General features: G+C 42.1%; 5 protein-coding genes across 7 annotated transcripts; 4 read left to right on the top strand and 1 right to left on the bottom strand.

Moving 5' to 3' along the window:
* Positions 1 to 2,843: 2,843 nt before the first annotated feature.
* On the top strand, positions 2,844 to 3,802 carry LOC105057238 (probable calcium-binding protein CML27). The gene has a single exon (XM_010939773.4). It carries the CDS (start codon positions 2,949 to 2,951, stop codon positions 3,525 to 3,527), a length of 579 nt encoding a protein of 192 aa, XP_010938075.1. The 5' UTR covers positions 2,844 to 2,948; the 3' UTR covers positions 3,528 to 3,802.
* Positions 3,803 to 40,126: 36,324 nt separating this feature from the next.
* Positions 40,127 to 45,260, top strand: LOC105057239 (reticulon-like protein B4). Its single transcript, XM_010939774.4, has 6 exons — positions 40,127 to 40,211; positions 40,441 to 40,637; positions 42,273 to 42,453; positions 43,035 to 43,176; positions 43,253 to 43,322; positions 44,786 to 45,260. The coding sequence occupies exons 2-6, from the start codon at positions 40,454 to 40,456 to the stop codon at positions 44,953 to 44,955; spliced, it is 747 nt and encodes a 248-aa protein (XP_010938076.1). The 5' UTR covers positions 40,127 to 40,211; positions 40,441 to 40,453; the 3' UTR covers positions 44,956 to 45,260.
* Positions 45,261 to 47,008: 1,748 nt separating this feature from the next.
* LOC105057240 (mediator of RNA polymerase II transcription subunit 33A) lies at positions 47,009 to 74,351 on the top strand. Of its 2 annotated transcripts, none has more exons than XM_073248932.1 (12): positions 47,009 to 47,400; positions 47,501 to 47,611; positions 60,487 to 60,834; positions 64,551 to 64,867; positions 64,978 to 65,069; positions 65,165 to 65,531; positions 66,371 to 66,578; positions 66,715 to 66,829; positions 67,182 to 67,349; positions 67,870 to 68,542; positions 70,975 to 71,181; positions 72,838 to 74,351. In XM_073248932.1, exons 1-12 carry the CDS (start codon positions 47,108 to 47,110, stop codon positions 73,929 to 73,931), a joined length of 3,993 nt encoding a protein of 1,330 aa, XP_073105033.1. In that variant the 5' UTR covers positions 47,009 to 47,107; the 3' UTR covers positions 73,932 to 74,351. The 2 variants fall into 2 exon arrangements, with proteins under 2 accessions (XP_073105033.1, XP_073105034.1); XM_073248933.1 differs by having other exon boundaries at positions 47,377 to 47,400; positions 60,518 to 60,834.
* A 5,604-nt stretch (positions 74,352 to 79,955) lies between these two features.
* Positions 79,956 to 88,522, top strand: LOC105057241 (uncharacterized). Of its 2 annotated transcripts, none has more exons than XM_010939779.4 (11): positions 79,956 to 80,095; positions 81,575 to 81,832; positions 82,151 to 82,336; positions 82,461 to 82,572; positions 82,656 to 82,689; positions 83,814 to 83,848; positions 83,970 to 84,004; positions 84,089 to 84,241; positions 84,544 to 87,071; positions 87,936 to 88,022; positions 88,134 to 88,522. In XM_010939779.4, the coding sequence occupies exons 2-11, from the start codon at positions 81,762 to 81,764 to the stop codon at positions 88,199 to 88,201; spliced, it is 3,309 nt and encodes a 1,102-aa protein (XP_010938081.1). In that variant the 5' UTR covers positions 79,956 to 80,095; positions 81,575 to 81,761; the 3' UTR covers positions 88,202 to 88,522. The 2 variants fall into 2 exon arrangements, with proteins under 2 accessions (XP_010938081.1, XP_010938080.1); XM_010939778.4 differs by having other exon boundaries at positions 83,796 to 83,848.
* Positions 88,523 to 97,897: 9,375 nt separating this feature from the next.
* On the bottom strand, positions 97,898 to 116,545 carry LOC105057242 (2,3-bisphosphoglycerate-independent phosphoglycerate mutase-like). Its single transcript, XM_010939780.4, is given in 10 exon segments — positions 97,898 to 98,359; positions 100,253 to 100,408; positions 101,426 to 101,521; positions 101,592 to 101,784; positions 102,987 to 103,411; positions 113,281 to 113,484; positions 113,562 to 113,712; positions 114,955 to 115,082; positions 116,069 to 116,243; positions 116,364 to 116,545. Coding segments are annotated over 9 exon segments (1,680 nt in total). The 5' UTR covers positions 116,231 to 116,243; positions 116,364 to 116,545; the 3' UTR covers positions 97,898 to 98,194.
* Positions 116,546 to 125,756: the final 9,211 nt, after the last annotated feature.

The following is a 125,756-nucleotide window of genomic DNA, read 5'->3' as shown; positions in this document are numbered from 1 at the left end:
GTTCCTACAATAATATTTTGAAGCCATCTATCATTATTTCTTTTAATATATTTTTGTTTTTTAATGCATGCTTCTTTTTCATCTCACACGCCACTTCTTGTTTGTGTTGTTGCATTATCGCCCTCTTACTTTCAGCAACATCTCGGAGTCATATTTATCTTATGATTGAAAATGTTTGTCCAAAAAATAAAATCTGACCAATCTAGAAGCAAAGTCACAGCTTAAATATAAAATAGTTGACAAAGCTCAGCCAAATTTTCATTATAATTTCCTCTCGCTTGCAAATCCCAGTACGTGCACACGCGTGCAGGATTATTGATATGAGAATAATTTTGCATAGGCTCCATCATATTGAATATATCAAGTGCTAATCGAGCAATATATAGAAAGAGAATTCAAATTTCAAAATAGCATTACTTGGTTGCAGATTATCCAACTCCATAGTTCATCATGGTCTAAAACAATATTAATTAACGCAACTCAAAATCTTCTTCAATTCATAAGTGAATCAAAAAATTTCCATCTAATATAATAAATAGAATGCTCTTGTTTGTTTTGAAGACTAAGATGAGCATATTTGGATGCTAAATATATAGTTGAGCAATAACCCTCAATCTCCAGAACGAATATCTTAATAGCAATCCAAGCATGCAGAGCTCTCTATAGTGCGAAAGATACAAACAGAGCATCCTCTCCGGTCCTCACCGTATCTATGAGACCATCACATAGCATCATGTGGCAATTATAGCTTGTTCCATCTGCAAACCACAGTAGGACTCTGATGTTTATATTCAAAGTAATGGCGTCCTAATGTCTGCTTTTATAACAATTATCTAACTTTCTATCCAAAAAAAAAAAACAACAAAATTATCCACCGACGGTGGATCAGATAGGGGGCCCATCCAAGACCAGCGGGTCAGCGACCGCTCCAGCTAGCAAATGACGTTTCTCACATTGTAGTCATCACATGAAAAAAAAAACCGTACTGATGAATTGATCCGAATAGATCATTTTTTAATTTATCAAAAAAAAAATAATACGAATAAAGATGATATTTATTTTCACTGTCTTTCGATATTTTATTTTTTAATTTTATTAAATATATTCATACTCATCTTGTATGATTATTCAACCTTCATAAAATAATTTTTTTTTTAACATCAAAATTTTATTAAAAATTATTTTTATGAAGAGAATAAAAAATTAAAATTATATAATTTTCATTAACCTATTGGATGACCTCTCCAATCAAATGACGTGCCATCAACTAACATCCCATTCCTTAATTTATATTTTTTAGTAACTCGATTGACCGCTCTATATGTATCCATGATATAAATAATACAAAAAATTGTTACAAATAAAATATCCAAAAATCTGATGTGCATTTGATTGAAGTCTATTACAAATTCATTCTGTCACAGAGAAATCATGCTTGGAGTAATACTTTATAGGAAAAATTTATTACACGCTACATGGTGTAGAAAATCATGCATTGTGATGATTCATTTTTATATAAAATTGATAAAAAAAATTATTAATATTTTTAAATTCATATGTGAATATATTATTGTATATGATGTATAATTTTTTGTACCGCATGTGATGCACAAAGAATTGCTCACGCTTACGGTTGTTGACCGTACTGTTTCACCTGGCTGTTACGCTTAAAAAATATTTATTTCTTGGAAAGTGATGGCAGTGCTCTGATAACCTGTGTCACATCAGCACAATGCTATCACTTCATTTTAAAAATGTGACATATTTTGCATTAAAAAAAATGACATTTTATGGTAGATGGCAAGCTTTAGTGGAGTCAAGAAAGAAAGAAAGAAAAAAAAAAAAAAAAAAGAATGAGGTTGGGTGGTCACTAAGTCAGACTATGCAAGTGTGCGTTTACTAAGATACCGGTCTCATATCTACATATGTATTTCACGCACACTGTAAGAATTTGTATGGTATCCATCCATGAGCCTGTCCAGTCTCTACATGCTCTGCCCGATAGAAATCAAAAATCAAACTTTAATTTGAACTCGCACTAGGTTAATATATTCTCTTTCTCTACTTTATGCTACGTAGAAGGATGTTTTGAATAGCTCCTCACCCACAAATTTCAATAAATGGTTTAGATCACAAGCATAATATCACTGTCAGTGGTTTAGGTTGCAAGCATAGCATCATTATAGCCTAATGGCCAATAGATTAGGAAATGTTTGGCAAAAGAAAAAACTATCATTTTTTTTCCATGTGGCTAATTTCATAATAGTTGATCATCATTAAGAAAATAATCTAATCTCAATCACAAATTACAATACAAATGATCGAAATTAGAAGTATAACATCTTGCGAATGGTTTAGGCTACAGCAAAACATGATTACAGCCAATGGCCAATAGATTGGTATATGTCAAGCAAAGGTAAAAACTATCACTTTTTTCCATGCAGCTAATTTCATTGAAAGTAACAGAAATTTTATTAAAAGTCTATGTTTTTGACTGTTCATCAATGTCCTCAATTGACTCACTCAACACATTTGCACATCAGCCATTCAAAGAGCTCACAAGAGTTAACCATAAGGTCATGACCACTACTGGGCATGTCTCCTCTCCAGAAGAGACTTCAAATTAAACTATTTTATTTTATTTCCTTTTCCAAACCTGCGCAACAAGATATCTCCAATAACTACATTGACAAGGATCCATAAGTAAATAATGAAAAGGTAATTAATGAGTATTCCAAGGACTCAAAACGTACGTTTTGCTTGGCGTAAAGTAAAAACCGGCCAACCAAATTCCGCATTTCGGTTCTGTCCGTTTCTTTCGCACGCGCTTCTCCCCCACCGTACACAGGCGGCTCCTCTCTAGCTTTTATATTGATCTCCCCATCCCCCTCTCTCCCTGCCCCAATTCCCCTTCGCCTCCTCTCTCTCTCGCTACCGCCCCGATCGGAATGGAGGGAGGGGGCGGGAGCCCTCGCCGGAGCCTGGCCCTACACCGGCCGTCGCCATCCTTTCGTCTCCGGAGCCCCAGCCTCAACACCGTCCGCCTCCGTCGCGTCTTCGACCTCTTCGACCGCAACGGCGACGGCGAGATCACTGTCGACGAGCTCGCCCTCGCTCTCGACTCCCTTGGCCTGGGCGCTGACCACGACGAGATCGGCTGCACCGTCGCCGCCTATATCCGTCCCGGCCGCGCCGGCCTCGCTTTCGAGGACTTCGAGGTTCTCCACCGCTCCCTCGGCGACGCTCTCTTCGGCGCCGCCGCACCCGGCGACGAAGGCCAGGCGGCGGCGGAGGAGGAGGAGGAGCAGGACATGAGGGAGGCGTTCCGGGTGTTCGACGAGGACGGCGATGGTTTCATCTCGGCGGCGGAGCTCCAGGTTGTGCTGGCCAAGCTCGGCCTTCCGGAGGCCCGGAACTTCGCAAGGGTGCACGAGATGATCTGCTCCGTCGATCAGGACCGCGATGGACGGGTGGATTTCGGCGAGTTCAAGCACATGATGCAGGGGATCACCGTCCGAAGCGCCTGATGGATGGTGCAGAATGTGTCTTCTTAAAAAAAAAAAAAAAAAAAAAAAGAAAAAAACTCTGTCATCGGTTTCTCAACCTTTTAATTTTGATAATCCACTTCTAATTTATCAACTTAGCTTTGCTATTTCCATTATGTTGTAAGCCATCTATGCCAACGACGATGAGGGTGGGGTTTTGGAGAACAATCGGACGACATTAGCAATGCTCCAATCTTTTTCCCTCTCTAGTTGGTGGTGGTCCTTCACTGAGTGGTTATAAAAAATAATTGGGCGAACCAAGTCGACCATATCTTTTTTGGGCCAACTCAACTAATGATTGATGTTAGGAATATTACATCCCATGAGAATCGATTAGAATCTAACTAATAAACAATGCAAAATAATATTAATATTAAATTAATCTAATATAAGTAGAGAATTAACATTAAAACCATCCTAGCTTACAGATCGGAGGTGTGCAGTACACCATCCTAAGATGATTTCCGACTCCCGTGCGAAATCTAACTCGAGTAATCCGTCCCAAGATACAATCAGAAGATCTGTCCTACAGGCACGATTGTGGAGAGGAAGACAAAGCTTCAACCCAGCAGATGAAAGATCAAAAACAAAGAAAGAAAACTGAGATTGAAAGAGAGGTGGAGGCAGTATTCTTTCTACCATATAACCCTTCTGTCACAGGGCTATTTTATAGGTCCACGAACTAGCTCGTCCGATGATAATCTCATAACCAATCGAGATAGACGGAAACAGCTTAACAAATCTTGGTTACACAAAATGAATGAAAATGGCTTAACAAATCTCAGTTAGGCAAAATCGATGGAAACAAATCTCGTGCTTATCCAAAACAGAACGTTTGAAATTTAATGAAGAATAATTTAAAAAATAAATCAAGGAGAGATAAAATGTAGGCCCTGTCTCGCCACAGATGCGGGTGCAGTGCGATCATACACGAGCTAGCCGAGCCGCACGTACGTGTTCATAGGCCCAAGAAAAGGGTCTTCTACATAAATCTTTTTTTTATTTGTTCTTTTTCCAACGTGGGACTAAATATCATGAAGGTTAAAGGAAAAGATTAGAGAAGGTTGGAGAAAATTTTTAGTTTTCATCTTCCCTCCAAAACCAACAATCTTCTTCAAAACTTAAAATTTTCATAATAATTAAAATTAATAATATAAATAATTTTTTGCTGGGTATATATATATACCGTGCAATAGGTGAAGTGTCTATCAAAACTTAACTTCACTTAGTGTTAATAGTATCAATCTGAAGGAAACGGAATGAATCAGATTTTGAACATATTCCTTTGACTCAGATTTCTACTATTACACACACAATACAGAAGCTCATGTCGCAGATTTGCACATTAATAGCTGTGTGTAGGTATCTTGATTATTTCATGAGAGTTTATAGAGATTGTCTATGTCTCTAGCCACGGTCAAATACGAATACTCTCATATAGGTGAGCCCTTTCAAAGATGTATGTAGTGTCATATCTCGAAGAATGCCTCTTGGATCTAATTCAGAGATAAATTCTTTCTAACTACTACATAGAAGCACTAATTACTATAGGAATGGACTGGAGTCTATGACTCCTAAATCAAATAAATCACATATGCTCTCTGACCAACCAATTAGCTTGTTATTACCACTTTGTGTTAGGATTTGACATCTTGAGATTTAATCTACACTAAGTCCACAGTGAGGTCCATGACGACGAATGAAGTCCAACGAGTCCAAGAACAATCCAAACGAAGTCTAGATGGTGAAGTTACACGTGAGAGAAGTCGGAACGGCCCATGGGCCGATGGAGGCCGGTGGTGGCGCAGCTAGGCCCTGTAGCGTGGCCCAGCACGGGGACGCTCGGGCCCGAGCGGGCGTCCGAGCAGGCCGGCCCATGGGCACGTGCGACAGTGCATGCAGAGAAGCCCAAGTCACGCAGCTCGCGTGGACCAGCGGTCCATGGTGATGGGAGTGCGGTCCATGCGGCGGGAAAAGCCATTTCCTATGTGCTTCTCGCAGTCCATGGTGGATTGAACGCATTTCACATGCATTTCCCTGGGTGTTTGCATGATCTAACGGATGAGACTTGATTGGAGCAGTGATCTAATGGCCAGGAAGCTTCAAGGGTGATCTAGTGGTGTTCTGGCGTGATCTGGAAGCAGGAACGCACGATCAGATGGCTAGGAGGGCTTGCAGCATGGATCAGGCGGCATGCTTCTTTAGGGTTTGGATTTGAGGGCTTTAAAGGCTCCTATGGGTGAAACATCAGAGAAAGCAGCGTGGCATGGTGAGTTCGATGGAACTTGAGAAGCAACCGTGAGCAGAGGCAGCAGCAGACCCTGAAGAGGCATCGATAGAGAGCAGATGCAGGGGCTTCAGGCAGACTATCAGGTAGCGGACAGTAGTCGCTTCAGGAGTTCGAAGAGTCTTTCAAGAGAAAATTTTTGTGAGGGAGAGCTTCTTGTGAGAGGGAGATTGGATGTGCAAGGGTTGAGGGTGTGATCTCCTCTTATAATTTTTTTTTTCTCATAGTGAAGCTTACATGCCCTGTAGAGGCGAGCAATTTATCTGATCCATGTATTTGATTATTTTCTTTTTTGCTTCTTTTTTCTTTCTGTTGCGACATGCGGTATCGAAAAGGTCTTGAGGTGATGGTGTTTTGGCCAGACATCTTCAATAAATGGTATCAGAGCGAGGTGGTACCAAGACACAGATTGCAACAGTAGTGATCAAGATTGAAAATGAAGAAGACAGGCTCAATCAAGATAGAGATTAATAAATTTGATGGAAAGAGCAATTTCTCCTTATGGTAAGTGAGGATGAAAGATGTGCTCATCCAGCAAAAATTGATCGATGCTCTCTTGTGTGAGGAGAAGCCGATTACCATGGAGGTATAGGATTGGAGGCAGCTCCAGATACAGACGGTGAATATGATCCACTTGTACCTAGCGAATGAGGTGGTGATACATATACTTGGCGAGACTTCTTTGATGGTGCTGTGGTCAAAGCTTGAGTTGTACATGATGAAGTCTCTCACCAACACTCTCTTCCTCTGGAGGCAGTTCTATCAGCTATGGATGACTGAGGGACAGAGCATGCAGGAGTATCTCAGCTACTTTCAGAAGATCCTCACCAACCTCCTCAGCATTGACGAGAAAGTGAGGAGAAGAGTACCATCAAGATGGACGAAGTCACCATGGTGATTCTCTAGAATGAGATTCTCAAGAGAAAAAATCCAGCTTCGAACTCAGATGATAGCTCAGCTTTGATGATTTCTAGAGGAGCAGGAGGTGGTAAACGGAGTGACAGAAGATCGTGAGGAGGACGGTCCAAATCCAGAATGAGAAACTTAAGCAAGACCAGATATTACTGGTATGACGAATTGGGACATCTAGCCAGAGATTATTCTCAACTCAGGGATCAGACGAGGGTTACTATAGCGATGACTAATAGCGAGTCAGAAGATGATGTTCTGGATATATCTGATGAGGTATCTACTTCTTTCCAGTAGTGAATTTTAGATTCTGCATGCATCTATCATGTATATTACAGAGAGGAGTAATTTGACTCTTTGGAGAGCTGTGGGGGCACTGTTCATCTGTTGGATGAATCGAGCTATGCGATCAGAGGTATTGGGATGGTCAGCTGGAGGACATATGATGGTGTAGTGAGGAGATTGGAAGAGGTCCAATACATATCCAATTTCAGACAGAATTTTATCTCACTGAGTAGATTGGATACAAGAGGCTACAGAACTGTAGCTGGTGGAAGAATCCTGAAGGTGTTGCACGACGATAGGATTATTTTAGAGAAAAAAAATAAGATGAAAGGATATTATTACCTGATGAAAAGTCCAGTATGAGGTAAAGCTTTAGGAATCAGAAGGAGTCCAGAGCAAGGTGGAGCTCCAGATGGAGATGGATCGGACACGAGATGTGAAACTTGGGAGAATGAGAGGCGATATTGTAGGATGAGATTCCTATTATTGCCACAGAAGGATACCCCGAGCATGTCTCTGGTCAGGAGAAGCACAGCATACAATAGAGATGGGATCGAACAACCTGGCTCGACTCTCATGTTTGCCCATCTATGATCAGTAGATAATCGCCCCAGGGCATGTAGGTGAGGAGATCCAGAAGCTCTTAGAGTTAGAAAGAGACCGAATATTGAGTCGAGATGAAGATTGTTAGGATTTGACGTCTTGAAATTTGATCCACACTGAGCCTACAACGAGGTTCAAGATGACGAACGAAGTCTAACGAGCCTAAGAACAGTCCAAAAGGAGTCCAAATGAAAAAATTATGCGTGAGAGAAGTTGAAGTTGCCCACGGGTCGATGGAGGCCGACGGTGGTGTAGCCAAGCCCGGTGATGCGGCCTAGTGCGCAGATGAGTTGGCGCGGCCCAAGCCCAAGTGGGTGTGTGAGAGGGCCGACCCACGGGTGCACAAGACAGTGCATGCGGAGAAGCCCAGCATCATGCGGCTCACGTGGACTAGCGGTCCACGATGATGGGAGCACGGTCCATGCGGCGAGAAAGCCGTTTCTTATGCGCTTCTCACGGTCCATGGTGGACTAGATGCATTTCACACATGTTTCTCTAGGTGTTCGCACAATCTGACAAATAAGACTTGATTGGAGCAGTGATCCAATGGCCAAGTAGCTTTAGGGGTGATCTAGCGGTGTTCTGGCGTGATCTGGAAGTAGGAAAATGCGATCGGATGACTAGTAGGGCTTGCGGCATGGATCAGATGGCGTGCTTCTTTAGGGTTTGGGTTTGAGGGCTTTAAAGGCTCCTGTGGCCAAAACATCAGAGAAAAGCAGCATGGCGTGGTGAGTTCTGTGGAACCTGAACAACAGCCATGAGCAGAGGTAGCAGCAGACCCTGAAGAGGCATCGATAGAGAGCAGAAATAGGAGCTTCAAATAAACTGTTGGTGCAAAAATCTGCTTGCGCCGGAGAAGCTGGAGTCGGGGAAGCCGCGGTCGCCGTCGGGACCTGCAAGGAAAGTCTAAACCGGAGGTGGGGTTGCTCCGATAAGACCCTCCGACGCTCAAGTCAGTTCTCTGCCTCAACAAGAATGGAGTGCTCGAACGGAGAATTTAGCAGAGTTTTGAGATAAGAAATGAGCTTAGAGAATAACGTATCTGAGTCCCCCTTTTTATAGGCGGAGGGGGCAACGGATTGATGGCGACACCTGTAACCGTCTGGTAGTGGGCCGCCCGTAGTCAGAAAAATTTATTGCGAGAGGTAGTGGAGTGGGATCGTGGCCATCACCGCAGCTCGCCACGGGGAATCAGTTGCAGGGAGTGGAGCAGCGCCCGTTGTCGTGACTTGCCAGCGGATGGGAGAATCGCCCGGTATCCGTCGCAGGAGGTGGAGCAGGTTCGTGGCCGTTATCGTGGCCTGCCAGGGGGTGGTGGAGCTGTGCAAAATCCGCCGCAGGAAGTGGAGCAGGGCGGCGACGGTTACTGCGGCTTGTCAGGGAATGATGGAGCTGTGCGGAATCCGTCACAGGAAGTGGAGCAGGGTCGTGGCCGTTTTGGTGGCTTGCCAGGGGGCGCGGATCTGTTGATTGAAGCTCGACGACGGTCGGAGCCCGGCCTCTGTAGAGGTCCGGGAGAGGTCCTCCTGGCGGCTGGGGCCGTGGGTGGAGTCTGACTTCCGTGGGAGTCTGGTCGGAGCCGTGCTGCAGGGGATGTCGGAAGCGGAACCCGGCTCTCGTAGGAGTCCGGGCGGAGCTGCTCTGTAGCTGATGTCGGAGGCGGAGCCCGGCTCCCGTAGGAGTCCGGGCGGAGCTGCTCTGTAGCTGATGTCGGAGGCGGAGCCCGGCTCCCGTAGGAGTCCGGGCGGAGCCCTCTCGGAGCTGAAGTTGCGGGCGGAACTCGGCTCCCGTGGGAGTCCGGGCGGAGTCCTCTGCAATCAAAGTTAGAGGTGAAGTCCGGCTCCCGTAGGAGTCCGGACGGAGCTTACCAGCAGTCAAAGTTAGAGGTGAAGTCCGGCTCCCGTAGGAGTCCGGACGGAGCTTACCAGCAGTTGATACTGAGAGCGGGGCCTGGCTCCCGTAGGAGTCCGGGCGGAGCTGTGCTGCAGTCGATGTCGGAGGCGGAGCCCGGCTTCCGTAGGAGTCCGGGCGGAGCTGCTCTGTAGCTGATGTCGGAGGCGGAGCCCGGCTCCCGTAGGAGTCCGGGCGGAGCTGCTCTGTAGCTGATGTCGGAGGCAGAGTCTGGCTCCCGTAGGAGTTCGGGCGGAGCCCTCTCGGAGCTGAAGTTGTGGGCGGAACCCGGCTCCCGTAGGAACCCGGGCGGAGTCCTCTGCAATCAAAGTTAGAGGTGAAGTCCGGCTCCCGTAGGAGTCCGGACGGAGCTTACCAGCAATCAAAGTTAGAGGTGAAGTCCGGCTCCCGTAGGAGTCCGGACGGAGCTTACCAGTAGTTGATACTGAGAGCGGGGCCTGGCTCCCGTAGGAGTCCAGGCGGAGCTGTGCTACAGTCGATGTCGGAGCCCGGCTCCCGTAGGAGTCTGGACGGAGCTGCTCTGTAGCTGATGTCGGAGGCGGAGCCCGGCTCCCGTAGGAGTCCGGGCGGAGCTGCTCTGATGTCGCAGCGGAGCCCGACTCCCGTAGGAGTCCGGACGGAGCTGTTCTGATGTCGGCGGTGGAGCCCGGCTCCCGTAGGAGTCCGGACGGAGCTGTTCTGATGTCGGCGGTGGAGTCCGACTCCCGTAGGAGCCCGGGCGGAGCCGTTCTGATGTTGCGGCGGAGCCCGGCTCCCGTAGGAGTCCGGGCGGAGCTGTTCTGATGTCGGCGGCAGAGCCCGGCTCCCGTAGGAGTTCGAGCGGAGCTGTTCTGTTGCCGATTCCGCTGAGGGTTTCGACTGTGAGTATTTTATATCCAACACCAGTCCCCCTACTTCCGAGTTTGAATTTCAAGCGAAGGAAGTACACAGAGAGAGAGATGGGTACAGCCGGAACCGTCCCTTCGAATCCTGCGCCCTGCCGCCTCCAGATATTTTGGCATTAAATGAGCGCGTGCCGGAGTCTTTTCGAATTGGAGCGGTACGAGGGGATGCTTCGAAAATCCCGCAGGTACACTGGCCTAGGTACGGCGCAATTATGATCCGGCCAACCGTCAGCCGCTTTTAGCCGTCTGCCAGGGGGAGTGGGACACGTGCCGGATGCGGACTGGCCAGGGGGATTCGCGATCATTATGGCGCCGGATCCCAGGGTCTATTTAAACCCATCCTCCCTCCTTCAGGCGTCCTACTCCATTCTTGAGTTTTCGCTTGGTGTCTGTCTTCTCTTCGAGAGCCTGCTCTTGTGAACGTCTTCTCGAGTCGTAGGCGCCTCCCGCTTCTCGTTCCCCAAGTCCCCAGAGCAATATAGGTTAGTGCCAACCTTCTTCTCACCGCCTAGGGGCTTCTCCTCTCTTCATTACTTTTGTGCCTCCTTCCGAGTTAGCCTTCGACGTCTCGTTCCCCTTTCGGTCTGCCTTTTTAGGGTCCTTTAGGTTCTCCCTCCGAAACTGCTCAAAATGTCCTCTGACTCTTCTGCTCCCGGCAGTTCCGAGAGTTCTTCTGCTTCAAACCCCCAGGTCCCTGTCTCTGCGGACGAACCCGCGTCCGGGGCTGGGCCTCGCCCGGTTTTCGCACCGGGCGCAATTCCATGCTCGTCGACTTCGGATGAACTCCTTCTGATAAGGGTTCGGTATGGGGTTCCTCTGGAGTACGACCTGGAGCTACCTGGCCCCTCTGACCGGGCCAGCGCTCCTCCTCTCGGTCGCTTCTGTTTGTATCAGGAAGCATTCCGTGCCGGACTCCGGCTTCCGCTTCCTGTCTTTGTTGCTGCCTTCTTCCGCTTCTTGGACATTTCTCTCGCCTCCGTGGTCCCGAATTCCTTTAGATTTTTGATAGGGTTTCTCTCTCTCTGCCACATAGCCGAGGTCCAGCCGTCCCTCTCCTTGTTCAGGCATTTTTATACTTTCAAACGCCATCCTTCGGCGAAGGACTGGTGGTACTTCTCCCTCCAGTTTGGTAAGAAGGGGTTGCTGAAGGGCGCCCCTTCTTCGATTCACAATTGGAAGGGGAAATTTCTCTTTGTCTACTGCCCGACCCTGGAACTGGGCCTACCCCCTTGGGGGTCTCTGAGGGATTCCATCCGTCGGGCTCCCAGCCTGGGGGAGGACGACCTCCAGGCCGCCCAGAAGCTCCTAACTTATCCCGCTCCTTCCCTTCCTAATCTTCTGAGGGAGCAGCTTCTTTTCAATATCGGCCTGAGCCCTCAGGATCCAGCAAGTACTTATCTTTTCTTTTATTGCCTTCCTCTTCTTCTTTACTTTTTCCTTCCCGCTCTTTTCTTTATGTTTCTTTCTCTCTTCTTTTTTCTTTTTTTTTTTTTTGACTCTGGACTGATCGGTGTCGCTTCTTCTTTCTTTTTCTTTTTTTTTTTTTTTTTTTAGCAATGGACGTCGAAGCAACGCGGATGTTCGCCAAGGGAATGAGAGCTCAGAAGAGGAAGGGCGCGACGACCTCCGGATCGGCGAAGAGGGCCAGGGCGGAGGAGACGAGCTTGGCTGCGCCCATCCAGGCGGCCCCGGCCATCGACATTCCTTCAGATGCCGAGCCAGCGGCCCCCCGGGCTTCCTCGAGGAGCCCGCCGACTGGGGCTCCCGCTCCGGGGGTTCGCCCCACGGAGGCGCCCGCCGTGGGGAGGAGGAGGAAATCGGTGGCTCGCAGGGCGAGCAGCCACCGAGCTGCTGCAGACGAGTCCGTCTGCTCCGAGGGGGGATCGGAGAACCCCTTCAATGACAAGGACCTGATCAGGCGGCTGCTCGATGGCTGCATCCTGTCCGATGTCGTGGAGAGGATCGACTGCACCGATCCCGAGCAGTGGGCTTGGGACTCTTTGGGGTCCTTCCTCGAGGTAAGCGGATGTTTATCTGCACGGTCACTCGGCCTTTGTTGTAATTCTCTATCCGTCCTTGCAGATTGGGCACCAGCTCTTCGCCTATGTCGAGGCGACGAGCCGCATGAGAAGGGACCTCCTTCAGGCGGAGGAACGCCGCCAGGCCGAGGTTGCTCGCCTCCAAGCAAAGACGGCCGAAGTAGCCGCCCTCCGGAGGCCCTGGAGAGAGAGAGGCAAGCCCGAGAAGAGGAGAGACAAGCCCGGGAAGAGGAGAGACGAATCTTAGAGGAGTCGGTGAGGAAGGCGGAGGCCGAGGTCGCCCATTTGGTCGAGCAAACTCCGGTTCTGATCTCGGAGGCCAGGGCCCTTGCGGTGGAGGAGTTCAAGGCTTCCACAGAGATGAGGAAACTGAACGTCCAGTTCGGCCAGGAGGCGTTCACTAAGGGGTTCGAGCTCTGCCAAGAGAAGGTGGCCAGCAGATACCCCGACCTTGATCTCGGCTTTCTTGAGGAGTCTGAAGATGAGGCCGACCCCTCGTCCGCCGCCACCGCAGTCGCACCCCCCGCACCGAGTTCTCCACCTCCTGCCCCTGAGGTCTGAGACCTCTGATCCTGTGCCCTTATTTTGTCGCCATATTTTCTTTCTGTTTGTCTTCAAAATTATTCAATCAATAAAGTCGAATTTCTTATTGTGGATGGCCTCTCCTTCCCTCTCCTCCTCCTTTCTGCTTTTCTTCTTGTAATGAGTCGATCTTTGACGCTTGCACCTTCCAATGGCAGTGCCCTATTGAAGCACTCCCCTTGCCCCTGGGGGTTCCGTTGAAATCAACAATCCAGCGGCTGAAAAAGGAGGTCCTCCACCTGACGAAGAAGTTGAAGAAGTCGAAAGGCGAGCTCCGCAAGTCGAGAGAATGCTATTCCGAGGCCGCCGCTGAGGCCGCTCACTTTAGGAGTCTCCAAGTGAAGGCAATCATGGATTACAGCCGGAGGAAGGCGAACATCACAAAGGAGCTCGAGGAATGCAAAAAGAGCGCCAGCGACCGAACTTGGGCTCAAGAGGCCAGGGTCAGCGCCCTTAAGGTGGAGCTATCAGCTGCGAAGAGGAAGATCGGCCAGCTGGAGGGAAACTCGTCCCGGCTCCTGGCCCGGGTTGATGATGAACAGAAGTGGTTGCAGAGGGTCTCAGACCTCCAGAAGCAGCTCCAAGACGTCGAGATGAGCCACGACGTGCAGCGGGCCAGCTGGCGCCGGCAAGTGGAAGAATACAAAGGGAGATTCCGGAAGGCGGCTGACGAGATCGTTCGTCTCCAGAGACAGCTGGTTAATAGGGCGCAGCTTACCTCCGCCCAAGATACCGAAGAGCTCCAAGCCTTGAGAGGCACTGTCGAAGGGATTTCTGTCTCCCTTGGGGAGAAGACAGCCGAGCTGCAACAAGTGAAAATCCAACTAGCGCTTGAGCGGAAGGCCGTCGCGGATGCAGAGGCGGAGTCCGAAGTTTTGCGGAAGCGGCATCGAGAAGCGGAGGCTGAGAGCCGGCAACTTCGTCAGGCGCTCCAGGATACGCCGCGGAAGAGGGAAGAACTAGAAGAAGCAATGGAGAACCTGAGGCAGTCCTGGTTGAGGGATGGAGGTGACAACCCTAGGTCGGAGGGAGCAGGGCCTCCTTAGAGCTCTTTTGTCTTTATGTCTTATCATGTAGTTACTTTCCTTTTGTCGTTTTGTCCTTCTTTCCCTGGCCGTCCTGGCCTTGTAGTTCGTATATCGGAAATGGAAAAAAGAACGTTTTGTGTTACCTTGTCCACGCGTAGCACTGATATTGTCGTCTGTTGAACCTTTCTTGTCGTTTGGCTTGTTTGACGTAGATGTCGTCGTGGGGGGGGCTCTTTCCTTTCATCCGATCTTGTTACGCGGCCGAGTTTCGCCACCATTATCAACCCTCGCTGCAGAAGTGGCGGATGGAGCCCGGCTTCCGTAGGAGTCCGGGCGAAGTCTTCCTTGGCGTAGGAACCCAGCTCCCGTAGGAGTCCGGGTGAAGTCTTCCTTGGCGGCAGAACCCGGCTCCCGTAGGAGTCCGGGCGAAGTCTTCCTTGGCGGCGGAACCTGGCTCCCGTAGGAGTCCGGGCGAAGTCTTCCTTGGCTTCCGGGCAAAGTCTTCCTTGGCAGCGGAACCCGACTCCCGTAGGAGTCCGGGCGAAGTCTTCCTTGGCGGCGGAACCCGGCTCCCGTAGGAGTCCAGGCGAAATCTTCCTTGGCGGTGGAACCCGGCTCCCATAGGGGTCCGGACCTTCCATTTTGCTCGAGCTGGCATGAGGTTCTCCTCTCGTTACCAGCTTGGCTTGTGGGAGCGCGTTAGGGCGCTGTAAGGCCTCTCCCCCCTCCGGTCTAAAAGAATCGGGCCTTCAACTTTGCTCATGTCAGGATGAGGTTCTCCTCCTGTTCCTGACATGGCTGTGGGGGCACATTAGGGCGTTGCAAGGCCTCTCCCCCCATCCGGTCTAAAAGAGCCGGGCCTTCGACTTTGCTCAAGTTAGGGCGAGGTTTTCCTCCTGTCCCTAACAGGGCTGTGGGGGCACATTAGGGCGTTGTAAGGCCTCTCCCCCCATCCGGTCTAAAAGAATCGGGCCTTTGACTTTGCTCAAGTTAGGGCGAGGTTTTCCTCCTGTCCCTAACAAGGCTGTGGGGGCACATTAGGGCGTTGTAAGGCCTCTCCCCCCATCCGGTCTAAAAGAACTGGGCCTTTGACTTTGCTCATGGCAGGACGAGGTTCTCCTCCTGTTCCTGGCATGGCTGCATTTTTGGAGGGATCATATCCAGTCATAATACATCCACGCTACGTGGGAGGGGCACGTTAGGCAGAAAGAAAAATAGATTCAAGATGAAATAGTAAGTGATATATTTACAGTTTTTCCACTCCTCCTTGAGGCCCTCCGGTGATGGAGTCGATGGTCCCGATGGGAGGTCGGTCCCCGGGTTGGTCCTCCCTTTTCTGCAGTTCAGGCGGTGCGAGAGCTCTTGGCCGGTCTCCTCTACCCTCAGGCCTGCGGCGGATGAATCTGTCGAGTCGACCTTGCCGAATGAGCTCCTCGATCTCGTCCTGGAGCTGGATGCATTCCTCCGTGTCGTGGCCGTGATCGCGGTGGTAGAGGCAGAACTTGTTGGGGTTGCGCTTCCCGGGGTGTGTGCGCATCCTCTCCGACCTAGGGAGCTGCTCCCTGACCTCCATCAGTACCTGGGCCTTCGAGGCGTTGAGGGGGGCATAATTGCAGAATTTTCTTGGTGGGGAACCCCGCCGAAACCTGCGGTCCGGGCTTCTCTGCCTGCGTGCCCGGGGTGGAGTAAGGGCGCGCTTATGTCCAGGAGGGGATCGGGAACATGGCCGGGCTTCCTTTGGCCTTTTCTCAATTGCGGGCTTACTCGAATCTCTCGCTTGGCGCTTCCTTGCTGTCTCTTCGTCCTTCATTTTGAAGGCTTCTTCCGCTCGGGCGTATCCTTCAGTCCGAGCCAGTAAATCGGCAAAATCTCTGGGGTACTTCTTCTCCAGGGAGTACAAAAGATCATTCTTCTGAAGGCCACCTTTCAGGGCGGCCATGGCAACTGACTGGTCCAAGTTCCGGACCTTCAACGCCGCGATGTTGAAGCGGTTGACGTAGGCCCGTATGGACTCCCCTTCCCTCTGCTTGATGTTGATGAGGGACTCCGAACCCTTCCGGGGACGCCGGCTGCTGACAAAATGGGCCACAAATTGGTGGCTCATTTGATCGAAGGAAAAGATGGTACCCGGCTTCAGAGCCGAGTACCAGTTCCTCGCTGCTCCCTTCAAAGTAGACGGAAAAGCCCGGCATAAGATGGCATCGGGAGTGCCGTGAAGCAGCATCATCGTTCGGAAGGCCTCCAGGTGATCAACCGGGTCCGACGTCCCGTCGTAGCTTTCGAACTGGGGAAGCTTGAAGTTCGGCGGGATCGGTTCCTGCATAATCATTTGGGAGAAGAGAGGGTCAGTGCAAATATCCTCACCGTAAGCGGGAGGCGCGTGGCAGAGTTCTTCGATCCGCCGGTTCATCTCCTGGAGCCTCCGGTCCAGAAAATCCTCCCAACTTCGAGTCTCGAGGGTCCTTTGGCAGAACGGGGGCAGGGATCTTCCAGGGGTGGAGTCGTGATCCGATTGAGGGCTCTCTACCCTCGGATTCGCCTTCCCGGGAAGGACGGGGTGGCTGGCCCAGGTGGCCCGCCCCGCCGTCGGGTTCTGGCATTCCGGAGATGCCCCCTCCGGATGCGCCGACGTCTGTGGTTGCTGCTGCTGCATTGCTTGTATGGCTTCGACGAGGCCTTTGACCTGCTGCGCCAGCAGGTCAAACTACTCCGCGCCGACCGCCGCCGTCGGAGGGGGAGGAGGAGGAGGCTGAGAAACGGGAGGGGAGGCCGGAGCCTGAGATCTGGCCGCAGAGGCCGTGGACCGTCGGGTGGACGCCTTGCGCTGAGGCATCGAGTGTCGATCTCGCGGGGGAAGATTAGGAGTGGGTGACGGAGAAACGATCGGAGGCGGCTCCGTTGAACACTCTTTTAAGAACAAGGGTGCTGCGAAGACACAGGCCCTTCCTCTAGCACCAATCCTGTTGGTGCAAAAATCTGCTTGCGTCGGAGAAGCTGGAGTCGGAGAAGCCGTGGTCGCCGCCGGGACCTGCAAGGAAAGTCTAAACCGAAGGTGGGGTTACTCCGGCAAGATCCTCCGACGCTCAAGTCAGTTCTCTACCTCAACAAGAATGGAGTGCTCGAACGAAGAATTTAGCAGAGTTTTGAGATAAGAAATGAGCTTAGAGAATAACGTATCTGAGTCCTCCCTTTTATAGGCGGAGGGGGCAACGGATTGATGGCGACACCTGTAACTGTCTGGTAGTGGGCCGCCTGTGGTCAGGGAAATTTATTGCGAGAGGTAGTGGAGTGGGATCGTGGCCATCACCGCAGCTCGCCACGTGGAATCAGTTGCAGGGAGTGGAGCAGCATCCGTTGTCGTGACTTGCCAGCGGATGGGAGAATCGCCCGGTATCCGTCGCAGGAGGTGGAGCAGGTTCGTGACCGTTATCGTGGCCTGCCAGGGGGTGGTGGAGCTGTGCGGAATCCACCGCAGGAAGTGGAGCAGGGCGGCGACGGTTACTGCGGCTTGTCAGGGAATGATGGAGCTGTGCGGAATCCGTCACAGGAAGTGGAGCAGGGTCGTGGCCGTTTTGGTGGCTTGCCAGGGGACGTGGATCTGTTGATTGAAGCTCGACGACGGTCGGAGCCCGGCCTCTGTAGAGGTCCGGGAGAGGTCCTCCTGGCGGCTGGGGCCGTGGGTGGAGTCTGACTTCCGTGGGAGTCCGGTCGGAGCCGTGCTGCAGGGGATGTCGGAAGCAGAGCCCGGCTCCCGTAGGAGTCCGGGCGGAGCTGCTCTGTAGCTGATGTCGGAGGCGGAGCCTGGCTCCCGTAGGAGTCCGGGCGGAGCTGCTCTGTAGCTGATGTCGGAGGCGGAGCCCGGCTCCCGTAGGAGTCCGGGCGGAGCCCTCTCGGAGCTGAAGTTGCGGGCGGAACCCGGCTCCCGTGGGAGTCCGGGCGGAGTCCTCTGCAATCAAAGTTAGAGGTGAAGTTCGGCTCCCGTAGGAGTCCGGATGGAGCTTACCAGCAGTTGATACTGAGAGCGGGGCCTGGCTCCCGTAGGAGTCCGGACGGAGCTGTGCTGCAGTCGATGTCGGAGGTGGAGCCTGGCTCCCGTAGGAGTCCAGGCGGAGCTGCTCTGTAGCTGATGTCGGAGGCGGAGCCCGGCTCCCATAGGAGTCCGGGCGGAGCTGCTCTGTAGCTGATGTCGGAGGCGGAGCCCGGCTCCCGTAGGAGTCCGGGCGGAGCCCTCTCGGAGCTGAAGTTGCGGGCGGAACCCGGCTCCCGTAGGAGTCCGGGTGGAGTCCTCTGCAATCAAAGTTAGAGGTGAAGTCCGGCTCCCGTAGGAGTCCGGATGGAGCTTACCAGCAATCAAAGTTAGAGGTGAAGTCCGGCTCCCGTAGGAGTCTGGACGGAGCTTACCAGCAGTTGATACTGAGAGCGGGGCCTGGCTCCCGTAGGAGTCCGGGCGGAGCTGTGCTGCAGTCGATGTCGGAGCCCGGCTCCCGTAGGAGTCCGGGTGGAGCTGTGCTGCAGCTGATGTCGGAGGCGGAGCCCGGCTCCCGTAGGAGTCCGGGCGGAGCTGCTCTGTAGCTGATGTCGGAGGCGGAGCCCGGCTCCCGTAGGAGTCCGGGCGGAGCTGCTCTGATGTCGGCGGCGAAGCCCGGCTCCCGTAGGAGTCCGGGCGGAGCTGTTCTGATGTCGGCGGCGGAGCCCGGCTCCCGTAGGAGCCCGGGCGGAGCTGTTCTGATGTTGCGGCGGAGCCCGGCTCCCGTAGGAGTTTGGGCGGAGCTGTTCTGATGTCGGCGGCGGAGCCCGACTCCCGTAGGAGTCCGGGCGGAGCTGTTCTGATGTCGGCGGCGGAGCCCGGCTCCCGTAGGAGTCCGGACGGAGCTGTTCTGTTGCTGATTCCACCGAGGGTTTCGACTGTGGGTATTTTATACCCAACACAAACTATCAGACAGCGGATAGCGGTTGCTTCAAAGGTTCAGGAGGTCTTCCTAGAAAGAGAGCTTTTGTGAGAAAAATTTTTTTGTGTGAGAGAGATTGAGTGTACGAAGGTTGAGGATGTGATCTCCTCTTATGATTTTTTTTTTCTCATAGTGAAGCTTGCATGCCCTATGGAGGTGAGCCTTTTGGCTGATCCGCGTATTTGATTATTTTCTATTTTGTTTTTTCTTTCTTTCTACTGCGACGTATGGTATCGAAAAAATCTTGAGGTGGTGGTATCCGGCCAGACATCCCCAACACATCGAACCTTCTTCAAGGGATCTTTTATTATAGAGATTGCGTTCATATTGTTGGAAGATCCTTTATACGCTAAGCCCCATCACTCTCGATGACTCTAGGACCTTAATCCTATTTAAACCTTTTATAAGGCAATCTGCCACGTTAAAGTTAGTTGCAACATGATTTAAAAAAATTATTTTAAGTTTTTTTTTTTATAAACTTTTATCTTAATTTAATATGTCTGTTTATTTTAGTATTCATAATTTTTTTTTTTTACAAAAATCTATTGCAGCTCTTGAATCACAGTAAACTGATATTATTGGAATAGGAGAAGATACTAAAAATATTTCAGATAGAAATTCTTTTAGCCATTCAACTTCAGAACAAGTAGAATCAAGGGCAACAAGTTCAGCTTCCATAGTACTTCTAGCTAAAATGGTTTATTTGAAAGATTGTCAAGAAACAGTACTTCCTCCTAGAAGAAATACATAGTCAGAAATTGATTTAACATCTAATGTATCAAAAATCCAATTTGAATCACTATAATTCTCAAGTACATCTGGATAACCTATAAAATACAAAGCATAATCTGAAATACCTTTAAGATGTCAGAATACTCTTTCTAAAGCAGTCCAATGAACTAGACTAAGATTACTAATATATCTACTGAGTCTAAAAATAGTATAAACAATATCAGATCTAGTCCTATTAGATAGATATATTAATAAGGCAATGATTTGAGCATTTTTTTTGGTTTACTGATTTTTTTATATTCTTTAAGAGATGGATGGATGGATCATTAGGAGTAGATCTATAATTATAATTAGAATATCTAAATTTATTAATAATCATCTGAGTATAGTGAGATCGGGATAGACAAATCGAATCAGAAGACGAATGATTTTTATACCAAAAATTGTATCAGCTTCATCTAAATCTTTCATATTAAAATAATGTGATAGAAAGTTCTTGATGTTATTGATTAAGTTAATATCTGGAGTAAGAATCAAGATATCATCAACATAAAGGCAAAGAAAAATGAATCAATCATCAACTTGTTTATAATAAAGATAATTATCTGATTCATTGTTTTGAAATCCATAAGAAAAAATTACTTGATCAAATTTTTCATGCCATTACTTAGGAGCTTGCTTCAACCCATAAAGGGATCGGATAAGTCTACAAACTTTATGCTCATGGTCTGATACAAAAAACCCTCAGGCTATTGCATGTAAATCTCTTCTTCAAGATTTTCATACAGGAAGACAATCTTAACATTCATTTGATGGATAACAAGTTTATGGATAGAAGCTAAGGCAAGTAGGACTCGGATGGTAGTAATGTAAGCTACAGACGAATAGATATCGAAGAAGTCAATATCGACTTTTTGTCCAAAACTTTAAGCAATAAGTCTTGCCTTGTATTTTTTAATTATACTATCAATACTCATTTTCTTTTTGAATATCCACTTACATCCTAAAGGTTTGTTTCTAGGGGATAAATCTGTAAGAATTTAAGTATTGTTTTCAATAATAGATTCAATTTCACTGTTAATAGCTTCCTTCCAGAATGGATCATTAGGAGAGTTCATGGCTTCTTGAAAAGAGATAGGAGTATTTTCTATCAAAAAGATAAAGAAGTCATCACCAAGATATTTTTCAACCCTAGTTCTCTTACTTCTTCTAAGCTCAGGTTCGAAAGTTGATTCTACTGGAGTAGAAATAGAAGATGATGATGGTGGTAAATCCAAAGAGAATGGTTGATCAGTGATTGATCTATAAATTTAAATTTTAAAAGAAAAAATATTTTCAAAAAAGGTTGCATCTCTGATTCAATAATGATATTATTTGATATTGAAAATATTTTAGAGTTGACAACAAAAAATCTATATGTATTACTATCTAAAGAGTAGCCAACAAAATAGCATTAACAATTTTAGATCCTACCTTTATTCTTTTTGGTTCAGAAATTACAATTTTAGTCAAGCACCTTCAAACTCGGAAGTAACTAAGTCTAGGAGGATGTCCTTTCCAAAGTTCATCGGATGTCTTTTTTCTATCCTTAGATGGAACTCTATTTAGGATATAGCAGGGTGATAGAAGAGCCTCTCCCCACAAATTCTGAGATACATTAGAACTTATGATCATGGCATTGACCATGTCAAGTTGGGTTTAATTCTTTCGCTCAGTTACACCATTAGATTGAGGAGAATATGGTGCAGTGACTTCATGAATTATCCTATTTTCTTCATAGAATCGGGTCAATTCATTTAAAGTATATTCACCTCCTCAATCAGACCTTAAGATATATATATTTTTTTTCAAGTTGGTTTTCAACTTCTACTTTATAAATCTTAAACTTATTTAAGACTTCATCTTTGATTTTTAAAAGATAAGTATAGCAAAACTTGAAAAAGTCGTCAATAAAAGTTATAAAATAATGACTACCTCTACGAGTTGGTCCTCTATTAGAATCACATACATCACTATGAATCAGTTCTAGGATTTGAGTATCTCTAAAATTTACAGGCTTGAAAGGTTTTCTAGGTTGTTTGGCCTAAATACAAACTTCACATTTTTAGTTTTGATCAATTTTGAATTTTGAAATTGGATTAAGACAAGACATTCTTTTGATTGATCTAAGATTGACATATCCTAATCTTCCATACCATGTTCCATAAGATTCAGAATTTAGCATAAGGGATGAAGAAGAATAAATTAAACTTTTATTAATATATGAAGGACAGAATATATTTAATTTGAATAATCCTTCAGACACAAAACTCTTTCCAATATAAATATCTCCCTTCGAAATTACAACTTTATTAGACTCCAAAACAATCTTAAAACCTAATTGAATAAGTAAAGAACTACTTAATAAATTTCTTTTTATGGTGGGTACATGCTGTATATTTTGAAGAGTTAAAGTTTTTTCTGAAGTAAACTTTAGGTTAATAGTTCCACTCCCAAGAACTTTGATAGCTATCCCATCACCCAGGGTTACATTTCCTTCTCTTGATCCTTAAAGGAACATGATTCTCCTTCTATCATATTAACCTGAGGTTTAGATTGATTTTGATTCTTCATATTCTTCTTTTTATAGAAAATATTCTTCTTTTTCTGATAGAAGCATTGGGATGCAAGATAATTGCCCCAACCACAGATAAAGTAGAACCTCTCAATACCTTGTTCTTTGGATTTTTGGGATTGATTGTTAAACTTAGACTTTTGATTTTGAAACCTAGCATTACCTTTTCCTTTAAACTTCTTTTCTTTGACTTTGAAATTTAGGTTTTGAACTCTATAAGTTTGACCTGTAGGATCTGGATTTGGATTTTGAGATTCAATTAAATTAACCTTAGTTTGAAGTTGATTTTCTTGATTTTTCTGAATCTCTCTAATTCTAAGATAATCTTTTATCTTAATAGATTGAAGAACAGTCCTAAGATTAAAAGAAGACTATGATCTTCTAAGCTCACGGACAAATTGAGACTAAGAGGGTGGAAGCTTGTCTATCAAGTATGATACTTGATAGTTTTCATCCAGAGTAGAACCCCCTCTATGAATCTCTTAAATTAGGTTCTGAAATTGATAAATTTGGTCATTAACAGGTATATTATCCACCATTTTAAAATTATAAAAGTTAGAAATGGTGAATCTTACAGCCCCCTTATTATTTTGGATGTAGATTTCTTCTAACGCTTACCAAAGATCTTTAGAGATTTTATATTTTCTATAAGTTTTATATAGTTCATCAGATAGGCAACTTAGAATTCTAAACTTATAGTAATAATCTATCTCCTGAAGGAATTTAGAATCTTTACTGGAGAAGGATGATTCAAATGGTAGTGATTTCTTTAAAGCAGATAGCAAACTTAAGGATATCAACCACGCTTCTAATTATTCTTGTTATCTAAAAAAATCTTTTTTATTGAATCTATTAGGTTTGAGACTAGATGAATCTTTATAATCTATAGGAATAAATCTAAGGAACAAAGCTATAAGAGAATAGAGCTGCACAAAATATTGATAAAAATATTTTAGTAATTTCATATCATGGATTTATTTATAAGAATTTATAACTATTTTTTTTCTCTTTCCATCAACAGGAAATAAATTTAATCCGAAATAGATCTAATAAGTAGAAACTTAATAAACAGAACTAATATTAAATTTCAATAGGCTATCAGTGGAGAAATAAATATTACACTAATATTAATAGAACTAATTATACACTATTAATAGAAAGAATAAACACTAGTTATTCTAGATGGAATAAATGCTACACTATTACAAACAGAGCTGCAATTAACAGAAAAATAAATACTAATTATACTAGATGAAATAGACAGAATTGATTATACAAGATCAAATATATATATATACATATATATATATATATATATATTTTTTTTTTTTTCTAATAAAAAATAAATTGAATACAGAACAGAACTAATATTTTGTTTATAAACAGTAATTTAAGTTTTTTTTTAGGAAAAATCAATTAAAACAGACTAGTTGCAGAATATGTAAATCAGAACTATAGGCAATAGAAGTAACTATGCAAAATTTTATTGATGAAATAATTATTATTCTAAGAAAGTTGATGGATTGTTAGCAATTAAATTACAATCGGAATGGGTATGTTGCCTTAGAATGTTAGGAATATTACATCCCATGAGAATTGACTATAATCTAATAAAACTAATTACAAATAGATGCAAAATAAAATTAATTATGAATTAATCTAATACAAGTAGAGAATTAAAACTATCCTAGCTTAAAATGTTAGAAAATTTAATAGAAAATAATTTAAAAAATAAATCAAGGAGAGATAAAATATAGGCCCCGCCACAAATGTGGGTGCGGTGTGATTGCACGCATGCGAGCCAAGCCAGGCTGGGTTGGGCCGTGCGTTCGTGTTCATAGCCCAAGAAAAAGGTCTTCTACATAAATCTTTTTTCTGTTTGTTCTTTTTCCAATGTAGGACTAAATATCATAAAGGTTAGAGGAAAAGATTGGAGAAGGTTGGAGGGAATTTTAAGTTTTTATCTTTCCTCCAAAACCAACAATTGACAAGTCTTTCGACCTTATTTTTTTGGTAAAGGAAAAAAAAATCATAGATGAAAGAAATTTATGAACTCATTCATTGATACTTAAATCAACGAGCGACTCAATCTTGAACTTATTAGATTCTAAAAACATATAAATTTCTGAACTCATCCTCCAGCCTGGCTATCATGATTTGGATCACATTCGCTGACATAGACCCAAAAGAAGAGGACGACGGTGGGTTAGGGATGACAAAATCGATCCAATCCAATGGGTATGCACCCTACCCAAATCCAATCAAATCTGAAAAATAGGGTTTGACCGAGTTTGAATTCGGATTTGGATAAAATTCAAAAACTATAGCACGAATATGGATAGGGTATGGGTAGTACTATTTTCTATCTAAATCTGAATCTAAACCCGAGTTGAACCTACGGATATGGATAATATCCGAATCCATCCCCGAATATATATGTTTATAATTCTGTTTTGGTAATTCTATTTTGATTGATAATATACATAAAATTATTTTGATGATTTATATGTTTTATGTTGAATTGTAATTCTATTTTTTTGTTTGATTTTTATAAATCTGAACTTATAAATTATGTTCTATGTTGAATTAGTAATTTTGTTTTGATTGATAATATGCATAAAATTATTTTGGTTGTTTATTTTTTTTGGGTGTGGGATATGTATGGGGTGGGTATGGGTTAGATATGGAGAAATAGGTTATTCGTGGGTATCTCCGAACCCGTTGGGTATGGAAATTGGTATCTTTTTTCTTATTTGATCGGTATCGGATAGGATTTAGGTATAGGGTATTAAGTTCGAATTTGAGGATGGATAGTATAATATTCGATCTAAATCCTATCCATTATCATTCCTATGATAGGCATGATGGAGCCCTTGATAGAACGACGAATCTTATCGGTGGCACGAACAAAATGCTTGGAGTAGTCTTGGTTGTGGAACAATATCTAATCTTTGGCAACCGGGGAGGCCGAGTCCCATTGCATGATCTCCTGCTCCACCGCCTTCAGCTCCCGCTTCACCGTTGGTGATGTGATTGAGCCTACGAAGTCGTCCATCATTAAAGTGAGGGGATTTCCTCGGTAGCAAAGATAAAGGAAAGTTGGAAGCCAAAATAGTATCAAGAGGCCGCGGAAGACTCTCTTGTCTCAATCTCTCTCTCTCTGGCCAAAGAGGGGATTGCAAACGGTTGCTATAGTCGTCGTTGATTTCTTCTATCAGCAGTCTCTTTTTCCCTCCATCAATACTTGTAAACATGTCGATCATTGGTTGAATTGACTCAAAAATAGCATGGTGGACGTGATTCAATAAATGATATTTTGGTTGCACATTAGGGTTCTATTTAGGCTAATGTTATAGAACTTTGGGGCCTCATTTACAGTTGTTCATTAATACGTAATTAAAAAATAGAATAAATGATATTTTGTATTGTTTCTCATCATATAATATGAAACTTGATGCAAAGTTCAGCTAATACATTAGATCATACATTATTTATAATTTGTTAAATATTTTTGTTAGTTTAAATATAATTTTCAAATTTGTATAGATGTCAAGTCCATGCGTAACATTTATTTCACCATCAAATTTGAACGCTATGGTGCATTTACGAGGCTTTACCTTGACGAATCACCTATCTTGGTATTAACAAAACTACCCCGTCTTTTAGCAAATGTTATAGGGGAACAAGAAAAAAATGTCACTCGATATTGAGAATATATGCATCATCATCAACTCAAAAAAACTCGGGTCAACCAACTATAGATAAGTAGCATTGTATTGATCCATGTTCAAATAATTATTTATGCACGGTTGTGATTGGCTACTTATCACGCATAGAAGAGGCCATTTTAGAGTAGTTTATTGTTGAAATTAAATTACCAAAGAAAGTTTATGAACAGTGATATGTAAGGAGCTATTGGCAACCACCAATGAATTACCAAGAGGAATCAACCAAAAGAAGCTATTGCCAGAATTAGCTTCCTCAAATAAAAGGCAGCAAAGAAACTTCATTTGGTCTCTCTCGCATCCTTTTACAAGATTATTACACTTGTTGCGGCCAATCGCCTCGTCGTTCGATCGTCGGGGAACGTGCACCTGCAAAATGAGAAGTCCACACTGACCGGAGGCGGCTCCGGCGGGGACCCTCCGACGGTCAAGTCAGAAAGGTGACCGGACAACAGTGAAATGAAGACAGAGAGCTCAATCGAGGGAGAGAGGAAGAGAGGTGCGAGCCTGTAGTCTCGAAATCGAGAAGTGGAGAGAGAGATCTCTCTTGCACTGTTGCCTTCCCCGATTTATATAATGGAGCACGGTATGGCGTCGTCATTAATGGGGCGGACAAATGAGAAATTGTCAACTCACTGTAGACTGTAAGAGTCGCCGTGAAAGTGTCATGTCGCCGTGGGACTGTCAAATCACTAGGGTTGACAATGTCCTCGGCGGGACAATGCCCCTAGGTGGCCGTGCCGCATGCGACTGTCAGAACTGACAAGCCCTGGCGGCTGTACGGCGATCGGAGGAGCCGACCGACCCTAGGTCGGTGGCCAGCTGAGTGGCGTCGGGCCCCTCCGTTGGTCGGCGAGCCTTGCGTGAGTCGGCCATTAGACTTCTAGGTTCAGTCGGTCGGGAAAAGCATGCCCGGCCGACACATCCTCAGTCGGTTGTAGGCCGTTAATTGGCCGGTGATGGCGCCCGTTGATCGGTCGCTCCGGCTGTCGGTCGGTCGGTCGGTCCCTCCGGCCATCAGTCGGTCGGTCGGTCCCTCCGTCCGCCAGTCGGTCGGTCGGTCCCTCCATCCGTCGGTCGGTCAGTCGGTGGGTATTCCCCAACAGTTGCCCCCCTCCGCTCCTGAGTCGGACGGTGAGCTGGCCGATGCTTTTATTTGGGCAGCAACCCAGGGCGAACAGGAGTGGATTCGTCGTATGCCAAATTCCGACCGTACCGCGGGTTGATCCGATGTCAGACGTCTCATGAATGCCAAGCGATTTGCTGGCGTCAGACGTCTAGTCGGTGTCAGATGTCACGTCGGCGTCAGGTGTCACGTCGGCGTCAGGTGTCAGATGTCACGTTTTGTCGTCGTCAGACGTCACGTCGGCGTCAGGAGGTCGGGTGCCGGACAATTCGGTGTCAGACGACCGGATATCCGGCGCCTTCTGGGGAATGCAGACCGTCGCGGTGCGCTGTCAGGCATCCCATCGGGAACGCGAATCAGCGCAGGCGCCTTAATGCGAAACCGCGGCCCCGCTTGCCACGTGTCAGAGGTGGTTGGGTCGGCGCCTCCTGCATTTAATGAGGGCGGTGCGGCCGTCCTGGGATGGGCGTGCCAAATTATTAGGCCACCCGGAAGCCGCCACGTGTCGCACATCCATGAGGCTTTGGTTAGCGCGGAGACATCTCGGCCGTCGGACGGCCCTATATATATAGGACCATCCGGACCCAGGACTCCATTGTTGACATTTTGCTGCAGAAACTCTATCCGGGCGATTTCTCAGTCATCGCGGGCAGAGCCTTTCCTCCTGCTTCCGGAAGGGTTCAGTGCCGGTTCGTGGTCTTCCCCTCCTCTTCTTCTTCTTCCTCTTCGCTTTTTCCTCTTCTTGTTCGGTTCTGGTGTAATGGCCGGAAATCCGACTCGAGGAGCTCGGTCGGGAAATCCGACCGACGACTCCCGGTCGACTCCGGAAGTTGAGGTTTCCTCGCTTTCGGGGCCGAACGTTGATCGGCTTCGGGAGCAGTATTGCATCCCGGAGCAGTTTCAACTCTCCGCCCCAGGGGCCGGCAGTCGGGTTAACAACCCTCCGCCTGGCCAACTGGCGATGTATGTCGAAGACCTTCGCGCGGGTCTTCGGGCCCCAATTCCGGAGTTCGTCCGAAATTTGCTGAATTATTACGGACTCTGTTCGGCGCAACTGGCGTCGAACTCCGTCCGTCTGATAATCAGCTTTGCGCTGTTGTGTCAGCTTTTGCCGACCAACCCTCGCATTTTGCTCTTCCGGGCCTTCTTTGTGCTCCGATCCCACCCTAAGGCCCGAGGGTGGTGGCTCTTCAACCCCCGGAAGGGCCTTTCCTTCATCACTGGTCTTCCATCCTCCATCCATGGGTGGAAGAACCAGTTTTTCTTTGTATCATCTCCATCTCCTTGGGGCTTCCCTTCCCACTGGGGCGTGCCCCGAACCGAAGCCAATGACAACAGTCGGGTGGAGGCGGACGACCGGGAGGACTTCCACCGACTCAAAGATATGTCGGTCCCGAAGCAGAGGGAGCTTGTTACCGAACAAGCTCTCTATGATGCCGGCTTGAGCTTGGTCCCCCGACTAGGTATCGTCCGATCCTCCGGTCCTCTTTTCATTCGGCTTTTCGGTAGCTCTTTGATTAACACTTCTGTCGGTATCGCAGGGACACCTCCAAGGATGCGGCCGACTGACGCCGAGATTCGACAATTTGCAACAAGGAAGAGGCCAACATCGGGGGCAGGACCTTCGCGCCCTCCGAAGAAGCCTACTCCAGCGGTGCCGACTGTCGAAGCATCGGCGACCGATCAATCGGAGCCAGTCATAGCGCTCGCGGCTCCGGCAGCGCATGCGGAGGAGAGGCCGGCGGAAGAAGCGGCCAAAGGGACATCGGCGGCTTCGCCGACAGCGGTGGAGCCGGATGACGTTCGAGAAACCGAACATCATCTGGCGGCGTCTATGGCCGCAACAGGGGGTGCCGGTTCAACCTCGAGCATCCCCTCGCTGCCGGTTCCATCGGTCGGGGCGGCCGATTGAGGGAAGGCCCCGATGGACCCCGCGGACGAAACAAGGTCGGGGAGCCGTACTGTGCCGCCTAGCGCACAGTTCCCCGAAGGGGCGTCGGCGTTGGCCGACCACAACTTGGCGAGGAGGCTGTGCCAGGGAATCCTCCTCCCGGCCGACGTGGAGTCGTTGAGGTCTCGGCAAGTGACCGAGATGCTGTCTAAGTTCTACCCGACCATGGTCGAGGTAAGCCTTGCTTCGCTTTCTTTTTCCTTAGAATTTTTCTCACTATGTGTTCCTGACGAAACACTTGCGTCGGCAGCTGGTCTACACCATGTCGGAGCTTGAAGCCGGTTATCGGAGGTTCGGGACTGCCCGGGCGGCTTGGAAGGAAAGGTCGGCGGCGGCCGAAGCCGACCGGACGATGTTGGTCGACCACCTAAAGCAGTCGGCCGATCGGGAGGCTAAGTTGGTAGACGAAGCCTCCTGGCTCGGGTCCGAGCTAAGGTCGGCCAAGAAGGAAGCCAAATGCAAGGGTCGGACCGCGCATCGTCTGCGGCGGGAGCGTGATGGCGTCGCCGCCGAACTTGAAGGCGAGCGCGAGCAGCTTCGGGTCAGCTTAGAGAAGCTTGCCAAAGCTGAGGAGGACCTGTCGATCGCCCAGGCCGATGCCGACATAGCGAAGGCAGAGGCAGAGTCGGCGAAGGACTCGCTCGGTCGGGCGGAAGAAGAGGCAAGGTCGACGAAGGAGTCGGCCAGTCGGGCGGTGGAGGACTTCCGTGCCTCCGACCAGTATCGGGAGGAGATGCTCGAGTCGAGCTTCGCCTCGTACCGGGTGGGGTACGAGGACGGTCGGGATGCGGTCCAGGCCTTGTACCCGGAGCTGGATCTCAGCAGCATCGTCCCACCGGGGGCCGAGGAGCAAGCCACCGAGGAGATGGCCGACCAGCCATCGGGAGGCGTCGTCGTGGCGGAGGAAGCCGTCCCGGAGCAAGTGGCGCCGACTGCCAGCCCCCCGCCGACCGAAGGTCCTGCTTCGGCCGTCGACCCAGCGTCGATCGTGGTCGACACACCAGTCATCCCCGATCTTCCGTTGGTCGAGGAGATCGACTCAGAAGGATGATCGGGCCTTGTCGACTTTAGTTGCTTTCGTCTTTTTCTTTTTTGGAATACTTGTAATCGGGCTTCGACCCGACTTTGTAAACTTCCTTTTAACTTTGAATGAAAACTTCTTTCACTTTTTCCTCCGCTTGGTCTTCTTCTTATGTATTGTTGAATGTCTTCGTAAGTCGCTAACTCATGTAAGTCTCTAACCCATATAGGTCGGTCAGGTCGTTCGGCAACTCGTGCCGCCACGAAGGTAGAGTAGGTCCCGACTTTGGATCGGCCTCTGATAGTCGAGGTCGTCAGTCGGGTGCGTCTGTTGAGTCGGGAGCCGACCGACCGTGATAAAGGTTCGGTAGTCGGATCCCCTCTGACGCGTTTAGTCGAATGTCGTCCGGCGCACTCGGTTGAGAAAGCACCGATAAGTCGGACCCCGATACCCTTGCGTCGGGTAAACTTACTGCGCCTCGCGATATACGGTGGTAAGCCGAATATCTCCCGATCGGCCATAGCCCGGTCGGTGAATCATGAATGCGACTGAGGTCGCATTGTGCGATAGACGGTGGTAAGCCGAATACCCTTCGATCGGCCGTAGCTCGGTCGGGAGTCGCGACGTCGGTCGCGTAGGCATTTCGCCTTTCTTTGGTCGGGGCCCGATCGGTATGTCGGCCGATGGTCTGGCCCGAAAGTTCGACCGTAGAAGGAGTGTCAACTCCCATTAGTACAGATGCATCGGTCCTTGTAAGGGTCCGATGTGTCGTCGAAGGTTGAAGGAGTGTCGACTCCCGTCCATATGGGTGCACCGGTCCTTGTAAGGGTCCGACGCATTACCGACGATAAGGTCGTCGGTTTCAGGCGGATACCAAGTCCAAGTCGGTATGTCGGGGCTTGGGCTTGGTGAGCGCCGATCGTTAGTCGAAGAGTTAAAACTCCGAGATTTCAAATCGGATTTGTATTCCAACTGGTCAAGTACAAAGTTCATTGGTAATACAACTTCAGGTTGTCGGTGTTCCACGTTCGGGAGATGGGTTTCCCTTCAAGGGTTTTCAGTCGGTAGGCTCTCGGACCATAGGTGTCTGCTACCCTGTAGGGCCCTTCCCAATTTGGAGCCAACTTCCCTTGGTCCAGGGGCTTCGAGACCTCTGCTTTTCTCAGGACTAAGTCACCAGGCCTGAAAAGCTTTGGTCTGACCTTGGCGTTGTAATACCGAGCGACCTTCTGTCGGTACGAAGCCATGCGAATTTGAGCCTCATCTCGTAGTTCGGGGAGGAGGTCTAGGTCGGCCCTCCGACACTCGGAGTTGTCCGGTTCTTGATACCGCTCGACCCTTGAAGACGGCAGTCCAATCTCGAGCGGGATCATTGCCTCTGTTCCATAGGCCAAGCTGAAAGGCGACTCCCCGGTCGGGACGCGGGGGATCGTTCGGTAAGCCCACAGAACGGAGCCTAGCTCGTCGACCCAGAGGCCTTTGGCCTCATTTAGTCAGGTCTTGAGTCCGTGGAGTAAGGTCCGATTGGTCACCTCGACTTCACCGTTGGACTGTGGGTGCCCGACTGAAGTCAGTCGGTGTGTGATGTGGAACCTGGCGCAGAAGTCTCTGAAGTCTTGGTTGTCGAATTGTCGCCCGTTGTCGATGATGATAGTATGCGGCAATCCGAACCTGAAGATGATGGACTTTTGGACAAAATCCTCCATCTTCCGCTCGGTGATCTGCGCCAGGGGCTCGACCTCCACCCATTTGGTGAAGTAGTCGATGGCGACAACTATGAACTTTCTCTGACCCGACGCTGGAGGAAAAGGATCGAGAATGTCGACCCCCCACTGGGCGAAGGGCCATGGAACGACAATAGGAGCAATTTGGCTGGCTGGTTGGTGTTGAATGTTGGCATACTTTTGACAAGATTCGCACCTTCGAACCAACTCGGCTGCGTCCTTTTTCATGGTGGGCCAGTAGTAACCCTGTCGCAGGACTTTGTAGGCCAGGGACTTGCCCCCCAAGTGATTTCCGCAAATTCCTTCGTGCACCTCTCGGAGAGCGTAGTCGGCGTCGGTCGGTCCCAAACACCTGAGCAAGGGGAGGGAGAACGACCTCTTGTAGAGTCGGCCGTCCATGATTACATATTGGGAGGCCGACCATCGGAGCCGCTTGGCCTGCACGGGATCCTCGGGACCGATCCCGTCGGTCAGATACCGAACGATCGGGTCCATCCAACTTGATTCAGCCGTCAGCTGCTGTACTTCTTCGACCCGATCGATGCTTGACTGCTCGAGGGTCTCCACGAACGTCCGACCTAGAGAGTCGAAAGTCGAAGTCGCCAGTCTGGAGAGTGCGTCGGCACGGGCGTCCTCCGACCTAGGGATGTGGGAAATTTTAAAATATCTGAGGCGTGCTACGAGGTCCTTCACTTTCTGAAGGTATTTGACCATGGTCGGATCTCGCGCCTCGAATTCATCCTTGACCTGCCCCACGATCAGCTGAGAGTCGGAGAATGCCCGGAGGCTATCGACGCCCAGTTCCCTCGCCATCCTCAAGCCAGCGAGGAGTGCTTCGTATTCGGCTTGGTTGTTGGAGGCCTTGAAGTCGAATCGGAGGGCGTACTCGGTGACCACCCCATCCGAATTCGTGAGCAGGAGCCCGGCCCCGCTCCCCTGAGCGTTTGAAGCCCCGTCGATGTGCAGTACCCAGGTGGAGACCGGATCTGGCTCGGAGACCGCGTCTCATCCCGGGTCTTCAGCTCCCGACCCTTGGTCGGTTGTCGGGCACTCGGCGATGAAGTCGGCCAAGACCTGAGCCTTCAAGGCAGGCCGCGGTCGGTACTGAATGTCGAACTCGCTGAGCTTCATCGCCCACTTTGCTAGTCGTCCAGATGTATCCGGTCGGCGCAATATCGCCCTCAGGGGCTGGTTGGTGGGCACCACTATGGCATGAGCCTGGAAGTATGGACGGAGTCGTTGCGCGGAGACGATCAGGGTGAAAATCATCTTTTCCATCTCCGAATATCTGGCTTCGACGTCGTGGAGCACCTTGCTGATGTAGTAGATAGGCTGATGGGTTCGGTTCTCATTTTCTCGGACGAGCACCGAACTGATCATCTCAGAAGATGTGGCCAAGTAGAGATATAAGGTCTCCCCGACCTGCGGCTTTACGAGCAGCGACGGGGAAGCCAAGTACTTCTTCAGGTCTTCGAAGGCCCGTTGGCACTCATCCGACCAAGAAAAACTATTTGCCTGGTGCAAAGTTTTGAAAAACGGGAGGCACCTTTCAGCTGATCGAGAAATGAATCGGCTAAGAGCGACGATTTTTTCGTTCAGCTGTTGGACCTCCTTCTTGGTGTTCGGATGACGCATGTCGAGGATTGCCTTTATTTTCTCAGGGTTGGCCTCAATCCCTCTCTGAGAAACGAGGAATCCGAGGAACTTCCCTGAGGTCACCCCAAAAGCGCACTTGGTCGGGTTGAGCTTCATTCGGTGTCGTCGCAGGGTGTGGAAGGTCTCCTCGAGATCCTGAACATGATCCGGGATCTGCGCACTTTTTACCAGCATGTCGTCCACGTACACCTCCATGTTGCGCCCGATCTGATCTTTAAAGACCTTATTGACGAGTCGCTGGTAGGTGGCGCCGGCGTTCTTCAGTCCGTAGGGCATCACCCGATAAGAGTAGAGGTCCTTGGGAGTCACGAAGGCGGTGTGCTCCTCATCTTCAGGTGCCATCCAGATCTGGTTGTATCCGGCGAAGGCGTCCATGAAGCTGAGCAGTCGAAATTCGGACGTCGTATCCACCAGCTGCTCGATCTTTGGAAGTGGAAAGCTATCTTTTGGGCAGGCTCGGTTCAGGTCGGTATAGTCGATGCAAATCCTCCACTTTCCGTTGGCTTTTTTGACCATGACAACATTGGCGAGCCAATCGGGATACGTGGATTCTCGGATGAAGCCCGCTTCGAGTAGCTTGTCCACTTCTTCATCGATGGCCCTCTGCCTCTCTGGAGCGAAGGACCTTTTCTTCTGCCTCATCGGCCTCATCGTCGGGTCGATGTTGAGTCGGTGGGTTATTGTCTCCGGGGGGATGCCCGACATATCTGCTGCCGACCAAACAAATATGTCGGCATTAGCCGTCAGCAGCTCCATCAATCGTCGTCGTTCGGGGTCGGGCAGTTGAGACCCGACCCAAACCTTCCGATCCGGGTTTTCCGCTATCGGGATCGTCACGAGCTACTCGACCGGCGAACCTCGTTCTTCCTCCTCCCGTTGGTCCAGCTTGTCGATCGTCAAGGAGCCCTTCGACTCGTCGTTTTGAGCGGAGATCTGGAAGCATCGTCGGGCGAGCTGTTGATCCCCGCGCATCTCCCCGACCCCATTTTTGGTCGGAAATCGAACGAAGAGATGGTACGTCGAGACGATTGCCTTGAGGGTATTCAATCCGGGTCGTCCAAGTATGGCGTTGTAGGCCGAAGGAACTTGGACGACCGCAAAAGTTAAGTGGACCGTGCTTTGTCGTGGTTCGGTGCCGGCCGTCACGGGTAGGGTAATTTCTCCCTCTGTCGTGACAGCATCTCCGGCAAAGCCGATCAAGGGCATGGAGACCCTCTTAAGTCGGTCGGTTGACAGTTGCATCCGGGAGAAGGTCGAGTAAAACAAAATATTTGTCGAACTTCCATTATCAATAAAAAATTTTTTTACATCATAATTCGCTATTGTTGCCGAAACAACAACAGCATCGTCGTGGGGAGTTTGGATGCCCCGAACGTCTTCCTCCGTAAAAGTGATTACGTCGTTCGGGTGCGGCTTTTTCGTCGGCTCCCCCCCGCGGATGTCCCCGGGCCCAGCCGCTTGGAGATCATGTTGATGACTCCGACCGTCGGCTGATTGGTCGCCGCTTCTTCAGTCGGCTTGGGTCATCGATCGGCAACTGGTTGAGTCGGCGGGTCCTTCCGAAATTTATCGAGATACCTCCGGCGAATGAGGGCTTCAATCTCATCCTTGAGTTGGATGCACTGCTCGGTGTTGTGGCCGTGGCCTCGGTGAAATCGGCAGTACTTCCGACGGTCGAGGCCTTTTGCCTTCAGAGGCGGAGGCCGTCGCAGGTATTCCTCCCCCTCGATCTCCATTAGAATCTGCGCACGAGGAGCGGAGAGAGGAGTGTAGGAGTCATACCTGGGGCGTGCCGGCCTTGGAGTCTGTTGCCAGGGTGACTTTTGGATTTGTCGGGGTGGTGATACCCGACTATCGATCGGGGGCCTGCTGGGTTCGACGGGTTCCCGACCCTTCCTCCGCTTCTCCTTCGGGCCTCTGGGCTCGGCCAAGCGTCGGTCGGAAGCTCCTTCGTCCGTGCGCATGTACTTGTATGCGCGCTCCAGTAGCTCGGTATACGTCCGGGGGAGGGTCTTGTCCAGAGAGTAGGTGAATCGGGATGCCCTCAGCCCCCATTTCATGGCTGAGATAGCCATGTCTTCGTTGAGGTCTCGGACCTCAAGCGTGGCCGTGTTGAATCGCACCACGAAGTGTCGGAGCGTCTCATTTTCTCCCTGTTTGAGGGAGAAAAGGCTGTCCGACGTTCGCGGCGGCTTCCGACTGATGCTGAAGTGGGTCACGAACGAGTGCTCGAGCTGCCCGAAGGAGTGGATAGTTCTCGATCGAAGACCGGAGTACCAGGCCCTGGCAGCCTTGCGGAGTGTGGCGGGGAAGCCGATGCAAAAAAGAGAGTCGGTTTCCCCTTGGATCGTCATGAGAGCTTTGTAGCTCTCGAGGTGGTCGATCGGGTCGGTGGAGCCGTCGTATGGCTCCACGTGTGGCATCTTGAACCGACTGAGAATCGGTTCGTCGAGAACTAGTTGGGACAGAGGTTGGGCGGTCTGGAAGTCGACGTCGTTCGAAGACTTCTGACCGTCCACCTGCAACTGCGTGAGCCGACGGTCGATCTCCTCGAACCGGCGCTCGTAGTCGTCCGCCCGTCGGTGCTGGGAAACCCCAGGAGTGGAGTCTCCGAAAGATTCCGACAGGGAGGCGGACGGCGTTCGTGGTCGCTTCTCCTTCCTCGTCCGTTCCAGCAGGGAAGGAGAGGGCTGCTGGGACCGTCGGTCATCACGCCACGGCCGTCCCTCCTCCTCTCCGTGGGAGCGTTGTTGGGGGCGCTCGCGCAGAGGCGACGGGGATCGGCGCGGTCGTCGGCGGCTGCTCCTGAAGGGCATCGGACGGGCCGTCGGTTGTTGCTGGAGGCTCTTGACTGCGTCCGTTAGTACGGTCATCTACCGTACGATGGCCGCGATCTGCACCTCCGTGGTCACCGCGGGGCGTGGAGAGCTGGGCTCCGTCGCCGACGGTGGCGGAGAGGCCTCTTCCCGGCGGGAAGAGCGCCTCGCCGACCCGGTGATCCTCGATCGTTGGGCTCTTGTCTTCGTCATCGTGTCCCCTTCCTGGCGCGTCAATCTGTTGCGGCCAATCGCCTCGTCGTTCGATCATCGGGGAACGTGCACCTGCAAAATGAGAAGTCCACACTGATCGGAGGCGGCTCCGATGGGGACCCTCCGACGGTCAAGTCAGAAAGGTGATCGGGCAACAGTGAAATGAAGACAGAGAGCTCAATCGAGGGAGAGAGGGAGAGAGGTGCGAGCCTATGATCTCGAAGTCGAGAAGTGGAGAGAGAGATCTCTCTTGCACTGTTGCCTTCCCCGATTTATATAGTGGAGCACGGTATGGCGCCGTCATTAATGGCGCGGACAAGTGAAGAATTGTCAACTCACTGTAGACTGTAAGAGTCGCCGTGAAAGTGTCATGTCACCGTGGGGCTGTCAAATCACTAGGGTTGACAATGCCCTCGGCGGGACAATGCCCTTAGGTGGCCGTGCCGCATGCGGCTGTCGGAACTGACATGCCCTGGCGGCTATACGGCGATCGGAGGAGCCGACCGACCCTAGATCGGTGGCCAGCTGAGTGGCGTCGGGCCCCTCCGTTGGTCGGCGAGCCTTGCGTGAGTAGGCCATCAGACTTCTAGGTTCAGTCGATCGGAAAAAGCATGCCCGGCCGACACATCCTCAGTCGGTTGTAGGCCGTTAATTGGCCGGTGATGGCGCCCGTTGGTCGGTCGCTCCGGCTGTCGGTCGGTCGGTCGGTCCCTCCGGCCATCAGTCGGTCGGTCGGTCCCTCCGTCCGCCGGTCGGTCGGTCAGTCCCTCCGTCCGTCGGTCGGTCGGTCGATGGGTATTCTCCAACAACACTTCTATGCTGAATGGGCTATTTCACCTTTTATCTTAAAATTAGACTTGTTTCTCATGGATGGTATCATGGGTGTATGGTTTTGGAGAGAATGAGAAATAGTTCAATCTCTTTCTTGTACTCTTATTTATCTCTTTGACATTTCATATCTTCTAGTATTCAATCCTTTGGTATATTAAGTAGTTATGAACTTAGATTCGATGAATCATTTAGCAGCAATCATTTGGTTCAACCGTAATGATCATTTAGATCTCTAATGATCAAATTCCAATGGACACACATATATAATAACAAGTTTAAAATGGACAAAAACAATGGGAGTGGAGATATTTTGCAACATCCAAGCAAAAAACAACCAGCACTAGGGGCCTTCTCTTTGTTGTCATTGCCTCCTAATTAGCAATGTCGACAAAAAATCAAGCACCACAAACTTGTGAGAAGCTTAGCTTTACGCATTTGTTTGGTTGGATTATAGGAGGAAGGATAGATAGGATTGAAAAGATGGATAGCTCTCATCCAATACTAGCTTCAAAAAATTATAGGAAAGATGGATAAAAATAAAGGATTATTCATTGATTGTGATCTATCAATTTATATTCTCTTAACTTGAGAGGATACAAGGAAGGATAGATAGAGTATATAAGGAACAGATTTTTATGTTGATAAAATAACCTCTCATCAAATTTTTCACAAAGCCGTAACATTCCTTTACTCTTTTACCATAATAAATTATCCCTAATTAAACTATAAATTAATTAGTTATTTATAGAGTTAATATAAATAAATAAATAATTAATTAATTTATAAAATTATATATTTAAATTTTATTAAATTAAAATTACATATTCATAGAATTTTTTATATATTTAAAAATTATAAAGATTATGAATTTATATATTATCATATTTATTTAGTATAAATATGTGTTTTGAATTGATAATAATAACATTTTTTTATCAAAGGGCAATTTAATAAAAATATAACATAGATATTATCCATTATTTCTTTTATTTATCTTATACCAAATAATAGAGAGAATTATCCACATCCATCTTTTTATGTTTTACTAAATAGATAGAAGACTTATCCATTTTTTTTTATCAATTCTTTCTTCTTTGTCCATCCTTCTTCCAATCACAAGGTACGTGTTAAGCAATGCATTTATCCTATATTTGGTTGAGGTAATGAGAGGATGGATAGATGTGATTGAAAGGATGGATGGCCTTCATCGATCGTTTGGTTTAAAAAATAATAAAGAGGATGGATGAAAAAAGAGGAATTATCCATTCATCCTGGTCCATCATTTTGAATCCTCTCAAATTGAAATGATGAAGAAAAGATAGATGGAGCATTAAAAGATGAACTTTAGCATTAACAAAATTATCTTTCATTAATTTTTTTGATAAAAATATGATACTTATTTACTTTTTTATTCATATTATATATATATATATTTTTATATATACTATTAATTTTTTTTAGTCATCATTTTAATTTTAGCATACAATTTCCATAATTATAATTAAATAATTAAATTATTTTCTATTTCTTTATTTATATATATTATTTTTAATTAACTATTTATGTAATATCAATTAACTATTTAAACTAAATTATTAATTATTTAATTATTTATATAATTAATTTATTAATAATTAATTTATATGTATTGAATTAAATATTTATATAATTTTTTATATAATTATAGATTATAAAGATTATAAATTTATACATTATTTACTTTTTAATATAAATAAATATTATAAATTAATAATAATAATATTTTTATTAAAAAAATAATTTAATAAAATATTATACAAATATCATCTATCTTTTTTTTCGTTCCTTCTATACTAAATAAAGAAAAAAATATTTTTATCTATCATTTCATATTTAATTAAATATATAAAAAAATAGATGAAATTCATCTATTATTTTCTCTCTCTATCCTCTCTCTCCAATTTAAATTTCGTATCAAACAGGGCTAAGGGCCGACGGAACCGTTTGATAAAATCTAAAATGGACCTCGTCCAATCGTGTTGTCCTTGAAGAAAGCCTTTTGATTGCTGTGTACCATGATGCCAATCTCACTTGTGCCACATGAAACACTGGGATCCTTCTGCCACGTCAGTTCGAAACGTTTGGTAAATGGTTCCATTCACATACACCGAACAAAGGGTTGGGGTTGCATCTTTCCCGCGGTTTTCTTTCACGACTTTCACCGTTGGATCGCTCCGGCACGGCTGTCGAAGCTCCTATTGCACGATCCAACGGTGGATTCGCGCGAAGTAACGCGAAAGATACAACCCGTCCCCGAACAAATGTCGATAGGAGCGCTAAAGATCGGACGGTCAGTCCCTTTGCGAAATTTAATAATCCTCGATGGTTCGGTTTACCGCCTCGCATTCACGGAGCCCTTTAATTGGCGGGAACGAAATTACAATTATAACTTTAACAAATCACCGAAATTCCCGCCAATCTACTCCAGTCTCCTCTTTCGCTTTATGGTCTTTCTCGTAATTTAACCAATCTTCCTTTTAATTCGAAATCGTTTCCTTGCCGTTCCTGGGGTCCCGCTGTTCATTCCACGTGGAGAGGCATATAAATCCGACGACGTTATTCGTCCGTCGGGAAGCTATAACAGGGAACCCTTAGTAGCCATTGGATCGAGATGCGGGGGATTCCTAATCGTCCGATTTTCGAAGCCCAGGCTATATAAGACCCTCGCCTCCTCCTGTACGCTTTTTGCCGGTTTCTGTTTCGGTTTGAGAGGAAAGCGAGCAAGACTATATAGAAATCCAGTAAGATCGAAACCTCGCTCCCTTCTTGTTGATCGAGTTTTTTTCTCGATCTCTTTCGTTTTTTTGATGCGTTAGAAGTCCACAAGATCCTATTGTTCTTTCGTTAAACTTCTTTGATCGGACTTTCTTGTTGTTTTTTTTTTTTTTGCGTATTTTTGATTTCTTTTTGGGAGTTTTGATCTGATCTTAGGGTTGGATTTCTATTTGTTTATTTTTTTTTCCTGGAAAGGATTTGAGGGAAGATGTCAGAAGAAGCCGGAGAGCACCCCTCCATCACGGAGAGGATCACCGAGAAGATCCATGAATACAGAGGGTCTTCTTCTTCGTCGGATTCCGATAATGAGAAACCCTTTTCTCACAGTACCAGGAAGAAGCGGTTGTTCGGAAGGAGGGATCCGGTGCACACTGTTTTTGGTGGAGGAAAATGTAATTTTTTGTTACAAAAATCTTTTCTTTTTCAAAATTATCATTTTTGTTGTTTGTTTAGGATGGCATTGTTTTAAGTCCATTAGATCTCTGTTTTTACTTTCATATTCATGTGAAATTTATCCGTAGCTAAAGCAATAGTGTATTTCACAACTATATATAATCCTAGTTGGTTTTCTATATATTGAATTTTTTGCGAAACTATATATATATTTCATCGACGAAGATAACAATGTTGGATTGTTTAGTAGCATGTAGTCGTCAACCGATATAAATAGGATACTTGTCACTATTGCTGTGTTCTAGATAATGTAAAGGGTTCGTGGCAATGAATCTAAGTAGGAAAATTTGTAGATTGAGGAACGGTTACGGAGGGAGAGGTGGAAGAGATGTGTAGTTTTTTCAGATAAGTAGGTTCTCAGTAGTGCCAAGTATTTCAAGTGTCGAGTGGAGTTATGGAAAGTACGGGTGGATTTTATTGTGAAGTTAATTCTCTCTCTCTATATATATGTATATAAAAATTATATTATATTATATTGATGACCTTCTAAACTGCCCGAAATGTAATTTGGGGGTCTGGTAGATGATGGGCCATAGGCAGGAGCCTAGACCATCTATTTAGTGGACCAAGCTAATCAGCTATTATTTGCACCCATGAATGAACGTTAAGCTTGTCATAGAGCAGTCAAATGTTATTAGGTGATGGCAGCCTGGCCCTGAACAGTCTGCTTCTATGCTCTGGCCTTGATGTAAGACACATCTGTCATGCTCGAACATACTTTTGCTGAAATATGATGTGTAAAGATTAGCTTTTCATAATTTGTTTTATGTTTATATATTGAATTTTCTGGTTTAAATATGTACTCTTGTTTATGATGATTATGTATAGAATCATATCATAGGTTATGTTTTCATCAAAAATATCGGAGGTTGCAGATGTTTGCTTGTGGTACCGGTTTTTTCCCTATGTTTCTTTGACTAATAATTTTGAATGTTTTTCTACATTTATTTTTTTGAAGGGTTCATCTGACTTTATTTTTTTTCTTCTGCTGCCGAACTTATTTCCTACTTCAATAATATTTCTACTTGAGTTATACTAGGTCTTTATTTGTCTGCTTTCTATTTTTAATATCTACACTTTGTGGACTCTAAGTTATTGTAAATATTAATATAATTTTATTTTATTTGGATTTCTAATTTATTCTCCTTGGTTTTATTGAGTCATATCAGAATGTTCCTTCATTATTAGGGCAGGTGATATATGGTGTCTAGACATAATCTTTAAAGAGATTTAATTTATTTGCCAAATGTTTCTCGTTTTTCTATTTTTTGTTGAATTATAAGATTCTCAAGCTTGTTGTTTTCTCCTCAAATTCAATAACCTATGTTAAACAATCATTTTGAAAGATGCACATGTGCTTCAGTTTCTTGGGTAAATATATGTAGGAAAAGATGGTATTTTGGAAACTCAGGGATCAAGTCCATCTGCGTACTAGTTAAGGTCATAGGAAGGATCACGTCATCTTGCCATCTTCTAGAGCTAGCATATTTTCTTGAATATATTCATTGCTCGTGTTGTTTGTTTGGTTTAACATATATTTATGCCCTTAGTCGGTTGTTTTGTTATGCTTTCAGCTGCTGATATCATATTATGGAGAAACAAGCAGATGTCAGGCGGCATACTTGCTGGTGTGACTGTTATTTGGCTTCTCTTTGAGTGGATGGGCTATCACCTACTGACATTTATTTGTCACTCGCTTATATTTTTACTGGCAGTATCATTTATTTGGTCTAATGCGGCTTCTTTTGTCAACAGGTAAGGGCTTTTCACTCTCTTTGCACTTTAATTTGCTGACTAACTATTATTTTTTAGCTAAAATTTCCCATATAACTTGAAGTAACATAATTTTTTTGAGTTGGACCCTTGCTTGAAAATACATGTTCTTTCATACAAAGGTCAAGTGATGGTCTTGTTCCAACCATATACTGGAAAGAAGTTTAACCATATAATATCCATTTGTTTCATGATTCCAATCTTCTGAGATCCCTCAGGACTCAAAAAGAATGAAAGACTAATCTGATTAAACAGCTGAGGTGGTTGGCATATCATTATCATAAAGGCCCTTTCTAGAAGTAACACTGTGAGCCTCTTTGCCATCTAGAATGCCCTAGGTTATCTAATAATTGCTTATTAATAAGATAGCACATCTTAGAACTGATCTCATGTGTTATTTTTTCTCCTTTTCTTGGAGCATTTGCAGCTTATTCCCTGCGAGCACCTTGTCAATAGTTATTTATAAGTGTTTCTTTTTTATTTTTAATGATTGTATATTTTACATGGTTTATGTTTAGTAAGCATGTTTTTTGAGTTCACTTTCCTGTAATTTTGAAATTCAGGTCCCCTCCAAAATTTCCAGAGGTTATCTTGCCTGAGGACATGTTTCTGAGCATAGCTCATGCAGTAAGATATCAGATTAATGAAGCCTTTTCAACTTTTATATATGTTGCTTCTGGAAAAGATTTGAAGCAATTCATGATGGTAAAGTTCTGGTACTTCATAGTTTTCCTTCATGCTGTTTGGGCTCAGAATCTTAGCATCTAAATTTGCTATGTAGGTGATTGCAGGCTTGTGGGTTCTTTCTGTAATTGGCAGCTGGTTCAGTTTCTTGACACTCTTCTATATTGGTCCGTTCCCTTTCATCTCTTGTTGCACCGCGATGGCTGACTATATTCTTAGTTCTTTTGATGTGCATAGATATATGCTTCCAATATCAGAGATTGCTCGCTTTAAAATGGAAGCAAGAGTATTTCCTCTCCAATTTTTTGTTGTGGAAAGGCTCAGTTCTTAGATGACGACTACTCTTTTTTTCTTTTTTTGTTTTTATTCCTTTGGGTACTAAGATGGGTAAGTCTAGCCAAAATCAGATTAGGACAGGATTTGGACCCAGGCGACTGATGTTACCAATCAAGCTAGTTGGCACCCTTGTAGATCATGATATCACTTTTTATTTGTTATCCTCAAGTTTTTTTTATGATATAGCCATTCATTTATTTGCCTTCAATTCTTCTAAGGGTGTACAAAGCTAATGTGTCGTAATAATAGACATATGTATGCTTATTGAAAAGGCAACAGCTGAAGGGCTTTCTACTAAAGAAAAAGAAAGAAACATGCTTAATATGATCAATAAAATATTATAGTAGATAATGCATGATATTATGATATGTTTGCGAAAAAAGTTTGATGCATCCAGGATGCTCTCTCTCTCTCTCTCTCTCTCTCACTCACTCACTCACTCACACATGTTTTTAGAGTAATGGTGCAGTCACCACATTAACTTTAATGAATAATTGGGAAACAACCCAACCAAGATTCGAACCCATAACTTCATCCCATGTAGAGGGTGCAAAATATATACTTATCAAAATGATGTAGAAGTCCAGAAGAGAGGTGAACTATTGCATGCCTATTGAAACCAGCAAAAAATAAACATAAATATTTAATTATAACTTTTTTATAAAAGCATATACTGAGAATTGCAGTGGGAATGTCATCTTCCTGATTTGAATTAAAAACCCTTCCCAGCGCATATGCTGTGAAGTGGGGTGCCATTTTGCAGATTGAGGTTCTGTTGGTGTTTGCTGGGTACAAACATATTTTATAGGTTTTCATCCACTTGATGTGGAGTTGGTAAAGAAGAGCTCTCAGATGTTCATTAAACATATCAAATATGAATGGTTGAACATTTGCTGCTTTAAAAACATTATTATATTGACTGAATTTTCATAACTGTGGCAAATGTATTATCAGTTGCACTCCATTCGAAGTGCAGATTGTTCAGTTTGTCTTATTTGTTTGGTGATTTTAGAATGACATGCTAATCATTAAGGACAAGGTCTTGAAGTCTGAAAATTTGGCAGCTATTTTGAATTCGTTTATCAACTAGGACTGCTAGATCATTCAGAAATTGTTTGTGAACTTCATATTACCTCAACTCAGCCTGTTTTTTCTGTTAACTTGCCAATATGTTGATCTATGATCAGGGCGAAAGTTTTTACAAACTCTTTTATATTTGGAAATATAAATTATTAACATATTGTATTTTATCCTGGTACTTTTGGAAACTAAGGCATTATATATGTCTTTGCAGTTTTTCTTATTACATACACCGCGCCTGCACTCTATGAGAAATATGAGGATCAAGTTGACACCGTAGCAGGGAAGGCAATGGTTGAAATTAACAGGCATTATGCTGTACTCGATGAGAAAGTACTCCAGAAGATTCCTAGGGGGCCATTTACTGATAAGAAGCAGCTTTGAGAAGAATTAGTTCTCCTCATGGTTTACTCTCCTATAATATGCTGTAGCTTTTTCTTCATCTTTGATGTCATATGCTGCTGGTTGTTGACGGAATTTTAGGTTAGGACATGGGCAAAGAGATCGATGTGCATTTGAAAACTTTTCTTAAGAGCAATTTGACTTTTATACCTCGTAGTAAAGGCCATCCATAAAATGACTTCCGGTAGATGTTTACTGTGAAGCAGATTAGGGATGCTTTTCGATTACTTTTCGCATTGTTGACATTTTATGATGTGACCTATAGATTTCAATATCTTCATATCTGATTTCATACTGGCCCAATGTCGGCATTTATTTTTTTGGATTTTTCTTAAGATGTCATTGGTATTGTGAAAAGTTTGAGTAGAAAACTTTAAGATAATATTGAAAATTCGCGTCAATGTATGAATTGGTATCACCCTACGTATATTCCGGATAAGAGAGCTTGCGGTGCCCAATGCATGCATGGAATTGGTCTGAAGAATTGGATTCTTTTTTTACCCAGCCAACCTGGACTCAGGACAGTTGAGTTGTTGGATATCTTAGCAATTTAAGCTCCACATCCTTGCTGACTTAAACCTGTAACTGTAAGTTCCTACCAATTTAAAAAATCATGAAGCAAAAGTGGAAGAGAATATATCATAAAAAAAACTAAATTAAGTTTAAACGGATTTTGTAGCAATAAGTTGCCACGTAAAGAATCCTAATATAAAGAGAAAAACAGAACACTGTAGCAACTTAAGTAACCTCCGGAAAGCTGGTGATCAAAATATTGCCTTGCAGAATTTTCATTAACATAACTAAGTTTGTCAAAAAGAAACTAGTAAATAGAATCACAGGCAAGTCATTGACGGTTACGTAGTCCAAGGGCCATTTAGTGGATGTCAGGGCGAGAGAAGCCTCTTGGCGACGTTGGGGAATTTGTCGGAGGACTTGGACTTTTTCAAAGTCAAGGAAGGAGGAAAGGAAAAAAAAAAAAAAAAAAAGAATTTATCTGAGGACTTGGACTTTTCCAAAGTCAAGGAAGGCGAGGAGGAAAAAAAAAAAAAAAAAAAAAAAAAAAAAACCCAGTATATCTGGATGCAACATGGAGGCGGTTAATAGGATGGGACGGGACATCCATAGATATACTGGTTTTTTTTTTTTTTTTTTGTTAGAAATACTGGGACCTTCATCCTGTAGAATTTAAAGCCTTGTCTCAAAGACATAGTGTTCCTTCTCGGTCCTCACCCAACATGAAATAACTTAGTGCTGGAAAATTAGGTGGCCGTTGGAAGCTTTCAGGTAAATCTTCTGACTGCCTCTTCAAACATCCAATCAGATGCTGAGCCGTTTAAGAAGTGGGATAAGGACGACCATGTTTTTAATGAATGCTCCAAAAAAAATGTGGGAAAGCGAAACCAAGGCAGGCTTCATTTGATGCTTGCACTGAAGGATAAACTTGGACACCTTCTATCATTATATCATTTCAAGTTAAATAAAAAAGCAATGATGATCTTGTGCATTCTAATAACATTATTTTTACATGCAGCGTCAACTAAGTTACTTTTTAACATCATTATTGATATTAGACAATTATATTGCTGAGGGCATCATGCAATTACTATGACAGAGTCTCAGATCCATATAATTTGATCAGAAGTTAATCAGACCATGTAAAAATGCAGAGAAAACAAAACGTCCAAGACTTTTTCAAGATCACACCAAGATGAAAAGACCATTACAGGTCCTGATTGTCTTAAAGCACATAACAGGCATCATTCTCAAGTTTTTAATCGCTAAATTAGCAAAATCCTCCCGCATGGCCATGCATCGTCTAATGCATAATTTCCGGTGTTGTTATCGGCTTATTTTTTAATTTTTTCGGGCATCTAAACGTCCTCCTTGCATAGAAAACCAGGAAACAACGGCCCAGATTCTTGGCACGAATATCGAGGATCTAATCTAACAGTCGAGATCGTCCGAAGGCGGTAGGCCCCGCAACCCGGCAAATTTTTCAACAACAAATGGGGTATATTTCGTTTCCCTCTCGGGCGCGTTCTTCTCTGCTGTCCTTTGTCTTCTAGCTTTTTTTTCGCGGAGCCGCGCTTCTGCGACGGGCGGAGCGAACCAGCGAGCGCCGGCGGCGGTGGAGATGGCGGCAGCAGATGAGGCGGCAGAGGGCGCCGGAGGGGAGCTGGAGAGGCGGGTGATGGAGGCGGTGAAGGCGTCGGAGGAGCGGGGAGACCCGCCGCTGGCACGGGCGGTGGAGGTGGGTCGGTGCGTCCAGGAGAAGGGGTTAGGATTCCCCAGCCCGGAACTAGGGCATGTCCTCGTCTCCAATCTTTGCTTCTCCCACAACACCCCTTCTTTCTGGAAGCTCCTTGACCAGGCGATGTCTTCTCGCCTTATCGCCCCCCTCCACACCCTGGCCCTCCTAACCCCCAGGTACGCCGGTTATCCCTTTTACTTCTTCTCAAATCCCCTTTTTTATAATTATTTGTTCTCGATTTCCGTGGCTCTACTTGACTCCCGGTGTTGGATTCAGGGTTATTCCTCACCGCCGGGCACAGCCAGAGGCATACAGGCTGTATCTGGAGCTCTTGAGTCGATACGCGCTTTCGCCTCCTTCGATGGAGGCTGGCCCTTGCAGAGACAAGTAAGTTCTTTGCTTCTTCTGGATGGATTTTTGTTCAGAGAGTGATATGCCTCCTTGATTAGTTTCGCCATAGATGATAACGAAATTTTTTGTCTGGAAAGAAGTGATCTTTTGTCGTGGATAAGCTATTTTCGGGAATCAAAGTAGGTTTGGGGTGAGTTATACCCAACTTGGCTTTCGGTAAGGTCTGTCAAAAGACGTCCTTTTTGGGAGAAGTAAAATAGGGCCAGCAACATATCAAGAAGTATGACAAAGTTGGGCCTAGAGAAGTATTTTATTTTCTGAGGTGCAAATTGAGGAAAGAAGCATAAATCCAAGTATGGATGTTTTTAGATTGCTATGAATCTTGAAGAAAATTGTGAACCGAAATGGAAGAAATGGACAAGACATGTCTTTAGATGGCTTAGAAACTGGAAAAAAAATGAATAAAGCAAAGAAACTTAGTGCAGGGAAGGAAGGTTCTTTTTCTTGTTTTTTTAAGTACTAGGAGGGTCCTGAATGAGCAGTGTGCTTTAGGTACATGATTGTTCACAGTGCAAAAATAGAGGCAAATGATATTTTCAATATATATATATATTTTTCATGATCACTGCTTTATTTATGGGTCATTATACCTTCAGGACCCTTCTTGACGTTACCTTGTATTCTGCCATTGACTGCTGTGGTTGCAAAGTTCACGTTTTCATGCTCCTTTCCGAGTTACCCTGAAAAAGGTGGACCTTTTAGAGTTGATGTGGATGGAGCACTGCCATTTTTGCACCAGTTGGTCGGCAATCACAGTAGTCTAACATAAATCAGAGTTTGGTTACCTTTCAACCGCTTTATCTGAGGCTGGTTTGGTCATTGTGGGGATTTGGTGCACCACTCTATCCTTTGACGATTTTGTGCTTTTAGTGTATGTTCTTGATGCTGTAGTATTTATTGACCGCGAGTCCTTGCTTCTCACAAATGTTGCAAGTTACTAGTTTCTTAGAACTCAGGGATCTAAGGCTTTGGTTCATGATAATTGATTGCTTTGAAAATCTATTTGTTGCTACAATTTTACCTCAGCCACTCATTTATTTTGAAGCACTGTCCTGAAAATCTTGCTTATATCTAAGAAATTAGGCATACCCTCACTGATTGAAGATTTTAACTAATTAACAGTGTTTGTAACTTGACCACTTGTTTCGTACCATGTCGAGTAAGTTCTAATAAGATGATTTGACTGAGTGGATACACGTAGCAGCCACCACCTGTGTATTGATGTTTCCCTATGATGCTTTTGTTAGAAAATGGATAGAGTTGCATGCATAGATTTCAAAACAATTTTTGAATAACAGTGAAAACAGATCTAGATTAAATCTTTTAACTTCACATGCATTAGATCAAATCTAATACTACCTGTTCTCAGATCTAAAACATGCATATAATCTGAAAATTAAAAATTAAAAATATTAAGATCGGATCTCAATATCTTGCACGGGTTGAACTACATTGCAACCGATGATCGTAGATCTGAACAGTTCTTCTAGCCACGCATGTGTCTGACCTCCACAGATATCCATACGAGGATTCGTTCCAATCAGAGGTGAGATAATCTTTCCGAGATGCTAGCTCCCTTGCAAAGATCTCCTCTTTGATGGCTGATCTGGTTCTCTCTCAGATCTCACAGACTCTCTTAAGAACTAAGAAGAACGGGATGAAGAGAAGGAAGGAGGCTCGGATTTTGAGCAGAACTTTTCTCTCAATTCTTTTCTCTATTTCTCATACTCTAGGCATCCAATTATTGGATCTTTTTTATAGGAAGCAAGAGATATTAGGGCTAGAAGGAGGCGCTACCTTTTCCACACGCCAAGAAAGGAGGGGCGTCCAATTTTGTGCGCCAAAGAAGGGAGTGGCGTGAGAAGAAATCAGATCTAATTTCTTCTCACGCACAACTCTTTCTTAACGTGGAAAAAGATAGGTTGGCGCCACAAAAGTTTTTCATTATCTCTTGATCTCTTTCCATCTAATCCTTGTCACAAGATTTGAATCAAATTCAAATATGAAATGGATAAAGATGATGAGTCATAACCATGTGCCGCCCCCACCCTTTGTGCGCCCTCCTCTCTTTCACACAAATACCTCAATGCAAAAACCTTTTTTGCGTGAGGTTTCTTGACGTGAAACCTAGGGCATGCAAGGGGAGAGAGAGTCCTAGGGAGATGGGACTTTAGGATTTTCTATTTTGGTTTAAATCAAATCAGATTTGGTTTGATCCAAATATATAATAGAATCTAATCAAATCAGGAACCCAATCTACTCAATCAAATCCTAATCTAATTAGGAATTAATTGAACTCAAGTTTTGATCAAATCAAGAATTAATTTTTCTCACAATTAGACTTGATCCAATTAAACCCAATCCAAATTAAAATGAATCCTATTCAATTAGACTTGATCTGAACTTCATTGCTCAATCAAATTGAGCTAATTGGCAATTCAATTGCTAATTAATCTTTCTATAATTTACTAACACTTAGTGAATTATATAATTGCAATATTTGCATAAGATTAATCATCAATCATATTGATAATTATATCTTTTAACGATTCATAATTATTAATTAACCATCTGATCGGACAAGAACCTCTTTTGTGTGTGACCCCATAAATTTCATTCTATCTGGTAATGAGATATATTGTGATCTCCATCATAATATCATCGAAATTTCTTTCGATGGGTTGGAATAATTCTAACTCTATCATTCGAAGATTATCGATCATCCAGATAACGCCCGATGAGTCCCACAATCCATTAGTGACATCTAACAGTATGTAGTGGCTATCCAGTAGAATGAAAGAATGAATTTCTAGGTACAGTCCTTCTATTGTGAGTCCCGACTTGACGGAGGTTATGGAGAAATCGTCAAACCTCATCGTCAGTCATATGTGAAATTGGCTTGACTCGAGTTCACTTGTGAATCCTTTGGAAACTCTTTTCTAGTATTCACTCTTGCTTTGGTCAAAGACTTTTTGAACTCAGTCTCGCAAATCGCATAGGACTTCTCCTTTTCTACTAACATCGATAGATTTTATCCAGGTGCATCCTATTTCTAACAGCAAATTTGAACCTATTGAAGTCAACATACATAGCAAGGATTCGAGTGGCTAAAGATCAAGAAAACGTGCAGTCAAACTCAATAGCCTCGCTGCGAATAGCCGATAACACCTCAGGTCAAAGGATCACTCATACTACTGCAGCATCGAGACAACCACTGACGAGTGAGTAGACATCCAAGTGGTTTCTCTTGTTGGTCACGTTCGATGCAAGTTGTTCTCTAACAACTATCTGCATTCTCATCCCAGTGTCCCTACACTGTAGATCCGAGACTCGTCTATCTAGAAGGGAGGTGATCTGTACACCGATCTTAAATAGATTGATCACTATCCTCCGTAACGATTTCATGATCGGGAGTATTTAGAAATTAATCACTAATAATGTATGTCTCAAATTCTCAACACCTTGAAAATATACAAAAATTATTTTTGTTAATTTTTGGGACAAATCATGCACACATAAATATGATTGGAATGAAAATGCCGTTGATTGATGATAAAAATATTACAAGTACAAAGTTAAGTCTTGGAATTACAAAATATGTCACCCAACAATTAGTTTCTAGGGCACCTATCTAACAAATTTTCACTTGACTTAAAACTAATTGGCCATATACCTAAGATCCATCTTCTCAAGGTGAGCTTCAGTCTTCTGCTGGTTGAGAGGTTTGATCAGTGGGTCCGTCACGTTCTGCACGGAGTTGATTCTCTGCACCTCGACGAACTTCTTCTCGAGATATTCGCGTATGATATAACTTCTTGAATCAGAAAATTTTTTTAGCAGCTTCAGAGACGGCGATGTACTCAGCTTTCATTGGTCGAATCTGCAATGATCGGCTGTTTGGAACTTTTCCAACTAATCGATCCTCTATTACATAAGAAAATGCACCTCGATGTAGAATTTCTATCATCGACATCAATCATGAAGTCTGAATTGATGAATCCCTCCACTTTCAGCTCCGATCCTTCACCAAAGATCAAGAATAAATCCTTAGTCCTTTTCTAGTATTTAAGGATGTTCTTCACAGCAATCCAGTGTTCTTCATCTGGATTTATCTGATATTTGCTCGTGACACTCACGACAAGGGCTATATCAGGTCGTGTATATAACATGACATACATGAGACTCTTTATTGTCGAAGCATAAGAGATTTTGCTTATGTGCTGGATCTCCTCAGGTGTGTCAGGGCACATTTTTTTGGAGAGATGAATATCATGTCTAAGGGGCAAAAGATCCTTTTTGAAATTTTTTATGCTGAATCTCTTCAGCACCTGTACATTTGTTGTGAGAGTTCTATCATTCTCTTAGATCTATCCCTATACATCTTTATATTAAGAATGTAGGAAGCTTTTTTTATGTCTTTCATGGCGAATTTTTTTGACAACCATATTTTGATCGATATCAGCATGAAAATATCATTCTCAATCAGGAGGATGTCATCCACGTACAATACGAGGAATGTAACAGCGCTTTCATTGATCTTGTTGTACACACAAGGCTCCTCGTTTTTTATGAAATCAAACATTTTGATCACATCATTAAAGCGAGTGTTCCAACTTCGAGATGCTTGCTTGAGTTCATATATGGATCTTTTCAGCTTGCAGATCTTATGATCACTATCACTGGATGTGAAACTCAAAGGCTGCTTCATATAGATATCTTTTTCAAGATATCCATTTAGAAAAGTAGTTTTCACATCTATCTGTCAAATTTCATAATTATGAAAAGCTGTAATCGCAAGCAGAGTTCGGATAGATTTTAGCATGGCCACGGGCAAAAATTTTTTTTGATAGTCAATGTCTTCTCGTTGACTATAATCTTTCGCAACCAGTCTTACCTTATAGGTCTCTATCTGACCATCCGATTTAATTTTTTTTTTATAGATCTATTTACATCCAATAGGTACGATACCTTTAGATGGATTTATTAAGGTCCAAATTTGTTTGGAATGCATGGAGTCAATTTCTGATTTCATCGCTTCCATCCATTTCTTGGGATCAATATCTAACATCGTTTCATTATAGGTCTTGGGATCATTCCTAATGTCCCTATCTCCCATAAGGATTGCTTTCTCTAGATCCTTTGTAAGAATACCTAAGTATTTTTCAGTAGGACGGGAGATTCTACTTGATTTACGAGGTGGAGGAGGTACCACATCTACTGGCTCACTACTGAGTTCAAGTTTTAGGACTCGATGCTTTTCAGAGATCTTCTCTTCGAGCTCAATCTTCCTCCTATTGCCTCCATTTTGGATAAACTCCTTTTTCAAGAAGACGATATGACGGCTCACAATCACATTGTGATCTTCAGGAAGATAGAAGTAGTATTCCATGATTTTTTAGGATACCCTATAAAATGAGCCCTAAAAGATCTAGCCTCTAACTTGTCCGTCTGTTGTCGCTTGATATGGGTCGGACATCTTCAAATCTTGAGATATCCAAGAGTTGATTTTTTATCATGCCATAACTCGTCTGGTGTGGTAAGAATGGATTTAGAAAAAATTCGATTCAAAAGATGAATTGCAGAAAGTAATGCATGTTTCTAAAGAAAGACAGGAAGATCTGTGAAGCTTATCATGGAACGGATCATATCTAATAGAATTTGATTCTTTCTTTCGGATATCTCGTTGAGTTGAGGCATCCCTAGAGGTGTTCACTGTGAGACTATGCTGTTATCCTTGAGATAGATCCGAAATTTTCTACTAAGGTATTCTCCTCCTTGATCTGATCGAAGAATCTTGATGGGTTTTTTGATCTATTTTTCTATTTCATGTCTGAATTCAATGAATTTTTCAAAGACTTCAGATTTTCGATGCATCAAATACACAAAACCATACCATGAATAATTATCGGTAAAAGTTATGAAGTAGACATAGCCATTCTCGGCTTGTACATCGAATGGACTATGCATGTCAGTGTGTACCAGGGCTAATATCTCAGTGGTTCTTTCTTCTTGTCCCACAAAGAGCAGTTAGCCATTTTTTTTTGAAGATAGGACTCACAAACTGGATAAGACTTGAAAGTCAATGGCCCGAGAAGGTTATCTTTCTCCGGTTTGTTGAGTTTGTCTTCTCCTATATGGCCTAGCTTAAGGTGCCACAGATATTTTTGGCTAATCTTACCTCTAAGTCTCTTAGATCCTACGACATTCACAGTTTGCTCGTTAATATTAACACTTGCATCCATATATAAATGATAAAGACCATCAATTAAGAAAGCACGTGCAACAACTTTATTTTCAAAATAAATTGCACACATTATCTTTATTGAAATAAAAATTGTAGTTATCTTGTGCCAGCACAGATACAAAAATCAGATTTTTACTATCTACGGGTACAAAATAGCGGTCTTTCAAAATTAAACTAATTTCTAATGGTAGTCACAAAGGATAGGTTCCGATGGCCACAGCAGTAACTCTTGTTCTATTGCTGATCCAGAGAGTGATCTTGTCTGCCCTTGGCCTTCTAACTTCTTCCAGATCCCGCATCGAAGTGCACAAGTGAGCACTTGAACCAGAATCTAGAACCCAACTAGAAAAAGAGGAAACTGTTAGATTAGTTTCAATTACGAGCAAATCAGATGTATCTTCAGACGGCCCATTTTTCTTTCTATTTTTCACAGTCGTTAGGTAGGCTGGACAGTTCCTTCTCCAATGGCCTTTGACATTGCATGAAAATATTTTTCTTTGTCGTCGGTCTTATTTGGAATCTGCTTCTTGGGCTTGACCTCGTTCTTTTGCTTATTCGCAGGTTTTTTTTTTTCTTGAAAGAAGACTTTCTTTTAGAGGAAGTCCGCTTAACAATCAGAACTGTATCCCTTGAACCTTTTAAGGTGCCCTCAGTTGTCACCAACATGTTCAGCAATTCGGACAAAGTGCTATCAATTTTATTCATATGATAGTTCATAATGAACTGCCCATATGGATCAGGAAGAGACTGGATGATCAAATCCACCTGTAATTTCTTATCCATGTTCATCCCGAGCTTTTGAAGCTCTTTAATGTCCTTGATCATTGTCAAATAATGATCATTGATGGATTGTTCATAATGTATTTTCGCTCTGAATAGTCTCTGAGAGATTTCAAAACGAGTTGTGCGACTCTGCTCATCATACAACTCTTGCAGGTGAGTCAGCATCTCTTTGGCAGTCCTCATGTCTTCATGCTGTCGCTGAAGATCATTGGATATGGATGCTAGAATGTAGCACTTTGCCTTATTGTCCTCATCCATCTACTTCTCAAGTGCGGCTTATTGATCAGGGGATGGACGAACTGGTAACACAGGCGCATCCTGGTCTAAGATATGAGTTAGCTTTTCAGAACTGAGAACAATTTTCAAGTTCTTGAGCCAGTCTTTGTAGTTTGTCCCAATCAACCTATTAGTGTCAAGGATATGGGCTAAAGGGTTGGCACTCGATATTGTTATCTGCAGAGAGAACAGTTTTTAGTTAAATATTTGTATTTATAAAATATTTATTTTATGGACTTGAAAAACAAACAAGGCTCTAACTATTTTTTCGAATCTCCCACACTCTTCGGATGGAGAAACGAAAACCTATACGCGATCGGTTTCTAGTGGGTACTGCGGTCTCATTGATCCATACACACCTCACCTAACAGTTATTAGTGAGCACAGACTAATGAATGGACAACATTTTGTCCATTGCTTCACTAAGCAAGAGTTCGGTCTCTAAGTCTTGTGGCCTCACCTAATAGTTATTGACACAGTTTTTAGTTAAATCAGATCCACTGTTCACCAACGGACACAAAGCCGTCATTGAGACTCTCACCTAACGGTTATTGAGCCTAACCCCATCTTTATCTTGGGATATCTAATGTCAATATAATGATTGTACCTTTTCGATGCAATCGAATCACTGTAACCAATCGAGAACGATCAACGTTAGGAAGACACCCGTATCTCTACAACGGTGGAAGATCGTTAGACTTAATATTTAGTGAGGAGGTTTAGGTTTAGGTTTCTTCTAAGTCATCAGATTTGATATCTAATTGATCAAGTTCAGATCAATACATTTACATGTCTGACCTACCTAGTCGGTATGGGTGAACTCGAATCAATAAGTAACCTAATTCAAAACTTAATCTCTCAAAATGGCCAGATAAGTTAAGATGAGTGGGGGTCCTCTCGTTGCTTTTTTTAAATACCAATGAATTGGTCAGGTCGGACAATAGAATCAATTAAATAACCACCATCTAGATACTTAGACATCAAATTGGTTGATTAGAATCGATCAGGTTAATCTATTAACTCGGATCCGAAGCATTGAACCAAATTAGGTCTTGAGTTAATTAATTCATATCAAATGTGAATCGATGCGACCAACTATAACTAAAATCGACTTTGATCTCCTTTGATCTAATCCTAATCAACAATTGATTAGGTTCAATCAATTGCTCAAAATCGATAATGGGTTTTAGTCTGATCTAATCAATTGATCCTAATCGTAGTTTGATCACTAGATCTAATTTGTTCAATCCATACCCATATGCAATAACATAATTTTCAGATTCTAAAAAAAATTTAGATTATGTTTCATTGCATGCATTAGTGGCTTATGAACTTGAAACAGTTTCAGATCTAAATCTAATGTCATATATCTTATATATGAAGTTTTAGTTCTAAATTACAAACACATATCATATATATATTAAATTTCAAATCTAAAACTAAAAATACACATATCAAATACATGTATTATCAGATTAAAATAATGATTAAAATATTTTGAAAATAATTTTTAAAAATCGATTTGCATCAAATTAGGACAATCTTTTCAATATAGGAGGTAAATCCTATATTAGGACAACCTTATACCAGTCTGATGCGAACTTTTAATTATTCTAATTTTAGATCTAACATGAATAAAAACATATCACATACATTTATTTTCAGATCTAAAAGGTTGATTAAAAAATTTTGAAAACAGATTTCAAATCCGATCAATCTTGTGCTAGGACAATCTTTTCAATATAGGAGATAAATCCTATATCAGGACAACTTTATATCAGCACAAGATCAATTTTAAATCATTCAAACTTTCGGATCTAAACCAAAAATCAGATTATACATGTCATAAAAACCAGTGGCTCTGATACCACTGTTAGAAAATGGGTAGGGTTGCATGTATAGATTTCAAAATAATTTTTGAATAGTAGTGGAAATGGATCTAGATTAAACTTTTTAACTCCACATGCATTATATCAAATCTAATACTATCCGTGTCCAGATCTAAAATATGCATATAATCTGAAAATTAAAAATTAAAAATATTGAGATCAAATCTCAATACCTTGCGTTGGTCGAACTACACCATAGCGGATGATCGTAAATCTGAATAGTTCCTCTAGCCACGCACGTGCCTAGTCTCCACAGGTATCCACATGAGAACTCGTTCCAATCAGAGGTGAGATAATCTTCCCGGGGTGCTAGCTCTTTTGCAAAGATCTCCTCTTTGATGGCTGATCTGGTTTTCTCTCAGATCTTACAGACTCTCTTGAGAACTAAGAAGAACGGGAGGAAGAGAAGGAAGGAGGCTCGGATTTTGAGCAAAACTTTTCTCTCAATTTTTTTCTCTATTTCTCATACTCTAGGCATCCAATTATTGGATCCTTTTTATAGGGAGCAAGGGATATTAGGGCTAGAAGGAGGTGCCACCTTTTCCACAGGCCAAGAAAGGAGGGGCATCCAATTTTGTGCTTCAAAGAAGGGAGTGGCGTGCTCACGCACAACTCTTTCTTAATGTGGAAAAAGATAAGGTGGCGCCACAAAAGTTTCCCATTATCTCTTGATCTCTTTCCATCTAATCCTTATCATAAGATTTGAATCAAATTCAAATATGGAATGGATAAGGATGATGAGTCATAACCATGTATCACCCCCACCCTTTCTGCACCCTCCTCTCTTTCATGCAAATACCTCAATGCAAAAATCTTTTTTGCGTGAGGTTTCCTGACGTGAAACCTAGGACGTGCAAGGGGAGAGGGAGTCTTAGAGAGATGGGATTCTAGGATATCTTATTTTGGTTTAAATCAAATCAAATTTGGTTTGACCCAAATAGATAATGGAACCTAACCAAATCAGGAACCCAATCTACTCAATCAAATCCTAATTTAATTAGGAACTAACTGAATCCAAGTCTTGATCAAATCAAGAATTAATTTTTCTCACAATTAGGCTTGATCCAATCAAATCCAATCCAAGTCAAAATGAATCCAATTCGATTAGACTTGATTCGAACCTCATTGCTCAATTAAATTGAGTCAATTAGCAATTTAATTGTTAATTAATCTTTCTATAATTCATTAACACTTAGTGAATTATATAATTGCAATATTTGCATAAGGTTAATCATTAATCATATTGACAATTATACCCTTTAACGATTCATAATCGTTAATCAACCATCTGATCGGACAAGAATTTCTTTTGTATGTGACTCTATTGGTTTCATTCTATCTGGTAGTGAGATATATTGTGATCTCCATCACAATATCATCGAAACTTCTTTCGGTGGGTTGGAATAATTCCAACTCTGTCTTCCGAGGGTCATCGATTATCAAGATGACGTCCGATGAGTATTACAATCCACTAGTGACATCTAGCAGTATGTAGTGGCAACTCAATAGAATGAAAGAATGAATCTTTAGGTGCAGTTATCGTATGATTCAGTCCTTCTATCGTGAGTTCCGACTTGACGGAGGTTATGGAGAACTCGTCAAACTTCATCGTTAGTCATTTGAAAGATTGGCTTGACTCGAGTTCACTTGTGAATCTCTTGAAAATTCTTTTTCGGTATTCACTCTTGCTTTGGCCAAAGACTTTTTGAACTCAGTCTCGCAAATCGCATAGGACTTTTCTTTTTCTACTAAGATCGATAGATTCCATCTAGGTGCATCCTATTTTTAACAGCGAATCTGAACCTACTGAAGTCAACATACATAGCAAGAATCCGAATGGTCAGGGATCAAAAAAATATGTAGTCAAACTCAGTAGCCTTACTGCGAATAACCGATGACACTTTAGGTCAAAGGATCATTCACACCACTGTAGCATCGAGACAACCACTGATGAGTGAGTAGATATCCAAGTGGTTTCTTGTGTTAGTCACGCTCAGTACAAGTTCTCTAATAATCACCTACATTTTTACCCCAGTGTCCCTACACTGCAGATCCGAGACTCATCTGCTCAGAAGAGAGGTGATTTGTGCACCGATCTTAAATGGATTGATCACTGTCCTTCGTGATGATCTTATGATCGGGAGCATTTAGAAATTAATCACTAATAATGTATGTCTCAAATTCTTAACACTTTGAGAATATATAAAAATCATCTTCGTTAATTTCTAGGATAAATTATGGACGCATAAACATGATTGGAATGAAAATGTCGTTTATTGATAATAAAAATATTACAAGTACAAAGTTAAGCTCTGGAATTACAAAACGTGTCAGCCAACAATTGGCTTCTAGGGCACTTATCTAACAGCTTTTTATTAATGATTTTTTTTTTGGGCTCAGATTTTTCATTTTTTTGTCAATTGCTACACCTAGCTGTGTAATGGTTGATGTCGTGGTGTTTGAAAGTGCAGTTAGGATATGAATGCATTGAAGTCAATCATGTCTCTGAACTTGGCAGGACATTCTGCTTTGTTAAATTTACTTGGTCTGCTTATCGGGATATGCTTCAACAAAGAAGAATTGTTAGGAGGAAAAAAAAAAATCTTAGCCAATAGTTCATACTTTTCCACTGTTTATAAACTTTTACAAGAAATGCTCATCTGGCATTGTTGGGGTTTTACTGTTACTTATGGTGATAGAAGGCTTGAAACAAGGGCCCACAATTGTCAAGAATGTAACACGCGAGGCAAGCTTGCTATCTCTAGATGTAGCTCCGGACTAGTTGTGGTGGAAGATGCTATCTCTAGATTAGCATTCATCTATATGAGTTGTATTTGGCAATAGGATAGATTTTCAAAAGATTATATCCACTCCCTTGTTTCCACATGGTTAAGAACTAGCATGTAATTGATTTACATGGAACTGCCTTTTCACTTCAAGAAGGGTTTACTTTATTTATGATCAAATACCCCATTGTCCCTTGCAGTAATAAATTTTGAACCGTTTGATTTGCTAGTCATAGGTGGAGATGTCAAAGTTTGCTTAAATGCTGTCCTTCAGAAATATGAAGTCCCCTGAACATCATGGGTGTCCTTGTGAAAACTTGCAATCAGTCACAAAATAAGGGACTTTCTAAACCTGCTTCCAACCCAATTGGGATGAAGCACCCCTAGTACTTGATTTGTCCTAGGAGAAGGCCTGTGACGGAACTAATACCATGTATACTTTGCAAGAGAAAGTTGAGTAGAGTTTGCTTGGGCTTCAAGTTATGCCCTTGAAATGTGTCAAGTTCTGGCTACATCAGCAGTAAGGCACCCGCTCTCTAGGTGAGTGAACTGGGTTTGAAAATTCACAAGTGCAACCCACGGCAAAAGAAAGCGTTCCATTTTAAAAACACCTGTTACCATTTTAGCTGGCTGCAGCTTTCCCATGCCTGCTTTTTTGCTTATATCCTCTTGACGATGTATGGGGGCTGCATTTTTATTGGAAGCGTAATATTTCATGTTCATCAATTGTTCAGCTTCTGGCTACTGTGTATCTTACTCTTCTTCATATTTGTTTGATCCAGAAATGTGTAGCATTCTAGTTAAGTGGTTTTCATAGCTGGTGTAGCTGCATCCTGTGACAGATTCCCTATGCAATAATTATCTCTTTTGCAGGATAATTAAATCTGTTGATGATGCTTTACAGCTTTCACGTACATATGGGGTTCACCAAATGGGTTTTGGACATATGGTAGTTTTGTCCATCTTGAGTGTCATGACAAGTTTGATCGACTGCACACTAGAAGATTGTGGTTTGCAATTGACATTCAGACATGGCGACTTTTATGCTAATGAAGGACATCAAGTTATGGACATAGACATTAAAGGAAGTTCAGATGAGAACCGGAACAAGCATCGTGAACAGCTACGTAGAACTAATGTTCTTTTGGCTATGGAGGTGGTTGAAAAAATTACTTCAAATAAAAGGGCCAAATTTTTTCTTCGTCTCATCTATCTTAATATGTATGCTCTCTCTCTCTCTCTCTCTCTCTCTCTCTCTCGTGCATGCATGCACCTTTCCCCTTCCATATTGTCTCTGATCATTATGACGATTTGAAACTTATATATTTCTTTAGCTATTAGTTTTATTACATTTTATTTCATAATAGTAATTGGAAAAGTAGCTTCACCCATGTCTTATGCTATTGATAAACTGGGAAAAGGGATTGAAACATTTTTTTGGATGTCTGAGATGGAATCATTACCTCCATGACATTAAGCATATGGAATAAACAATTTGTACGTCACTGAAACCGCAATTAAAAATCCCAGCCCAAATTATAGCTGGGCATAGTGATCGAATTTGTATTTGTATATAGTAACTTGACTGAATTTTTTGCATACCGTACCTTTTCCATTTAATTTATTGCAATGTGGGCCATATGTAACTCTATTGCTTGCATACTTATCAAAATTCAGAGCTATATCTGTGCTATATACCAATGTTCTAAGCCTTGGTATCGGACTCTGTACCAATATTTTACTTAGGGGTGGTAATTTATGCCTAAACTACGATCAACCTGCTTTAAGCAAGTTCGGTTTTGGCATAAACATTTTCAGGTTTAAATGGGTCGACCTGATCAAACCCGTCTGTTAAACAAGTTGGGTTCAGGTTCAGAGTCCTGACTCGTTTGATGCATTTTGACCCATTTAATAGTCGGATCAGGTCATGACCTTTTAACGTTAAGAATAGTTTAACCTGTGTAAGAACTGTTGTTCAAAACCGGTTTAACCATTCTAACCTGATTCGACTTGCTTATTAAATGGGTCATCAGATCTGGTTGGATTACTTGTTTAATAAGAAAGGCAGGTTTGGGTTTAGATTTCTGACCTATTTACTAAAATAGTCAAGTTTGGGTTGATAGATATTTGACTCGAACTGCATAGAATCTGATCCAACCCACGGCCTCCCCCACAATAACCTTACTGTTTACTAGTATGGCTGGGTATAGTATGTTTGCCCCTATAACAACAGATGGTATGTTTTTGGAGTTAGCACAACACCTATACCTTGTGTCAGTATGGGGGTGCATCGAGACGTTGTAACTACTGGGTTGGTATGATTCACCTTGTACTGGCCTATATAGGTTGACCTTGCTATCTACCATATACTATATTATAATGGGAAAGCCTCGGAGTTTAGCTTGCTGCTGTATTCCAAAGCCTTCACAAAATTGAACAAGGCTAATGTAAGAGTTCAATCTTTTTAGAAAACCATGGTCCCTTTCGAAGAAGTGCATGCCAAATAGTTTTATATAAGGTAAACAGCCTAGGGTGTAATGGTGTATAGACCGTGTGTCTGAGGCCATGAGCTCACCTTCTGAAATTCCCTTGGTTCTTTACTAAATTTACCCTCTTTAAAACCATATTCTCTTTTTTATTTTACGTGCACTTTGTGTTCTTTCTAAAAGAAATGAGAGAAGCAAATTGATCGGATATTGGAGTATTTTTGTTAATTTACATGAATAAAAGATCTTAAGGCGAGATGTTTATACTACACATTCTAAAGGTCGATGAATTTACAGCCATTTATCAGCAGATGGACATTTCAATATACAGATGTGCATGCAAATGGGTTGGCAGAGATGTGTGCTGCATGCAAGCTGTTGGAAGAGGTAGATAGTGGACTGGTTCAAATAAACCCAAAGATCAACATGTAGGCTCCTACCTTCCAAAGTACATTTGCTGGGTTACATCTCCCAGATCTGCAAGGTTGTGCTTATCGTCACTTCTTTCATGGATGAGGCCTTGCTCTTTGTCCTATAGAAAGTTAAGAGTAACTCATCTCCTAACATGCCTTTTGGGCATAGACTACTCAAAATATGAATATGATAGCTATGGGAGATCTTTTTCCTCTTGCCACTTCAAGCCTACATAAGTCAAAACGTATTGTAAAATTATAACAAGAATAATATAAAAATCACATGTAAATTTTCTCAACATAAACACTACTTAAGGAGTTAACCAAAAAAAGTAAAACTCTCCATCAAGTAAGCAATCCTAATTGAAATAGAAACACTAGATGCTGATAGGAAAACATACAATGTCTTTCTTGAAAGTCTAGTGCCCAGTCTTTGTTAAATGAGCAATGCCCTTAGATATTGTCTTTAGAGAAGGTCATGTGTGACAAGGTTCAATGAGGAAAACTGTAATTTTTTTCCAATTTATCTCCATTTGTCCTCTTACGAGGACTTGATGATGATCGTAAGAATTGATCATGCCACATCATTATATGGAAATAGTGTTGAAGATAAAGACAAATGGCTATTGGTTTATTTCAATTACAAGAAGAAGGCTTTTTTTGTTACCTTTAATTCTCCTGTTGTCCATATCTCTCAATATAAATACTGGGAAGGTAAATGATAATCACAAGGATGGATCTTATTTGAACTTGGATACAACATGTAATGTATCTTTATAATGAGCTTTTAATTATTTTAATTTTGAATATCCCTTTTTTGGTTTCAATTTTCCTTATTATCTTGTTTATGGTGTGGATAGAACCTATCTAGATCCTTTTTCAGTTTTCCTTATTATCTTGTTTATGGTGTGGATAGAACCTATCCAGATCCTCTCTCTCTTTCATTTTGAAATTATCATCAAATGTGCTTGCGGTAAAAAAAGACATTTGATTGAAAGAATCATATTTGAACTTTTTCCTATGTTATGTGAGGTCCAGGTGTGAAATATGGCCCATAATTTTCTTTGTAAGAGAAATTCTTTGTGCACCGTGGGCGGTGTTGAAAATCTGACATGGAGTGCACCGCCTCGTCCGATTGGTCCACGAAGTCATCACTTTTCAACGCGCATTTAATGCCTATAGGTTGGCTTTTTCATTTAAAAAATTTGTATGACGAAAATATCCCTGTATTTCGAAAACAATTATGACATCCTGTGGCCTGATATAGCCCATGATGTCATAATGTGGCTTAAGATATCATAATATGAGGTGTATTTTTGTCCAACCATTTTCCAACATGCATTTAATGCCTGTAGGTCGGTTTTTTTGTTTGAAAATTTTGAATGACGAAAATGTCTATGTTTTTTAGAAAAAATTATGACATCCTGTGCATATTATGGATGTAGGATGTCATAATATTGACAGAGAATATCATAATTTTTTCAAAGGGCAGGGGCATTTTCGTCATACAAAATTTTCAAATGAAAAAGTCGACCTGCAGGCATTAAATATGCATTGAAAAGTGGTGACTACGTGGACCAATCGGACGAGGCGGTGCACTCCATGTCGGATTTTCTACACCCGTGGTGCACAAAGAATTTCGCTTCTTTGTAATGTTTACTTTACTCATGGGCCAGTTGTTGTGAACTTCTCCATTCTTTGTTATCATGAATGGATCTATATTTCTCTGCAGTCAACTTATCAATAACCTTCTAGCATACTGGGGAATTCATACATTTTGTAATCTGCACCAGAGCTCCTAGCTTAGCATAGTTATCCCTTTAGGCCAACCACTCTTAAAAGTTCTAGTGGAAGCAGATTCTGCTAACCATGCTACCTTTGATGTCTCTAAAGTCTAAATGAAGTTGTTGAAGGAGAATAAAAATTTAGTCTTTTGTTTTCCCTCCTCTTTTATTTAAGTATCTGTGCATAGAATATTGCATCATATATGATGGATTTTTAAGAGAAGTTACTGATAAATATTTTCCTGCAAGCTTAGGCCTGAAAAGTTCAATGGTCTACTGGAGAGACTGCAGTTCATTGAATCGCATAAATCGGCCTCACAGGCTTTACTATCTGCAAATCATATTTTAGATAGCTTGTCCACAAATGTACAGAAGGCTATGGATTGGGAATGCCAGATAAATAAGCATCAGCTTCTTGGAGTTATGGTTGATGCTGGGCCCAGTAGCTACCTTTCATGCCACAGTTCTGGAACAGGTAGAGCTGCTTGTTGGATTTCTTTTGATCTGTTTATGGAGAATGCAATGGATGGGAGGCAACTCCATACTGTATCTGCCACTGAAATACTTACAGGTGCTTGCTTTTTAACAGTTTTCTGTGCTATTTTTTTTTTATAGTCTTCCTACCTGTAGGATTTTAAGTTATTCTATAGCTAAAGTGACCTGTACTCTTCTTTTTATCAGAGCTGATCAAGTCACTCAAAGTAATTAATCGAGCAGGCTGGCAAGAGACATTTCAAGCTCTCTGGATTTCAGCTCTTCGACTTATACAACGAGTTGAGATGAAAATTTCCTTCATGGCAAAGTGATTTGTTTAAATAATCTATTAATCCATTTGTCAATATTTGTTATCTTTCTTGTTCACAAGCAGGATCGTGAGCCTCTGGAAGGACCTATACCTCAACTTGATGCACGACTATGCATGCTACTGTCTATTGTCCCTTTGTCAATTGTTCCTCTTGTGAAGGAGGAATATGAAATGCCTTCTCTTATAAGCAAAGGCATAACCAGAAGCTATGGAAATGGAGCTGAGGAAAATAATTTTGCTTTTAGAAAACATGGATTAGTATCCGCTCTTCAGGTATTAGGGCAGTTTTCTGGGCTTCTATTGCCGCCTCCATCAGTGGTCAATGCAGCTAACAGTGCAGCTTCAAAAGCAGCAACTTTCCTTTCTAATTTAAAGACAGTAGGTGGAAATCTTGGTGTTCCCAATCGCAGTGATTCTTCTGTAAAAGCAGGTTAGCTTGTTTTGTAAGGTTGACTTATTTGCATCCATCTTTGTTGAAATTATAGTTGAAAGAAGGACAAATGTTTGATTAGAAGTGACAATTCTTTTGGTCATGGAGTTGAATTACTTTGTATCAGTGAGTAAGCTTTTACTTGACCAGAAAATGAAAAACAAAGGAAAGAAAAATAAACATGATACATATATCTAGCAAAAAATCATGAATGAGTTGTCTGCCTTCATGAAACTTGAAGACTCTCTTTATGCCTATTCTTTTCCTTGCTAGATAAATCTAGTACGAACCTCTCTTGGTTCTGGTTAATATAACATTTTTGTATCATCGGATTTTTTCCATATAGGAACTTACACATTTGGATATAAATGACAAGGTTGCAAAAATAATGGTCTGGTCATGCCAGTGAAATTCATCACTTGATCAACCGACATTTTAGTGAGAAGCAAAACTCTTTAATCTCTGTTTCTAATGGTCAATTTGGCAAACCATGTGAGCTTGGGAGATAAGTGGGACTTTTTTGGGAGAATAGAGAATTGTATCTCTGTTTCTTCATTACCTGTTTTTACACCCGGTATAGGGATCGGTTTGGTGTAGCAACACTTGGTACACCCTTGGTACCGAGTACTGGTTTGGCACTAGTATGGTGCAGTATGCCTGATGCGTGGTGATACACACCAGTAGTATGGACCTTGCATAGAACTATATATCAGAATGATAGCTCTGCTTTTCCTTAGAGGACTTCAGTAAAAATCTTTTATGCTACCTATTATCTCCTAAATACTCATTGGACAAGTTCTAAGTACTTGCTTGTCACCAACAATTTATTGCTTTTGCAGTTGGAAACATGCTGCATCTTATAGTTGAAGCCTGCATTGCAAGAAACTTGATTGATACGTCTGCTTATTTTTGGCCTGGCTGTGTGGTTCCTTCTGCACCATCAAAGGATTCGCTGTTAGCTCAAGAGTCCCCTTGGTCAACCTTTATGGAGGGAGCTCCACTAAATGGTTCACTTAAAAATGCTCTTATGGTAACTCCTGCTACAAGGTATTTCAGAGATGGATTTGGAACAGAATAGAAGTGCATACTTCTGTTATTGGATTTTAACTACGCACGTGGGTTGTTTTATTGATTTTGTGGTTGTGATCTTTACGTGGATGCATGATTTTGTTTTCTGCTTTAGTGTGGCGGAACTGGAGAAACTGTACCATATAGCACTAAATGGATTAGAAGAAGAAAAATCAGCTGCTGCAAAGATCCTATGTGGTGCATCCCTTGTTCGTGGCTGGAATATTCAGGTAGAACACTGATGTACTGTTTTGATGAAATATGGCCGTCCAAATTGAACTCTAGAAATTGCTAGTTTCTAGTTTTTTCCTTAGTATTGAACTCCAAATCATCCAACCAGGACTTTTTTGTCACGACGACACCTTAAGATGCCTTTTAGTTGGGAATGTCTTCTCGTGATTTCATCTTCCAACATCTCCATCTATCCTTGAAATCTGATGCATTATTACTGTTTGTAGCCTCTTATAACATTGATGCAGTGTAACCTTCACTAGTTTATGTTGTCCATTTTTCTTTGGTAGCTTTAATCGTTAGGTATTAACTTGTGATTTTCTATTAACCCAAATCTCTTTTATGTTTCAGGAGCATGTAGTGCACATCGTGGTCAAGTTACTGTCTCCGCCTGTGCCTCCTAATCCTTCATTATCTGGAAGTGGGAGTCATTTAATTGGTCACATGTCCCTGCTCAGTGCTATTTTATTTGGAGTTTCTTGTGGAGATATTGTTCATATCCTCTCTTTATATGGCTTGGTAAGTAGTGCACTATCATGCAATATATGCTACTTTCATAATTCTTCATCATTTCCAATTAGTTTTGTTTTATTATGCATATGCTTCTCTTAGAATTTAAATTTTTATGTAAAAATGCGTGCAACTTTGCTGCCTTTAGGTTGATGAGTTGCTTGTTTGTATTCTTGTATATGGTTTAGTTGCAAATATTTCATGCAATCTTTTTTAACATGTGGGAAGTTCATGTATTGGTTCTAAATGCTGTCTTTCCATAAATGTAATTGAATTATTTTCATTAGCTCTAGGTTAGGACAATATAAATTGGTTACCTCCAAGTTTATTGTAAGACAAACTGAATAGCACATTCCTTTGTAAGTATATTTTACTCCTGATTATGTCATCCATCTTTTTTATTTCATACTCTCGTGTCAAGTGATTCTATGCAAAAGAATAATGGTAACTTCTCGTTCAACTGTGAACTTGCAAATTTTTCTTCTTCTTCTTCTTCTTCTTCAGTGACATAGATCAATGCTATCTGCAGATTCCAGAAGTTTCAGCCGCTTTGATGCCACTTTGTGAGGCTTTTGGGTCGCTGCCACCCCCACCCAATCATAGATCAAGCATATCTGATGAGACCTCCGTTTATGCGGTCTTCTCATGTGCATTTCTCTTTCTCCTTCGCTCATGGAAATTTTATAAACCTCCTCAGGAACACTGTATGGCTGGTCGCGGAGGCACTGTTAGGTCAGAATTGACTCTGGACTATCTCTTGTTGATGCGCAACACTCGCATTGCTTTGCAAAATTCTAGTGCTATGGGTAGGATGGACAGTATTGCAGATCCATTTCATTCAACACCAAGTCAGCCAGTGTATATCGACTCATTTCCAAAGCTACGAGCTTGGTACTTTCAAAATCAAGCTTGCATAGCCTCAACTCTTTCTGGCCTGTGTAATAAAAATCCAGTTCATCAAGTTGCCAATAAGATTTTGAAGATGATTTATCGAAAAATGACTAAAGCTGGAACTGTTTCTGGTAATCCTTCGTCAACTTCCAGTAGCAGTATTAGTGGATCACCTGTACATACAACAGAGGATGCTCATCAAAGGCCAACACTTCCTGCATGGGAGTTTCTGGAAGCTGTTCCCTTTGTTCTGGAAGCTTTATTGACTGCATGTGCCCATGGAAGGCTTTCATCCCGGGACTTGACTACAGGTTCGATGCAATTTTAAGCCACAGCTTTGCTTGGATATTATATATTTACTGATCATTAAATAGGATAAAAGAAAAACGTAAAAAGTGAATTATTGCTGTCTCAAAGTATGCTATGAAATGATTATAAAAGGATGTTAAGGAATGCCCATTCTGAGTAAGACTTTCTGATTAGGCTTAAGGAATATATGGATCACATGGTGCAATTAATGTTGGAATCTCTTTGTTGTGGGAGCTATAATGATGCCATAGGACTGGCTGATGGTTTTCAACTAGAAATGTTGAGAAAGTGCATATATAAGAAAGTGGTTTGGACAGTTTATGATCCCCGTTAAATTCATATCCGACAGCAATGAGTTTGTGCACATTCTTCCTAGTATGAATCTCCAAGTATCTGGAATCAAAAGCTCTTTTTCTGGGAAGATCTCAAGGTTGTCTGAAATAAAAGAAAGTATGAAACAACTTCTAGTGTCATTGGAGTGTCGTGATGTCTCTAGATTCTTGTCTAAAAGAATAGGTGAATTTGAAGGGACTAAGTTTATGAGAGGTTACTCTTATGTGACCTTTTGATCTGGTTAATTTGACCTTCAATGTGGGAAGATTTGTTTTGTAATATCGACTACAAACCAGCTTTCAAGGACTAGATGCTTTCTCATTTATGCTAATTGGAAGATGACTGCTGTAACTTTTATGACCTATGCTGGATCATGAACCAATATTTTGGAGCCTGTCGATTAAGAAAAAGGAACTTGTTTCATTTCATGTTTACTTATAACTGACCAAGTGACATGCCTAAATGGTGCGGACAGGAGGAGGGCATGGGATGATGCTGAAGGGCATCTTTAAGAAATGGGGATATCAGGTGCAAGAGAAATTCAGCTGTTTCTTTTTTGGTTCTTTCTACACAGCTTTGAGTTTTTTTTTGGAGTGAGTAGGTAATGTAAAGTTTGGTATGGTCATTGACAAGCTGTGTGATTCAGAAGTGGGTGAGTGAGAGATTTGGTTGTAACCTGTGTGGGCTATGTGAGTAAAATTCAAGTTTGGAAGATCTTTTTTTGGTGATATCAGTGATAGATCCCACTTCCTTTGACTGGTACCATAGAAGCAAATTAAGGTGTTCTTGTGATAGGCTTTTCTGTACATATGAGAACCTTTAATGGTGCAACCCTTGGGTTCAGAAGAATTTTAAAAGAGCAGATCACATATTTTACATACCTGGGGGGACATTGATGATATGATCAGATCCTAGTTCATGATAACATGCTTATTTTATTGAATTTCCTTTGTACAGCCTCTGCACCTAAGTTTGATGATCTGACATCTCTAATTTGATAATCTAATGGCTGATAATCTAATGGCTGTCTTTTTAATGGTGGTGGGTAAGAAAATGAATAAGATAAGGGATGCCCAAGAATATCAGAAGGTAGGAGATAATGAGGCATCTCGTTTGTCATTGCTTTATTTAAACAAGTTGTAGAACTACCTGATTATTTGGCTTTTATTAGGTTTGATTTTAAATATTAGGTACTCAACTACTCGTTTTGTTGGTAGCTGTTGGAGAGGGATTAGTGCTATAAGTTTTGCCACTAGACTGCTAGCTAAAGCAATCTACATAGTATGTGAAGCAGTACGAATCCCTTATCTAACTTATCATCTTTTATATGCCATATAGGGAAGGTGTTGTTCTTTTCACATTTTATATGCCATAGTATGTGGCTGCCTTATGTGGAAGGATAAACCAAGTCCAAAATTTTAATAACGAGCTCAAGAGTGGTATGCAGAGAAAGGTTGGTTTTGAAGTCGGGCAAGCAGGAGGATCAAGTGCAAGAGCAGGAATTTTTGAGCGCCCATACCAAGATTTAATAGGGACCTCCTGGTAAGCCAGCTCCTTCGTTTTGGATGTAGGTAAAATATGTATTATGAGGACATAAATGCTAATGGTGACCCTTTTAGAATTACTAACCTGAGCAAGGTGGAGATGAGCAAATGTGGTTTTTCCTTGTCACGGTCATTGCGAGTTCTTTGTTACTTACAGCTTTATTGTACCAGCCCAGTTGTATGGTTCTTTATTTTTTTTGCCTTCAATAACCATTACCTATCAAATACATGAGAGACCAGTATCAACTACATGGATAAGTGGATCGTTGTATTGAACATATACCTATAGACATGATCAGTGATGGTTCTAAGTCATAACTTTGACCTTTGCCTCAATGAAAGCTATGTGATGTTTCCAAATCTTACCCTACACACACACACACACACATAAACGTGACAAATTATGGTCAAATTATGAAATTATATTGGTACTAGGAATTAGTCTTTGCAATAATATCTAGGATAATAGTTCTAAATATAAGCAGTCATTTGTACTTTTCACTTTTGGCGTGGATTATATGCCTTTCTTTAATTTGACAACCTCAAACCTGCTGTAGGTCTGAGGGATCTCGTGGATTTTTTGCCAGCTTCCCTTGCCACTATTATCAGCTATTTTTCAGCAGAAATTACTCGTGGAATCTGGAAACCAGTTCCAATGAATGGGACTGACTGGCCAAGTCCTGCTGCAAATCTTCTCTCGGTTGAATCAGAAATCAAGGAAATTCTTGCATCTGCAGGGGTTCATATTGCCAGCTGTTATCCACGTATGATAACGTATCCCTTATTTGCTACTTCTGCTGTACCTTCTTTTTGCGAGTCTAGTTTCATTCATATTTGCAGCTGTCATTCATATCAGTTGTTTAAGCTCTTGGTTGTTACAGTTTTGCTTTAGCTCTAGTCTGCCAGTGTGTGGTGGAAATCTTGCTTCACTAAAATTGATTGGCTACTTTGAGTTTGCACTTGAAAATTAAACTTCAAAAACTAAGTTGGAACATTGCAAGAGATAATACCGATCATCTACTTGAAAAAGAAAAGAAAAGGGTATTACTGGCAAATGACTAGTTTTAGTTCTGAGTCGACACTTTTTTTGGCCTAAAACCAACTGATGGGAAAGAACTTTGTCCAACAAGCTAAGATATGCTTTGCCATACAATCTTTGTTTTTCAAAAATAAAGTGGTTAGTTAGTGCAGGCATCTGTGCCCACACCTGGGTGTGCTCAACTTGGTGGGTCTCTATGACTACTGTCTGGGATACAAATCAAGCTTAAGGCTCCTACATACCTGGCATATGATAATAAACCTACAGAAGATTATGGACATAATCACGCAAACATATTTCACATTGAGCATGCTTTTACTCTGCTTGATGGTTATAATCAGTCTGCCTAATTCCGAGGTGCAGAAGATTGTCGACACCAAAGACACCAAGCTGACTTCTATATATATGACCAGGACTGCTATAAGTCATCTGAGTTGTTCAGGCTCAGCTTCAGCCTGAAGCAAAATCAGCTATGTTTGTTGTCTTTTTCAGTCTCTAGAGTCATTTAAGTTGGCCAGTTTTCAAGTTGGGTGGCCGGAGCCTATCTATACTCATATCTGCAGTCTGCCCAGCAGTTAAACCTGGCCTATCTGTTAGGGTTAGCTGAGCTTCAAAGTGCTGGTTGTGCTTGTGTACGAGCCACTTGGTGAGCCAAGCCATAGCTGCTTATGAATTCATTTGCATCTCTATTATCTGATATCTCGATACAGTCAATGAATTAGTTGAATTGCATTATTTTTTCTTTTAATTTTGAGTCAAATTCTATGGTGATATTTATTATTCAAAATATATCGGCTTGGATTTGTTTCCACAATTATAAAAAGCAATAGAATGGGCTGGGAATTTGGAGATGCTTTCATATGATGGGACAGTTCTGGTCATATACATGTATTCACTACCTTATCCAACATATCCATTTAATCATCCTTAACATGTTCTTGTCCTATATTGGTCGCTGCTGTCTAAGGAACATGCTATCACAAGTCAACAAAAAAATCATTATGTGGATTGCAACAGTTTCACAGTGATTCTCAAGTTGAGGAAAAAGCTCCTCTATTTGAACCTGGCACCTTTCGCATGTTCCATTCCATCTCTTTAATTAGAAAGTTACTGGTTAACTAGGGCAAAACTCATTAAGAATTCCTAATTCTGAATGTCAGCCAGCCAGGATCATTAAATGTTGTTAAATATTTCTTGATATTATAAACATTTAATGCAAACAATTCTTAAAGATACAGCCATTTGGTTGTGCTGCATCAAATTTCTTGAACTACATTTTTTAAACACAGATTTTAACCACTTAATGATTATTGCTGACATTACTATGTATGACACATTTCTGCAGCATTCATGATTCGTATAATTTTGATGTTTTTTGCAGGTGGGATGCCACCAATGCTTCCATTACCAATGGCAGCCCTTGTGAGCTTGTCAATCACATTTAAACTTGACAAGAGCCTAGAGTACACCCATGGTATTGTGGGTCAGGCATTGGAAAATTGTGCGACAGGCTCCTCATGGCCAAGTATGCCCATCATAGGGGCCCTGTGGACCCAGAAGGTTCGGCGGTGGCATGATTTCATTGTCCTGTCATGTTCCCGCTCTCCCTTCACACGAGACAAGGACGCTGTTGCCCAGCTGATCAGAAGCTGCTTCTCGTCCTTCCTTGGTCCTTCTATAACTGAAGGATCTCACTTTTCTGCCAATAGAGGAGTGCATGGGCTGCTGGGACAGGCTATGGCCGATCAGGGGCTACGACTGCCTATTGCCCCAGGTTTTCTCTACCTCCGCACATGTCGGACATTCCATGACACTCATTTTGTCACGGAAGTGATCCTCAAGGTGGTCATTGAATGGGCAAACAAGCTAGGGAATGAATGGGCATGCACTGGACCTGCTCGCCTGAGATCTAGCAGGTTGTCGCTTGCTGCTGCTGTTTCTAGAGTTCAAGAGGTGGCCATGCTGGGGGCAAATCTTCTGTGTGTTGCAGGTGGAGTCCTGCTAGTCCAGGTGCTGTATGAAGAGTCGTGGCCGACATTGTTGCTGTCCTCAGGGGAAGAGAAGCTGGTTGGTGCTGGGCCAGTGTCCAATATCCTGGAAGGCTATGTGATGGCATATACACTGATCTTGTCTGGGGCCTTTGTATGGGGAATTGGAAATACTTCTCCAGCCTACACATCTGTGTATTCATCAAGGCGAGCCCGAGTGATTGGGATCCACATGGATTTTGTGGCTGCTGTTATGGAGGGGAACATATCAGTGGGGTGTGACCCAGCAATGTGGAAAGCATATGTATCCTGCTTCGTGGCTTTGCTGGTAAGTTTTGTGCCAACATGGGTGCCAGAGGTGAAGCAGGGAACGCTGCATAAATTGGCCGGTGGGTTGAGGGGTTGGCGTGAGTATGATTTGGCGCTTTCACTCCTTGAGCGAGGGGGTGCTGCGGCTATGGATGCATTGGTGGAGTCTGTCTTGTGATCTCTCTTTTGACGACACTAGGATGCTTTGGAGTCATACCTAGTGCATCTGATTGTGGATTTTTCTAAAGGCTGGTTAGTCCATTCATGGCCTTGCTTCAGACCAAACTGCTGTGCATAAGTTGCAACCAGGTCTTATCAGTTGCCTGGATGAAACTCCAACAGTGTATGACCATGGCAGAAACATATGAATCCAATTTTGCCATACCAAAGAGCTTATAGGTTCCTGTTCTGTACAAGGGATTTTACAGACAAGTCCAGATTGGCGCTTTAGTCTTGCGGACAATATAGGAGCCTAGGTTGGTATTTATTTGATGTAGTAGTGGCATGGTGGGTTCTCTTCATTTTATATGTACAAAGTAGTAGCAAGGCAATCTGTAGGACTCTTTTGATAAGGAAATCAAAGTTTATTCTCGAGTCAGATTGTCTAATGTTGATTCCAGTTTTTAAATCAGTTGCATGATGGACTTATTATTATGTATGTGCATGGTGTGAGGCTTGTTGATGGTGCATTGCAGCTTGAAGCAGCCGAAGGGACAAAGGGATCAGGGGGTTGATTCTTTGGCATTAAGCAGTACTGGCATAACAAGTTGGTTCCAAGAGCAGTGGTCTTCATTGACTTGTTTACCTTGGAACATGATCTTCTGCACGTTACTTCAGAAATGGGACCGAGCAAACTACAATTTATTTGGGACTGCAGCATCCACGGCCTTTTTGATCCGCGCCGCCACCCCCACCCACGCCGCCCACCCCACTCCCCCCAACATTTCTTGGTTGCCTTACTTATCCCTGCTTAACTAAGGTAAGAGGTTTCAGGTCATCATTCTCAGCGCATGTCGTGCAAGGATGGGCATCCACATACCTGCATGATCATTTAGGTCCTTCCATCTACTGCCCTCCCTTCGTGGATGTAGCTGTTCTTAGTTCTTACCTCTAATTTTGTAGGGTCAGTGACTTATGATCAAGGATGGTTTAAATGAGATACTCTTCTGCCGATTTGGAGTTGTTTGGCTTGTAAAGGGAAAGAAAAGATGAGTGGAAGTTACCGACGGAATATTACTCCACAGGCCATCCAATTTGTTCATTCTTCTTCTTTTGGATCACAATGGATACTTTGCACTGAAGCTGATAAGCATTTGGCCATCCAATATACCTTCGAAGATCATCGATGGAGGATGAGGTCGCCCTACCATTGTCCAGCAACGCGGACCATCATCCCCAATGAATGGCCACCTAATTTGGCATGTTCGCTTGAGAGGCAGTCCGGGACCAACCAAAGGAATAAAGCCCAGAGACCTAAGATTGGAGCCATGCCAGCTCGAACCTGGCCCTTTGGCATCAGTTGTTGGTGGTGTGACCTTACCCCTTTAGTGGTCCACCAGTTCCTACTTCCACGGCACCCTGGACGGCCAACCCATCATTGCACACTGTATCAGCAAGTCATGGCAAGCCCTCAAAAGAGATCATATAAAGCTAAACTTTTTTTTGGGTTACCTTCCCCAATCTTTGAATGCTGATAAGCTGTAAAGTTTTTTTTCTACCTTTGGGACATATTCAATGAAGCAGTAGCCATCAAGGACAAAAACCACATGTCTAAGCAAAGGATATAGTTTTGTTAGGTACAATGATCCTATCTTTGCTGCTGAGGCGGCGGCATGAATCCATGGGTACAGTATTGAGGTGTCTTTTGGCAGCAGGACACTATATCTATCGTCAATACCTACATTAGTCCAGGGCGGCCTCCACCATAAACTCCTCTGCCAAACTTATCCAGGTCCTGCAGTCATTGCTCGAGGGAATCCTGGTGCATGTGGTTTCCCTTTCAAGACGGTGGTAGGTAGGTTCCACCGGAGCAAATAGGTGGGCCCGATCCCACTCCCGTCCTTTCGAAGGTCTCCCCCCCTGTCGCCTTCCGCCTACGTCTCCGAATAGCCGTTGTAGTCTGGACCAACATTAAAGTAGTGAGAAGGAATCATAATAATGGTTTTGTACATATCTGTTCTCCTTTATCACTCCCTCTCTCCTGGAAGTATGTTGGAAGCCAAGCCTTCCTTTCTATCTATCTTCCTCCTCCTAACCAACGCGCGTCGGTCGCCTCCCCGCTACGCCAAAATTAGTGTATCAGTTTCACTTTTCCAGGAATGGCCCCCACCCCGCGGGTGCCACTCTCATATCATCGCTAGTTCTCTCGCTTTGCGGGTGGGTGGTTGGTGCCTTTTTCCTATTAATAGATTAATTAAATGGATAATTAAGATCCATGCCAACGATCCCCAAATTTATATTATAAATATTTAGAAATCATTTTGAAGTAGAATATCCAAATCTCAGAAGAAGAAAATTTTTTATAAAATTTTTAACACAATCATCCGAATAGATTAAAATACTGATATGGTATGCAAAACGGAAATATAAGGTTCTGTACGTACCTGAGAGCATAATAAAAACATTTTTAATTCATCGGAAGGCTAAATATAAAATAACATGTAAATAGGAGGCGAAAAAAAAAAAAAAAAACTGGGAATCTTTAAAGATGCCATCTTATCATATCTTTTTCCAGAACGTTCCCTCTCGCCTAAAACCGAAGAAATCTAAACGTCTACCTCACATCTCAAGCGTCAGATGACCGTGCGTATGTTTGTGCGGCTATCATCGCGCAACCACCGATACCCAGCCTGATCTAGACCGCTAGTTTCCACTCATGGACTCCCCCACGTCATGGTCATCATGGGGGAGTATCCGGAATTGATGGCCGCGTATTGCGGCAGTTGATGAAACGCCGATCCCGGGAGCACACCACATTTCGGTCGGTTATCCCAAAAATGCCCCTCCGGAAGGCATCTTATCTTGTCCAGTTGTTATGACCAAAATGCCCCTGATAATAGCGGCGCTAATTTTTTAGACAGCACACGTGGCAATGACGCGGCCAATTTCATCTTTTTGGCTTTGGAGAGAAAAGAGATCACATCGTCGAGTTGTCGTAGATCGGGCATTCAACGAACACATCGATCTCTTGGGTCGCCCGCGACCGTCGATCCTGTTGTGGTCCGCGGATTCGATGGCTTTGATCGCTTCATACCGTACTGACACGTGTCCTTGGCCCTGTCATTGAATTAAATGGGCACCGTCCTCCGCCGATGGAGAAATTATTGATTGGACCACGCCCAGATGGATCAACGTAAACCTCGAAGCACGTATACGGTGGATAACATGTAATCGGGAATTCGTGAAATGCAAAGGCTAATATGGCGTGTTATCCGGGATTTGGCTTAGTTGTCCATCCAACCGTCCAGGCATCGGCGACGTGGCTCCATTAATCTTTCGTCTAATAGCCTACCATCTTTTGTCATCCAGTAAATTTGTATTGTCTCCTCGCCCGTGGTTGGATGGGGTGTTGGGTGATCAAGACCTCCGTATTGCATGCGCCGGATGTTATTGGACGGCATCAAATCCCAGGATAACATGCCATGCTACTCTATATATTTCATTAATTTTCAATTACACGCTATCCATCATATATATATATATATTGAAATTTATTTTAATTTATTTACATTTAATATATAAAATAATTTTTTATGATCAAATAACTAGAATTTCACATAGCTAGTTTGTCCACGTCTCTCGTGTTAGCTCAATTTTAAAAACTTTCTATTTCAATTACTTATGCGAAAAAAAATATTTTTAATTATTTTTTTTGAAACACTTGTTAAGTCATTTCAAGGTTTTATAAACATTTTTCTTGTTATCTTTAGGATGTACCATGTCAATATTTTTTTTAATGATAAAAAAATAGAAAACTATATTACATGTTTAACAAAGTTATACAAAAAATAGATATACATAGACGATGAAGTTGACCATCTTCTCACCACAACACCCCACTCAACGTTAACTGAAACCTGAAAACAGATCTTAATACATATGAATTGAATAAGTAGGAAGAAGACAAAAAATTTCCTACAACCAAAAGATGAGAGGAATCTTATATAACACTAAATGGGACCTAAGAGTGCCTATATTTATTAGAAAGACAATATAATATTGAACCAAGGAAATATGTTTTGGTTTTTGCTATAATACTATATAAATTCATTTTGGAATAGATTTATTTTTAATCTCTTTCTTCATACACAATAATATTATAATGATTAAAAAAATTGTAACCAACTATTACATACCTATAGAAATGTTGAATTTCAATCTTTTTTTCCTCTCAGAGTAACCCCCTCATTTGCTATATTCGTATTTGTGCTTATGGTTGTGGTTGAGAATGGCATAATTGTTAGATAGAAGTTAGATTTATTATGCAACAAAGATTGAGTTTTGCTATAGTTCCTAATCATAAGCTCTAAAATTGTGCATTATCAAATTATAATTTATTCCTTGTGAATGTATCAATATCAAATAAAGATACTCTTTTAGGAAATAGAGGGTTATGGTTTGGCTCACTTTTGTAAGCATTTTTTACGTCTTTATTGAAACTTATATCTTTACGGTAAAATAAGGTCGTACAAGAAATGAGCTAGTGCAAAGGATGAGAAAATTTCTTAAATCAATATTTTGAGGGCAGAAGAAAAAAGATCGAACATATTAAACTTCTAAGTGGTTGATCTCTAGACTTGTTGGATGCACTTTATATAAAATTGTCGGTGAATAAAATAATATATATATATCAAGAATAGATCATAGTTCCTTTTATTTCAGATTATTTTACTTTGAGATGATTCATCTTATCTATATATATAGGTTTATTGTGCGAATAAAGCATATTGCATATCAAGTTTAGCAACATAAATATCAAGAAAAAATATGATGCTTCACTGAAAGAGGATGCTGTGGATAGATCAAAAATAAAAATATGAGTTTTCATTGAATATCACAAATCAAATTCATTTTTCCTCCTTGACCATAGTTTGTGTTTTACAATGAGGGCAACTACTTTTTATAGAAAAAATAGGAAATAGTTGAAAATAACCCAAGGGTAGGTGAATAAAGCAGTGTAACATAAGCTATGAATTGGGGTTTGAAAATGATAGTGTTGCTAAATGATGTCCCTATGATAGAAGCAATTATGAAAATGAAGAATAAAATATATCCCAAATAATCGAGATGATTCTTTGCTTTATTGACTAGCTCAACTAACTGTGCCCAATAAAATATTGATACAAGGATTCATGTGCATCTGCTTGGCTATGCACATACCATATACTAAATATATATGTACTAAATTTAATTAGCATGACTGTATTGAGAATTTTTATAATAAATAAGCAAAATGCTGAAATTATATTTATAACTAATATTTTTCATGCAATATTAGTTACCAAGCATCTTTATAATGATCCATGAACTTAGTTTATTTATTTACCTTTTTTTAAAGAATAATTCGTTGTGCTGATTCAAAGATTGATACTAACACATTTAAATTTGTTTCTTAATTAACTACATGCATTTCCAAGGCAAAAGCAGATTAAAATTCAAAACTCGATCTACATATTCCAAAACGATACATGGTCAACCCTTAAAAAAAATGATTCAATGCATTTTCAAAATCTAGGCATGGATAATTATAGTGTAAATGGTCTCTCTCTCTCTCTCTCTCTCTCTCTCTCTCTATATATATATATATATATAAACCTTGGGCTTCATGACACCCATATTCAGCAGCCAAACCTATGATGTTATGCTTCAATCAATAACTGATCATATCCCTGATATTTCCCTTGTTTCTTTTGGTGTCCTTTGCGCAGGCTCCGGTCGTTTTCTAAAGCAGCTGCGGGCCACCACGCGGTCTGCTCTCTCCACGGCATCCTTCGCAACAGTTGTCCTCACGTAACGGGGACGTTTCGGTAAAGAAACAAAAGAATCTCCTCCAGGGGCATTTTCGTCAACCAAAAGAACAGGCCCACCGACATAGCGCTGGAGATTTTAAAAAACGTTAGCGCTACGCTCAGTGGCATCCCCGTAAATTTTACAAGATACAGTAGCAAAAGCGTCATCCGGCCCTCTCTCCCGACGTACTCTCGCTCGTACTCCTCTCTTTACTCGCCTCTTTTATATCCAACGTTCTCTCGCTTTGTTTTTTCGCCCGACAGCGGCTTATTTTATTCCTTCGGAGATGCAGATGCGGAGCTGTTGCTAGGGCTTCTTCTCGGATTAGATCTGGTAATCTTCACGTTGCTCGTTTTCCGGGGTTTTGTGATGTCGTTTGCTTGTTTTTTCTTTTCTTCGAGATCGTGGGAATTAGAGTGGAGAACAAGGGGGCACGCTTTCCGAGTATAGATTTGATCATGGTTCTGAGTTCAGGTCCCAATCGGGCAATGCATGTCGGATCTGGGGGTTTTCTTTGCTTTTGTTGGGTTCTTTTGGATAATATGCTTGTTTTGAGTGTGATCTTGGGGGAGATTCGCGTGCAGATGGTTCAAGAAGTTGGAGATTGGTGGGTTGTTTGCTGTGGATAAGAGCTGTGAGCTTGATGTCTGGGGATTTTGGAAGGATAGGTTTCTTGGAGCTTGTTCCGAACTTCGACTTGTACGTTGTTTTTTGGGATAAAAGTTTGAATTTTTACTTATTCTACGGCTGTGTTTTGGTGGTAGATTTGGGTTTGAATAATGGTGCTTTGAAGGATTTTCGTGTTGCGGGAGCTTGAGATGTGTGGTTCGTTGATTTTAGCTGTTTACTTTTCAAATTGTGTGCCGTAGTGAAGACGTAATATGGCTCGAAATGTGGGAGGTCTGAAGCTTCGCTCCAGCGTTTGGTTTGTTTGTTAGGGACTAATTCTTCAACTTTTATTGAACCGTGTTGTTTTGAAATGATGTTTCATTTGCTAGACCTAAGATCGGATATGGCTTTTCTTTATAATTTAGAGAAATCTTCGTAAAGTAGTTTGATTTGGGGTTCTTGATTTATTGGAGCTAATGAAGATGTTCCAGAGCACCTTCTTTTGTGATTGGTTTGACCTGAAAGGAGAGATTTTGTTTGCGGTGCTAATGAAGAATCTTCTTCTTCTTCTTCTTTCTCCAAATGAGCCTGATTTGTGATTTTTGTGGAACTGAATTTCCTTCTTTCTCTTATATCCTTGGATGATAAACTTGAACTAGAAATGATGGTACCAAGCTTCATTTTTGCAAGGTTGCTAAAAATGATAGTATATATGTATGTATGTGTATAATCTTTCCTTCCAAATTGCAGTTCTTGAAGAAGATTATTCTAACTTAACGCATATTTGACGGCATTAATGCTTGTCTTAAATTACAGCATTTAAGGCAATGTGTTTTAATCTCTCTCTCACAACGGGATATAACACTATTTAACCGTTTACGGTGAAAGTCTTTTTTTATACACATACAGTTTTTTGAAAGTATTCACTTGGACGATGTAACATTGATGGTAAGAGTAGGAGGGATTTCCTTTTTATTTGGCTGTGCTAGTTCTGCTCAGACATTGAATAAACTGGGGATAGCATATTAGACTTTTGAATGATTTAAATATGTCAGCATAAAATACGTTTTTTTTTTTTTGATAAGGAAAATTACTTGTTTTTTAGAAGCATTTTTATTTCCAAACCTCCTTGCATCTATCTGAAGTTTTCTTTCGCCGTATGAGATCTGACAAATGCTCATTACTACTGGCGGGTCACTGCAGATTTATTGCAGCTTATGCTGTTGATGCTCACAGTTTTGCCCGTCCTTACTGGAAGCTTGCTGGAGATAGGCACATATCTGCTGTTCATGAAGTCATTCTCTGAAATGGAAACCCTTGAGGACACCAAGGGAAGAGTGCCAAATATTGATGACCTCAGAATTAATTGTTCTTAGAGTGACACAACAAGATGGAGGGAGAGATAACTGCAAACAGAGTGCTGGATTACGCTGCCTTCCAGATATCATCAAACCAAAACAGGTGATACATGGCCAACCATATTTCCCATATACTTCCTGTTTATCATATTTACCTTTCTTTCATTTCTTAATTGAATTTAACTAATTAGCAGAAAAAGGCATGTACATACAGATCGCATGAACAAGAGTTTGAGTTTTGTTGCAAGCAAGTTTTTGATGACTATCACCAAGAAAATGTGGCTAAGTCTGAGATTATATTAAGAAATTACCGTCATTTTAACGATTTACCTTTGGTCTTTCTATCACCTTATATTTACATGGATTAGGAGTTTCCTTATGTAGTATTTCATTCTTTTTTCTTTTTAACTCCAAACTGCAGATATGAGGCATTTGTTTGCAGCGAGGGCAAAACAGAAAGGCTAGCTTCTGGTGCTTTGGATCAGCTAGCATTGCACTTACCAGAAGCAAAAAGATGTCAATATAAGTTATCCAGTCAAAGCTTCCAGCTACAACTAGTCGAAAGCCTCGAGGACTCATCCTGGTTCACCAAGTCCACTCTAGGAAGGTATTTATATTAATGATTGAGATTTTATACGTATATATTTATAATACACACGCACACACACACACACACATATGGATGCATGTCTATTGTAGTCATGCTGATTATCAACAATTTTGTTGTTCAGATTCTTGCATATTGTCAATTCGCCTGATGTGTTAAAATCTGTCAATGCAATTGAAAATGAGATGTCACAGTTGGAGGATACCAGAAGATTTCATCTTTCTCTATATGTTAAGGTAATGTTATTCCCTCCACCACCCCCCTCCCTCCCTTTTCCAAATATCGATCGGCGAAGCTCTAATATACACCCCTTTATCAGGATCATCCAGATCATCCTGGAAGTCAAACAGCAGGTATCTTCTGAAGGGCCTCTTTGAACTAATTTTGGTTACACTGTCAACATATATAAAACTGTGATACTGTATGATTGCATGGCTTGATAAATTTAACCAACCATACGCACTGGTTTCCAAAAGCTATTTTATATTTGGAACTCTGCTACTTTCATCTACCTGTATCATTTGCAAAGCTTGGTTGTTTTCCATAAACATGCATGAACTATTTTTTTTTTCTGGTTTTCTTTTGCATCATTGCATGTCTTGTTTGTTTCAGAGCCAAAAAAATAAAAAAGAGAAGAAGAAGGATCCTTTGAGACAACAAAAACTGCCTTAGCTTTACATCCCCCTGGCAAGAGAATTATTTAGATAGAAGGTCTTGGGTAGTTCCAAGCACCTCATTAGTGTAAGTAGGATGAAAATTATTGAGACAACCAATAGGATACATTCGACTGAGAATTAAAAATAAAAAAAAACATATCAATGTGTCCTATTGGATGATCAGAGCAAGCTTTTCATGACCCTGCTTGTTTGGTTCCTGGCTCACTTGATTAGCAAATCAGCTGAACTAGAGCAAGGCTTGTCTTCGTTGAGCTCAGCTTGATTAAGCTTGAGCCATCTCATTTAATTTTGATCCTATTTAATCTTCATTGCCCTTTCCACCGAAAACTTTATCAAAATTGTTGACAGATTAAATCCAAGTTCGGTATTTTTACCTTCTCTTTGAAACATTTGGTGCATTTTAAACTGCCATTCATCTGTTAAAAAAAAAAAGCAGAAAATATTCCTCTAGTTGTCATCAACATTGAGTGGGTAACTGCATGCTTCCATTTTTCCCCTAATGATTATCCAAAGTTTTACATATTTGCCTTCCCCACCTTTATTTTATATTCATGCTTTGACTTCAGTTGATGGTTGAACTGCAGAAATTTATGTATGATACTGCTTACATGAGAGCTATCTGCATATTGCTACATATTATAAAAACATTCAATGAATTAATTGGGCGTATAATTTTAGCATGATGAGATACTTTGTTTGTTATGTTTCTTCTGTCTGCATTCCCTTTTCTTGTGCTTTGGATCATGTTTACTATGTTTTCATTTTATTTCTCAAAATGCCAGTTTCTTCTGTCCTGACAGATGGCTGCTTGAATGAGGTGGGGCTAACACAGAAAGTAATCGCCTTTCCCCGTGTTGCCTTTTATGGGTGTCGTTAATGTTTGTGCTATTTCAGCATTTTACACAGAAAGTTAGCATTAGGTTACTACTAAAAGCTTATTTTGAATCCATCCACAGATAAATGTTGAAACAATGTCATCAGATGCTACAAAGTAAGATCTCTGGTTTTTCCTACTTCCTGTTGGATGCTGTTCTTGGCCTAATCATAACTCAACTACTAAGATGCATACTGCCAGGAATGACCTGCTGCGAGCAATTGACTTAAGGTTCACAGTACTAAAAGAAGAGCTGGCAGCCTCTTTTGACCGAGCTGCAGGCACCACTTTGTCCAGTAAACAGATTTCTGATCTAGAGGCATTTGCTCGCCATTTTCAAGCAGTAGATTTGAGGTATGTTGTCATGAATTTGGTGCATAAGTTTATCAGAGTCTGTTAATAAAAGTTTAACCAGTTTGGCATATAGCTGATGACCAGGCTGTCTATTCCTCAATTTTTTTCACTCTCTTGCTTGCAGTTTCAAAGTTTGACAAAAATATTTTTAATATTTTTGGCCTCTTCTCTAATTTTAAAACGCTGCCCCCACTTTTGGGTCCATAATATCATATTTTGTCCCTCGTAACTTTTTGTTGCTGTTCTTAAACTTATTTTTTGGGGGTTTGCCAAGTTCATCCCTTTATTTCTATGGTAATCAGGAATTCATTGGTGAAGTATTTGGCTATTGTTCCAAAGGACCAACTGGCAGAACCGACAGTTGAACAGACAACGCATTCAGAAGATAGAAGGAACAACTGTGAAGATACTGCTGAAGCGATTTGTCAGCCAAACCAACAAATTGATATGGCAAAACCTTTCAGCGATGGTTCCTCACCAGCAAAACTTGCACAAGTTGAGCGTCAAAGCTCAACAGAAAGTGAGGAATCCTCTGACTCGAGTGATGAAGATCGGACTTGTGTTGAAAGAAGCAGGCCTCTTACAAGATCTGCATCACCTAGGAGGTCTGCTTCCCCCATGCGACGAATCCAAATAGGAAGATCTGGATCTCGAAGGTCTACTGCACTTACTATCAAGAGTCTTAATTACTTTCCTGTCAGGGAAAGAATTCCATTTAACCGGGATGCTGATAGGAACAACAGTGGAGATGAATCTGACCAACCACAGAAGAAATCTGACAACACAGTAAGAAGGATGAGTGTACAAGATGCTATCAATCTCTTTGAGAGCAAACAAAAAGGGCAGAATTTGGATATTCAAAGGAGAGCTTCAGGAGTATCTATTAGTACCAATAAATCTGTATTAAGAAGATGGAGTGCAGGTACGGGCGATTCTTTTGACCATAGCTCACAGCAAAGTGCCACAAACAATGGATCCCTTAACACTTCCATTGATTTAGCCCCTGAGGCAGAGGAAAAGAACTTGACTGAAGTGAAGGTGGAGTCCAATTTCCCAGGAAGCTTGAATCCAGATGAAAACACTCAGAATAGGGAACCATCAGAAGTGGTGAAGATGGCTTCCCCTCCAAAGAATAATCCTTCTGATTTAGTAAAAGCCCAAGCTGAGGAAATTAGTGACCAAGCAGCGGCCTCTGCTGAACAGAATCAACATGAAGAAGCAGAGCTTAATCAGATGTTGATGAAAATGATGGAGAGCAAGCCTGGAAGATACCACGAGACTACTACCTCTACAGTTGCATACCAGGATGTCGCCTCCGAGCAGAAAGGGGGCTTGTATAGTCAGTACAAGGAGAAAAGAGATGAAAAACTTCGAGCTGAGAATGCTGGAAAGGGTGCAGCAAAGGAAGGCCAACTTGAAGTGATGCAGGAAAACCTTGAACAGAGCAAAGCAGTGACAGCCTCAAAAGCTGGGGGCATCATAGGGAAACATAATTCAATAAGTAATTCTCAAAGGCCACGAAGAAATTTGTCTCCACCTGTGTTAGTCAAAAAGGATGTTTCAAAAACAGCATGTCCAAGAAAAGCTTCACCAAAATCATCGCCCTTGCCAACTTCACGTAACTCATGGTCGTCCGGATCTTCACTGAAGGCTAATGGATCACAACCAACTAAAACCTCTCCTAGGATGGCTCCAAGCAATACCACACCAAACCACAGAAAGCCCCAGTCAACACCTTTACGGGCTCAACCTAGCCCCAGAACAGAAAGACCGGTACAGAAAGGCAGGAAGGGATCCCCAGCTGATGCCAAACCAATTTTGAGAAGTCGAGAAGAGCAGAAGAAAGTAATGACAAAAACTAGCAAAGTTGCGAAAACCAAGAGTCCAGGAGCAACTGGAGATGTCTCCCGTGCTATATCAGCCAAACCAAATTTCTACAACAAGGTCACAAAGAAGAGTAGTGTAGTACCGCTGGAGTCAAAAGCCTTCTCGAGAAAAGGAACTGGAATAGGCCCTGGTACTGGCTCTGCGATGGTCAAAACTAAAGTTTCTTTATCAGATGATTCCGTAAAAAACAGTGGAAATCTTGCTCAAACTGAAGAAAAGGAGTCTGTTCCTGTGACAGATGAGTCAACCACTAAGGTACTAGAGGTTGATCTCGTCCAACCAACAAATCATGTTGATGCAAGTCTAGAAAATTCACTAGATAATGATTTGATTCTTGAAAAAACAGAAAACTCGAACCATATATTAGCTGTATTAGACAATGGCTTCCAGAACCGGGTGGAACCTCCTGCTCCTGAGATTCAACCTGATGAGGATTTGGGCATCTCATCAGCTGCATGGGTGGAAGTAGAGCATCAGGAAGTTTCTGCTAAATGTGACAATGGCATGTCAGAAATCAGCATCTCGCCTGGGATTGCACCAGCAACATCATCAAGCCCCCGGATCCATCATTCGCTGTCACAAATGCTGCAAGCTGACTGCAGTGAACCAGACATCATTGAATGGGGAAATGCTGAGAACCCTCCAGCCTTCATCTATCAGAAGGATGCTCCCAAGGGGTTGAAAAGGCTCTTAAAATTTGCTCGAAAGAGTAAAGAAGCAAATGCGACTGGTTGGGCGAGCCCATCAGTCTTCTCTGAAGGAGAGGATGATCCAGAAGAATGTAAAGCTGCAAACAAGAAGAATTTGGATTCCCTATCGAGGAAAGCTGGCATTGGTAAGGGATATGGCCAGCAGAAGACCATTATGTTAGGTGAAAGCCTTGATGGTGGGAATTCTTGCAGAAGGGCTACAGACTTCCTTGGGATGCATGACATCTTATCAGGTATACTTTGATTTCCATAAAAAATATCAGCACTTTATTTTAATATTATAAAGTACCAATTATAGACTTGTCTCTAAGAAGAGTAAGATACTGAGACCCCAATAGTGTTATCCTATTCTCCAACAAAAACCAGATAATATAATATTCTTTTCTTTAAAACAATTAACTGCTTACTGGTCAGAATGCACTGAGGTCATATTTTCCATGCATAAAATAGTGTTGAGCATTTGTGATCCACCTAACAAGAAAAACGGATGGCCATGATCGCATCTAATCTGAGCTTTTCTGTTTCAGGGAACTAATATTGAAAAGTGTGCTCCTATTTTTGTATCACCCACTCCTCTCTCCTTTTTTTCTTTCTTCAAGTTGTTCCCTGTTTTGCTTACAACCTCAATCTTCTCTTGAAGATGGGAACTGACGCAAGGGGTGCTTTTGTTGAAGGATGAATTGTACCACGTATAACTCATGGTTATGGATAGGTGGCTCAGGGGCTCGTGGATGGGCGGTTAAAGTTATTTATCTTATGATCGTAGAGATTTTCCTTGAAGTGTTAGCTACATTCCCCATATCCAATGCCCATATCAGATGAATAATATAAACGTATACATGTTTTTGGTATTCCAAATTGATTATCCCGATCTATTAAAGTCAGCTAGTTAGCTCAACTTGCAAGAGAGGCAATTTGTTGCCAACCAACAATGTGCATCCTTCTTAAGGTGGCGCCTTGAGCTAAAATAGGTTTGAGTGGAATAATTTCATTCATGTGAACCATGAATCAAGAAACATATTGAACTAATTATATGCTAACCATTTGTTAGTCTATTTCATTTATTGCTTTTAATGCTTGGATAATGGTTCCATCAGCTCAATCAAGTAGAAGTAGTTTCACGTCTCTGAGATCTGACGAGTCACGCGAAGGGCATGTTCCAGTGGCAGCGACCTCAACCAAGGGTAAGTTGTGTTGCAATGGACCTGTGCAAGTATTCTTATTCATATTAATGTTGGGCGCAGCTTTTCAGCTTTTCATTCTTGTATGTAATTCCCCACCATCTTTACTTGCAGCTTCTAGGTCATTCTTCTCTCTGTCAACGTTTAGGAGCAGCAAATCAAGTGAGACAAAGCCTCGGTAATACCCAGCATCGTTCCAAGTCATGGTGGAGATCGGTTGCCGTCAACAATTCCCCTCAACCAGGTGTAGACGCCAGGTCTGCTTTGAGGAAATGTTTCCTTTCCACATCCAGTTTTTCTTGTGTTTGGGCTGTTGTTATTATTTTGTTTATAATCCCTGCTTATATTGTTATGTTTTACCTGTAAATGTAATAACTATCTCAGTGATTTTCTTCAGAACATTAACATGTTTCATGTAAGGGCAATTTAACACGTCCAGAGAATACATGTCTGGAGTGTCAGTACGCACCATAAATGAGTAGCTGTTAGCTTATTTTATTTTATTTTATTTTTGATAGAACGGATTCTCATGCAGCTCAGGTACGAATACATCAAAGAAAGTTAGACGAAAGAGTCTCCTAAAATCCTCACAAGATGTCCTCCACATCAGTTCATATTGTCTATCCAGTATGTCTAGCCAAATAAGAGGCCATTCGGTCGGTAGCATAGCAATTTTGGCCTCGTGATAGATGAGGTGAAGGTCGGAGGAAATGCAATTTCTCATCAAGCATCGTATCGTGAAGAATAGGATACGCATTCGTCTGGGGGCAAATATTATCAAAGTCAAGCAATCATGATAGTAGAATCTCCTTCCACTACTTGTCTCTTAGCTTTGAGTCACAATCTCTTAGCTTTGAGTCACAATCTGATAAAAAAAGTACAGCCCCAAACTACTTGTAGCTTCATTGATGGAATCGTGCTCCCAATAAGATGGTGTCCGTTAGCAGCTATGAATCTCGAATTGGGTTTGCGGATCATAAAGCTTGCATCTCTTTTGTTGTCTCGGATCTTGCTATCAAAATTGATCTTGAGAAATTCAGGAGGTGGGAGCTCTCAAGTAATGAACACCATTTGAGTTGCTGCTGAAGCAATCTGAGAGCCCCAGATAGTTAAGGTCGAATCATGCGATGAATAGCTCATGACCTTCGTAGCTTGAATCGTCGCTCTCTCCAAGATCTCGTTGTCTGTCACATTGCCTTGAAGACTTTTCTATTCTTGGTCAGTCAAATATGATAAGTTATATAAATGGCTAGGATCCCCGTGGCTCTAGGCGAGTCAGCCTCCTTAATCCTCTTAAGAACCTCCAAGAAAGCTGGGTCGGCTCCATTGGGACTAGGGCCATCAGAAAGACTTGCAATCTCCCATACCTGATGCGTTTTGAGTTTTGGAACAATTGAAAAGGATATGGTCCATAGTCTCCTCTTTCCTGCCACAATAAGGGTATATCAGCATAATATCCATGCCTCCTCTGGCACTCAAAATGGTAGTGGTGGGAAAGCGATGCTATGCCACCTTCTAAAGGAACATTATGACCTTCGGATGTATCTGCAACCTCCAAAGCTAGGCCCTCTCAAGCCTCTTGATCAAAAGCTCTCTGAACTCATACAGATCTCTGGTCACAACTCTCAGCATGCAGGCCAACCTCTACATTATCACATCCAGGCTAGCATTCATGGGCACCACAATAGATAAAAATCCTCTCCGCTAGGTCAGCGTCGAATAAGTGTAACACTAGATCGGTGTTCCACCCCTCCCCCTCGGGTTAAAACAAGTCACATACATGTATAGATTCCCCCATCTCCATGCTCACAAAAGTAGACCACCTGCTCCATGGGAGTTCAATGATTCACAAGTCCTGCAAGAGATCAATGGACTATCCATCACCCATCACTCATTTGATTTGGCCTAAGAGGATGTGAGAACGAGAGTAAATCTCCTTCCAAAGAAAGGAGCTCTGTCGGGTAGACTGGATGTTAGTGCCAATGTTTTACAAGCCATACTTGGCCCTCACTATCACACACCAGAGACAATCTGAATAGAGTATTAATCTAGTAGCATGTCTGGCTATTAGAGCCTCACACCTCATCATCATAGATTGAATGCCAAGACCTCCATCTCTGATCGATGGACAGACCACCTCGCAGGCTAAGATGAACATTTGCCCCTCAACGATGAGAACCCTAGACGAAGCTTCTGAAAAGCTGCTCCATCTTCAACATAAGGGTTTTCGGCAAGATGGTGTGAAACATCATATAGATCGACATTAAGCTAAGCATAGATCTCACCAAGATGATCATGCCCATTATGGATAGACAACTAGCCTGCCAATCCTCTAGTTGTCTCCAAACTGCCTCCTCCAACCCGTTCAACCTCTGGGGTCTACGTCCAGTGATAGGAACCTCGAGGTAGTGGCATATTCCTATCTGCTCCACTATCCCAAGCCATTCTTTGATCATCTATCTCACTTGACCTTTGGTCTTCGAGCTAAAGTACAAAGCAGATTTCAGTAAGTTCACCTTCTGCCTAGAGACTGCAATAATTACCCAATATCCTCCTGAAGCTGACGGTATTCTGAAAAGTTGCTCGACCCATCAAAAGGAAATCATTTACAAATAAAAGATGCAAAATCGGCCTGGCCCCCAATGCAGGCTCATAGGGATTTAGAACCCGCTCCATGGTGTCAACATAGAGGATAAACAGATAAGGGACAACCTTGATGGAGGCCTACCATAGATTGAAAATAGTTAGTGGGGTGCCGTTGATGAGAATCGCAAAGGAGGGCAAATTGACACACATCATGATCCATCTAATCCAATGTCCATGAAAGCCAATTATCTCTCCAGGGTGTTCCCCAGGAGCTTCCAGGTAATCCGATCATATACCCTCTCCATATTTAACTTGATTGCTATAAGAGAGTGACTAATCGAGACTCTCGGTAGGTCATGCATGAACTCTTGTGCAATCATCATTTGTCAAAAATACTACGGCCTCTAACAAAGATGCCCTACTTCAGACTGATCAATTAGGAAAGTACTTGCTTCATCTGTCCAACCATGATCAGGGTTGCAAATGGATCGAGTCGGATCAGAACATGAGTGACATCGATCTGATCCAGTTCTTTGATCGAGTCTTGATATTTGATCCAGACCCAACCCACTAGAAGATCAGGTTGAGTTGGATCTATGATCAAATTTTTTAACTTAATGAATCATTTGATTAGATCGGGACTATATATAATCCAATCCTAATCCATCAAATATGGATTTGGTTCGGATCTGGATTGGATCTGGGTTGGATCATAGATCAAATTAACCAATAGGCATTAGCTATAGCTATTTAATCGATTCTCATGATTGGAGTTGGAGTTGAAGTTGATCTTACCAGTTTACCATTCAATGACACTCGTAACATAATGATTGTTGAAGTGGTCATCAACATGTGACAATTACATTTCAAGAAACTGTCAAGATGTACCTCATGTACATATGGAAGTCGGTCGTAGGATACAACTGGAAGTGAAATATCTATTTCCTACTAATCCTTTAAATTTCTTGAGTTGGAAAGGTTGTGTAGGTTTGATACGAAGGATTTCTTATAGAGGTAGAAAGGGAAGAAGATAATGTTTGTTGGAGACTCTATCAGTTTGAACCAATAGGTGCTGCTCAATTGTGGGGGTGGAAAGAGAAGAAGATAATATTGTATAGGTGGGTAGCCTACTGTAATTTGTGTCTAGCTCATGCTAGCATATAATAGGTTTGGATCATATAATGTGTTTGGATCAAATCTAGTCATTGGGCATAAGATCCATATAAATCCAAAAATTCAAGTGGATCGGATTGGATCAAAATTCAATAAATGCAAATCTGATTTAAAAAATAGAATGGATCCAATTTTAGAAACCTGGTCAGTGCGAGGCAGAATGGCAGAAGACTCACTCCCCCAAGCTTCTCGATCCATCTCACTTGGAAGAAACTGAGGATTTCTTGCCTGATGTCCTCCTTCATCTAATGGCCTCCCTTTTCATGCAGCATCCGAATTTGGTTCCTCTGTCTTCTGATAATGGTCAACTGATGGAAGAACTTGATGTTCCTATCTTCCTCTTTAATTCATTGGATTCTGGACTTCTGTCTCCAAAACACCTCTTGCTGGCTCAAAAAAGAATGATGCATGGTAAGTCTCGCCCATAACTCTGTCAGGTTCGCCTCAGATAACTCACCATCCGATCCTTCTTTCTCTAAATCTCCATAATTGCCTCCTCAGTCTCATCCAGTCTCTTGAATATGTCATCGATCTCCTCACAGTTCCATTGTCTAAGTCATCGCTTTGTCAGCTCCAGCCTCTGGGTAACCCAGTATATCGCATCCCTCTCCACCAGAAGTCTCCACATGTCCCACACAAGATCCCATGATTGAGAATAAGAGAGTGAAAATTTCTCAAATTGAAATGGGCTCTGGTACGACAAATCTGCATCAGTGGATATGAGTAATGGGTAGTGGTGAGACCCAATCTTAGGAAGATGACAAATCTGATAACTTGGGTGCCTTTGAACCTAGTTAGATGTGTCGAATGCCCGATCAATATGCTCTTAGATTCTCACCCCACCCTGCCGATGTTACACGAAGTGAATCTAGGATCTGAGATGCCCAAGTCCATTAGCCCATGAGTAAAGGGCCTTCCCCCCTCCTCCTCAGCGCTGTCAATATAATTAAAATCCCCAGCCACCACAGTAGAGATGCCCTACTCAAGTAGTCTTGTAACCTCACTCCAAACTGTCCGTCATTCTTGATAAATCGTGCTTGCATAGATAGCCAACAAGATCCATGGAAAACTATTATTTTTCTAAACCACAACAACTACATGCTAATTACAATTATAAAAGATATCTACATCGGCCCCTCTATTCCTCCAAGTCACAATAATACCTTCGGATAGCCCACGAGATTCGATTGCATAGAATCCCTAGGCTCTTGGGAGCCTGTACCTAGCATGGATAAGGCCTTTTTTTAACAAACGAATTTCAAACAACAAATAGAATTGAGGATTATGGAGATACATCAGATGATAATAAGAAGACATAAAGGAGGGCTTACTAGCCCCCTGGGTATTCCATAGGAGCATCTTCACATAGAGCATCACTGGTGAGATGCCGGCTCTCTTCCCCCGCACAGCAGCAGTCCAAATCTGCGTCCCCCCTTTCCAGCGAGGCCCATGAATCCAGCCTCATCAGCACCCAAGGTTGCCTTCAGCCTAGCCACCATCACCCCCTACTCTAGTTGCATCACATCGCTCGGCCCACCATCCTCCATGGCCTTCTGTTCTACCTCCTTCCCCTTCTCCAGGACAACCGGCTCTGCAAACTCCCCTTTTGGATCCCCAATAGCCGAGCCTTTCCTTGGAGCGGGCAACCCGATCACTCCACCCTCCTTGACCGCTAGGTGGGATGGCCCGTCATCGTCACCGGTGGTGGCCCCAGCGATCACCCCGGCCTTCTTCACCCTCGTGTCTGCGGACACCACACTCATCGGTCGGTCTGCATGGGATGCCTCTACCACCATAGTAACCCTCCTTGCCTAGTCACCATCGACCGCCTACTTCATCGGTCCGGTCGAGATCGGGCCTTCCTCCAGCACCGCCGTAAGGTTCCTATCCCCTCTGCTTGACATAGGTGCCTCGTCTCATTGAGCTTCCTGATCCAAGCCCGAGCTTCCACCCTTCCCACCCACTTGGGAAGCCTTCACTAGGCTATGGGCCCGCTTCATTTTGGAGGAGCCTATCTCAATCATTTGCCTATCACGTGGGCTTGGGCTACCATCATAGCCCAACACGGTCTCTTCTCCACTTGGATCAATGTCCATGAGAGCCAAAAATCCTAGCCCAATTCCCCTCTCAAACTTGGACGAGCTCACTTGCTTGAGTTCACCTCTGCCTCGTCCAAGCTCGGGCGATCCGTGCCGAGCCACCTTAGTAGGTTTCTACCACCCGCCTGAGTCAGATGGAGACTAAGTCGAACTCGATGCCTCCTGTGGTGAACTCGGCCTCGATAAAGATGAGTTAGGGTCGGACAGCTTCGTCCCCTTCCTCGGCTTCGATCCGGCCCTAGGAGCTCGTGGCTGCCGGATCCTGGTGATGACAATCCAAGGTCCCAACCATGGCCAGCCGTCGGTTCTCGATGTAGTGACTCCACTATTTTTCGCAACCTCTATGGCCTCCTTCCCTTCTGCCATTGGCTTGACCACCTGCTTTCATTCCGAACTTTTAGACACTACAAAATTATTTGGTTGAAGCAGATAATCACTTCCGTCGGAGCTCAGCTCAGACTGAGGAAATCGACAACCATCATTGGTGTGCCCTAGCTGGCCACACAAGTAACACGCGGTTGGGATGTTTGACATTTTTTATCAAAAAACGGTTTCAACTCTGCCCATATTTGTGATATTTGTTTGATCCCACTGGATACCAACAATCCTAAGGTGGCGTTTGATACATTGCTAGGTAATCTGGATTGTTAGTAATGTAGATTACCAGTAATGTGGATTACCAGTAATGTTGATTACTGTGTTTGGGATATACAGATAATGTTGCAGTAAAATTATTGAGAATCTTGATTGACATATTTAATATGACAATCAGATTACTGGTAATGTATCATCAAATTCTCAAAATATTCTTAAATCAAATTATTAGTTCAGTATTTTAACATATATTTAGTAGAACCAGTGATCTAAATCCTTAGTCAAATCAATCTACGTAACATATATTAAAAAATTTAATTTTTTTCAATATATTAAAATTTAAAAATAATTAAACTATTGATTTAATTTATTATTATTATTATTATTATTTTTTAATACTTATTATTATTATTATTATTACTATTATTATTATTTAAAAAAATTATTATTATTTAATACTTATTATTATTATTTATTTTTTATTTTTTTCTTCTTCTCTCGCACGCCACACCCCGACCCCCCTCCCCCCATCCTTGGGGCCCCCAATTGCTCCGTGCATCCTACCCCCACGGCACCCCGCCCGTCGCACCTTCGGCACCACCCTTCGATCGTCCAGTGAATCCGCATCCCGCGCCCTCCATGGCCGCCTCCATCGCCGCCCTCACTGATCCACGCTCCGGCCCCCCGACGAACCCGTAGCCCGCACCCCCGCAGCTGCCTCCATCACCACTCTCACCCACCCTACCGATCCCCTGCATCCATGCCAGAGTTTGCTACAACCTCGTGAGTGTGATTATGGAGCTGCCAGCTGCTGCCACCGCCGCCTCCTCCTTTCTGGTCGTGTTCTTCGATGGAGAGTGAGACGTCGACATCGGCACCGTCGCAGTCCACCCCGCCTTCGACGAGGAGCGGGAGGTCAACATCGATGAGGATCGCTCCTCATCAGATCTCCTTCTCCCTCATCCACTGCAACAAGGCCCGCCACAAGGTCTCCATCGATGAGTCCTCCGATTTCACTGCCATCGCATATGTGGGACACTGCTGCGAGGAGGGCGATGGCGCTAAAGCAGCAGGCGATGTGCGGAGAATGCGAGAGAGTGAAGGAGGGGCAGCTGCTGGAGGGTAATTACGTCTATAAATTTTATTACAAGATTACCAAAGTGGTGGTAATCTGGATAGCCACCCATCTTCTTGATAATCCAAATTACCTCATGGGAGGTAATCTGGATTATCAAGATAATCTGGATTACCAATCTAAAAAATATACCAAATATGATAATTCAGATAACCATATTAAATTTCCAGCAATCTTGATAGATTGCTAGCTACTAAATGCAATCTAAATATGTTGTTTAATATTTACATAACAATTTTTTAACTCGATATTGAGAAATTAGAAAGCGGAATGGCAGTCTTATTGCATCAGAGTTTACAATGAGAGCATTAGGTGACTCCAACTCATGCATTTCTGGCTTTGAGACAGCACCTCGAATAATTATATTTTATGGCTTCATAAATAGATGTCAATGCAAGTTTTTTTTTTGATATAAAGGAGTCTAATGTGCATTAGCACAATAGTCACCAAAACTTGTTAAGAAAAAATTAAGTATAAAAAAAGAAAAAAAAAATCCCAAACTAACAACTGAAACTCAAATTTAAAATTTAAATTTTAAATTTTTCTCTACCAACCCATCAACCAACATTTAAAATTTAAAATTCTCCCCTATAATATTCATTCAAATTTCAAAAAAGCCAAAGAAGAGCATCGACCATCGGAGGAAGCATCGACCACCACACCAGAGGAAGAGGAGCATAGAGGGGAGCACAATAGCTGGCTATGGATGTTCCGATGGTGGACCCTACAGAAATGAGCCACCAAAGACAGGAGAGGGAGAAGGGACCCTACGACAATCCGGGGACATCCTGCGAAAACCCGACAGCCATCTGAGATAGGAGAGAGAGAGCAGCTCAACTGAAGGGAGACCCTGTAGAACACCGACAACAGACAGCCGAAGGAGGGGAGGGAGAGTAGGGAGTCCAGTACGGATTTCAGTGACTGATCCACCGCCAAGGGTGCTTGGTGACACCCCATGAAAATCTGGCATCAAATAAAGAAAGGAGAGGATGAGGGCTCAATCACCGGGGGGGATCCTGCGAAACACAGACAGCAGATAGCCAGAGGAGGGGAGTGAGAGTAGGGAGTCCGACACCAAGGGAGCTCAGTGATATCCCACGAAAACCTGGCAACAAATAGAGAAAGGAGAGAGAGAGGGGCTCAATGCGGGACATCAAATAGAGAGAGAGGGGCATAGCTTGGGGGGGGGGACCCTATAGAAAAGAACCATCGAAAATAGGAGAGGGAGAGGGGATCTTGCGACAATCCGACACCACTTTGCTAAAACCTGGCAGCAAACAGAGATAGGAGAGGGAGAGGAGCTCAATCGGGGGGACCCTGCAAAACACCGACAACAGATAGTTGGGAGAGGGGGAGAGCAGGGAGTCCAGCATCGGTTTCGATGATAGACCCACCACTAAGGGTGCTCAACAATGCCTCATGAAAATCTGACAACAAATAGAAAAAAGAGAGGAAGAGGGGCTCAACCGGGGGGGATCCTGCAAAATACCTGCAACAAGCTTGATCGGAGTAGAGGAGGGAGAGCAGTGGTTCCTGCGAATGAACCACTGCCGTGTCGACCATCAGAGGGGTAGCACAGTCCAACGCCGACCAATAAAAAGGAAGACGAAAAAAAAGGAAGAGGCTGGCATCAGCTCAACCGACCATCGGAGGAGGCCTAGGAAGAGTGGGGGCTCAATCATGGGGAGAGAGGAAAGGAGGGGTTCCATCGATATAGAGAGAGGAAGAGGAAGCAAGGGAGAGAGGAGAAGCTGGCTTTCGACGAGAATAGTTGAAGAAGAGAAAAAAAAAGGAGAGGAGGGAAAGAAATAGGAGAGAGAGAGAAGGGGGGAAGAAGGGAAAGGAGGGGGCTTGGCAACCAACTGCTAGAGAAAAAGATTCTATGGAAAAAACCTCTGCTTGTAAAGACTTTAGAAATGTGAGAGTAAAAGAGACAAAACTTCTCTCTCTAAAAAGAATTAGAGAGAGAAGCCCCTTCCTCTATGAATTTTGTTTTATCGGCTCGGAGTTACGATATCAATGCAAGTTAGGTTTCACAATTTTTGGGTCAGATAGCTTAAACCGTCTGTGCGCTATTTTTTCTTGCTATTATCATAACCTGTCAGAGGTTACCATTCATAGAAGTGTCTGACAAACGAGGATCGATAGAGCTATCCACATGAGGTCCCGAACTGCCGCTACCATCTTTTAGCACCCCGTACACCACAAACCATGGCTCTAAAAATGTGGATCTTCGGCGTTACTGCGTTTTGCAATCTCCACAAAGGAGCGACGGTAGGGTTATAAAATGGTTGAAGATCAAAAATATAAATTTATTTCAACTTTTTTCTTTAAAAATTTTTCCACCTCTATGGTTTTAGAATGTCTGAATTTCACAACACGTCAGGATTCTCAAACATTTACATGCATTTACGCGTGCATGTTTTACATGCTAAGAGTCATCGTGATAATAAAACAACTATTAGACAAACTTGCCAGCAACATCAAGTATCTTCTGCACCAGCATCTTAACACAAAGTTGATTTGCAGATCCCAATTACAAAAATTATTTAACGTCTCTTTGACACAATGAGGCATTGGATCTTGGATCAGTTGTCAACAACTTCAATGAGAGTAGGTTCATAGTCACTGGGGGCCTCGAAGCCGTGGAGATTCATCGCGGTGGCAGCAACGTTAGCAAGGCCAGCAGTGGGCAAATCCTTTCGGAATCTGATTCCTGGAGCAAGTCCAGGGCCTCCAATGGCAATTGGTACCTACAAAATTTTTAAAGATGATGAGTTTATGTGAAAGATTTCGAAATAGAGAGGCAATAACAAGCCTCAGGTACCTCGGATCAACTAAGAAAATGACTAATAACCATTGCCTGAAACAAAAACAAAAGGCCGAACGCTTCCAATAGGACAAGATTATTTAAACATATCACTGATACTAGATAAACCTAACAAATAGAAGGTCCCCAAAACAATGACAGTGAAAAAAATTGAAAAGTTGAAAGATAATAATAAATAATAACACATCCCAAAAGCCATGAAAATGTGCGTGCCGACGGTTTTCATTAGATGGTTACAGCCTTATGCGTACCACCGGAGGCAATAAAAAAAATATATTATAGAAGGCACTGCATGGTATTTTAATTCTCCTGTATGACTTGATCCGCTTCCTCTTTGGGAGCGGCCACGTCGCCAAAGTCACTCACCTAAGAGGTCCCGCTTACAAAACCGAAAAAAGAAAAAAGGGATACTATTGGAATACGCAAACCTATGTTTATGAAGCGAGGGGATTCTTAGCAATTATCAGACTTCAACCGACTGCTGAAGTTCTTGCCGATCAATAGCGTATGCTATCTGCACATGACAGTTCGGTAATGAGTTGAACAATGAATTATGGCTAGAAATGTGACGTAGGACAAGATTTTCTTGGTGGGTTTCGGAGGGTTGCTTCGTGTAGATTAGATCGTTCAACAGCTGAAGGACAAACCTGGTTTGATTCCTTTTTGCTTCCTATTCACTCAATAAGTTCTACGTCTTGCATATTTTATTTTATTAACCCTTCTCCCCTTGTTTTCTGTTTCCCAGCATTGTATGAGCACCGCAACATGAATCAGAGTTACCAGAAGTCGGAGCATATGAAGAAAAATACAAGCAGCATGCCAGCGAGCATCGGTAAGACAAATTATTTTATTTTAATCTAGTGGACTGTCAAATCGACTGACCAGACATTTCAGACAGCAAGACATGCCTCCATAAGAAAAGGTGTAAACAGTTAATTAACATATGAAAAATATACAAAGCTTTGAAGGAAAGATAACAAGAAGATTAAAGCAATGGACCGCTGAACCTCCTCCAAGGCAGGCAAAGTAACAAATTATCAGTGACTTGGGAGCAAATAAAATTTCCACATTCATATTTCTATCTAGTCACAGTTGCTCGTAAACTGAAACAGACGACTAACTTACAAGTGCTAACAGATTGACAGACGACTAACTTAATATATAAAGTAATATACACGCTGAATATAGCAAAAGAGAGATCTCTTCATTACTTGCTCCTTAACTGGTGATTAGGTCAACATATTATCCAGACAATCCCTAACAAGTTTCCTACGGAGAGCATACTGCCAACTAGAAGACAGGATGCTCAAACATCCACTGAAAACTCTTTTAACTGAATCATAACACACATGACGTAATCAATATCAAAACTTGAACCAATAGAACAGGTAAAGATATCATAAGTCAGATTCAAGGTGACCAAGCAACTAGCTAATGACCTCCTCCTTAATTATCAAATAATCCAGTGCATAATAACCATAACAACTGAAGTGTAGTTGGCATTTTTGCAGGCTACAGTCATGAAGCAAGAAAAAGTAGCCTTTTTCCTCAAACATATTGACATCCTAAAAAAATAGGCGGCCTATGCAATTTTCTGCCATGCACCCTGGACATTCTCATAAATGGAACACCTCCATCGGTACAAACATTGGAAGTGATGTTGACACAAATGAAACATAAATCCAAAAGTTTAATCTAGAAATGCAGACAATGATGACAGCCATGGTCAGATAAAAACATCTAACACTTATAGTTTATTCATTAGATGATCATGGCCACAATGCATGGAAGAATAAAATTCAGTCAGTATGCATACTGGTTGAACTGTATGGGAAGTCAGGATTTGAACATTTCCATTTTTGTCAAGCAGCGGTTGGCCAAATTTGTTCCTTTTTACCATGTCTTCAGCATTCCCATGATCAGCAGTGACAACATAGATTCCACCCACTTGCTCTACTGCATCCAGTATCATCTGAAAGAAAATTGGATTGTCATGCTCAAACATGGGTATTTTGCCAATAAAAAATCCACCCGAATAACTCAAACACAATGTGACTCTTCTTTGCCAGTATGATCGAAGAGTCAGGCATTCAGGGGTGACCTGTCTAAATTACTTGGATATTACAGCAAAAGTCAGCCTTTCTTATAAGCAACAATCAGATTATTATATGGAAAAGAATACCAAAAATATTAAGCAGCCTTTACCAAAATGGCATGTACCAGGAAGACAGATAATCATTACTTAAAGTAAGACCCTAATGACATTATTCATCCAACCATACTCTCTCCATGCAAATGGACAGACGGGTTGGAAGATGAACTTCCCTATTCCACTGAAAGTTTCCCAATGGGAAGATAATATTACATGTTTCTTAAATCTGATTCGGATTTCTTAAATTCTGCAAGAGATTCTGTATTATTATTTCAGTGACTCCTAAACCACTAAATTCTTCTTAGGCTGAACATTGCTCCAATTTAATTTTTTGGGAGACATCCTTTTCTTTTTTTTCTTTTGCTCTGAAGATTTCACATTTTCTTTTGTCTCCTTTGGTATCTTGAGCTGTGTCATATAGCTTGAATTGGTTTGCCGGTTGGCTGACATACATCACTGGAACAAATCCAGAAAATCCTATCACTTCTTGGTTGCAGAAGCTCATCAATTAATGTAACTTAAAGCCCAAACCCTACCCCAGCAGGTCAATCTCAGATGTTCATGGATCATCAGTATTCACTTGAAATTTTGTGGAACACCACAAGAGATATAAAATTGAAATAAGGACCGCATGGAAAATCAATAGTTAAACCAAGTTAAATTGATAAATAGACACATGGATTACTTTCTTATTCTCACATCTTATATAACTTTGGAAAAAGCCAGAGAAATAAGAACTGAGTGAAGGATCAATCTGAGGTATGCAACCTTATAAGTCCGAAATACCGCCACCGAAAATTGACCAAAATTATTAGGAGTTGACATATCAAGCATTACCTTCACAGCTTCATCAGCAGCCTTGCAACCTACAATAGTGGCTTCAATGTCACCAGTATGGCCCACCATATCTCCATTTGGTAGGTTGACACGGACCTACATATATATATGAATTACTTAATAATGGCCATCTCAAATCCTTTTATTTTAACAGCCAATGCATTACCTGGTGGAACTTGCAGCTTAGGATAGCATCCCTAGCCTTTTCAGCAATTTCTGAGGCCTTCATCTTTGGTTGAACATTGAATGTGATCCCAATATCACTGGGAATTTCTACATATTCTTCCATGTTTGGATCAAAGTATCCTGACCGGTTTCCATTCCAGAAAAAGGTGACATGACCAAATTTGACAGTCTCACTATTACACAAAATATAAAATAAGATGATTGGAATAAAGCAGGCATCATTAAACTGTGGTGTCTTCAGTGACGTACTTATAGCAAAGGTAATTTCTACACCATAATTTATGTTCAACATTCCAGTTTAAAATAGCAGATATTATAAAATTAAACATTAAAACCCAGATTCACAAATTCAACATGGAATATACACTTTAGCAGCAGAGTATGAAAGTCCAAGGAATTTGGTGTACAGTGATTTGGAACTCAGAAACCAGTATAATATGTCAAATGAGCAAATATTGAACAAGATCCTACCAGGAAGGAAATTTGGAAATAAAATAAAATGAATGTCTTATTGACTTATTGTACACATCAGTTGTCTTCTTACAGTTTTGACTGAGTTGCCAAAATTCAGTAAAAAATCCACTGAGACCATGCAGAGGATGTAGATGAGAAAAAAAAGGCATGATTGTACTACTCTTGGAACAGGAATCGTTTGTTTGATTTATTAAAGAAAATCTTGAGCAAGGTAGCTAAGAAGAAATTGTGCTGGCTCAAACAAGAAAGATTTATATTTTAAACAAGGTATCATGCCTCAATAATTCACCATGTAATGAATATTCTAGTAATATTTTACCAATGTTTTTACATTGCAGCAGCAACTTATAAGACATTCTCCACACTATCTGTAATAGCAGACAGAAAAACAGGTGGTGGGAAGATGAATTATAACTTTTCTTCAATCACCACACTGCTACTAAGGATGGAAGTGCCATAAATGATATGGATTATTTTATCCCCAAGATATTTACTAAGAACACAAATAACATTCAAAAAAAAAAAAAAAGTAATGGAATGAACCGACATAGGACTTCAACTCATCAACTTAATCTATAGTCTATACGACATTTTTCAGGATCCTTTAACACAAACTTGATAGGGACAAAATCTTTGCAAGATTCAATTTGATGATCTTGTACAACGACTTTGCCAACTAAAGCTGATAATTAAACGAGATACATTCAAATTAATTAATGAAATGGACAGCCACACAAGCAACCAAACTAAGGAGCAAGATAAAGGGAAATAAAGTTTGCAAAATACAATAGTCCATGGAAAGAAAAGTTGAGCAAGATTTCTGCACAACTAAGCACTTCTTCCTAATTAGTTGTAAAAAAACAAAAAGAACAAGTCTGATTAGAGTCAGCATACCAATTACCTGCAAGCAAAAGTACGGATGCCATTGTGCACTAAGTATTCACCGGATGTCCTCTCAATCTCTGGAGGAGAAACAAGATAGTGGCTTGGAAGCTTCAATTCACCATCATACTGAAGCATTCCAGCATATCAAATTGTTGGGAACCGTACACGATCAAATTTGTCAAAATTCTCATACTCCAGAGCCTTAGCAATCATAACCATTCGATCTGCTCGGAAGTTGAATGTTACAACAGCATCACCATCGATTATTGGTCCAACAGCCTTGCCACTCTCATCAACTATAACAAAAGGAGGCAAGTACTGATAATTGGCCCGGGGATCCTCCCTCAACTTTTTCACTGCTTCAAGAGCACTTCGAAACTTGTATGGTGCTTCACCAAGAACATGAGCATCCCAACCACGCTTCACAACCTCCCAGTCATTCTGCAAAAAACATTCTATACAAAGTAAATGTAACATCCAGAAATTTCTTCGGCTACTGTTCAAATGAAAAAACTTGATATGTGCAGCATATAGCCAAAAACCTTCATTGACTACTTAGTGGGTGTGGGAGTAGTTGAGGGTGGGAATAGTTGTGGTTACAGGTGCGGAATATTTCAAAAACACTAGAAGCATTTAGGAAGTAGTTGTGATATTGAGCTCTGAAGAGTTCCCAAAACAGCTGCACGACCCAAAACAAAACTTTCCTGTCATTAGGACCGACTGTCAAGAGAACCAAAGATCATATAGCCAAGCAATGATTAAAATAATTTGTAGCAATTCAATTCTAGATAAAGACAGGGCAAGAACGCAATGATGCAAACAAAGACATGAAGAAAGAAAATGAATAAAAAAGAGCTAGTGTGAGAAAATCAGTGCTAGCCACAAATATCGAGAATCAACATCATATGATGTCCACATTTCAAATAACAGGTGAACTAACGTTCGAATCATTTGGATGACACCCAAAACATAAAATGCATCAAAACATCATCTCACTATTGAAAGATGTCCTATTTTGACAATTTGATTTACATGTATACAATTTCAGATCATGACAACATTATGATTCATCAAATTAGATGGCCACCATGCACCATGCAATGGTAGGATCTATTTTGCATACTGATGGATACTTAATTTAAGCCGTTAGAGGCACTAAATATTGTAATAATTGATGTTATTTTATTGAAATTTAATGCTCTCTAATCTATTTTGCAGATGATGGGGAGTTTGGATTCATACGATTCAAATAGGATTCAAATCGGATCAGATTTGAGTGAACCAGGCAACTAGCTCTCATTCCAATATGAACGCGACTTAAATATCAAGGGTTTAGATTAAAAGATCACTCTAAATGAAGATCAAGTGTGAACACGACTTATTGATCAACGGATGAGAAGTAAGAAGCTTGATCTAAGGGTCCTTATTCACACTCCCATCTCTCTTTTCATAAAATCCTAGCCTCCCCACTCTATAAATAGAATCTCAGGATCTCCATCTTCTCCAAGCAAGCCAACGCCTAAGTCTCTCCAAGCTGCCGTCCCCATCTCTCTTGCTCTTCTCCATAAGTCTAGGAGAGATACTAACCCTAAAACGACACCATATTCCTCCATAGATCCTTTTTCCACATTCCAAAAAATCTAGAAGAGGTCCTAATCCTAGTGCCGCTACCCTTTCTCTTTCACATATCCTCTTCCATCTACCTTTCTTCCTTAGAGTTCCTAGACCAAGCTTTTCAACCATCCTGCCGCTGTCTGCACGGAGGAAGACGAAGGATTCAAGGAGACGTATCCACTATCAAGCGCAGCTAGAAGATCAACTTGATTTTGTTGTTCTTGTATTGAACTTTTGTTTATTTTCCATTGTATATTTTTTTTATTCAATCAATGAAAAATATTTTTATTGCAATTTCTTTATTTCTTTCTTAGTTTCTCACAATCTATTATTTTTTTATTTGTATTTTTGAAACAATCGACTAAAATCCCTGCGGATACGATCCCGACTCATCCTATTTACATAGTAGTGAGTAGGATTAATTTTGGTGTGCTACGACACGCATCAAATTTTGGCACCATTATCGATAATCTGGACACGATTGTTTTGAAAAAAAAAAATCAAAAAAAAATCTGCAAAATAACCAAAAAAAATATTTTACTACTTTCTAGATTTTTATTTCTTACTTTAGATTACTTGACTGCCTTATATGCTTTACTGCTTTATATTTCTAATTGATTATTTTCTTCTCTTGCATCTTGCTTTTCATACTTTACTTTGCTTATTGATAATTTACTTTTTATTATTAATTAATTTATTTTAATTGCTTAATTATCTTCTATTTACTCTTTTTAAAATTTCTGTCTTATATTGCTTTTCGTATATAGTAGATTTACTACTTTATATCTAGATTTCTTTATTTACATGCATAAAAAAAAATTCTTGCTTTCTATAGCCGAGTGATTTACTACTTTCCATGATTTAGAATAATTTATTATCCTAAAAGTAGATTTGATTTGTTGCTTTATTTGTAAGTTACCTATTTGTCTTTTAATCTTAGCATTATTTACTTTCCATTTAGTTAGATTCACTAAATCTTCTCATACCTCATTAATCTCATTTAAAATTTACCTCTTATTCCTTCTTGCTTAAAGATAATATAATATAAAAAGAATACAAAGATACCATATAAATAAACTAATTAAATCTTAAAAGCTGCTTAACATATTTGGACACCTTTTCTTTTTGTATTGCATATTTCTATAAATAATTTTAAGGACAAAACCCTAATCAACATAAGATGAGAATTTCATCACCCTTCTTTGGCTCACAAACCACCATCTTGCAATTGCATTGACCTAAACCTCTAATTTAAAATCGATTAAACGTTGACCCCTAAGAATCCTCGAGCTCAATAGGAAAAAGAACCCTAAAAGTTGGACCGGATTCAGGTTAGTCAATTTAACTGGTGTCTAGGAAAGTGGTTCAGGGATTACGTCTTTAAGGAAGATGGTTCATTAATTGATTTCGTTCGCTTACTTGGCCAACACAGTTGGTGTCTAAGAAAAACAACGGGGGATCCCCACCAACCTTACACTTACCTGGCCAATTGAACTGTTAGTCTGCTACTTGGAGTGCTTGAAGGAGACCTTGACAGGTATGAGCTGTCTAGATCTAGAATAACCCATAGTCAGAATTGATTGAACCACTTGTTTGTTAACTAAAAACATCAAACTTAATTAATTCTTCTCTTTTTTTTAGCCTTAGAACTCCTTAGATTCTCTTCTTTAGAACTCTTTTCTCTCCCCCTCCTTTTCTCATCTTCTTTTTCAAAAAAAAAATTGCTGAAATTAAAACTCGATGAGATCTTTTGGGTGCATGCTAGGACGCCGATCATTGCAACCTGATTTACATCCATTAGATCTAGAGCTAGAAAGAACGATTCCAACAAACCAAATCAAAACCATAGATCCAAAATAGGAGACTGACCCACCACGACAATTGAGGAAGTATTTTACTCCCTCATCTTACACCTACTCGCTATGTATCCAGCCTCTTGTGGAGGTGGCACAATATTAAATCAAGTCTAGCATTATTCAAATGCTACCATCATTCTATGGACTAACGAATGAAGATCCGTAAAAATACTTAGACGAATTTCTTAAGATATGCTCCACAATAAAAATCCAAAACTTCTCCAATGATGCCCTCAGGTTGAAACTGTTTTCTTTTTCACTTAAAGACAAAGCCAAATATTAGTTAAACTTTCTAGATTCCATAACTATTTCAACTTAAGAACATCTTCAAAAGAGAGTTCCTTAAAAAATACTTTTCAATTGAAAAAATAAATCAAATTAGAAAAGCCATTACTAATTTTTCTCAATTGGATGGTGAACTTTTTCATGAGACATGGAAAAGATTAAGGAACCTTATTCGTAAATGCTCCCACCAAGCTGTCCCCAAATAGCAACTTGTTCAGTGTTTCTACGATGGTCTATCAGAGAAACATCGATAAATGATCGATGCATCGTGTGGTGGGACATTCATGCTAAAGAGTGAAGATGAGACTTGGCAGCTCTTTGAAACATTTAGTAAGAACTCCCTGCGTTATATGTCTGCTACCTCTAGTCCATAGTAAGATAGACGAGTTGTCCCAAAAATTAGACCGTCTTCTGAATACTGGACACTCCAATTCTACCTAACCCAATCCAAGATGTTTGTACATTGTGTGCAAGCCCGACCCATTTTGTTAGTGAATGCCCAACTGCACCTCAATTTTCTGAGTTTGTGCACGAGCAGGTCCAACAAGCTTAAACCCAACAAGCTCGTAGACCAGAAAATGATTTATACTCCACTTATAACCACGATGGGAGAAACCACTCAAATTTTTTCTGGAGACTACAGTCAGTGGTTGGCCCTACTGTACCTAGACCCAACTATCAGGACCCGACATATAGGCATGGACCATATCACCAGTTCCAAAATGCTCCTCGACCGTCTACCACTAGTCACAGCTTAGCTTTTGAGGAGAAAGTTCTAAAAACGCTAGAACGATTAGAAGTCAACATCCAAACCTTTAACTTCCACATGTAATCCATTGCTAAATTAGAGATCCAAATAGGTCAACTAGCAACCGCAGTCAGTAGGAGGGAAGGAGAAAAATTATCTAACCAACTTGAGAGCAATCCGAGAGAGAAATTCATGGTTAAAAGCTCCAAAAACCTTTTCTGAACACGCCAAATCAATCGTGACTCTCAAAAGTGGGAAGGTCATTGAACACACGAGTAAAACCAATGAGACCAACCCTAGACTCTGATCAAGCCCGAATCATCCAAGAACGAGGATCCAAAAGTAGAGAATGGACCAACTGCATCGAAATTACGTTACTTGCCTAAAGCCCCATTTCCGAGTGCCCTAAAAGCCCCTACTCCTACGGATAAGAAGGAAGGAAGACTCGACGAGATGTTGGAATTATTTAAGCAAGTCTAAATTAATCTCCCCCTTCTAGACGTAATCAAACAGATCCCAGCTTACGTAAAATTTTTAAAGAAATTGTGCACCCAGAAATGTAAATCCCGATCATAACTTTCGAAGAAAGTATGCCTCACTGAACAAGCTAGCTCTGTATTCCAGCACACTACCCCTCCAAAACTTAAAGATCCAGGTACCCCTACCATTTCTTGCATTATAGGAGACTTTTACATCGAATAAGTTCTCCTGGACCTAGGGGCCAGTGTGAACCTTTTATCTAATCCGATTTATGAACTTTTTGAGTTCGGAGAATTGAAACTCACGACGGTCACTTTACAGTTAGCTGATAGATCAATTAAGACACCACGTGGGATGATCGAGGATGTTTTGCTCAAGATAGATGAGTTCTATTTTTCAGTTAATTTTTTAGTTCTTGACATGAAACTGAGTGGCAATCCAAGGCAAATCCTATTATCTTAGATAGACCCTTCCTAGCTACGGCAAACACGTGCATCAATTATAAGACAGGAGTCATGGACGTTTCGTTTGGGAATAAGAAACTGAGACTGAATGTGTTCAGTGCATCCTAAGGACCATCAACTGATAGTTGCTTCGAGATAGATACATTTGAGGACATCATAGAGGAAGCAACATCAATGATTTTTGCACATGATTCCCGAGACACCCACTTGACGTACTTTGGAGTGGATGACTGTGATATGGAGAAAAGTAACGAAGAAGTAAACATTCTAGTTGATACATCAAATGCTGAAACTACTCCCCCTTGGACAATCAAGAACGAATCATTGCACGCATTAATCAATACACCCATAGCTCCGTCGTTAGAATCACTATCTGTACTAGAATTGAAGCCACTTCCAACCATACTCAAGTATGCATTCCTAGAACCTAATGACATCCTCTCGGTGATCACTGCATCAGATTTGACCCCGAATCAGGAAGCATAATTGATTAATGTTCTGAAGAAAAACAAAGAAGCTATCGGCTGATCCATTGCCGATCTAAAAGAAATTGACCCCTCCATCTGTATGCACCACATTCATTGCGAGGTAGATGCCAAACCACATCGAGACATGCAGAGGAAATTGAACCCAAACATGCAGAAAATAATGAAGAAAGAGGTGGTAAAATGGTTAGATGCTGGAATCATCTATCCCATATCTGACAGTAAATGGGTCAGTCCTACCCAAGTAGCACCTAAGAAATCAGGTATTACTATGGTGGAGAATGAAGAAGGTGAATTGCTTCCCACTCGCACACCATCTAGCTGGCGAGTATGCATTGACTATAGGAAACTAAACGCCGTTACTAGGAAGGATCATTTTCCATTACTCTTCGTCGACCAAATCCTAGAACGGCTAGCGGATCAACATTTTTTTTGTTTCCTAAATGGTTATTTAGGGTACAATCAGATACATGTATTCCTGAATGATCAAGAGAAAACCACCTTCACTTGCCTTTATGGCACCTTCACTTGCCCCTATGGCTCTTTCGCTTTTCAGCGTATACCATTCGGGCTCTGCAATGCACCCGCTACATTTCAACGGTATATCTTGACCATTTTCTCGATATGATGGACAAATATCTCGAAATTTTCATGGACGATTTCTTCGTGTTTGGAACCACCTTTGAAAATTATCTCCATAACCTCTCCAAAGTCCTTAAGCATTGTACGGAGACATTTGATTTTAAGTTGGGAAAAAAACCATTTCATGGTTCGGGAAGGAATCGTACTGGGACATTGTTTCTGAAAGAGAGATTAAGGTAAACAAAGCTAAAATTGAGGTCATTTCAAAACTACCACCCTTTACTTCGGTTCGATAAATACGATCCTTCCTAGGTCACGCTGAATTTTACAGATGCTTTATCAAAGATTTTAGCAAGATATCGAGACTCTTGTGCAATCTGGTAGTCAAGAACACGTCATTTGTCTTTAATGAAGAATGTCTACAAGCCTTTTACATATTACGAACAGCCTTGACAACAGCACCCATAATAAAACTTTCTGATTAATTCTTCCCATTTGAAATCATGTGTGACGTTTTCGATTTCACAATATAGGCCGTTTTAGGTCAAAGAATCAATAAGGAGCCACATATGATCTATTACGCTAGCAAAACTCTATCCGATGCCCAATTGAACTACACCACGACAGAAAAAGAGCTACTAGTGGTGGTATTCATCCCTGATAAATTTCGTTCATATCTATTAGGATCTAAGATTCTAGTGTATTCTGATCACGTGGCTCTGAAACATCTGCTCTCAAAAAAAGATACTAAATCGCGATTGATCAGATGGATCCTTCTGCTGCAAGAATTTGACCTAAAAATTCGAGATAAGAAGGGTTCAAAAAATGTGGTTGCTGATCACATTTCTAGAATTTTAGTTGATCATACGATGGGTACAGATGAAGTCAGAGAAATTCTCCGACGAACAATTTTTTGTAACCTCCTCTGACCAAATTCCATGGTTTGCCCACATCATTAACTATTTGGCAATAAGGCAAGTTCCTCTCCATTAGATAAAATAGGAGAAGGATCGATTTTTCTCACAGGTCAAACATTATTATTAGGAGGAATCCGAATTGTTCAAATATTGTCCTGACCAAGTGATTCGATGCTATGTCCCTGAGAGTGAGTATTAAAGTATACTTACCTTTTGTCACTCTTATGCATGCGGAGGACATTTCAGTAGGAAGAGAACGGCCGCGAAAGTGTTATAAAGTGGGTTTTACTGACCGACACTATTTAAGGATGCACATAAATTTTTTCTTGAATGCTTGCGCTGTCAGCAGACGAAAAATATTTTTAAAAAAACATGATGCCACTATCCCTCATCTTGGTCGTAGAAATTTTTGATGTTTGGAGAATCGATTTTATGGGTCCCTTTCCTCCATCCTACGGATACGAATACATTTTGATTGTGGTAGATTACGTATCTAAATGGGTTAAAGCTATGGCAACTAGAATGAATGATCACAAAGTGGTAATCAAATTCATCCAACAGAACATCAAGTTGATTTAGTTGCCCAAAAGCCATTATTAGTGACGGAGGTGCACACTTCACAAATGGACACTTTGAAAGTTTAATGAAAAAATATGGAATCACTCACAAAGTTGCCATATCATACCACCTCCAAACTAGTGGCCAAGTGGAAGTCTCCAATAAGGAGATCAAACGAATTCTTGAAAAGATGGTTAGGTCTGATCTAAAAGATTGGTCTGGACGATTAGACGATACATTATGGGCCTACCACACTGCATACAGAATCCCGATAGGAATGTCTCCTTATCAGCTCATTTTTTGAAAAAACCTATCATCTACCAGTAGAACTAGAACACCGTACATTTTGGGCCATAAAGCAATTCAATTTCGACATGAAAAATGTAGATAATAATAAGAGACTACAATTGAATGAATTAGAAGAACTACACAATGAAGCATACGAGAATTCACGAATTTATAAGGCTCGAACTAAGGCTTATCATGATAAATACATTTTACAAAAAACATTCGAACCTAACTAAAAAGTGTGGCTTTATAATTCGAGGTTGCGACTATTCTTTAAAAAACTCCGTTCATGTTGGGATGGACCATACGTCGTAACTTAAGTGTTCCCTCATGGAGCAATTGAAATCAAAGATTCTAAACAGAAAAATACCTTCAAAGTAAATGGCCAATGATTGAAACATTATGTGAATGAAATCAAAAATGACGAACAAGTTGACTCAATTGAATTGCATGATCCAATCTACAATGGAACTTTGGTTTGATCTGGCTGAAGACCTTAAACTTAGCGTTTGTTGGGAGGCAACCCACTATTTTAATTTTTTCAATTATCCAGATTTTTTTTATTTTGTAGGAATCTAATAAGGACGACTAGCTAAGTTGAGAGGAGAACATCATCAACATCTGACGAGGGCTTTTGAAAAACATGAAAGAACCTACAAATAACAGCAAACCAGGTGGTATCCCTCCTTTTGCATTTTTTTTCTTTTCTTCCATTAGAGACAATGGAAATTAAGTTGGGGGGAGAATAACTAATTTAATTAAATCCTCAAGAATGGTCAGAAATAATTAGTTTTGTGTATCTGAATTTTGTCTTGATTTGAAGTTAACTAGGTATCCTAATTAATGAGTGATTAACGATCTAGATAATTTTAGAGATATCAAGGAAGAAATTATTAAGGACACCCAATTAATGATAAAATTTAGATCAGACTAAATTTTAAAGTAATTCTAGAACCCTCTTTCCACCTACCTCAATGAAAAATCTGCTTCATGCGGGTATGGGTGAAAAATGTCAAAGTATGCAAAAAATCCACCTTAATCATTAATCAAAATTTGATGCGTGTCGTAGAACACCAAAATTAAACCTACTTACTACTATGTAGATAGAATGAGTCGGAATCGTATCTGTAGGGATCTTAATCGATTGTTTCGAAAACACAAATAAAAAAATATTTTTATTGCAATCTCTTTATTTTTTTCTTAATTTCTTGCAATCTATTATTTTTTTATTTGTGTTTTCCAAATAATCGACTAAGATCTCTGCGGATACAATTCTGACTTATCCTATCTATATAGTAGTGAGGAGGATTAATTTTGGTGTGCTACGACACGCATCACATGCTACCAATAGCATTGTAGCCCCCCCTCTCTCTCTCTCTGTGTGCACGCACGTGCATGTTTGAAGAGATGAGAAATTGAAAATTTGGTTTGTCTGTGATTTAGCAATCCCAAAGTTCGTTTCTGATACGATCAAATAAGGAAAAAAATGATCCTTTTTTTCATTTTAGTACTTTTCTTTCATCACATAAATATTAGAAAGAGAATTCTCATGTGAAAAAGAATGGTTTGTGATGCTAAGATGTATCCCCAACATATAAGATCACATCCGAAATGACCTCTATTTCATACTATTATCTTGACATAAAATCTCATATTATGAAAAAAAACAATAATGGTTTTCCCATACCGAACTTGAAGTGCCATGCTATTATTACCTATTATTTATATTCAATATGGCAAAAGCAAAGTCTTCTTTTTTTTTTTTCAAACAAAAAAAACTCATTGGCACTAAGCGTGAGGGAATGCTAGACATTTGGTAATTTCTCCTCTGACCAGAATAAAAGATCTCATTGAAGCGGCTAATTCCATGCATTGGTGGACACTACAACTGATACTTTTCTTGAGATGTGAAGAATTGCAATAGGCTGGACTAGAATATAGTAAACGAATCACTGCATTTTTTTTGCAGCCAACAATATTCTCATAACCCAGGAATACATAATCATTCTGAAAAAAAAGAATTTCACAAATACCTCATAGCGGTCCATGGTAACGTACATCCTGCCCCCACCAGATGCAATTTGTGCATCAATGCCTTTCTCCCGTAAATTTGAAAGGTCATTTTCTAGTGTTTCTACAAAGCCTACACTAGTACCATCCAAAACATCACGACCATCAGTAAGGATATGGACACGGATTCTTTTGGCACCATGCTCACTGGCTCCTTTTAATAGCAACTGCAAAAGAAAAAGTTATCAGCTATATATCATCAAAGCAGGCATTCAGATGAGAGCTAAGACTATCTAATCTATACCTGTAGCTGATCAAGCCGTGAGTGGACGCCCCCATCGCTCAATAAACCAATGAGATGTAAAGTCCCTTGATCAAAACATTCTTGAATGTATTTAAAACCTTCTCCTTCATATATTTTTCCAGAGGCAAGTGCAAGATCCACAAGCTTAGCACTGCAGTTAAAAGAACGTTCAACTCAGTAGTGCACCATTAAAAAAATAATGTGCTTTGACATAAATCCAGTGGCACCAGAATCAATGTGCAAAAGTAGAGGAGGACACATTAAGCATCGATGTAAATCCATATTCAATATGACAATCTGCAGGAAGGAATACAATTCTTTTAATTTAGCTCAACTCATCTGAAACAAAATGACCTGTCAAATTTAGCTCTTGTAAATATATGCAAAATGCTTTTGATACAAACTAAAGTAAGAAAAACAGAAATCTGACAAGATTTCATACAAGAGAAGAACTAAAAGACCTAAAGCTGGGGCATGTTTTGATCCCAAAAAAAAAAAAAAAAGAGCTTTGAGACAGTATATTTGTCTTGACTGAAGTAAATATGTGTCAAGAAACCAGAAAAGGACTCATAACAAATTACTATATAACACTAGGAACATAACTTACTCTTTCAACCTGTTAATCTCTTATTTAGGCATCCAAAATTGTCTCTTACCAACTCTTAGAAATTAAGTCACTTGTATGATATTTAGGCTCTCCTAGAAACCACCAAATATCAAGTCGTTCAAAGACATCCTATACTTGCAACCACAACTAAACAAGATTTGGGTTGAAGGGTAAAACAAAAGGTAATCAACTTAAAAGCATTCAAGAAAATAAGAAGGATACCCGTCCATGTATTGGAGTGGAAACTAAAAATAACCTCCCTTCCATTTTTATTGTTTTAATGCAACCTTCCCTCAGAAATATAAATTAAACAGAACAAACCCCCATCAGGGAGAAACATCATGAAGACATAATATCCCTCAAGTCTAACTCTTGACAATATCAAACAAATTTGCTGAGAACTGTTAACTGAAACTCAAAGGGATGTATTCATCATATGATTTCCATCCAACCCATTACTCCCAAAGCCCATCTTCCTCAACACGTACCCAAGAATCACCAAAATAAATGGCCACACATTTCCCCTAATTCCAATTTGGATACCATATTTGCTTTCCCCTTTCTTAATAATTAGCATTAAGCCCATCTTCCTCAATACATACCCAAGAATCACGGAATAATTGCCACTAGCTAATTAATACATACATACATATATACATACATACATATAAAGAAGCAGAACCAAACAGAAAATCTACTTTATTATAGTGCCCTGGTATTCATATAATTAGGTTCAAAAGAAAAAAATTCGGGATTAATGACAACATTGTGGAACGAGCACTTTACCCCTGGGCATAAATTCGCCCTGCACCTAGTGCATTGTGACCAACCTCACTATTACCCATGTCATCGTTGGTAGGCAATCCCACTGCTGTGCCATGGGCCTTTATCAACCTCCATCTTTCTGGAGCACCCTACAAAACCCAAAAAAGGAGTGAACTCTATTAGGCATAGATGCATAGGCAAATGATGAACGATATTAGTTGCATCCATTAGCAACACAAAAATGAATGGCAATTTAACTTGTACCCGAGTATTTTTCTCTTGCCAGAAAATTAAGGCATTTAGTTAATAGTACAATAAAAAAACAGAAGACAGCAAGTCGAATAACCAGAAAGGGTTGATGTTATAACCAGATCAAGAGAGAAATTTCTCACACCATCACCACCTCTATCCAACTATCCTTAACAAGGTGGTCAGCTACTTCATCATCAGCTGTATACAGAAGAACAGAACACAACCTCAAGGAACCAACATAGAGAGGTTTCTGCAACCATGGTTACCCAATCTTACTGACCTAGTTCATATACCTCCTCAAGTCCCCTTGCACTGTCAACTTACCCTGGAAGCGTCCACATTAGCAATTTAAAATATTCTCCTACCACAAAAGGCGCCCACATCCAATATTTCCAAAAGATCCTCAAGCAAAATATAAGTAGAAATGGTGGAGACCTTGATTTCCGAATCAACTAACAACGTGATGAGTGTCATAAATTGGTTTGACCATTAAATACTAGACAACAACTGAGCCACCATACCAACAAGATTCACGAGGACATCTATTAACAACTACCACACTGCGATATCATGTGAGGCAGTATGTATCCAACAAAAACCTAGATTTGAAGAGACCCTCGTGCTGTATGATGAAAAGACAGGGAAAATTCAACACGAAGTGGCACCGTATTAACAGTCGATATTCTCTTATCCAACAAGATAATGATGCTGAGATCATTCAAATCAAATTGAAAGCCAGATGGATGAATCAAACTTGCGAAAACCATACTAGAATCAGAAGCACAGTGCAAGGGAGGTGAATGTTAAATTACTTCATGGACGCTAACCAACTAAACCAATAAAGCCAAAAAAGGAACAGAAATATATGTCAAAGAATTTATACTTTCTTGAGCGAATCCATGGTCGGCGTCTCGGCGACATGAATGCAGTTGTACTTGTCGGGATTGGCTTCGCCCCATCCATCCAAAACCACGACGGCCACCGTCTTCCCTTTTGGAAGCTTCGGGTGGTCCGCCAATTTCCATGAGAACTCCGAGCTATCCATCTCCTCCAAAGCTCTAAAAAATAACACCAAAATCGTTAAAAATGAGAAGAAAAAAAAGAGAGAGCCATCAGAAGGAGAAACTACAAGCATGAGAACGAATTAGAGAGTTTTTTTTTTTAAAAAAAATCAATACCTCAAGAGATTTCTCGAGTGGCCTTGCTACAGATGGGATGCAGACAAAGTCTCCACCCTCTAGAAAGCTGAAGGAATTTAAAGGGAGAAGAAGTCGGTGGGGTAGACAAACGCCGTCGGTTTGAGGAGGAAGGGTGGGGCGCGTTGCCGGTTCCCACAAAAGAGGCATGGCAGAAAGCGAGTGGAAGCGTCAGGAGCTTAGAACAGTGCTGCTTCTCGAAGCTGCGTGGCCTGATATTATTTTGTTATTTTAATTATTGCACTCGCTCGATATTAGATTAATTTATACGTCGTCTTTTTGTTTCAAAGCGGGTACGTCACTAGCTTGCAACTCATGAAAATACACCCGCGGCCGCCACCTGCTACCGTACGTGCTACGTATCTGATTCGAGTTAATTAGCTTCATTTTTTTTCTTTTCCAGAAGTAACTTTATTTTTTTGAAAAAAAAATGAGGCATGTGGTGCCATCCACCGAAGTGTCTGTCCGGATGTTTAAAGAGAGCAGGAGAAAATTATAAAAAAAAAAAATTACAGAAACATGTCTCAATTTTAATTTAATTTAATTTATTTATTATATTTTAAAAATATTAAATTAATTTTTTTAATTATTAATATATTTTAATATATTTTAATCGTTCATTTTATTAAGAAATAATATTAAATTTTTTTTAATAGACAAAAATATCTCTTGTTCATGTATGGATTTAGAGGAGGAAGAAAATGAGATAGAGAAATGGATGAGAAGGAAGAGAAGAAGGAGAGAAGAGTTGCGGGTAAAAAATGGTTAGAGAAGGAGAAGGAGGATAAGAAGAAGAGAAAGATGGGGAGGAAGAAGAGGGAAAAAAATAGATTATCGATGAGAAAGGGCAGAGATGGAAAGTACCGTCGTGGAAGGAGATGGTTTATGAGTGGTTTGGAGGAGGAGGAGACAAAATGAATAAGGAAGAAGAGAATGAGATGGAGGGAGCCGCTATAGAGAAGAAAAAATAAGTAAGGAGGAACGAGAGAGAGAATGATTTTTTATCGGTAAGAAGGGGTGAACGTAGAGGAGGCTTTCTAATAGGATAGGGTTTATGGGTTGGTTTGGAGGGAAAAAAAAAGGATAAGAAGGGGAAAGAGAATGAGGAGGAAGGGGTGGAGGGGCCGTTGGCAAAGAATGGGATAGAGGAGGAGGATAAGGAGGAGAAAAAGATGGAGAGAAAGAAGATGGAGAAGGCAAGAAGAGACAAAGATGGAGGAGGCCGCTACGGAGGATGATGGTTTATAGATGGCTTAGAGGAGGAAGATAAAGAGAAGAAATGAATAGAGAGGAAGGAGAGGAAATGAAGGAATGGGTGAAGAAAGGATAGAGGAGAAAGGAGGAGGGAGAAAGAGGAGGAAGGGGAGGAGGAGAAAGGAGAGGAGGAAGGGGAGGGACGCCGGTGATAGAGGAGGAGAAGATCAATCGAAGAGAAGGAAGGAGGAAGAAGATGAAGATAATGTTATTTTTATTATTTAAAAAAAAATATTAATGGAGATAGACGGTTGGATCATATTGGAACATTCAATAACTAGAAGGACCAATTTGATATTTCTTAAAGTATAAGGGGTGTAAGTAAAATTAGATTAAAGTTAAGGAGGCGTTAAGATTAAAAAAGGGAGGAAATCCAGAAGAATTCTAGAACTATCAAAAAAAAATTAGAAAGATTCATTACGAGAATTTAAGTCTGCTGTGAATCACAAATGGGTTGGCTGTAGATAAAATTTCTTTTGCGTGGCATCTCGCTCTGCCTAAAAAATAATAAAATATTTTTTTGGGTCAATTTTTTATAAGTATTAACTATTAAACTATTAATATAGTTTTATTTTAGATATTGTTGCTACAAAGCTTCAAACTGAGGAGGAGTAGCTAGGTAGACGATGATCCAAGATGGAGCATGGTGGTTGGCAGTGATCTAAGAATGACTAAGCACTTTTAGGACCTACGAAAAAAGTCCGATCATCAAAAATTCTCCAATAGTGGATCCTTTGATGCTTAAATTAGTCGGAGCTTTAAAAATAATAAGAAAAAATTTAGAAAGAAAGTGGTATTTTAGTCCAAAAAGACTTATCGAAAGATCCTCTATGATCTCCTTTTTGTAGTGAGGAGAAGAATTCCATTACTTCAATTGCTGATAATAGTCATGAAGAATCATGGTCCACAATGTTGTCGTGACTAATGAGCGATTAATGGTATTAAGTTGTGTACTATATTTTACTGTAACCGTCAGAAGTTTCGTCGTAATCGTTTGACTTTTAAGGAATGTGGCGTTGGCCCTCATTATTCTTGTAACAACTGTATCCCTAGGCCTTCAAAAGTCGTTGGCTTGAATCTAAGCACAAGATTGGCCATAGTACGATGAGACCATTGATAGTTGGCCGAGGATAATGTTCGGAGGTAAAATTTGATGGGGTCATCCGCTTCCTCCAGGGTTCACTGAATCCTAGTTAGGACTATAGCGATGAGGGCTGTCTTGCAGAATGAGCAAGATATATAAATGATACTCACCGTCGAGGTTCACTTCGGTCTCTCGAATGCTAGCCGATGAGTGCATCTGAAGACTAAGACCACGGACAAAGAACAAGTTGATATAACCCCATAACAGGTATGTTAGGATTTGACGTCTCGAGATTCAGTCCATATTGAGCCCACAGTGAGGTTCGCGATGAAAAATGAAGTCCAACGAGACTAAGATCATCCGAAACGGAGCTCGGATGGAGGAGATACGAGCTTTTGAAGTCGGCATGAGATCCAAGGCGGTGGAGGACCGCCGGCGGGCAGCAGCGGCGCGGCCGCAGGTGGCGGCGCGCGGGATGCGCGACCCAGGCAGGCGAGCGGCCCAGCCTTGTGCGGGCCCGCGTGCAGGCGCGGCCCAGGCCCGCGCGCGTGGGCCGGCCCAGGCGGCCTGCCTAGCCCTATTCTTCGGTCCACCGTGGACTGGGCGGTCCACGGGTGGGCCTGTGGACCGCGTGGGCGGTTCCCACGCATTTCTCGCGGTCCACAGCACTATTCCGTGGATTGGAGCATGATCGGAGGGCTTAGATGACTCCTGGTCTTGATCCGACGGTCTGAGACGTGATTTGGGTTGATTAAGGACTCTTGAACCTAATCTAAACCATGTTTAAGCCCTTTAAAAGCCCTGTGAGGCAACAGGGAAGGTGTGGGGTTTGGTTTTGCACTGTGGACGCCGCACGAAACCGAGGAAGAAGTGCGCGTTGCTGTGAGAGAAGGAGCAGGGCTCCTGGACAGCGGTCGCCAGGCACTTCAGGGGTTCAGGGGGTCTTCCAAGAGAGAGAGAGCTTTTGTGAGGAGAACTTTTAGTAAGAGAGAATTGGATGTACAAAGGTTGAGGGTGAGGTCTCCTCTTGTAAATTTTTTTTTTCATAATAAAGTTTGCATGCCCCGTGGAGGCGAGCCCGTTTGTGGCTGATTTACGTATTTTGATTTTTTTTTTTTATTTTGTTTCTTTTTTCTTCCTGCTGCATCGCATGGTACTGAAAAGGCCTTGGAAGGTGGTGTCCAGATCAGACATCCACCCAACAAGTGGTATCAGAGCAAGGTGGTACAAGGACGCAAATTGCAGTGGTGGTGAGCAAGATTGAAGATGGAGAAGACATGAACAATCAAGATGGAGATCAACAAGTTCGATGGTAAGAGCAATTTCTCCTTGTGGCAGGGAAGGGTGAAGGACGTGCTCATCCAACGGGGGTTGATCGATGCTCTCTTGTGCGATGAGAAGCCGACCACCATGGAGGTGCGGGATTGGAAGTGGTTACAGATGCAGGCAGTGAGTACCATCCGCATGTACCTAGCGGATGAGGTGGTGATTCATGTGCTGAGCGAGACTTCCCCAACGGTGCTGTGGTCGAAGCTTGAGGAGTTGTACATGGCGAAGTCTCTCACCAACATACTTTTTCTTTGGAGGCAGTTTTACCAACTGCGGATGACTGAGAGACAGAGCGTGCAGGAGCATTTGAGCCACTTCCAAAAGATCCTCACCGACCTCCTCAGCATTGGCGAGAACATTGAGGAGAAGACCAGGGCGCTGGTTTTGCTTGCGTCGCTTCCCCCTTCGTACGAGTCTTTGGTGACTGCTCTTCTAGTGGAGAAGAGCACTATCAAGATGGACGAGGTCACCGCGGCGATATTCCAGAACGAGGTTCTCAGGAGGGAGAACCCAGCTTCGAGCTCAAGTGGCGATAGCTCAGCTTTGGTGGCTTCTGGAGGAGCAAGAGGCGGTAGACGGAGCGACAGGAGATCGTAACGAGGGCGGTCTAAGTCCAGGAGGGACTTGAGTAAAATCAGGTGTTACCGGTGCGAGGAGTTAGGGTATCTAGCCAGAGATTGCCCTCAACTCAAAAATCGGACGGTGGCTGTTGTAGCGACAGCCGGCAGCGATTCAGATGGAGATGTCTTGGAGATATCTGACGAGGTATCTACTTCTTCCCAGCAGTGGATATTAGATTCTGCATGCCCCTATCATGTATGTTGCAGAGAGGAGCAGTTTGACTCCCTGAAGAACGGTGAGGGTACTGTATATCTGCCGGATGGATCGAGCTGTACGATCAGAGATATTGGGATGGTCAGCTGGAGGACACATGACGGTACAGTGAGGAGATTGGGGGAGGTCCGATACATATCTCATTTCAGACGAAATCTTATCTCACTTAGCAAACTGGATTCAAGAGGCTACAGGATGGTAGCTAGTGGAGGAATCATGAGGGTGTTACGCGGCGATAGGATTGTGCTGAAGGGGAAGAAAGGGAGCAGAGGACATTATTATCTGGCAGGGAGCCCAGTGCGAGGTGGAGTTTTGGGAGCCAGATGGAGTCCAGAGCGAGATGGAGCTCCAGGAGGCGGATCGGGCACGAGACAGGAGACTTGGGAGGACGAGAGGCGACGTTGCAAGGTGAGATTCCTATTGCCGCAGGACGATGCTCCGAGCAGGTCTCAGGTCAGGAGGAGCACAGCATACGACGGAGATGGGATCGAGCAGCTTGGCTCGACTCCCATGCTTGTCCATCCATGATCAGCAGGCGATTGTCCCAGGGCATGGGGACGAGGAGATCAGAAGCTCTCGAAGTTTGGACGAGGCCGAATATCGAGTCGATGCGGAGATTGTTAGAATTTGACATCTCGAGATTCAGCCCACAGTGAGGTTCGCGGCGAAAAGTGGAGTCCAACGAGACTAAGATCACCCGAAACGGAGCTCGGATGGAGGAGATATGAGCTTTTGAAGTTGGCACGAGATTCGAGGCGGTGGAGGACCGCCGGTGGTGGGCAGTAGCGGCACGGCCGCAGGCGGCGGTGCGCGGGATGCGCGACCCAGGTGTGCGGGCGGCCCAAGCGGGCGCACGGCCCAGGCGGGCGCGCGGCCCAGCCTCGCACTGGCCCGTGCGCGTGGGCCGGCCCAGGCCTAGGCGGCCTGCCTAGCCCTGTTCTCCAGTCCATCGTGGATCGGGCAGTCCACGGGTGGGTCTGTGGACCGCGTGGGCGGTTCCCACGCATTTCTCACGGTCCACGGCACTATTCTGTGGACCGGAGCGCGATCGGAGGGCTCAGGTGACTCCCGATCTTGATCCGACGGTCTGAGACGTGATTTGGGTTGATTAAGGACTCCTAAACCTAATCTAAACCATGTTTAAGCCCTTTAAAAGCCCTGTGAGGCAATAGAGAAGGCGTGGGGTTTGGTTTTGCACTGTGGACGCCGCACGGAACCGAGGAAGAAGCACGCGTTGCTGTGAGAGAAGGAGCAGGACTCCTGGACAGCGGTCGCCAGGCACTTCAAGGGTTCAGGGGATCTTCCAAGAGAGAGAGAGCTTTTGTGAGGAGAACTTCTAGTGAGAGAGAATTGGGTGTACAAGGGTTGAGGGTGAGATTTTCTCTTGTAAATTTTTTTTTTTCATAGTGAAGTTTGCATGTCCCGTAGAGACGAGCTCTTTTGTGGCTGATCTACATATTTTGATTATTATTATTATTTTTATTTTATTTTTTTTTCTTTCTTCTGCATCGTGTGATACTGAAAAGGACTTGAAAAGTGATGTCCAGACCAGACATCCACCCAACAAGATATTGCCACAGCAGTGCTTATTGAAATAAAGTCTTTCCGTAGCGCTAGGATGCCACTTCCTAGCTTCGTTTGGCACGGATGTAGCATATAATTTGAACTCAATCTAAGAATATCCTAGTGGAATGAACCTATACCATGTTAAGGTGTTTGGATACTACTTATCGCATTGTCCTAAACCTAGATCTGAGTGCAATGCTTCAATGGATTCCTACACTTAGAAGTGGGCGGATGCCGCAAAGAATCTCCCAGTATAATTTAGTATCTTTTCATTCAAAAAAAAAAAGAGTATTTGATGTATCTCAGAATCGATCACAATCGATATAGCATACCGATCAATTGAGAGCTCGCCACAAAGCTTCCAATCAATTAGCCAACCCTAAAGGTATATCGAGAGTCCTTCAAATTTCTAACTCTCTCTCTAACTAATGACAGTTTGGCCATGGTTGTGAACTATTTCCATAAATGTATGATGAACGAATGAGATAGGTGGAGCAAGATGCACAGACAAAACAACTGCACATGACTTCAGGACATGTGATTGGTTATTAAAAATGGCTGATTCGAAAGTCCAAATTCCTCGATAGCGAGTGTCGACCCTCATCTATATGAATTATTCTCTAGAATCCTCTAGATAAGTGTTCTCAAGCCCTTTAGCGCTTTTGCATTTCTATTGCTCTCATGATACCTTAGCCATTTCCTAACAACCTGTTTGACCTAGGCATTGAAGGTACTCACCAGATACTCTTCGACAAAAAGATTTATTTGTTTTTGCTATTTTAGGTCAAATTTGATATCGAAGCGAAGGTCTGAACATGGTCTCCTCTATTCAGCATCAACCTGGGAGCGACCAGCAACAGTGCCATCACCACTTGAGCACAACGGCTACATCACCACCGCGGAGAACTCTAATTGACCTTCACAGTCTGAGCAACTGAGTATCCGAGCACTTCAATAGCCCAGCCAGCTCTATATCTTGGTCAGGTTGATTTTCGATGGCAACAATATCCATCGCCGTTGAAAAGGAGATGGAGCCTACCATTTCCAACATAGGGGTGCCCCACTTGAAATTAACTACTACTGCTTTTGAGCTGGGCTCAAGCCAAAATTAACCAACCAACAGTAGGGCTTCATGAGCCAACTTTGTCTATTTCAGACCCAATTTTGCTGGTGGCCTGCCAATAGCTTCATCCAACGTCAAGGAATACGATGAGCACCTCCGGCCTGATCTAGCATGGAAACCGGCCAGGCTCATCGCATTCCCCAGTTCCAAATTTATCGGACCAAGATTTTGGATATCTGTGAGAGTCCCGTCCGTGAATCTGTGATGGCTCAGCTTGGACAAAATTAAGTAATCCAAGCAGTGACGACGCTCCGTCTTCGACCCCTTCCCGTCATCACCATCACTGCACTCGCCTCCATTCCTTCATCACTATCACAAGCTCCATCGTCCACCATCCCTTCAAACTTTGAACACATTTTTAAACGGTAAATAGAACGTGACTAAGTAAAAGAAGGGAGATCCAAAAGAGCTTGGACAGATGGGATTAAGAGGCATATTATATGGAAGCTAACAAAAACAAATTGCACTCGAGTATTAGTTTGAAGTTTGAACAGCCATAATCCATAGCGAGGACCAGGCTAAAGCCAGGCATATATAATTTGAGCAGACAAACTGAGGCTCTAACTTGTCAGGATTCTCCGCCGACGTTTCTTGTTGTCGTCAGTATTAATGGGTATTGGCTAACCTGGGTACTCTGTAGCTCTCTTCTTACTCTACTCCATCCTCTTCCATTGAATGAAGAGGCTGCCCCAACAACGTTGCATGGGACTTAAGTTTGATGTATATTGACCGTGATTCGAAGAAAAGGCGGTGCTATGTGTCTCATATCTGATGAACAAGGTGATACCTTGCCTTGCTTTTCTGAATTTGATCATCTTTGGACATGCTTTGCAGAGATTGAATACGGTACTCTATTATCCTGTCGCAGTGATAATATAGCTATAACTGCATGGCTAATCAGTTGAAAGCCGATTATGATTTTCTACCAAAAAATAAAAACCGATTATGATTGGATATGCGAAATACAATTGACTCGTAGTTGAAAACCGATAATGATTGCATCATGAAAAATGACTCATAGTTGTTCTTTGGAAATATATATTTATGCATCAAATATCGGTTAAGAAAATCATATCTTTATCAACAAAATTATTGTGTTTTATGCAAGTTTTTTCTTTTCTTTTTTGATGCATGAAAAGTCTTTTCTTTATTATACCTGCTTGATCCATCTAGTCATTGTTATTTTTTTGCTTGTTGGGCCTTGATTTCATTGTTTGTCTTGTGGACTTTTGATGATTGCATGTCTTATTGTATTATTAACTGTGGTTGTTTAGAATTGGCAATGTGAGCAATTTAAACTATTAGAAATTTGGACACTGAACTTTTACTTTTATTCGGTGTCTCTTTTTTTTTTTTTGTTGTATGGGTTTGGATTGTATCTTTTGCGAGAAAGAATGATTCATTCTTTTTCGCAATATGTGCCATTGGATCGTGTGACAGATGCTATGAAATTTATGCTGGTGGATGAAAGAAATGTTCGGAGTGCTTTGAGTGCTCAGTGAGGCATGATCCAATGGTTGGTGCCATTGAAAAAAAAAAAAAAAACTATCCGAAACCGTTGATGAATAGCGAATTGGTTTATAATTGTTGTTTAGCATGTTGCGCCTCTCGTGATACAGACTTGACACGTGTACGGTGATTGCTGCCTTCCTCCGATAGATATTTAGGACTTTACGCGCTTGATGGTACCTGTTATCAGTCAACTTTGACCATCGCCTGTTGGACATCACGAGCAACGCAATAACAATCAACCGATATTTCCCTCAGTTCAAACACACTTTTTCTTCTTAGAATCTTCTTACAAAAAAATAAATGAGGTCCGGCCCATGCCACGTAGATCCATTACCAGATTAGGTGTCCATGTCCGCGTTTCACTAAACCACCATACGCGCTTTTCCATATCATTAAACCAGCGCTTTTCCATATCATTAAACCAGGCAGATCTTCTACATTGACATTTGTGAATTAATAGATCATATTCATGAATTATAGAACGAAGACTAACACTCAATCTGAGTGCAATTCTGCCACGGAACACTCAGAGTTCAAGGTTTTGAACCATGGAGTTGCAGAAGTCATAGAAAAACTCCATCCGAATTGTTCATTATTAATAGAAGAGAGACAACAAGAAAAGCAACAAAATTCTTTTTCTCGACCTATTAACCTTGCATGTTGTGCTTGCCCT

This window comes from Elaeis guineensis, chromosome 14 (assembly GCF_000442705.2).
Source record: "Elaeis guineensis isolate ETL-2024a chromosome 14, EG11, whole genome shotgun sequence".
In the NCBI taxonomy this organism is placed as follows: domain Eukaryota; kingdom Viridiplantae; phylum Streptophyta; class Magnoliopsida; order Arecales; family Arecaceae; genus Elaeis; species Elaeis guineensis.
Note: the sequence above shows the minus strand (reverse complement) of the source record. Positions and strands in the feature narration are given on the sequence as shown.

Excerpts from the sequence above, each read along its gene's own strand:
- LOC105057238 (XM_010939773.4), top strand. The coding sequence starts at position 2,949 with ATGGAGGGAGGGGGCGGGAGCCCTCGCCGGAGCCTGGCCCTACACCGG.
- LOC105057239 (XM_010939774.4), top strand. The coding sequence starts at position 40,454 with ATGTCAGAAGAAGCCGGAGAGCACCCCTCCATCACGGAGAGGATCACC. Across the intron at positions 40,638-42,272 it reads TGTTTTTGGTGGAGGAAAAT|CTGCTGATATCATATTATGG; the intron begins GTAATTTTTTGT and ends TTATGCTTTCAG. Across the intron at positions 43,177-43,252 it reads ATTTGAAGCAATTCATGATG|GTGATTGCAGGCTTGTGGGT; the intron begins GTAAAGTTCTGG and ends TTTGCTATGTAG.
- LOC105057240 (XM_073248932.1), top strand. The coding sequence starts at position 47,108 with ATGGCGGCAGCAGATGAGGCGGCAGAGGGCGCCGGAGGGGAGCTGGAG. Across the intron at positions 47,401-47,500 it reads CTGGCCCTCCTAACCCCCAG|GGTTATTCCTCACCGCCGGG; the intron begins GTACGCCGGTTA and ends TGTTGGATTCAG. Across the intron at positions 65,532-66,370 it reads TGATTCTTCTGTAAAAGCAG|TTGGAAACATGCTGCATCTT; the intron begins GTTAGCTTGTTT and ends TTGCTTTTGCAG.
- LOC105057241 (XM_010939778.4), top strand. The coding sequence starts at position 81,762 with ATGGAGGGAGAGATAACTGCAAACAGAGTGCTGGATTACGCTGCCTTC. Across the intron at positions 84,005-84,088 it reads ATGTCATCAGATGCTACAAA|GAATGACCTGCTGCGAGCAA; the intron begins GTAAGATCTCTG and ends GCATACTGCCAG. Across the intron at positions 84,242-84,543 it reads TTTCAAGCAGTAGATTTGAG|GAATTCATTGGTGAAGTATT; the intron begins GTATGTTGTCAT and ends TATGGTAATCAG.